This window comes from Chiloscyllium punctatum, unplaced genomic scaffold, assembly GCF_047496795.1.
Source record: "Chiloscyllium punctatum isolate Juve2018m unplaced genomic scaffold, sChiPun1.3 scaffold_121, whole genome shotgun sequence".
NCBI lineage: Eukaryota > Metazoa > Chordata > Chondrichthyes > Orectolobiformes > Hemiscylliidae > Chiloscyllium > Chiloscyllium punctatum.
In genome coordinates, this window is record NW_027309855.1 from 122,281 (window position 1) to 229,428 (window position 107,148).

Consider the following 107,148-nt stretch of genomic DNA (forward strand, 5'->3'; position numbering starts at 1 on the left):
GCATGGTTGTATATATAGATTTCAGTAAGGCCTTCAATAAGGTTCCACATGGTACGCTGCTCTGGAAGGTTAGATCACATGGAATTGAGGGGGAGTTGGCAAATTAGGTCCAACATTAGCTTGATGATAGGAAGAAGAGGGTGGAAGGATGCTTGTCGGACTGGAGGCCTGTGATGAGTGGAATGCCTTAGGGGTCGTTGCTGGGACTATATATTCATATATTACACATATCTATGATTTAGATGAGAATGTACAGGTATGATTTGTATGTTTGAAGGTGACTTTAAAATAGGTGGTATCGTGGACAGTGAGGAAGGTTATCAGAAATCTCAGAAATTACAGCAGTACCATGATCAGGTGGGGAATTGGGCAGAGAAATGGCAAATTGAGTTTAATTCAGGTAAGTGTAAGTTCTTGCATTTTAGAAAGCAGGAGTTTCATGGTGACTGGCAGGGCCTTAAGGAGTGCAGTGGAACAGAGTGACCTTGGAATTCAGGTGCACGATTTTCTGTAAGTGGAGTCCCAGGCTTTTGACTCACTGCCCTTCATCAGTTAGAGCACTGAGTATCGAAATTAGGGAGTTATGTTGCAGTTATACAAGATGTTGGCGGGTCCATACTTGTCGCGCCATGTTCAGTTTTGTTCACTTTGCTCGAGGAAGGATGTTATTAAACTGGAAAGAGTGCAGAAGAAATTTACAAGGATGTTGCCAAGACTCAATGGTCTGAGTTATAGTGAGAGGTTGAACAAGCTAGGAGTTTGTACTTTAGAATGTATGAGGCTGAGGGGGATCTGATAGTAGTGTATAAGATCATGGGAGGCATGGATAGAGTTAATGCACTCAGTCTTTTTTCCCCCAGGATTGGGCAATCACGGTCTAGAGGGCATCAATTTAAGGTCAGAGGGGAAAGAGTAAAAGGGAACTTGAGGGGCAATTTCTTTTACACACAGGGTGGTATGCATATGGGATGAGCTGACAGCTGTAGTTGAGGCGGGTACATTCACAAAATTTAAAATACATTTGGACAAATACAGAGTTAGGAAAGGATTAGAAGGATATAGGGAAATGGCGGGGAAATGCGGTTAGTGCGAATGGATGCTTTTTCCGGGATGGACCAGTTTGGGCCATTGGGCCAGTAGGAGAACAACCATTGTTCTCCTACTGAATGTTATATTGTACTTTCCCAATTCACTGGAGCGAACTTGACACTCACCCCTCTGGGTTTCCATGATGTTTGACCAGAATGTTCAAACATTCCACATTGAATGCAGACGCCGTGTAAAATATAACATATTACTGTCACATTTCCTCCAAAGCTGCTTCAGAGGAAGGTTAGTAATTAGTCCTTCCGATCACACAATAGATAATAAACAATAGGTGCTGGAGTAGGCCATTCTGCCCTTCGAGCCTCCACCACCAATCAATATGATCATGGCTGATCATCCTTAATCAGTATCACACAACACCAAATCCGAAATGATCTGCTCTCTAGTTTGGTTCACAACATACTCTTCAAACTACCTGATATACACTTAAGGAATTTATTTTTCACAACATTAGCAGTCACTTAGTTAACTCAGTTTCGATGCAACTTGACACCATTCATTATTACTGCATAACCCACGAGTATTTGTTACAAATTCACAGGATGGGGGGCTTAGCTGGATAACCAGCATTTACTGGCCATTCCAGACGGCAGTTAAGAGACAACAGCGTTGCCTTGGATCTGGAGTGACATGCAGGCCACATCAGATAAGAAGAGCCATTTCCTTCCCTAAAGGACATTAGTGAACCAGATGAGTTTTTCCAACAATCAGGAATGGATTCCTGATCATCATAAACCCTTGATTCCAGATACATATTGAATTCAAATTATACAATCTGCCATGGCAGGATTTGAAACCATGCCCCCAGAACATTACCTGGGTCTCTGGGTTAAGAGCCCAGCGATAATATCATTATGTCATAGCTTCCCTTTGAGTATAGTTGCATATATAATTTCCAGAGCATATGATGCAAAATATTTGCGCGACAGTTTTGGTTCAGATATACAACATAACAAGTTTGTTTCTCCTTGCTATTTGTAAGACCCACCCAAACTCATTCTATGGAATCTGAGGGACAGAGCCTTTGTCGTTATTAGTGATAGACTTGGATAAGACATTCGGGGAGGCTCACATCGATGCTGAGATGATCTGAAGACATGTCCAGCAATACAGGACAAGCATCAATATCCATTCCGCTCTGTCAGGATAAGTGTCACCGTATATTCTCACTGCTCCCTCACACTCACTGTATGTCTCTTATAGCACCTACCCTCGACCAAGGCTCACACTCTAACTCCAATAAGGTTCAAGCACGACCACTCTCACTGTTGAATTCAGCAGCTTCCCTCCCTCACATTTTCTGTCCCTGATGCAATAGTCCCACACACTAATAGCACGACATAGATACAACACTATGGACAGACTCCCTCCGGCCACCTCACCATATCACACCTCACCAAGTCCAGCACTAACAGCAGGACCATCCACTTCCACCCACACTCCTTCCTTCCCTTTCTCCCATTCCAGGAGAAACAGCCTGGAATAGGGACAGAACGGGCCAAGCCGGGTGGTGGAGTGCCAGATATCCGTTCCCTCATACCCCTACCCTGATTTGTGGGGAGGATCCTGGAGAGAGCCGGAGAGGACCAGGAGGCCTTGGGTGGAGATTCGGAAACATCCACGTCCCACCAACCGAATAAGGAGCAGTGTTTAGTAAAGAGCAATTCTCAATTCAAACCTACTGTCAGTTCCAACCTCATCTCTCTCACTCGCAGATAAACAGATACCCCATTGCACAGAGATGCAGGCATTGAAATACACAGACGTATTGGTAAACACCCCAGTATACTAACATGCACAATGCATACAAGCAGATAAGCATGCACACACGGAGAAGCACACAAAGACATAAACAGTCACACACAAATAGACACAAACACAGATAGAAACACACAGGCTGATACAAAGACAGACAGACATAGTCACACAAATACAAAAGTAACACTTAAGTACACATTAAGACACAGACGTGAGTGCCATTAGGACACAAATAAATAAGTTTCTGATTTATAAGGAGATCAAGGATTCTGGGAGAAGGTAAGAGAATGATGTTGAGGAACATTATAGAAATGACTTTTAAGTATATCAGACTCGATAGGCCAAATGGTCTAATTCTGGTCCTTTTTTAATGTTTGTGTGGTGTTATGCTATCAGGTATTCTCTTCCTGAGACAGCAGCAGCAGCATATTTGATTGGAAACAGTCAGTGGTAATGTGGGAAAAGATTGGAGGGCAGAATGGTTAATGTCTATTCCTAGTTATTGTACCACTATATCCGAAAAGGGGCAGTGATTTGAAATGAGGTTGACACAGTTTTTAAAAAATGTGTCCCACAAAGAAAGAAGGATGTCCCTTTCCCTTTAATGTTGTGCTATCTGTGGTGTCCTCATCCTCAGGGAGCAGTGAAGACTCGGTTAATTTAGGTATTTTAGTTTGAGTTTGACTGATCATTGCCGGACAGGAGAGTCAATGTTTATTAGGAACAGACAGGAAACAGATGGTCAGACACACACGGATCAGCCATGAGCATTCTGAATGGTGCCGCTAAATGGCCAACTGCTGCCCCTATCCAATGTGTTGTTCCCTCAATCCACGCTCCCGGCCGTTACAGAGATATACTGCTGTCCCTACCCCATTTGTTGTTCCCTCAATCCACCACTGAGTGCGATTACAGGGTAGAGGACTATCCCATTCAGCCTGACTGGATCGTTACAATGAGACGGGAGGAGACCATTCTGCCCCTCCAAAGAATTACACAGGAATATAGGATGAAGTAATTCAGCTCGTTGAGTACATTACACAGCCCAGGATGAGGCCATTCAACCCGCCTGAACTGCTGCACAGGAACAGGGAAGCTGTTGCTAACAGGAAATAGACAGTAGTGATATATGACCTTTTTAAACAAAACTGTAACTAGTTTTGACTCAGAGATCACTGTAGGGTCATCACTGATCAATAATCTATGTAAAATATCTGGATGAAGGGACAGAATGGATCAAAGCTGAACTACCTCGGACACCAAAATGATCATTCAATTGATCTTCAAATGGAGGGAGTGAATCTGCATTATGATGTAGACAGGGAAGGTTAGTGAGCGTACCCTCAGCAGAAATAATATATTGTGAGTTGTCTATTGCAGTCGGGAACAATTTAAATGGAGACAGATTGCAGAACTCTGTGATGCAGATGTTTTTCATAATCTTGGTACATGAATCATATGAAGTCTGTCTGCAGATGCAGCAAGTGATTCGGAAGGTAAGTAGAATGATGCTGTTTGTGGCAACGGGTATTGGGTTTAATTAGGAATATTTCACTGTATCTGTACAGGGAATTGCTGAGACCACATCAGATACACTGGGTGCAGTTCTGATCCTCTAAACTAAAAAAACGGATACAATTCCTTTCAAAGATGTTCAAAGATGCTTCCCTTTACTCATTCCTGAAATGAAGGCATTTTGTTGTCGGGGATTATCTGTTTAGATCTTAGATGAGAAATCTTACTGAACCACGATTTTCAGAGAAGTCTTTCAGCTGGCTACATATTTTCTCTTGTTAAGAAGACGAAAGCTAGATAATAATCTTTTGAATGATATGCATTGGTATTAACACAAATATTATGAAGATATCAACCCATTTTTAAAAATTACGCAGATGCATATAAGCATCTCATCAAATCATAAAACGGGCACATTATTTTCTTTTGCTGATGCAAAGCAGTGTGCACAACAATGATGCTGCATACAGCATACAGTCTATTATCATCCATTCCAGAGAATGTACATGGAGAGTGCACATGGTACAGTTTGGTGTTCAGTTGATATTCTTGAATTTTTCAGCACAGAGACGGAGAAAAATATTACTTGCTTCAGAAGCCGCACCCAATTGGTCTCTCCCTCTCTCTTTCTTACTTTGTTCTGCCTGAAAACAAGGTGTAAGAGCACAAAAATCCTGTGTCATCTTTACCACTCGCGGAGGATTCCTGATGAGGATTCATAGGAATCTCTGTACAGCTCAAAACAAAGGGAATTCAGCCAAATCCAACTGTTCTGGGAAGAAATCCGCTTTCCCAGACATTTGTGTGAGCAGAATAAGTTCAAAGTCAGAAACATGTTCGGGACCCTCTATCATTTTACCATTTGTTCACAGTTCAACCTTCTGTGTCTCAGATTTTTCCAGAAAATTACCCAGTCCGATACCTATATCATTGGACACAGCACTCAACTCGTTACATTTAAAATTTGCTTTCACCAATAGAGGAGTGGGAAAAGACATGATTGACCCTCCTACACTGGTCAGAACACAAACAAGAGATTCACAAAAGGTTTTTAAGGTGTGAATTCCCTTCCACAGAAGATTGTGATGCCTGGATATTTCCATTTGTTCAAAATTATCTATGTAAGACATTTGAAAGACAAATGAATGTCGGGAAATGGTACACTGACAGAAAAGTGCTGCTGAGACCTTAATCAGATCATAGTGCATGGTAGAGCCGTGACAAAGTGCCTGATGACCCACTCTTGCTCCACAGTCCCGGGTTACTATGGTGCATTCAGCCTCTCACAGCTCCTGCAAGGTGCAGATGGGGGCCACTTGCTCCAAATACCTGGTCCACAGTAACACAGGATCTCAAATAATCCCTCACAACTGTCACGTACAGATTGGAAAATGTTATTTGGAAATCCAGGTTGGTTTTGAAAGACGTCTCCGGTCTGTTTACAGAGTGCTCCCTCACTGCAACTTGTTCTTCATTTGTTGGTCTTGGTCTAGACCAGGATTCGTTATGAATAAAGCTCCATACCTCACTCACAAAAATGCTTTGCTAGCTCTGATTACAACATACAATAACAGTACATCCAGGAAAATTACAGCCGTTTACTTTGAAATTACAGAAAATGAAAACATAAGGAACAGGAATAGGTAATTCGGACGATCAAGTCATTGTATACGATCATGGCTGATCTACTGTTAGCATTAACTCCTCCTTATTGCCCAATTCTTCACACTCCTCAGCTCTCTGACAGGTCAAAGATTCATGTACCACCTCTTTAAATACTTTCAGTGATGTAGCTCCCCTAACTCTCTAGTCCAGATAATTCCTGACATTGAGTACCCTCTGTGAGAGGAAAACACTCAACACATACACCGTTACCTATTGATTTGAACAAGAGGTGAACACAGGGGCTCAGGAAAGAGTGAATGGCCTTGATATCAAGGCAGTAGTTGACTGAGGATGTCATCGGGACCACCTAATTTTTTGAGCTTAATGTGAATCAGGTCTAACCTCCTCACTGGTTGGGGTTTTCAGAGCACAAAGGAAGATGTTTGTGGTCGGTGGCCAACAATCCTCTCAGTCCCGGGACATCTCTTCAGGAGATCCTCAGATTAACTTCCTCAGCACAAACATCTTCAGCTCCTTCGTCATCGTCTATGTGCCCCCATTCCCGACGGCCCCCATCTATCCCAAGATCAGAAGCGGAGTGATCACTGAAGATCACACAATATTCAGAACATTTTGTCCCCACTCAGCTCCTGAACTGGTCTGTGTCCATATTCAGCAAGACCCAAACAACATTCACGTTTGTGCTGTTAAAGTGTCGGTAACATTCATGTAACAGAACGGCCAGGCACTGCACATTTCCACAATTAAAAGAGAAGCTCATTCAGCACCTCAAGCTGGTTACATCCGGATATGTGGAAACTATTCAGCCCATCGAAATGACTGATCAAGAAGAGGGACAGCCCATTCAATCCTCCTGCCTGATCCACAGGAAAAGGAGGCGTCTGGTCAGTACATTGAGCTGTTAAACAGTAACAGGCAGAGTCCAGTAAGACCCCTAAATCTGTTCTATGGAACCAGGAGGAGACCATTCACCCCTCGAGACACTTACACAGGAATAGGAGGGTGTCTTTGATGCTCCAACCTGGAAAACGAACGGAGCAGAGACCGCACTCATAGACTGCTCACAATGTTCCTCGTGGCTCCATTGCCTGTGGAACAAATGATTCTTTAACGTGTTTTGTCGGCAGTGAGGAAGGAAGACAAATGTTTTGTGCCAAGCCTCAAGGAGGCATCTTCCATCTCCAGGAAGACAGACCCATGTTCTCTGTGGGGATCAGAAGCTGGTGGGAATGGTTATCTGTTTTAGAATGAAGGTATTGTGGCTCCTGTCACGATGGTGGATAACGTGAAGTATGATCACACACCAAATGCACTGTATAAATGTTGGAAGAGTTTAGTTCAAGACTGGTTCTCTCTCTCTCTCAATCGAAATGGGGAGTGGCGTGGAGTGAGAGGAACGTTCTTAGAGTCTGTTAAGTCTTCCACCCTGTGGACCCACCAGTACTTCAGGGTGGAGGAAACGCTGAAGGCCTTCCTGCACTTGGGACAGCTGAAAGGCCTCTCCCCCAAGTGTGGGAAGGCCTTCAGCAATTCCTCCCTGCTGAAGCACTGGCGGGTCCACACTGGGAAGAGGCCCTTCAGCTACCCGAGTGCTGGAAGGCCTTCAACAATTCCTCCAACCTGCTGACCCACTGATGGGTCCAATCATGTAAACCAAGTTAAAAAAACATGGACTTTATCACCGTATTAGTTCTGTTTATTGAACACAAAATACGGGGACAAAATGATTTTCCGTCCGTACTAAACTATGGGAAGTACGAAGAAATAAGATACACTCGTGATATTGAGCTACATAAATTGAAATGTGCATTAGAAAACCACGGAAGTGGTGTGCAATCTTTCTCAATCATTATTTGGCCCACAGCTGAGATGCTGATTTTCCCTCTGTCAGTGATCCACCTCATTGAGATTCTCTGGCGCATTATCTCAGTATTGAGGGGGTTCTCAGTTCCTGCTGCTGTTTACCCAGTCAATTTAAATTAAATCACCTTCTCACTGTAGAGAAATAAAAAAATCACTTGGCCTTTTGGACTCTGTTTAACTGTCAGCAACTCATCTCTGTGATATTATTGGCGATAAATGCTCTGGGACCACAGCCAGTATCCGCACAGTGCTCAAACGGTATGACAATAGATAAAGGCCTTGCAGTCCGTGAGAATTTCTAAATAAAACTTCCATTTTCTGTCCGTTCCTTTCTATCTCCCCTCATGCTGTCTTCTGATCTATCCAACTCACCCTCGTTTAACATCCCTGTTTCCAAATTTTGCAGTTGTACAGCTTGATGTTTTGGCCATTTTGGAGAAATGGATAGAGCAGGGACAGGACTGATTCTTGTAGGGTCCGGGGTTTAGATGCTTCATTGAAAAAAAGGAAGGTACTAACAGTGGGGCTGGGGTGGTGGTTGGGGTGGGGGAGGTTAGCGTGGCATTGAAAATCAAAGACAGCATTACGTTGGTATAAAGGATGCTTGATAAGGACTCGTCTAATGAGGTAATACGGTAAGAAGTTAGAAACAAAAATGGAGAGGTCACCCTGTTGAAAGTTCTCTATTGCCATCTGAAATGTTCCAGAGATGTAGAGGAAAGGATGACAAAGATGATACTGGATAGGAGCGAAAATAACAGAGCATTTGTTATGGAAGAATTTAACTTTCCAAATATTGATTCGAAATGGTACAGTAGAAATAATTTATATGGGTCAGTTTTTGTCCAATATGTGCAGAATGGTTTCCTGACACATTATGTAGATAGGCCAACAAGGGCCGAGGCCAAATTGGATTTGGTACTGAGTAATGAACCAGACCAGCTGTTAGATGTGGAGGTAGGTGAACACTTTGCTGATAGTGACTACAATTCAGTTATGTTTACCTTAGCGATGGAAAGGGACAGGTGTATACTGCAGGACAAGTGTTATAGCTGGGGGAAAGGCAATTATGATGCGATTAGGAAATGTTTTAGGATGCATAGGATGGGGAAGGAAACTGCAGAGGATGGGTACAATTTAAGTGTAGAGCTTTTTCAAACAACAGCTACTGTGTGTCCTTGATAATTTTATACCTGCCAGGAAAGGAGGAAGTGGTCGAGTGAGGCTGCTGTGGTTTACTGAAGCAGTTGAATCTCTTGTCACGAGGAAGAAGGAGGCTTATGTAAAGATGAAACATGAAGGCTCAGTTCGGATGCTTGAGCGTTACAAGTTAGCCTGGAAGGACTTTTAAAAAAAAGCTAAGACTAGCCAGGATAGAGCATGACAAGTCTTTGGCAAGTAGGATCGCGGAAAACCCTCAAGCATTCTATCAGCATGTCACGAATAAAAGAATCACCAAATGAAGATTAATGGCAATCAAACACAGTAGTGTTAAGTTGTGTGTGGAGTCTGAGGAGATAGGACAGGCTGTAAATTAATATTTGAATCAGGATTCACAATGGAAAAAGAAAATGCTGTCAAGGCCAATACTGAGATACAGGCTATTAGTCTAGATGGGATTGAAGTTCGTAATGTGGAGAGGTTAGCAGTTCTGGAGAGTGTGAAAATAGATATGTCCCCTGAGCCAGATGGGATTTATCCTAGAATTCTCTGAGAAGCTAGGGAGGAGTTTATGCAACCAACTGTTCGGATTTTTACATCGCCATTGTCTACAGGAATAGTGCCAGAAGATTGGAGGACAGCAAATGTTCAAGAAATGGAGAAGGGACAACCCTGGTAATTATATACCTGTCTTACTTTGGTTGTGGGTAAAGTGTTGGAAAGGATTATAAGAGATAGGATTTACCATCATCTAGAAAGGAATCATTTGATTAGGAATAGTCAACAAGGTTTTGTGAAGGGTATGTCATGCCTCACAAATCTTATCGAGTTCATTGAGAAGGTGACCAAACAGGTGGATAAGAATAAAGTGAGGTATGTGGATTTCAGTGAAGCGTTTGATAAAGGTCCTCATGGTAGGCTATTGAAGAAAATATGGAGAGCGTGGTGTTGGAAAAGCCGAACAGATGAGGCAGCGTCCAAGCTGCATGCAAGTTGATGTTTCTCTTGTAAGCCTTTCATCAGGAATCAGTTTTCTGGTCTGCAGCATCTGCAGTCTTCATTTTCTCCTCGCTCCTCGGATGTTGCCCGACCTGCTGTGCGTTTCCAGCTCCACAATCTCGACTCTGATCTCAAACATCTGCAGTCCTTACTTTCTCCCAGAAAATATGGAGACGTGGAATTCTGGGCGATTTAGCGTTTGGATCACAAATCGGCTAGCTCAAAGCAGACAGAAGGTGATAGTTGATGGGGAATGTTCATCCTGGATTTCAGTCGCTAGTGGTACACTGCAAGGATCTGCTTTGGAGTGACTGTTGTTTGTCCTTTTGAAAATGACCTTAATTAGGGTAAAGAAGGATGAGTTAGTAAATTTACGGTTGTCAGTAAGGTCGGTGGATCTGTCGGCAGTGCTGAAGGATGTTGTAGGTACTGAGCTGTAATGTTCTATGAGCATGGACCTACAATGGGCTAAATAGCTTCCTTCTGTGATTTAACGATTCTGAGGCACTCTGGTCCACAATAAAAGCTTTAGGTACCTGGAGAGTCAAGCTGGTCCAGTAAAGGACACACAGTGCCATCCATCATCTCTTCCTGTTCTCTGATATACAGCGGCATCAAAATACCAGTCCAAACAAAATAGATTGATTCAAATTCAAGCAGTCAGGAGAACGTTCACCGGAGGGGATTGCCGTCAGGGGACTCAATGAATAATAAGATTTCAGAATAACAAAAAAAAAGCAATATCACAGCAGCATAATAATTGGCAGCAGAGTAAAACTTACAGTTCCAGATATTTCCAAGTTCATCATTGTGTTCAGTTTTGGTCACCTTGCTGTAGGAAGGATGGTATTAAACTGGAACTTTACAAGGATGTTGCCAGGACTCAAGGGTCTGAGTCATAGGGAGAGGTTGGATAAGCTGGGACATTCCTCTTTAGAGCGCTGGAGACTGAGGGGAGTGAAATGCGTCGAGAGTCTAGTCATGGCCCACATCAGTTCCAGTCTCCCAGCCTGCCTCGATCCCCTACAATTTTCCTACCAGTGGAATGGGTACATAGTGGGTGCCATATCCCTGGAACACCTGGACGACAAGGACACCCACGTCAGATGCCTGCTCATTGACTATAGGTTCACCTTCAACACCATTCTTCCCTTCAGAATAATCACAAAACTCCCTGACCTTAGTCTTGGCTCTGCCCTCTGAAATTGGATCCTCAGCTTTCTGACCCACAGTACACAATCAGTGAAAATAGGTAAGTGTGTCTCTTCCATGATAACATTCAACACTGAAATCCCAAAGGATGTGTCCTCAGCCCCCTACTATACTCCCTGTACACCCACGACTGTGTTGCCAAATTTTGAACGAATGCCATCTACATGTTCACTGATGACACCATCATAGTAGAACAGGTATGTAATGATAACAAGTCAAAATACAGAACGGAAATAGAGGACTTAGTGATATGCTGCACTGAGACCATCCTCTCTTTCAAAGTCGGCAGAACTAACAAACTGATCAATGACTTCAGAAAGAAATGAGGAGAACATGCCCCCATCTGCATCAATGGAACTGAAGTTGAAAGGGTGGAAAGCATTAAGTTGCTCGGAGTGACGATAACCGACCTCTCATGTAGATATGACAGCCGAGATGGCACAAGAACTCCTCTTCTTTCTCTGGCTGCTCAGGACATTTGACATGTTCACAAGGACCCTCACCAATGTCTACAAATGCACCACTGACAGCAAACTATCTGTGTGCTTAATGACCTGGTGTGGCCACAGCCCTGCCAGGACAGTAAGAGAAATGACAGTAGGTTGTGTGCACAGCCCATGCCATCACGGAAACCAACGTCGTATCCAATGTCTCCATTTACACAGCTCACTGCCATGGAAAGGCTGATAACATTATCAAAGACCCATCGAACCCTGGATCTCCTACAATCTCTTCCATCATGGAGACAATTCAGAATCTTGAACACACAAACCAGCAGCTCATGAACAGCATCTTCCCAGCCCATTATTAAACTGAGGAATGGACTCTCTAACTTCAAATAATGCTGATCTTGATCACATTGATGTTGCCTATAGCATACCCTTTCTGGTGTAGCCTGTATGCCTCAGTCTAAGTTTTTCCTTTACCCTATGACCTGTATGTCCTTGCTTATTGTAGGAGGGAGATTCCCCAGCTAGGGACAAAGACTCTGGAGGCAGAGAGGACACAGGCACGGAATGGACTTTAATTCAAGCTAAACCTGGCTAATGCTGGGAGAATCCCAAAAGGATCTTCCTCGAATCTGGCTTTGACATGAGAAGACAATTGTTTCCTTGATCTTTAGCTCAGATCAGACGGCAAATCAATGACACAATTCGATTTTGCAGTAATAAGACAGTATTTCTATACGTTCTGTGTTGCAATGATCATACACAACCTTGTCAGTGTACCATCCACTCCCCTTCTGCAGAACCAATCTTGTAAAACAACTGATCATTGATGGACACGCCTATGGACAGCCCGAGCTTCTTATTTGTTTCAGATGTTTAACGATTTTTGTTATCTCTAGGCCTTGGGATCTTTCATGCATTCCAAAGTATCGGGGCTCTGCTCTTTTCAGTCATATCCCTCATTGTTTATCTTGCAGGATTGCATGAATTCTATTCTCCAATGGGCAGGCTATCTCTTATCAAATTCCGTATCACATTTTACAGTAAAAAGCTGATTCTGATACAAAATACGTAATATTATTATTTCCACGGTTAACCTTTTTCTTCACGAATTCGACAAGACAAGCCAGGCATCTCTTTAAGGTTTTATTATTATGTTGAAATCTGTGTCCATGATTATTTACCAAATATTTAACTAGAACTTATTACTATTGTAAACAGTTTCAAAGGCACAACAGGCTTCTGAAAGATAACTTGAGATGCTATTTTTGTGGATGAAAATAATCCTTACTGAGATCAGAATAAGTTACTTTTTGTGGTGATTCTTCAAAGTTTTTGTGCTACAATTTCATTTTTTCATCTGTGTTCTGTTACAAATCATCACTTTTTTTAAAAAAAACCTTCTTTACCACTATATTGGCATGTTTCAGAATCTTGCGAATCAGATTATCCTTTCTTTTGCTTTGGAATAATTCCCTGTTCAAAGGCCCTTTTTTCACTGATGCTGAAGCAATCTAATTTAATTTCTGTCTATTTTGTGGCTCTTCCGAAACAGACAGCTGAAGTAGACTTTTAATTTTCGGCCACTCCATGTCTCTAAAAAAAGGCAGCTCCAACTCTCACTATGATCTGCCAGAACTGTGTATAAACAAAGTGTTTCACTCTACTTAGATACATGCGACAATGGATCCTATCAAATCAAATAAAACCAAATCGTATGATCGAGATAGAGAAATTGTCACAAGGTCAATACACCCCGATGAAACCTCTGCAGCCTGCCACATCCGGCCAAAAATCGTGATAGTCGATTAAACAACTAACTGTTAGAGAGGGCTCCACAATTATCCCCATTCTATCAATGGATCAGCTCTGCACATCAGTGTAAAAAACAAGGAAATAGTATCTGTACCGTCCTCAGCCAGGGGTGTTGAGTCAATGATTCAATTCACCGTCATCATGATGCCCACAGGATCACAGATCAGTCTTCAACCAATTCAATTCGCTGCACGTGCCATGAAGAAAAAGCTGAACACAGTAGAAAGGCAAATGCAATGAGTCCTGACCCCATTCCTGCAATAGGACTGAAGACTTGTGCTGTACAACAAGCCGTGCCCCTGGGGAAGCGGTTTCCTTCCAGCTACAACTCTGACATCTCCCGAGCAATGTGGAAAATTACTCAGTGTCGGGGAATAATTACAATCGGACCAATTACAACCCTCTCAGTCTCATCATGATAGTCAAATTGGGAGTTCGTTTTGATAGAGCTGTCAAGCAGCACAGACATAAACTTGCTCAGTGTGGTTTCCGATCGGTCCCCATGTGGAGATGGTGCTGTTTTGGAAAAGTCACTAGATGAATAATCCAGACCAGGCTAATGCTCTGGCAGCTGGTGGAAATTAAAAACAATTAATAAAATATCGAGATCTCAAATCTGGTGTCAGTAACAATGGCCTTGAAGTCAATGTCGATTACAAACACCAATTTCCTTCCCCAATGTACTTTAAGGAAGTGAATCTCCCGTGCTTTCCTGATCTGGCCGAAAAGCGACTCCAAACACATAGACATGTGAAGATGCACTCTTCAATGGTCTCTGAAAAGGCCAAGTAAGACACTCTGTCGTATCAAACTGCTCTGAAGTCTAAAAGGATAAAACCTGACAGAACACCCAGCCCCCAACCACGGTATGGAAAAGGGAACGGGAAACACAGTCCTGTTAAGCCAGCAGAGACGTCCTTCCTAACATCTGTGAACTTGTGACAACATTTACAGAGCTTTCCCACAAACTGCACAGAAACATCGGGAATGTAATAGGCCATTGAGCCTGCCCCATTCTAGTTAATGTCTGAACATCTCCTCAATGCACTTTCCCCACACACTTTACACACCCATTAATGTGATTAACCTTGTGAAGCTATAAAATAGGAACTACAGTCGTCCCCTTGGTCTGTCGAATTTGCTATCCAATTCAATATAATGATGGTTGACCCTTTATTTCTACACCATACTCCTGCTCTCTCCCCCATCCTTTGGTGTCTAGACATCCTTATTAGTCTTTAGTGCCTTGTCTTCCACAGCCTTATGTGAGAGAGAATTCCCGGGTTCACCAGTCTCTGAGTGCAGACATTTATTCGTATCTAAATGCAATGTGACCCATCTGTATTTAATACTGTGGCCTCTTGTTTTAGACTTCCCAGCCAGGGGAATTATCATCACTGCTTCCAATCTAACTCACCCTGTCAGTGTTTTATATATCTCACTGAGATCTCCACTCATTTTCCTAAACCCCATGGGATACAGGCTCAGTTGCCCCAAACTCTGCTCCACAAAAAGTCTGTCATCCCAGAGATCAGTCTGGTCATCCTTCGCTGCACTCCCTCAATGTCAGGTTTGTCCTTTATTAGGTACGGAGACCAAAACTGCACACAACACTGCACAATGTTCGAGTTGAGGTCTCACCAAGGGCCTGTACAGCTGCACTGAGACACCCTTACCCCTGGACTCCAGTCCTTCTGAAATGATGGTCAACAACAATTTATCTTCCTGACTGCTTTCTGCTCCTGCAATATTGCTTTCAGTGACTGGTGTACAGTGAGATCCCAGATCCTTTTCAATGTTACAGCTCCTAACTTGGTGGGTCTGTGTACACTGGTCTGTGTGCCAATGTATTTCCTGTATTGGCTTCTTTCTTCAGAACTCACTGCCCTGCATGGAACTCAGATGTCTGTCTAAACAATAACAGAAGAAAAGTAAAGTACAGTTCCCTTCATAGATCGACATTTCTCAACCACTCCCTTTTCCAATGGTTGGCTGGAACTTTAGTGTTTCACAACAAAGTAGACAACATCACATCTATCCACACTGCTCTTCATCTGCCACATGTTTACTCATTCACTCCGTTTGTTTCAATCTCCTTTAAGTTTTATTGACATCCTCCTCACTTTCAAAATCCTAGTTCCGTCAGCAGACTTGGAAACTTTGCATTTGATTCCCTCAATGAGATGTTTGAGATGTATTGTGAATATCTGGTGCCCCATCACCAATCATTGCGATGCCTCATGAGCCTTCCAAACTGAAAACCATCCATTTATTCCTACTCATTCTTTCCTGTCAACACTCCCATTTTAACACCATGTTCATATATTACCCCCTATCCCATGTGCTTTTACTTTGCACACTAGGCTTGGGACTCTATTAAAATCCTTGCTGAAAATCCAAGTTCAGTGCCTCTATTGTATTTTCTGTAATTCTGTAATTAATCTACCAGTGAGTTTCTCAAATGCTTCCCATTTCATCAATCTGTGTTGTTTTTTTTTTCTATGCCCATTATTTTCAGTTCCAATAATTTCTCCAAATTAGTTTATTTACTAGTTTCATTCCACATTATTTTCTCATCAGACTCAGGTTTTCTCCTATTGCTGGGAAGGCTTTGTTTATGTATTTTTCTGTGAAGGCAGAAGTGAAGTAGCTGTGTCATGTTTCTCTGTTCTCCATTCTCCATTCCCTGGTTTCACTCTGTAAAGAAGCTAAAACTTTGACTAAAAAGAACAGCTGTTGTCTATTCACCCTGTCCATGCCCCTTGTAATCTTATATCTGAATTACATTCCAAGTCAACTTCCTCTGCTCCAAAATAAGTAACTCGCGCTTACCCAGCCTCTCTCCACAGCTCATATGGTCCATCACAGGGAGCATCCTGGTGAATCTCTTCTGCACCTCATCCAGTACAATCACATCCTTCCTGTAACGCGGCTCCTAGAACTGCACACAATATTTCATTTGGCCTTACCAAAGTGCTATGTAGAACTCGGATAATCTTTGGGTCAATGAATATAGGCTTTATCTACAGTCATGCTGAACTCATCAATTATCATATCCAGTCACATTCAGGGATGTGTGGAGAAGCACGCTCTGAGCTTCCTAGTGTGATGCTGTTCTTTGAGTCCTCCCCTGTCTGGTTCCTTCTTCCAAAGTGCATCACCTTATATTTATCAGGGTTACATTCCATTTGCCATTGTTCTGTCCATCTGACCATTCTCTCTGTATCTTCCTGTAATATAAGACCTCCCTCCTCACTGCCAACCACACAGCCAATCTTTGTGTCCAACACAAACTTACTTATCACACTCCCCCTACCCACTTCACATTCACATCACTTATGAATGCCACAAATAATACGGAACACAGCACTGATGTCTACCGGGTACACCAGGGAAATTGGGCTCCAGTCACACAAACAGCCTTCTACCATGAAGTTGAGTTTGGATACAACTTGCCAAGTCACTAATAGGGCCTACATGTTCCCTGGTTGTTCTGTTCCACTTGATATACGTGAAGAATATCTGGGGATTCTCCTTAATCTTGCCCTGCCAGTAGGCTTCCATGCCCCTGTGTTAGTCAGTCCCCTCCGAGGGAAGAATTTCCGCCTTATTATGGTCTTAAATGGCATATCCCTTATCCTGTCATTATTTGCCTTAAATATAGAGTAGACAGCTAGAGAAACATCCTGTTTATTTCCACCTCATCACATGAATCATAGATTTTTGAAATTTCACTGTGATCACCTCTCATGCTTTGAAACTGGAGAGGTCGCAGGACAAATCTCCCCATCAGAAAATCTTGTCATCTCAGGAATTGATCTGGAGAATGTCCATTGCACGTCCTCTGTGATCAGTGTAATCTTTCTTAGATTAGGTCACCGACACTGCACTCAATACCTCAGGTACACTCTCACCAACACTCTATGCAACTGATTCATGATGTCTTTACCTCTATATTCCAATCCCTTTAAACAAACTCCAACCTAACTTTAACTTTCCAATTACATGTATTGCTCCAAATACCATTCACACTAATTGCATTTACAAACTCACTCTGTGAGTTATCGAGGCATAGAGATGTACAGCATGGAAACAGACCTTTCAGTCCAACCCGTCCATGTCGAGCAGATATCCCAACCCAATCTATTCCCACCTGCCCACATCCGACCCATATCCCTCCAAACCCTTCCTATTCATATAACCATCCAAATGTCTTTTAAATGCTGCAATTGTACCAGCCTCCACCACATCCTCTGGCAGCTCATTCCATACACGTACCACCGTATGTGTGAAAAAGTTGCCCCTTAGGTCTCTTTCACGTTTTGATTTTTTAAAGTGTGGAAACAAGTCCACAACGACCCACCAAAGCGCAAACCACCCAGATCCTTCCCCCTACACCCAACAGCACAGGCAATTTAGCATAGCCAATTCACCTAGCCTGCACAAGTTTGGATTGTGGGAGGAAACCCACGCAGACATAGGGAGAATGTGCAAAGTCCACACAGCCTGAGGCAGGAATTGAACCTGAGTCTCATGGCATTGGGAGGTAGCATTGCTAACCACTGTACCACCCAACATTCTTCACTTCTCAGCCTAAACCTATGCCCTTTAGTTCTGGACTCCCTGACGCCAGGGAAAAGACTTTCTCTATTTATCCTCTCCATGCCCTTCACAATTTTGTACATCTCTAGAAGGTCACCCCTCAGCCTCCAACGCTCAAGGGTAAACAGCCCCAGCCTGTACAGCCTCTCCTTATACCTCAAATTCTCCAACTCTGTCAATATCCTTGTAAATCTTTCCTGAACCCTTTCAATTTTCACAACATATTTCCGATAGGAAGGAGACCAGAATTCCAGCAATATTCCAACAGTGGGCTAACCAGTGTCCCGTACAGCCTTTCTTTTCACCCCAACAGGAATATACTTGCTTTGGATTCTTGTTATCTCATTTTTGAAGGCTTCCCATTTTCCAGCCGTCCATTTACCTGTGAACATCTGCCCCCAATCAGGTTTTGAAAGTTCTTGCCAAATACTGTCAAAATTGGTCTTTCTCCAATTTATAACTTCAACTTTAAGATCTGGTCTATCCATTTCCATAATTATTTAAGATCTCATGGTGTTATGGTAGCTGGCCCCAAAGTGCACCTCCACTGACACCTCAGTCACCTGCCCTGCCTTATTTCCCCAGAGTGGGTCAAGTTTTGTACCTTCTCTAGTAGGTTAATCCACATACTGAATCAGAAAATTTTCTTCTACACACTGAATAACTTCCTCTCCATCTAGACTCTTAACGCTACGGCAGTCCCAGTCTATGTTTGGAAAGTTAAAATCTCCTCCCATAATCACCCTACTTTCTTACAGATAGTTGAGATCTTCTCACAAGTTTGTTTCTCAATTTCCCTCTGACTATTAGGGAGTCTATAATACAATCCCAATAAGGCGATCATCCCGTTCTTATTTCTCAGGTCTACCCAAATAACTTCCCTCGATGTATTTCCAGGAATATCCTCCCTTAGTACCCCTGTAATGCTATCCCTAATCAAAAACTCCATTCCCCCTCCTGTCCTGCCTTCCTTTCTATCTTTCCTGTAGAATTTGTAACCTGGAACATTATCTGCCGGTCCTGCCGATCCCTGAGCCATGTTTCTGTAACTGCTATGATATCCCAGTCCCATATTCCTAACCATGCCCTGAGTTCATCTGCCTTCCCTATTCGGCCCCTTTGCATTGAAATAAATGCAGTTTACTTTATTAGTCCTACCTTGTCCCTGCCCGTCCTGACTCTTTGACTCGTTTCTGTTCTCAGTTTACCAATCTCAGATTGATCTATTTCCTCACTATCTCCCTGCCCCCAGCTCCCCACCCCCTCCCCCCCCCCCCGCCCAAACTAGTTTAAAACCTCCCGAGCAGCTGTGGCAAATCTTCCTGCCAGTATATTCGCCCCCTTCCAATTTAGGTGCAATCCGTCCTTCTGGTACAGGTTCCTTCTACCTCAAAAGAGATTCCAGTGATCCAAAAATGTGAATACTTCTCCCATACACCAGCTCCTAAGCCATGTATTCATCTGCTCTATCCCTCTATTCCTGTCCTCACTAGCTCATAGCGCCGGGAGTAATACAGATATTATTACTCTCAAGATCCTCTTTTTTTAAATTTCTGCCTATCACCCTGCAATCTCCGTCCATAATCTCAAATGTTTTCCCTTCTTATGTCGTTGGTTACAATTTGGACAATGACCTCTTGCTGGCCCCTCTCCCCATGAGAACATTCTGCACACTTTCTGAGATATCCTTGATCCTGGCACCAGGGAAGCAACACACTAATCTGCTTATTTCTCTGCTGTCCACAGAACCGTCTGTCTGTACCTCAGACTAGCGAGTCCCCTAACACAACTGACCTCATGGAATCCGACGTATCCCTTGTTGCATTAGTGCCAGTCTCCATACCACAAACCTGCCTGTTTGTGCTACGTTCCGTGTGAATCCATCACCCACTACATTTTCCAAAACAGCATATTTGCTTAAAATGGGGACAGCCCCAGAAGACTCCTGCACTAGCTACTTAACTCTCTTGCCTTTTTTGGAGTTAACCCATCTATGTAACTCTGAGACTGTCCCCCTTCCTATAACTGCCATCCATCACATACTGTTGCTGTTACCAATTCTGTATTGTCTTAAACTGTCTCTCCAACCAATCCATTCGATCTGATAGGATTCACAAGCAGAAGCATTTATTGCAGATATAATCTACAGTAACCTTTAAATCCGATAAATGCACTCCGATATCCAGCGATACATGAATTCAAACAGCAAAGGCAGTAACTCTGCAGGTACGCTGTCCTGTCAGTTTCTTCCCCTCACCATGTGCTTCCTTTATCCGTTCTTTTCCCTGTTAAAACTTGCATAAAGGCTTCTGATAATTCAAATACACCATATCCCCTATACCACTACACCCCTCCTACACCCTTACAATTCTGCCATTTATATTCACACCAACAAATTAAATGCAACACGCTCGTTGGCATAGAGACCACTGTCACACAGTTACTGTACTGCCCTTGCCATAAGTACATTCAGCGTCCTGACTGTAACCATATTGACATTCCCATCACTGTTTGGTGCCTACAAAAGAATTCCTGCTAATGGTTGCTGCTGCTTGGTTATTCTCAGCTCCACTTTTGATATTCAGATCTACATGACTGTCTCATTAATGCATTAACCTCATACTTCCTTCACAACTTTTTGGCTTTTTGCCTAGTCTGCATATTGGGATTAGATTTGGTTGGAATATCTGCTCAGCATGGATGGGTTGGACCGAAGGGTCGGTTTCCATGCTGCACATCTCTCTGACTCTATAACTCGATCCCAACAACCCTTCGTATTCACTTCCCAGCAATGGTCATTCTGCAGCTACACCTCCGTAATGACAGTTCCATCATATCTGTTCACTGTCATTCCATCTGCCTTATGGCGAATAAAGGGAGTCATTCCTCAGTAGTGGGGGGTTGAACAGATGGGTAGAGGTTACAGAGATAGGGAGGCTAAGAAGTAAACACAGTGACATCTGGTCAAGAATGTCAGAGGGACAAAGGTGTGTGGGGATTGGAGGAATTTACAGAGAGAGAGGGAGCTGGATTAGATTCTGGAGATAGGGATAGGGATGGAGTTAGGAAGAGGCAGGCAGACTGAGAGGCACAGACAGGGGGCTGTTTCATCTAGGAGATTATTGTGTATACTAACAGAGATATGGAAGGTTGTTGTGATTGAAGACATTTACAGATATAAGAAGGCTTCTAGGCTCTGGAGTCGACATAGATAGGAACGCAATGGAGAAGTCCAGGTTACTGGGTTGGAGACAATTACACAAATGGGGAGGGTTGCGCAAAGTGAAAGAGGTTCCTGAAGTCGGGAGGGGTATGGGGGTCGGGAATGAGGGTGAAATTTAACAAGGTAAAGATCAAAGAATTGGAGAAGGATAAGGAGATTACAAATTTTTCACAGCTAAGGAAGGGTTGTAGGAGCTGGAGAAGATTACATAGGTAGGGACCGATGGAGAGGTTAAAGACAAATACATTGACATGGAGGGTGATAGTGATGGGAGAAGCTTACAGGGATAGACAGGGCTGTCAGGGTTTACAGGGATGAAGGAATTTAGTATCTACTGGAGAAGGTTAGGGATTAGGGTGTTAGGGACTGGAGAACCTGACAGAGACAGAGACAGAGACAGAGAAACAGAAAATGATGTGGACTAGAGGAGACTCCAGACAGAGGAAGGATTATTGGGGCTGGAGGATATTACAGAGATCACGAACACAGCATGGGCCAGGATTGATGCCTGCGATCCCCTGTGCTGTCGCATTGAGGACCAGTACAGCAGAGGTGAAAGCAGGACCCTCACAAGATGGTGAGAATGAAGTCTAGAATGTTGCTGTTCCTTGCCCAGCTCTATATCTCTGTCCTGTCTTCCTGGTCTACCTCACCCTGAACTGTTTATTGTGAGTGATTTTACCAGCTGCAGGAATTACTGAAGGCTCCAGATCTCCCTCTCCATTTCTCTTGGCTGACCAACCAGTTTCCATGAGGTGATGGATGAGAAAGGAGTTAGGAACATCCTGATGAGCTGCATGAGACAGAAATAGACAGAATGGGAAATTAGACTGATGCAATGAGGAGAACACATGCAGAGTGGCGCTGAGTGCAGCAGAGATCTCGATAATCCCAGTCTCCATCCCTTGCCTGTGCTGCTGCATCTCTCTGGAATGGACAATTCTGTTGACTCAGGATCTCAGACCATCTGTAAGAGGGAGAAATGCTGACAGAGGCAGTAAATAGACCCACACAGCGAGGGATACCAGATGGAGAGATACTGAGTGATAGCACATTATTAGACAGTGCATTAACAGGGAATTATTTGAATTTGTAACAAACACACTGGGATAATTGTGAGGGGATTCAACCTTCCTATCTCATCATCTCTTTGGCAGTGGCTCACAGATGAGGCTGACTCTCTCCCACTCTCAGTGGGGATGGGGGAGTCTGGAGTTGGCTGTGCAGACCGATGTGGCCTTCCACAGACTCTGTTACACTTGAGGCAGAAGGTGGACATGGAAAGGGGGTGGGTGGGGTGGAGGTGTGACAGCGCGCTCCTTGTGCTGTTTTCTCCTGGATTCCCGTTTTCCCCACAGAAAGTCTCGAGGTGCTCAACACCTTCCCAATGCTCTTTCCCCACTTCAGACGGTCTTGGCCGATTTGATTAAGAGATGAAAAAGAACCGATCAATTCTGAAGTAACTAACATTTAGAAATGTGGAGGAGTGCAGTAGGAAGAGGAAACATTGTCAGTGTTTAATCAGAGTAGTGGAACAGGGAGGATTGAAGGTGTTGGAGGTGGTGAGAGTGTTACAGAGAGGGGCAAAGGCCTGAACAACATTACAAAGCCAGTACGGATTGCTGTAGCTAGAGCTGTTTGCAAAGGTAGGGATAGACATATGTATTTTTTCATTGATTCATTCACGGCATGAGGATGTCACCGGTTGGACCAGCATACATTGCCCTCCTGCTAATTGCCCAGAGGCAGCTCAGAGTCAGCCATATTGCTGTGTGACTGGAGTCACATGTGAGCCAGACCAGGTAAGAATGTCAGATATCCCTCACTAAAGGACATACGTGAACAAGTTGATTTTTACCAGATAATCAACAATGTTTATACAGAGGCCTCACTAATGTCCTGTACAGATACACCATGACATCCCAACTCCTACTCTCAATGCTCTGCCCAATGAAGGGTAACCCTCCCAAACACCTGCTTCACCAGCCTGTCTACCTGTGACGCTACTTTCAAAAAACTGTGTACCTGCGTCCCTGGGTCACTGATTGACAACAGTACCCAGGGCCCAAACATTAATTGTACAAGTCCAGCCTGGTCTGCTTTACCACAATACAACTTCTTGGATTTCTCCACCTGTTATTCCTAACCTCACTGGTCCAGCAGTAGTGTTGATCCCATTGTACTCTTCGATAACCCTCTTCACTGTCCACATTATCACCAATTTCAGTCTCACTCACAAACTTGCTAACCATGACTCCTGTACTATCAGCCAAACTGTTTAGACAAATGATGCACAACAGTGACCTAGCACCGAACCCTATAGTACACCGTTGGTCACAGGCCTGCAGTTTGAGTGGCAACCCTCTATGAACATGCTCTGTCTCCTACCATCAATCCTGTTTTGTATCGAGTTAGTGAGTGCTCCCTGGTTATGTGTGATCTAAACTTACGATCCAGTCTGCCATGCAGAACCTTGTCAAAGGCCTTGATAACCTTCATGTGGACATCGTGTACTGCTCTGCTTTGACGTCTCACTTGTCTACCTCCACACTCAGGTTTGAGGCATGATTCCCCGTGCACAAAGCCATGCTGATGATCATTAATCTGTCCTTACCTTTCCAAATGCACGATGATCGTTTCTCTCAGAATCTCGTCCAACACCTTATCACCCTGCCATCAGTCTCACTGGTCCGTAGTAGCTGTCGATGCAACAAATATCTCTGGAAGGGGCCCTGTAATTTCTTCCCTCGCTTCTCACAAGGCGCTGGGATACATCTGACCATGTCCCAAGGTTTTATCTAACTTATTGCATTTTAAGACATCCAGCACCTCCTGTTCTCCAATGTGCACTCTTTTCAAGACATCACTATGTATTTTCCCAAGTTTCCGAGCTTCCATGTCTTTCACCACAGTAAATCCAAAAACAAAATATGTGTTCAGTATCTCACCCATCAGCAGTGATTCCACACAGACAGCCTCATTGACCTTTCAGGGGCCCTATTCTCTCACGAGCTAAGATTTGCCCCTGTGAAAACTTGTCAAAATGCTTCTGAAATTTCAAATATCCCTCTACCGCAACTAGCCTCCCCCAACCTTATCTATTCTGCATTTATGGTCACACCAAAATATAGAATCCAAAAGATTTAAAAATATTCCACTTTTATAAAATCATACAGCTCCCTTTGTTTCTAAACATCCAGTTATCAATTATTGTCATATCCTTTTAAACACATTCCAGCACGTTCCCGACTTACTGTCAGACTAACAAGGTTTGGTTTCAGACTGACTGCACAAAGGATTTTGGGAATCGTTGTGTATCAATCTGAAACAGGTAGCTTACAGGATCAGCAGGTCATAGAGAAGGCAAATCAAATGTTGTCATTTATTACAAAGGGAATGGAGTCTAAAAATAGGGGGGTCTTGCTAAAACGATGCAAGGTACAAGTCAGACCACACCTAGATTATAATGAATAGTATGTGTGCCCTAAGGAAAGACATTCTTGTGTTGGAGGCAGGCCAGGGAAGGTTCACTCGGCTGATTCTGGAGATGGGGGATTTTCCAATGTGAAGAGGTGGAGTAGATTGCCCTTGAACCGAATGGGATTTTGAAGAATGGGAAAGAAATTGAATGAAACATCCAGGATTTGGAGGGGCTTTGACAGGGTGGATACCGTGAAGTTAGAAACTAGAACAGTACAGCAGAGTAATAGGCCCTTCGGCCCACCATGGCTGTACTGACAATGATGCTATTCTAAACTAATCCCATCTGCCTGCACATGGGCGATATCCCTCTATTCTCTGCCTGTTCATGTTTCTGTCTACATGCCCTTCAAAACTTTGCTCTTATTTCCACCTCTCCCACCTCCTGAGCAGCTTCCACCCTCTCGGTAAAGACAACTGGTCTCATTCATCTCACTTAAAACTTCTCACTCTCACCTTAAACCGATGCGCCCTAATATTTGATATTTCTACATTGGAAGAAGGATTCCAATTATCTACACTATTCACGTCTCTCCTAATGCTATATACCTGTACCAGGTCACCCCTCAGTCTCCGATACTCACGCAAAACAATCCAACTGCGTCCAACCTCCTAACAGTAAACACATTCTCATCCAGGCAACATTCTGCCAACCCTCTGTTGCACGCTCCCCAAAGCCTCCACACCCTTCCTATGGTGTGTCGATGAGAACGACAAGCAACCTTCCAAACATGGCCGACTGAAGTTTCATTCAGTCACAACATGACATGCAAACATCTGTACTCAATACTGTGACCAATGAAGGGAAACCTACCATACTCCTCCTTTATCACCACATCCTGTTGTGTTGTTATTTTGAGGGAGCTGTGGATTTGCTTCCAATGTCTCTCTGTTTATCAATGTTTCCAACTAGTCAATTAGTGTACTACTCTCTTCCATTTGGCTTCATAAATGCATCACTTCACACCTGTCCCGATGTAATTCAATTTGCCACATCTCTGCCCAGCGTTCCAGCTGATCTACATACTACTGCAACCTTTAACACTCTTCCTCACTATCCACAATTCCCTTAACTATCCCTAATCATTACATGCCTTTCCAAATGTCGTCCGCAAAATTACCACTCAAACTGCTGACCTTTTCATCTGAATCACAGATATAAATTACACGCAGACATCACAGCACTGATCCTTGTGAAACAGCATTGGCCACAGACGTCCAATCAGAAATTGACCACTCCACATACCTCTGTCTACTATCACCAAGAAAATATTGCAACCAACTTAACAACGAGCATGGATTGTGATTTTATCTTCCAGATCCCCCTTGCTATTTGGAAGCTGTCCATTCAAAATGACTCGATATTTTGATTCCCAGATTAAATTGGCTCTCTCACTAATGCACTGACTGCATTCTTTCTTCACAACAAAACAGGACCTTGTTTGGTTTTTTGCTGATCCTGCCTAAATCCCTACGACCCCTCAATAATCACATCCCAGCCACGGTCATTCTGCAGCCACCCCTCCACAATAACAGTTCGATCATATCTGTTCCCTTCAGTTAATGCTGTCATTCCATCTGCCTTGTTGCAAATGCATGGCACGTGTCACCGAGAGAGGGCCTTTGAGGGATGGATAGAGGCCACAGAGTGGGAGAGAAGTTTGAGGGCGCGACAATGTCGCAGGGTTAAACATAGTTACAGTTGCTACAGAATGTTCGCAGGAGAAAACATTTTATTGCTTGGAGGAAGTTAGAGAGATAAAGCGTCTTTGATGATATTCCAGAGAGAGGGATGTGTATAGGGTTGTGGATTGTTACATGGACTATGTTGATCAGGGCGTAGAAACATTCACAGGATTCCAGGATGTCGTACATTTAACAACAGGTGTGGGATCTGGAGAATATCACAGTGAGAGGGAGGATGGTATGGACTGGAGAATATTACAGGGAAAGGGAGGGTGGTCTGGACTGCAGAATGTTGCAAACACATGGAAGATGATATAGACTGGATAATGTTGCACGGATAGGGAGGAAGTTGTAGACTGGATAAAGTTAGAAGGAGAGATGAGTTTATGCACTGGAAGGTATGTCAGAGAGAGAGTGGTGTACATGCTGCAAGTTACGACAGGGATAGGGAAGCTTATAGATACTGGAGGAGAGAGTCGTAGAGAAGCTTGTAAGAGACCAGATTCACTTCTGAGCTAGGATGTACTGCAGTGAGCGGAGCCTTTTGCAGATATAAACGAGAATACAATGGCCACAAAGCAATCACACCAATACATAGGAATATAGAAACTGAAGGATGTGAAGAGATTACACAGACTAGGAGTGTTGTATGCAGTGGAGGAGATTAAACTGATAGGGGTGGTTTAAGAGACACAACAATGTTAGGAAATAATGGGAGTTGCAAAGGTAAGAGCAGGTTTCAACAATTCGGAGGATATAGACCTGAAGGAGCTTTGACAGATAGCGATGGTACGGTAAAGGGAATTGTAGTGGCTTCCCTTTCATAAGCAATCCATAAGGACTTAAAACAGCCTGTTTGACATGTGCATTATCTCTCGACCATTCATCAGACAGCGCTGCAAATATTTCACTGGCTCTGCCTACCAGCTTAGACTGAACTAGCATTACCCAGAAGACCTCGGGCCACTCTACCCGTCTATGCAATTTTTCAAATGAAATACAGAGTTCCTTGACAGTAGAGTCACAGGTAGTTAGGATAGCGAAGGCAGCGCTTGGTATACATTCTTTTATTGGTCAGAGTATTGAGTACAGGAGTTGGGAGGTCATGTTGCGGCTGTACAGGGCAGTGGTGAGGTCACTTTTGGAATACTGCATGCAACTCTATTCTACTTCATATCGGAAGGATGTTATGAAACTTGAAAGAGTTCAGAAAAGATTTACAAGAATGTTGCCAGGGCTGAGCTGTAGGGAGAGTTTGAACAGGTGATGGTTGTTTTTCCTGGAGTGTCGGAGGCTGAGGGTGACCTTATAGAGATTTATAAAATCAAGAGGGGCATGGATAGGGTAAATAGACAAAGTCTTTCTCCTGGGGTATGTGTTTCCAGAATTATAGGGCGAGGTTTAGGGTAAGAATAGAAGGATATATAAGAGAACTAAGGGGCAACTTTTTCACGTAGAGGATAGTGTATGTACGGAAGAGGTGCCAGAGGAAGTTGTGGAAGCTAGTACAATTGCAACAGTTAAAAGGCACCTGGATGGGTATCTGAATAGGAAGGGTTTAGAGGGAGATGGGCCGGGTGCTAGCAGGTGGGACTACATTGGGTTGGGGTATCTGATCTACAGGATGAGACCATGAATGGGTTGTGGAACCTGGAGGATGTTATGATTTGAACCACCTGTAATTTTTGATTGGATCTTTCAGCCAATCTTACAGATGGTACAATTGCAACATTTAAGAAGCATTTGGATGGATATATGAATAGAAAGGGTTTGGAGGGAGATAGGCCAGGTACTGGCAGGTGGGACTAGATTGGGTTGGAATATCCTGCCGCCATGGCTGGGTTGGAATGAAGGGTCTGTTTCTATGCTGTACATCTCTATGACTGTAAGATTGGCTGAATGGTCCAATCAAAAATTACCTGTGGTTCAAATCATAATATCCTCCAGGTTCCACAAGCCATCCCCTGTCCCATCCTGCAGGTTCAATGAATCCCGGAACTTCTAACCTTCTGCAAGTCCCACGTCCCTTCCGACATTTGTACCATCCTCCAGGTTCTGCAGTCCTTCATACCTCGTAACATGGCCCAGACTCTCCAACTCCTCCTTCCTCTGCAATGTTCCCCAGAAGGGCACTGGAGGATGGTGTGGGTTACAGAGATATGGAGGGACATCAGGACGGGAGGATTTTGCAGACATTAGGAATATATGGACTTGAGGAGGTTTCACAGTTTATGAATGTTGTAGGGACTGGAGGAAATTGCAAAGATAGGGATAGTTTTAGATTGGAGGATTCTGCAGAAAACCTTTACGTGGTTAAAGGCAGGATTCTTAGCAGCGTGCAGGAACAAAGGGATCCTGTGTCCCTCAGGTTCCCACCCAAGTTGACAGGCTGTTAAGAAGGCGGATGGTGTGTTGGCTTTCATTAGCAGGGGGATTGAATTTAAGAGATGTGAGATTTTGCTGCAGCTCTCCAGAACCCCAGTTAGACCACACTTCGAATATTGTGAACAGTTCTGTTCGCTTCATTATAGGGAGGACGTGGAAGCTTTAAAGACAGTGCAGAGGAGATTGAGCAGGATGCTACCTGGACGGGAGGGCATGCCCATAGAAGGGAGGTTGTGGAAGCTAGGGCTTTTCTGATCACAGCGAAGGAGGAATGAATGGTGACGTGATAGAGGTTTACAAGGGAATGAGAGGCATAGATAGAGAGGATAACTAGAGACTACTTCCCATGGCGAAATGGCTATCACAAGGGGACATAAGTTTAAGGCAATTGGCGGAAGGTTTAGCTCAGATATCAGAGGGATATGGGCCAGGTGCTGGCAGGTAGGACTAGATTGAGTTGGGATATCCTGTCGGCATGGATGGGACTGGTATGTTATTTACACAGAGTGTAGTGGGTGCGTGGAATAGACTGCCAGCCATGGTAATAGATTCAGACACATTACAGACATCTAAGCAACTCTTGGATACGCACATCAATGATAGTAAAATGTAAGGTATGTAGGTTCGTTTCATCTTCAGAGTAGGATAAAAGGTCAGCACAATATTGAGGGCGGAAGGACTTGTACTGGAATGTGGTATTCCATGCTTTAAATAGCAAGGGTTATGATGGCAGCAAGAGGTTTCGGGAAGCGGGAGAGGATGCGATCTGAATGAAGTGACACAAATAGGAGGCGTTGCTAAAGGTGTATGAGGTAACAGAGACAGCAATGCTCTGATCTGGAGCAGATGACCAGACTGGGAGAATTGTGGGGACTGGAGGGGCTTTCACAGGGAGGGAGGAGCATAGAGCTACAGGAGGTTACAGAAATGTGGAGAGCTGTCGGGCCGACAGGAGGACATGGAGATGGGAAGGTTGGGAGGAATGGAGCAGTTTACAGGGATAAGGATGTTGGTAGGATGGGGTGTTTTACACAGACAGGAATGTTTCAGGTGAATGGAGCTGGGTACAGAGATAAAGTGGGTTGTACAGATTGGAAAAACAAATAGACGTATGGAGGGTAGTCATCACTGAAGATGTTTATAGACACAGGAAGGCTTAGGTGCTGCAGGTTATTTAGATAAAGGGGGTGTGGAGTCAGACAGATTCTCCAAGTGACAAAGACAGCAATTTTGGTTGGAGACAGTTTCACAGATTAGGGAGCGTTAGTAACCTCCTCCAGTTTGGTCAGAGTGGGAAGGGTTGGAGGGGAGGGTGATGTTTACACATGGAAGAGCTGGAGAAGATTGTGGAAATGAGTAGATGGATGGAGACACTGGAGGAGCTTACATTGACAGGGTGGGTGCTGGCAATGAAAAGATATCACATAGATAGAGGGTCTTGGAGGAACTGTATTGAAAGAGTCACAGGCATTAGAATGACTTCTGCAGATTGGGAGTATTACAGGGACTGAGAGGATTGTAGGGGCTCCACAGATTGATCGTGTCTTTAAGAATATGTAGATACGAAATTCTTAAACCCAATGTATGCAGTCTTCATTTCAAGACCAGAGCCTTATTATCCCTCACCAGCCAAGGATCCCTAACCCTGCCAGCTTTTCCCTTTATCCCAATGGGGCGGACTGGTCCTGGATTCTTCAAATCACACTTTGAAAAGCCTCCCATTTGCCAGTTGTTCCTTTTCCTTCAAACGGACTCACCCAATCGATTGGAATCATAATGTGGAGGTGCTGGTGTCGGACTGGGGGTGTACTAAGTTAAAAATCACCCGACACTCGGTTCCAGTCCAACCGGTTTATTTGAAAGGACTAGCTTTCAGAGCACTGCTTCTTCATCAGGTGGTTGTGGAGCACAATCCTAAGGTACAGAATTTATAGCAACAGGATGGCAGTGTCATAGAACATAATATCAAAAAAAATTAGTTTAAGCCTTTCATCTGTTACAGTGATCACCAGCGCTTCCAAAGCGAGTTGGATTATAACTGGGCATTGTGCAATTTTAAATTCACAGCATTGACACTGGCCAGATCCTGCAGAATGGCCCCAAACCTGGCCCTGTTCCAGTTTTCCTCTTCAATCTGTGGACCTGCTGATCTTTCTCCATAACTATGTTAAAACGAAGACAGTTGTGGGCACTGGACCCAAAGTGCTCTCTGAATGACACTTCAGTCACTTGCCCGACCACGTTTTCTGAGGGGAGGTCCAGTGTTGCACCTGCCTGAGTAGAGTAGGACCCTCTGCATATTGATTTAGGAACCTCCCTTGGACACATTTGAAAAATTGCTCTCCGTCCAGGTCTTTTTATACTCTAGATGGCCCAGTCAATACAGGGAATATTAAAATCTCCAGCCTGCACTCCTCTATTATTCCTATAGTTATCTGCAATCTCTCTATACATCTGCTCCTTTGGTATCTGTTGGGTCTACAACAGTCTACAATACAGTCCCAACAAAGTGACCACCCCCCTTCTTCTTTCGAACTTCTAACCATGTGGAATTTTAAATGAATATATGTTTTAATAATTGGAATTAACAATCCATAAATAAGTATTGATAAAAATCCAAACACAGAGAAAGACAACAGTTCACTCTCATGTGGTCTGCAGGACATCCCCACAGCAAAGTGTTTGCTTCTCAATGACCCTGTGAAATGGGCGAGCCAGCTGCTTCGCTCAAGGGCAGCAAGGGATGGGCAATAAAGGCTAGTCAGACAGAGACACCCACTTCCCATACCTGATTTTTTTTAAAAATCCATTCAGATTGGTCCCAGCACAGTTCCAGTGGAACAATGTCCTGGCCAATCACATTGGTAGATTTATGGACAGGGCTTTAAACTGACAGAGAGGATGCAGGGACATGCTTCAGGTGAAAGGAGCTTTCCAAATCCAAAGAGAAAACATGAAGCATCAGAGCAGCGTGGGAATGTGACTGAAGGCAACAGAAAGGAACAGGATGGGACAAAGTTTAACTAAAACTGTCGATCAGCAAATCCATTTGTGACAGGAAATTGTGGGAACGAGTAACTTATGTTTTTTATTAATGGACAAAGTCTCTGCACAAGGTAGATGGATTTGTGACACAGAGATAAAAGGGATTTAGACACCAGAGAGATGTGGTTACAGGGCGAACAAAAGGTGGAACGTAAATATTCAATGGTTCACAACCTTGTGCAAATTCAGGCAAAATGGACGATGCTAACAATAATGGGTAAGAAAGGCATGACCGAGAAAGGATTTGGCATCAGATCATGAAGTAGAGTCAGTCTGAATGTAAACTCTGGCTCCTACTTGCCAAGGACACAAGCAGCAGAACAGTTTTCGACCACCCACCGAACAGCATTTCATGGCTCATCACTGCAATAAATAGGAATTCATTGGAATGTTTAATACAGGCACGGTGAACACTGAGTGAAACGTCAATATTCGCAAAGGCTGGGACAATCACACTGACAACAGTGATATTGGAAGAGGAGTTCAGAGAATTTTTTTCAGTGTTTCTTAGAATAACACATTGTGCAACTGGCGAGGGACGTAACTGTCTCAGAGAGACTGTTGTGTGATAAAACTTTGTGAATGAGTAATGTCACCTGGAGAGATCCTCTGGGAAATTGTGATAAAGTGCAGTTTAAAGAAATGTAAAGTTTTAAAGTGAATCACAGAAAGGACAAGCTACAACTAGAAACAAAAATAGCCAATTACATGAGTTGGAGAGGAGAACTGACCAAGATAAACAGGCTAAACAGACTGAAATATGTGCCTGTAAATGAACAGTGGAAAACATTTGAAGGAACAGTGTAAAATACTCAACAAAAGGACATTCCACTGAAACAGACAAAAACTCAGCAAGAAATCCCCTTTGATCCCTCACTCAGGACAAAATTGATCATATTGGATTATGAGGCTGAGAAGATCACCACAAAGTACATAAAATCCTGAAGTGAGAGAGAGTTTTAGAGTAAGTTTTAAAGGGATTGCAATGGGTCTGCTCGCAGGGGGAGGGCAATGGGAAGGGGAACCATTGTCAGGGTTTATTGACACGATACGAACATGGAGAGGTGAAGGTGCTGGAGGTGGTGAGAGTGTTACAGAGAGTGGTCAGGGACTGAACGGTGTTACAAAGCCAGTACGGATTGCTGCAGCTGGAGGGGTTTGCAGAGGTAGGGAGGGACATATGTATTTTTATTTGTTCATTCATGGGATGTGGGTGTCACTGCCTGGACCAGCATTCTTTGACCCCATGCTAATTACCCAGAGATTGTTGGGGCCCTGGTGGATAAATATAATACTTTGCTGGACACAGGTGAAGTGGTGAATGACTGGAGGATCGCTAATGTGGTTCCTTTGTTCAAAAAGGGCAGCAGGGATGGGCCAGGTAATTACAGAGCAGATAGTCTGACAGCAGGGGGAGGGAAATTATTTTGAACTACTGTGAGGATGAATCAACACTTGCAAAGGTAAGGATCAACTCGGTTTAGTCATCACGGATTTGGCAGAGGAAGATACTGTCTGAGGAATTCAGTTCAGTTTTTTTTAAAATGGTGCTTTAGTATATTGATGAAGGCAGTGCAGATGATGTGGTTTACATGGACTTGAATAAGTCCTTAAACAAGATCCAACATGGAAGGCTGGTCCAAAAGGACTGGGTTCCAAGGCAAGTTGGCAAATTGGATGCAAAATTGGTGGACAGAATACTTTCACCGGGTGTACCACAGAGATCTGTGCAGGAACCATTGAACATTAATAACTCGGATGTGAAAGCAGAAGGTATCATCAGTCGGTTTGCAGATGACATGAAAGGTGAGGGTGTTGTTCACAGTGAGGAGGATGGTCTCCGTCTGCAGTCTGATGTCGATCGGATGATAATCTAAGCAGAGTTTAGTTCTGATTGAAGTGAGGTAATACTCTGTGCGAGGTACGATAAGAGAAGAACAGACAAAATGAACGGTAGGTCATTGCGGAGTACTGAGGAATACAGGGACCTTGAAGGACAAGTCCATAGATCCCTAAAGGTGTCAGCACAGGGAGACAGGGTGGGAAAGGCACCTCAACTGGGAGCAGGAGAGGGACCCATATCCTGGTGGGGTGAATTGCTCGAGCTGCTTGAGAGGGTATAACCTTGTTCTGGCAGGGTGTTGGACCTTAAATAAACGTAAGGCCAGAAAGAAGATCGAGGCTGGTGCACGAGTTAAAGACAGCAATTTCAGCAGACAAGGCAGGCAAGAACATAGCAGGGAATGGGGGAAAACTGATGATTAAACTGCATTTATTTCAATGTAAGGGGTCAGACAGCTAAGGAAGATGAACTCAAGGCATGGATTGGAACATGGGACTGGGATATTATAGTTATTACAGAAACACAGCTGAGGGAGGGGCAGGACTGACAGTTCATTGTTTAAAGGTAGAGATGCTACAGGAAGGCGAGGCAAGAGAGGACGTGTGGTGGTGGGGTTTTGATTGCATGAATCATCACAGCAGTACTTAGAGAGGATATTCCTGTGGGATCACCCAGTGAAGCTATGTTAGTGGAACTGAGAAATAAGAATGGGTCATCACTCTGATACGATCGGACTGCTGACCCTGAATAATCTGTGGCAGACTGAGGAACAAATATGTCGGAACATCTTAAATATCAACCATAATAATAGGGCTGGAATGGCACGGTTTTTGAACTTTCCAAACCTAGACTGGGACTGCCAGTGTTCAGTGTTTAAGGGAGGAATTTGGTAATTGTGTTCCAGAAAACTCCCAATCAATATGTAAATAGCCTGAAAAGAGAAAGGGGCAAAACCTGACCTCCCCTTGGGAATTAAGGTAGGGAAAGGGACTGAGATGTGAGTGGGAAAGCATTTTGCCAAAGTGACCACAGTTCTAGTAGTTTGAAATTCAGCTTTGGAAAAGGACAGGCCTGGTCCACAAGTGCAAGGTATAAAATGGAGCCTGACCAATCTTGATCGTATTAGCCAGGAACTTTCAAAATGTGATTGGGGAAGGGAATTATTTACAGGGAAAGGGAAGTTTGGCAAGTGAGAATATTTTAAAAGTGAGATAAACTGATCGATCACCACCAGCATGTTCCTGTTTGTGTGCAGCTCAATGCTGACAGCATTCGGAAACACTGGCTGTCCATTGAGGGTCTGGTCAAGGAAAAGGGGGCACATGTCAGGTATAGCCAGCTGGATCAAGGGAATCCCTGAGGATATACAGGGACTGTTGGAATACACTTTGGGTGGAAAACAGGAATGGAGAAAGGCTAAATGAAATAGCCTCAGCAGAGAAGGAAAGGGGAATCCAAAAGTGATTGTATCAGTATATTAAGAGTGTATAAGTAACTCAGGACAAAATAGTGTCCATTAAAAATCAATGAGGCCATCGATGTTTGGAACTGCAGGATATTTGCTCAGATCCTAAACAATTTTTTCATTCCAGAACTTACTGTGGAGAAAGACTGGGGAACTCAGGGAACAGGAGTAATACATGAGACCGCAATTGGAGTTCTCTGCAATTCCAGTCTCTCTGCTACAGGAAGGATGTTGTCAAACTTGAAAGGGCTCAGAAAAGATTAACAAGGTATTGCCCGGGTTGTTGGTGAATAATCTGGGGTTACTGTCACTGGAGAATCGGAGACTGAGGGGTGACCTTACAGAGGTTTAATAAACATGGGGGCCATGGATAGGGTAAGCATTCAAGGCCTTTTCCCAGAAGTTGGGGAGTCCAAAACTGGAGGGCATAAGTTTAAGGTTAGAGGTGAATGGTTCACAGAGGGACTGAAGAGACAGCTTCTTCACACACATGGTGATGGGTGTATGGAATGAGCTGAAAGAGAAAGTAACGGAGACTGACACAATTACAACATTTAAAAGGTATCTGGATGGGCATCTGAATTGTGAGGGTGTAGACGTATATGGGCCAAATGCTGGAAAAGGGAATGGATTTATTCAGATCTTCTGGTAAGCCTGGACGAGTTGGGGACTGAAGGGTCTGTTTCTATGCTGTATATCTCTATGACTTGAAAAGAGTGCATGTTATAAAAGAGGTGGTGCTGGAGGTTTTAAAACACAAAGCCATGGCAAGTTCCAGAATCCGATTAAATGCATCACAAGGGTAGAGCTTATACAACTAATGTTAAGGCTTCGGTTAGTGTTTTAGTGCAGAGGGACCTCCGGGTTCAGGTACATAATCCTTGAAGTTTGCATCACAGGATGGATAAAACAGTGCTTGGCATGCCTGACTATTGCTCAGTCCATTGAGTGGAGGATATGGGACGTCATGTTGAGATTGCACAGACATTTGTGAGGCCTGTTCTGCAATACTCTGTCCAGTTCTGGTCGCCCCAGTTATAGGGAGGATATTATTAAGCTGCAGGGGGTTCAGAAGAGATTTACCAGGATATTGCTGGGTCTGGAAGGCCTGAGTTCTGAAAAATGGCTGGATAGGCTGAGTCTTTTTTCACTGGAGCCTGGAGGTTGAGACATGATGCTATAAAGATTTATGGAAAAAAAATGAGGTACATAGATCAATTTAATGGTAGTTGCCTTTTCCTCAGGATGGGGGAGTCTCAAGAGGAGGGGCCACATTTTTAAGGTTAGAGGGGAGAGGTGTTCAAAAAAAAAGATATGGGGCAATTTGCTACACAGAAGGTGGTTTGAGTGTGGAATGAACTTCCTGAGAAAAGGGTTGATGTGGGTACAATTACAACGTTTAAAAGATATTTGGATAAACAGGTGAATAGGGAAGAGTTGGAGTGATATGGGCCAGCAACAGGCAGCTGGGAAGAGTTTAGTTTTAGATTATGGTGGGTATCAACTGAAGGGTCAGTTTCCATGCTGTATGGCGTTATGACAAGAATATGGTTTGATTCCATTATTGAAGAAAGGATCAGGGCTGGGTCCACTGATGTGCATCATCGACATAAACAATTTGGTTGAAAATATAGGAGTGATTGTGCGAAAGTTTGTTGATGATCAATTGAATGGTGTCGTGGGCAGTAAATACGGTTATCAAAGGGGATACTGACCAACTGGGCCAGTGGATCAAGGAATGGAAGATGGAGTTTAATTCAGGGGTTGGATTTTGTTAAGACAAACCAGGGAGGACTAATACAGTTAATGGAAGGGCTCTGGCCAGAGTTGTTGACCAGAGAGAGAAAGAGAGAGAGAGAGAGAGAGAGAGAGAGAGAGAGAGAGAGAGAGAGAGAGAGAGAGAGAGAGAGAGAGAGAGAGAGAGACCAGGGGGTGCCAGTTACATTGTTCCTCGGAAATGGCATCACAGGTGGACAGGTTGGGGAAAGCGACATTTGGCACATTTGCCGACATTGGCCAACACTTTGTTACATACGTTGGAGATATTTGTAACATTGTCCTAAATATTTCACTTGGGCAGAGGAGGCCAAGGGGTGACTCTAAGAATGGTGAATAACCAACGGTAGGTGAGTCCTAAACAGGAGGTGAGAGAGCAAGGATTTAAAGAGGGAGCTGAGGGGGAACATCATCCACAGAGGAAGGTGCATAGACGGAATAGACTGCCTCAGGCACATGGGAGAAACAAGAACAATTACAGCATGGAAAAGACATTTGAGCAGGTACATGGAGAAGAGAAGGTTTGAAGAGATAAGGGCCAAATGCAGGCAAATGAGACTCATTCAGTTTAGGTAACATGGGCAGCATTGAGGAGTTGGACCACAGGTTCTGTTTCCGTGCTGTATCACTCTGTATCCAGCTAAAGCGGATTAGTGTACCAAAATAAGGCATGTTGTAGACACTGAAGCAAGTTACAGCGATAGGGATGGTTGTCTGGAATGCAGTACATTTCAAATATGTGGAGGGACTATCGGGAATGGAGCAGGTTACAGGGATAACTACTGTTATAGGAGTTAAAAATGACTGAAGACACTGGTGCACAAGCCATGCCACAGATACAGTGTTGCAGAGTAATGAATCTTAGTACAGTGTTGGAGGGAGAACGCAGAACAGAAATATCCCAGGCAGCATTCACAAACTCTCGTCGGAGACCTACTCTCCCGTCTGTTGTACTGATGCTCACTAAGACAGCACAGGACTGAATTGATAACTATGAACTCCCGATGCTGTCTCAGTGCAACATCAGTTAAAGTAGACGTGGTGATTGAGCATGGGGTGTAACTGTACTGTACTGTGCTCCCCCTCCAGCACTGTATCTATGTCATGTCTTGTAAGTGATGTTTGGAGCCCTCTCATTGCTCTCTGCTCTGTGCACTATGAGTGATCTTACCTCACTGCAGGATTTATTGAAGGCTCCAGATCTCCCTTCCCTTTGTCTCTCTGGCTGACCAACTATCTTCAATGAGGTGATGGATGAGACACACAGCAGTTGGGAAGTCTATTGAGTCAGTAACTTCTTGAGTACCTACAGGAGACAGAGAGATAGACAGAATGGGAAATTAGACTGATGCAGTGAGGGTTACACAAGGAGAATGGAAATGAGCCCAAACAGATATCTGGAAAATCCCAAACTCCATCCCAGGCCGGTGCTGTTGCGTCTCTCTGGAGTGGAGAATTCTGTTAGCTCAGGATCTAGAGTAGCTGCAAGAGTGAGAGACGCTGACAGAGGCAGCAATTAGACCCACACAGTGAGGGTTACTACATGGAGAGAGACTAAGTGATATCACTGGAGTGCTGGAAGACTTCAGGATCACACAGTCATGTTAGAAGAATGGGTGTAGCTTCATGTATCAGTGCTCAGGGATTAGCAACCAGTGAGCAGGTGAAGTGATGGTGTAATAACATTATTGTTAGGGCATTTCTCCAAAACCTCAGCTAATGTTCAGGAGAGGCAGGTTTGAATCCCACCATAAGATATGGTGGAATTTAAAATCAATAATTTTAAAAATAGCAATGAACAACCGTTAAACAAATATGAAACCATTGCTGATGTACAAAAATCACAATCCCTTCGATTAGATTCCCTACAGTGTGGAAACAGGCCTTTCGACCCAAGAGTAACCCACTCAGACCCATCTCCCTCGACCTAATACACCTTACATTATGGGCAATGTAGCTTGGCCAATTCACCTGACCTGCGCGTCTTTGGACTGTGGGAGGAAACCGGAGCATCCAGAGGCAATTCACGTTGACACGTGGAGAATGTGCAAACTCCACACAGTCGCCCGCGGCTGGAATCGAACCTGGGACCCTGGTGCTGTGAGGCAGGAGTGCTAATCACTGAGCTACCGTGCCGCCCACTTGCCCTTTCAACAACGAGATCTGATCATCCTCACGTGGTCTGCATGACATACCCACAGCAAAGTATTTGCCTCTCAATGGTCCTCTGAAATGGCCAAGCAAGCTACTCAGCTCACGGGCAGCTAGGGATAGGCAATAAAGGCTAGTCAGCCAGAGACACCCACATCCCCTACCTGATTTATAAAAAAATCCAATAGGATGGTCCCACTGGAACCGTGATGGGACCAGTGTCCTGGCCAATCATGACAGTAGGTTTATGGACAGGGCTTTAAACTGACAGAGAGGATGCAGGGACAGGGTCCAGGTGAAAGGAGCTTTCCAAATTCAAAGAGAAAAGGTGAAGCATCGGAACAGTATGGGGATGTGACTGAAGGTAATCAAAAAGGAACACGATGGGACAGCGATTAACTAAAACTGTACTTCAGTGAATAGGTTTGTGACAGGAAATTGTGGGAGAGTAAATTATGTTTTTTTTTCAATGGACGACGTCTTATCAATAAGGTAGATGGATTTGTGACACTGAGATAAAAGAGGTTTAGATAACAGAGAGACATGGTTACAGGGTGAACAACAGGTGGACATAAATATTCAATGGATCACAACCTTGCGGAAACTCAGGCAAAATGGGTAACACTAACAATAATGGATAACAAAGGCATCACAGAGAAAGCATTTGGTCTCAGATCATGAAGTAGAATCAGTCTGAATGTAAATTCTGGCTACTACTTCCCAAGGACACAAGCAGCAGGATAGTTTTAGCCACCAAAAAGCATTCCGTTGCTCATCACTGCATTACACAGGAACTCATTGGAATTTTTTAACAAACACATTGTGATAATTTTGGGAAACATCAATATTCAAAATGTGGGACAGTCACACTGGCAAGAGTGATATTGGAAGAGGAGTTCAGAGAATTAGTTTTCAGTGTTTCTTTGAATAACACATTGTGCAACTGGCGAGGGACGTAACTTTCTCAGAGCGACCATTGTGTGATGAAACTTTGTGAATGAGTAATGACACCTGGAGAGATCCTCTGCGAAATTGTGATAAAGTGCAGTTTAAAGAAATATAAAGTTTTAAAGTGAATCACAGAAAGGACAAGCTACAAGCAGAAACAAAAATAACCAATAACATGAGTTTGAGAGGAGAACTGACCAAGGTAAACAGGCTAAACAGACTGAAATATGTGCCTGTCAATGAACAGTGGAAAACATTTGAAGGAGCAGTGTAAAACACTCAACAAAAGGACATTCCATTGAAACAGACAAATCCTCACCAAGAAATCCCCATCGGTCCCTCACTCAAGTAAAAAGGATCATATCAGATTATCGGGCTTAGAGGATCACCAAAAAGTACTTAAAATCCTGAAGTGAGAGAAAGTTTTACAAGTAAGTTTTAAAGGGATTGCAAAGAGTCTGCTCGCAGGAGGAGGTCAGATGGAAGAGGGAATAATTGTCAAGGTTTTATGTCACAAAAGGAACTGGGAGAGCTGAAGGTGCTGGAGGTGGTGAGAGTGTTACAGAGAGAGGTCAGGGTCTGAACGGTGTTACAAAGCCAGGACAGATTGCTGTAGCTGGAGGTGTTTACAGAGGTAGGGAGGGATATATGTATTTTTATTTATTCATTCATGGGACAAGGATGTCACTGTGGGACCAACATTCTTTGCCCCACTGCTAATTACCCAGAGTATAGCACAGAGTCAGCCATATTGCTGTGGGTCTGGTGTCACGTGCAGGCCAGACCAGGTTAGAATGTCAGATGTCCTTCCCTAAAGGACGTAAGTGAACCAGATGAGTACTTTCTACTGGTCAACAATGCTTTTATGGTGGCCTCACCAATGTCCTGTACAGCCACAACATGACATCCCAACTTCTACTCTCAATGCTCTACCCAAAGAAGGTAACCACCCCAAACGCCTGCTTCACCAACCTGTCTACCTGTGACACCACTTACAAAGAACTGTCCACCTGCATCCCTGGGTCTCTGACTGACAACACTACCCAGGGCCCGAACATTTTCTATACAAACCCACCCTGGTTTGTTTCACCAAAATGGAACACCTCACCTTTATCTAATTAAACTCCATCTGCTATTCTTCAGCCCACTATCCCAGTGTACTATTTGAACTGTTGTATCACAGATAACTTTCTTCACTGTCCACTTTACCAACAATTTCAGGGTCACTCAAAAAAGTTACTTCCCACAAAACCAATATTCCCATCCGAACCATTTATCCAAATGACAAACACCAGTGGACCCACTCCACCGCTGGTCACATGTCTCCAGTCAGAAAGGCAACATGTCTCCCATCACCCTCTGTCTCCGACCATCAAGCCCAATTTTGTATCCAGTTCACTCGCTCCTCCTGAATGCCATATCCTTTTACATTGATCTGAGCTTATTACCCAGTTTACCATACAGAACGTAGAACACAGAACAGTACAGCACAAGACGCTTCGGCCATGATGCCATGCCCATCTTTTACCTGACTGGAAGATCAAACTAACTTACATACCCTTCATTTTGCCTATCCAAGAGTCTGTTAAAATGTCCCGTTACACCCACCCACCACTCTCTGTGTAAAGAACCTCCATCTGAGATCTCCCCTTACCCATCCTCCAACACCTTACAATTATGCCCCCATGTACCATGTATGCCATGGGATAAAGAGGTCTCTCACTGTTCACTCTTTCTTTGCCTCACACCATCTTGTTCACCTCTACCAAATCACACCACACTCTTCTTCACTCCAATGAGAAAAGCCTTAGCTCCCTCAACCTTTCTTCATAAGACATGCTCTCCAGTCCATGTAGCATCCTGGTAAATCTCCTCTTTACCCTCTATAAAGCTTCCACATCCTTCCTGTAATGAAGGGATCAAAACTGAACACAATATTCTAATTGGGATCGAAACAGGACTGTACAGAGCTGTAGCATAACCTCATGCCTTTAAAACTCAATCTCCCAGCTAATGAAAGCCAATACAACATATTCTTTCTTAACAACACTATAAGTTTGGTGGCAAATTTGATGGATCTCTGGTCATGAAATCCAAGATCCATCTGTTCCTCCACACTATTCAGTATTCTGCCTTTACCCCTGTATTCTGCATTCAAGTCTCACCTTCCAGAATACATCACTTCACACTTTTCCAGATTTGACTTCATCTGCCACTTCTCAGCCCAGCTCTACATCCTGTCAATGTCCCATTGCAACCTCCAGCAGACATCCACACTATTCACCACTCCACCAACCTTCATGTCATTGGCAAACTTACCTACCCACTCTTCCACTCACACATCCAAGTCATTCATAAAATCACTAAGAGCAGAGATTTTTTGACCTCTCCCTGCAGAAAACCACTGGTCACTGAGCTCCAGGCTGAATGATTTCCATCTGTCATCGCCCTCTGTCTTCTAAGGACCAGGATTTCTGTCTCCAGACAGGCAGGTTTCCCTGTATCCCATGCTCTGTACTTTCTCAATGAGCCATAAATGTGTTTTGTCACATTCTCAAAGGATTCAATAAGATTTGTGAGGCATGACCTGTCCCTTACAAAGTCATGATGACTTCCTCTAAACAAACTATGGTTTTCCAAGGAATCATAAATCCTGTACCTCAGAGCCCTCTCCAATAATCTGCACATCACAGACAGAAGACTGACAGGTCTGTGATTCCCAGGATTATCTCTATTCCCTTTCTTGAACAACGCATGGCTGATTCACCTAACCTGCACATCTTTGGGCTGTGGGGGGAAACCGGAGCACCCGTCGGAAACTCACACAGACATGGTGAGAATGTGCAAACTCCACGCAGACAGTCGCACGGGGCTGGAATTGAAATCGTGTCCCTGGTGCTGTGAGGCAGCAGTGCTAACCACTGAGCCACCATGCTGGCCCATGTAACTCTCTATAGCCCTGCTTCTGATCCTTGGTTCCTCAAGCTTAAATTAGCTTCCTTCTTCCTCTTGACTAGATGTTCTCCATCCCCTGGAACCATGTCAAATGCTTTGCTGTAGACAACGCTGACTGCGCTGCCTTCATTTATCGCTTGGTCAACTCCTCGAAGAGTCAATCCAGTTTGTGAAACACGGTTTCCCACTCACAAAGCCATGCTGACTATCTCTAATCAGCCCTTGCCTTTCCAAATATATGTAACTCCTTTCTCTCAGAATCTCCTCCAACAACTTACCTAGCACTGGGCTCACTGGGCTGTGATTTCCTGGCTACTCACTGCAGACCTTAAGTGATGGAACAGCATTAGCCACCCTCCAGTCTTCCGGTCGCTCATTGTGTGTATTGATAAAATAAATATATGTTAGGAACACTGCAATCTCTTCCCCAGATTCCCAAAATATTCTAGGATCGACCTAATAAGCGACTGAGGATTGATCTACCTTTATTTGTTTTCAGATTCCAACACTTTTTTTTCCCTTTGTTGAGGATTCTTTCCAAGACATCACTATTTATTTCCCCAACTTCCTGAGCTTCCATGTCTTTCTCCACAGTAAATTCTGACAACACTATTTTGTCTAATATCTCACCCACCTCCGGACAGTTAAGGTGCCCTATTCTTTACCAAATTACTCTTTAGCCCTGATTGAAACTTGTGTAAAGTTTTCTGAAAATTCAAATAAATCGTATCTTCAGTCCAACCACTCCTACACCCGTATCTACTCTGCCATTTATATTCACAACAATAAAAATAAAATCCAACAGGCTCAAAAACACATCCTCTTTTTTATTAAAAGTGTTTCTAAGGGTCCAGTTGTTGTTCATTGACATATCCTTTCAAACATATTTCAGCTCCTGACCTACTATAGGCTAACACTGTTTGGTTTCAGACTGGCAGCAGAAAGGGTTATGGGAGTTCATGTTTATATCATGGTAATAGATGTTTTGGAAATAAGCAGGGTCGTGGGGACTGAAGGACATTATGGAGATAGGGAGTGATGTAGGGACTGAACGAGATTATGGACACAGAGAGTGCAGTGGTGACTGAAGGACATTATGGAGATAGGGAGTGATGTGGGGCCTGATAGGGGCCAAAGAGATCTGCAGGGCTGTTGGGCCTAAAGGAGGTAGCACAGATCAGGAGGATGATGGGGATTGAAGGAGGTTACTCTGAACGGGAGGGTCATTGGGTCAGGATGAGATTATGGAGATAGGGAGGGTCGTGGGGCCTTTTGGAGGTTATGGAGTTAGGGAGGTTTGTGGGGAATGATTCAGGTTACATAGATAGGAAGAGTCGTGGGGACTGAAGGAGTTTATGGAGAGAGGGAGGGCTGTGGGGACTGAAGGAGGTTATATAGATAGTAAGTTTATAGAGAAGCACAGGAAAGAAGAGCAGGTATTGGCCACTTGACCACAGAGTCGGTCCCACCATTCAACATGATCACGACTGATCATTAACCCAGTACAGTATTCCTTCTTTCACACCTTACTCTGATATTATAGTGACTACTGGCATTTAGTGATACAGTGGGCTGTAGTAACTGGGATGGGGGTGGGGTGGGGGGTGTCTTACAGAGATAGGGAGGGTTGTGGAAGCTGGGACAGGTGACAGAAACAGGGTGGGTTTTAGGAAGGGGAGGACTTTACACAGATTTGGAGGAATGCAGGGATGGGACGTGATAACAATCACAGGGAAGATTTTGGAAGCTCAATCTGAGACGGGTACAGCTGAGAACAGAAGTGAGTCAATCAGTCAGGACAGGTAGGGACAAGGTAGGATTAATAAATTAAACTGCATTTATTTCAATGCAAGGGGCCTAACAGGGAAGGCAGATTAACTCAGGACATGGTTAGGAACATGGGACTGGGATCTCATAGCAATTACAGAAACATGGCTCAGGGATGGGCAGGACTGGCAGCTTAATGTTCCAGGATACAAATGCAACAGGAAGGATAGAAAGGGAGGCAAGAGAGGAGGGAGAGTGGCATTTTTGATAACGGATAGCATTATAGCTGTGCTAAGGGAGGATATTCCCAGAAATACATCCAGGGAAGTTATTTGGTGGAACTGAGAAATAAGAAAGGGATGATCACCTTATTGGGATTGTATTACAGACCCCTCAATAGTCAAAGGGAAATTGCCAAACAAACTTGTAAGGAGATCTCAGTTATCTGTAAGAATAATAGGGTAGATATGGTAGGGGATTTTAACTTTCCAAACATTGACTGGGACTGCCATAGTGTAAAGGTTTACATGGAGAGGAATTTGTTAAGTGTGTACAAGACAATTTTCTGATTCAGTATGTGGGTGTACCAACTAGAGAAGGTGCAAAACTTGACCTAAACTAAGGAAATAAGGCAGGGCAGGTGAGTGAGGTGTCAGTGGGGGGTCACTTTGGGACCAGCGACCATAATTCTATTCATTTTAAAATAGTGATGGAAAAGGATAGACCAGATCTAAAAGTTGAAGTTCTAAATTGGATAAAGGCCCATTTTGACGGTATTAGGCAAGAACTTTTGGAAGCTGATTGGAGGCAGATGTTCGCAGGTAAAGGGATGGGTGGAAAATGGGAAGCTTTCAGTAATGAGATAACAAGAATCCAGAGAAAGTATATTCCTGTCAGGGTGTAGGGGAAGGCTGGTAGGTATAGCGAATTCTGGATGACTAAAGAAATTGAGGGTTTAGTTCAGAAAAAGAAGAAAGCACATGTCGGGTATAGACAGGATAGATCGAGTGAGTCCTTTAGAGTATAAAGGAAGTTGGAGTATACTAAAGAGGGAAATCAGGAGGGCAAAAAGGGGACATGAGACAGCTCTGGCATATAGAATTAAGGAGAATGCACAGGGTTTTTACAAATATATTAAGGACAAAGGGTAACTAGGGAGAGAATAGGGCCCCTGAAAGGTCAGCAAGGCGGCCTTTGTGTGGAGCCACAGAAAATGGGAGAGATACTAAATTAATATTTTGCATCAGTATTTACTGTGGAAAAGGATATGGAAGATATAGACTGTAGGGAAATCGATGGTGACATCTTGCAAAATGTTCAGATACAGAGGAAGAAGTGCTGGATGTCTTGGAACGGTTAAAGGTGGATAACCCCCCAGGACCTGATCAGGTGTACCCGAGAAATCTGTGGGAAGCTGGAGAAGTGATTGCTGGGCCTCTTGCTGAGATATTTGTATCATCAATAATCACAGGTGAGGTGCTGGAAGACTGGAGGTTGGCAAACGTGATGCAACTGTTTAAGAAGGGTGGTAAAGACAAGCCAGGGAACTATAGACCGATGAGCCTGAACTCAGTGGTGAGCAGGTTGTTGGAGGGAACCCTGAGGGACAGGATGTACATGAATTTGGAAAGGCAAGGACTGATTAGGGATAGTCAACATGGCTTTGTATGTGGGAAATCATGTCCCACACACTCGAGTGATTTTTTGAAGAAGTAGCAAAGAAGATTGATGAGGGCAGAGTGATAGATGTGATCTATATGAACTTCAGTAAGGCATTCGACAAGGTTCCCCATGGGAGACTGATTAGCAAGGTTAGATCTCATGGAATACAGTGAAAACTAGCCGTTTGGATACAGAACTGGCTCAAAAGTAAAAGACAGAGAGTGGTGGTGGAGGATTGTTTTTCAGACTGGAGACCTGTGACCAGTGGAGTGTCACAAGGATCAGTGCTGGGCCCTCTACTTTTTATCATTTACATAAATCATTTGGATGAGAGCATAAGAGCTACAGTTTGCAGATGACACCAAAATTGGAGGTGTAGTGGACAGCGAAGAGGGTTACAACAGGATCTGGACCAGATGGGACAATGGGCTAAGTGGCATATGGAGTTTAATTCAGATAAATGCGAGGTGCTGCATTTTCGAAAAGCAAATCTTAGCAGGACTTATACACGTAATGGTAAGGTCCTAGGGAGTGTTGTTGAACAAAGAGACCTTGGAGTGCAGGTTCATAGCTCCTTGAAAGTGGAATCGCAGATAGATAAGAGAGTGAAGGCGGCGTTTGGTATGTATTCCTTTATTGGTCAGAGTATTGAGTCCAGGAGTTGGGAGGTCATGTTGCGGCTGTACAGCACATTGGTTAGGCCGCTGTTGGAATATTTTGTACAATTCTGGTCTCCTTCCTATCAGAAAAATGTTGTGAAACTTGAAAGGGTTTAGAAAAGATTTACAAGAATGTTGCCAGGGTTGGAGGATTTGAGCTACAGAGAGAGGCTGAACAGGCTGGGGCTGTGGCATCGGAGGCTCAGGGGTGATCTTACAGAGGTTTCAAAATTATGAGGGACATGGATAGGATAAACAGACAAAGACTTTTCCCTGGGGTTGGGGAGTCCACAACTAGAGGGCATAGGTTTAGGGTGAGAGGGGAAAGATATCAAAGAGACCTAAGGGGCAGCTTTTTCAAGCAGAGGGTGGTACGTGTATGGAACGAGCTGCCAGAGGATGTGGTGGAGGCTGATACAACTGCAACATTTAAAAGGCATTTGGATGGGTATAGGAATGGGAAGGGTTTGGAGGGATATGGGCCGGGTGCTGGCCTGTGGGACTAGATTGGGTTGGGATATCTGGTCGGCATTGACAGGTTGAACCGAAGGGTCTGTTTCCGTGCTGTACATTTCTATGACTCCACCACTCATGGAGGTTATAGAGATAAACTGTGTGATTGCATCTGGAGGAGGTTAAAGGCATAAAGGTTTGTAGTTATCGTAGGAAATTACATCATTTGGGACCAGCAGAGTTTACAGAGACTGACTGCATTTCAGAAACAGGAAGAGTTCATAATCATCATTAGAAATGCAGAAACTAATTTATGAGAGAAGCAGGGTCACTCTGCACTGTGCCCAGAGACAAGGAGGAGTCTTACAGCTGGAGGAGGTTACTAAGGTACAGGGCTTTTTTGTTGTCGTGACGGGAAGGTTACAGAGATCATGAAGGTAGTAGGAGTTCAAAAAAGTCACAAAGACAGGGAGGTTTCTCAGATCTGGAAAGGACTACACTGACCAGGGTGGCTTAAGGAACTGAAGAGTTGTTTTTCTTCAGTTAAGGAGAGATGTGACAGAACCCGGGATTAATGACAAAGGCAGAAACTTGGAGAGTTGTAGTGGTAGGAGGAGCTTACAGGGATAGGCAGTATTGTAGGGGCTGATAGAGATAGGGGAAGTGGTATCGATGAAACAGACAATGGAGAAACTGACAGACATAGGGAGGGTTCTGTGGAACAGATGAATTTACAGACAAGATGGTGATAATGAAGCCTGAGAATTTTCTCATGTTCCTTGCCCAGCATTGTTCCTACATCATGCCCTCAGGGTCTGAATTAAAATCCACTTACTCCTCCCTGTGCTGTTTACTGTGAGTGATCTTACCGGCTGCAGAATTTACTGAAGGCTCCAGATCTCCCTCTCCATCTCGCTGGCTGACCAACCGTCTTCAATGTGGTGATGTACGAGACAGGAATTGGGAATTCTGCTGAATCAGGGACATCAGGAATACCTACAGGAGGCAGAGAAATAGACAGAATGGAAAATTACACTGATGCATGAATGTTACACATGGAGAATGGCATTGAATCCCACAGAGATCTGGAAATTCCTAATGTCCATTCCTGGCCTGTTCTGCTGCGTCCCTCTGGAGTGGCTCAGGATCTGGAGGAGCTGCAAGAGCGGGAGACGCTGACAGAGGTAGCAATTAGACCCAAAAGTAAGGGATATCACATGCAGAGAGACTGAGTGATATCAGCAGTGTGAGGATCACACAATGGTAACATCAGAAGTGGTTCTGACCAGTGAGCACTGTTACAAGTACTCAGGGAAGACTGAGCTATTTTATTGAGATAGGCTCCCCAGGTATCAGGATTATGCAGTGTGCTATAAATGGACACAGATGTGAAGGGGGACAGGTCTGACGTGAATGGAAATTCCCAAGTCCAAAGAGAAAGGTTGAAATATTGGAACACGATGGAGATGTGGATGAAGACCAACAGAAAGAAACAGTAAGGGACTGAGTTTAATTAAAATACGACATTGTCAAAGAGATTTGTGACAGGAAATTATTGGTTAACATAAAGTAAATGCCATTTCTGCCCCTCACAATTCCTCACACACCACAAATGATATCACTTCCGCCCCTCACATCATCGCGAATGTCACACACTCAGTGACTTCCATGCCCCCCGCCCCACTGCCGTGTTTGCCACCACTTCCGCCCCCACCAACGCCGCGCACTTGCATTCTGCTGACAACCCCCCCAAGGTCTCACTGTCACAATCCCTGCCCCCAGAACCCTGAGGGGAACACCACCCCTGCTCATGACTCCATCCCTATTCCCCCTAACACCACACCCTCTCCAGTAACAGGCTCCGTCGCCTCCCCCAGCTCCACACCTACGCTTGGTCCCAGCTCCCAGCCCTGCCGAGATTTCACCATTCCCCCTGACCCCGCCCTCACTGAGGACGAATGATCAGTCCTCAGCAAAGTCTTCACCTTTATCCCCCTCCGTCCACACGTCAATTAATTCAATACACGCCGTGACATCGAACACTTCTTCCACCGCCTCCGCCTCAGAGCTTACTTTTACAATGAAGACTCCCACCCACCTTCCAAGGACCCTTTTGCCCACCTCCAACATACTCCATCCACCTGGACACCCCGTGCTGGCCTATTACCTGCATTCGATTTCTTCATTTGCAACTGCCGCTGACACATTAACCGCCTCAATCTATCTCCCCCCTCCCCCACTCCAACCTCTCACCCTTACAACGTGCAGCCCTCCATTCCCTCTGCTCCACTCCCGACCGCATCATCAAACCAGCAGATAGAGGGTGTGCAGTGGTAGTCTGGTGCGCTGACCTCTACACTGCTGAAGCCATAATGCCAACTCGAAGACACCTCCTCCTATCACCCCCTCGACCATGACCCACCTCCCATCACCAAACCATCATCTCCCAGAGCAGACAGAACCTCATCACCTCAGGAGGAGATCTCCCACCCACAGCTTCCTATCTCATTGTCCGGGATCCCCCACTGCCCGGTTCTACCTCCTTCCCAAGATCCACAAGCCTGACCATCCTGACCGACCCATTGTCTCAGCATGCTCCTACCCCACCGAACTCATGTCTGCCTACCTCGACATTGTCCTATCCCCCAGTCCAGGAATTACCCACATTCGTTCGAGACAACACCCATACCCTCCACCCCCTCCAAGACTTCTGTTTCCCTGGCCCCCAACGCCTCATCTTCACCATGGATATCCAATCCCTCTACACCTCCATCCTCCATGACCAGGAGCTCCAAGCCCTCCGTTTCTTCATCTCCCGATGTCCACAACAGTACCCTTCCACCAATACTCTCATTCGTTTGGCTGAACTTGTCCTCACACTTAACAATTTTTTCTTCAAATCCTCCCACTTCCTCCAGACCAAAGGGGTAGCCATGGGCACCCGTATGGGCCCCAGCTCTGCCTGTCTCTTTGTTAGCTACGCAGAACAGTCCATCTTCCGTTGTTACAATGGCACCACTCCCCACGTCTTCCTCCACTACATTGATGACTGCATTGGCGCCACATCGTGCTCCCTTGAGGAGTTTGAGCAATTCATCAACTTCACCAACACTTTCCACCCTGACCTTAAATTTACCTGGACCATCTCTGATACCTCCCTCCCCTTCCTGGACTTCTCCATCCCCATTAATGACAACCGATTTGACACTGACATTTTTTAATGAACCTTCCGACTCCCACAGCTACCTCGATTGCACCTCTTCCGAGACTACCGCCTGCAAATTTGCCAACCCGTATTCCCAATTCCTCCACCTCCGCCGTACCTGTTCCCAGGAGTGCCAGTTCCACCACAGAACACACCAGATAGCCTCCTTCTTTAGAGATCGGAATTTCCCTTCCCACGTGGTTAATGATGCCCTCCAACGTATCTCGTCCATATCCCACACCTCCGCCCTCAGACCCCACCCCTCCAACCATAACAAGGACAGAACGCCCCTGGTGCTCACCTTCCACCCTACCAACCTTCGCATAAACCAAATCATCCGCCGACATTTCCGCCACCTCCAAACAGACCCTACCACCAGGGATACATTTCCCTCCCCACCCCTTTCTGCCTTCCGCAAAGACCGTTCCCTGAGTGACTACCTGGTCAGGTCCACCCCTCCCAAAATCCCACCCTCCCTTCCTGGCACCTTCCCCTGCCACTGCAGAAATTGCAAAACCTGCGCCCACACCTCTCCCCTCACCACCATCCAAGGCCGCAAAGGAGCCTTCCACATCCAAAGTTTTACCTGCACATCCACCAATATCATTTATTGTATCCGTTGCTCCCTATGCGGTCTCCTCTACATTGGGGAAACTGGACACGTCCTAGCAGAGCACTTTAGGGAATATCTCTGGTACACCCGCACCAATCAACCCCACTGCCCTGTGGCCCAACATTTCAACGCCCCCTCCCACTCTGCCGAGGACATGCAGGCCCTGGGCTTCCTCCACCGCTGCTTCATCACCACCTGACGCCTGGAGGAAGAACGTCTCACCTTCCGCCTCGGAGCACTTCAACCCCAGGGCATCAATGTGGACTTCACCAGTTTCCTCATTTCCCCACCTCCAGCCTTCCAGCTCAGCCCCCCATGACCTGTCCTACCTGCCTATCTCCCTTCCCACCTATCCACTCCACCCTCGTCTCTGACCAATCACCCCCATCCCCACCCCCATTCACCCATTGTACTCTTTGCTACCTTCCCCCATCCTCCACTCTGACCTATCACCTTCTTCCCCACCCCATTCACCTATTGTACTCTATGCTACTTTCTCCCTATCCCCACCCCCCTCTCATTTACCTCCCAACTCTGCAGGCTCCCAGCCTCTGTTCCTGATGAAGGGCTTTTGCCCGAAACGTCATTTTCCTGCTCCTCGGATGCTGCCTGACCTGCCGTGCTTTTCCAGCACCACTCTAATCTAGACTCTGGTTTCCAGCATCTGCAGTCCTTGTGTTTACATTATTGGAGGAGAAGGCAAACGAGATAAGGCATGTTGTAGACACTGAACCAAGTTACAGGCATAGGGATGGTGGTCTGGAATGAAGTACATTTAAAATATGTGGAGGGACTATCGGGAAGGGAGGAGGTTACAGCGATAGGATCTGTTATAGGAATTTAAAATTATTGAAGACACTGGACCACAAGACATGCCATAGATACACTGTTGTAGTGAGTTTTAATATAACAGAACTTACATTGGGGTGGTGATTGAGCCTGGGGTGTGTGTGTGTACTGTACTCCCCTCCAGCACTGTATCTGTGTCATGTTGTGTTAACAGATGCTTGGATCCCTCTCATTGTTCTTTGCTCTGTGCACTGTGGGTGACCTTACTTCACTACAGGATTTATTGAAGGCTCCAGATCTCCTTTCCCTTTGTCTCTCTCTGGCAGACCAACTGCATTCAATGAGGTGATGGACGACCCACCCAGCAGCTGGGAAGGCTATTGAGTCAGGACTTTCCTGAATACCCACAGGAGACAGAGAAATAGACAGAATGGGAAATTAAACAGATGCAGTGAGGGTTACACATCGAGAATGGCACTGAGTCCCACAGAGATATGGAAAATGGAGCGATATTAAGTAATAGTCCCAGATTGCTGGAAGATGTCAGGATCACACAATTGTGTCGGAAGAATGGGTTTAGCTTCATGATGCCCTGGTATCAGTGCTCAGGGATGAGCACCCAGTGAGCAGGTGAAGTAATGGCCGAGTGGTATTATTGCGAGAGAATGTATCCAAAACCTCAGCTAATGTTCAGGGCAGACAGGATTGAATCCCGCCATCTGAAAAGGAGACATTTGAAATCAATAATTTTAAAAATAATAATTAACAATCCACAAATAAGTATGAAACCATTACTGATGTACAACAAATCCAAACACTTGTCCTTTAGAGAAGGACATCTGCCCATCCTCACGTGGTCTGCACAACATCCCCACAGCAAAGGGTTTGCCTCTCAATTACCCTCTGAAATGGCCGATCAAGTCACTCAGCTCAAGGTCAACGAGGGCTGGGCAAGAAAGGCTGGTCAGACAGAGACACCCACATCCCATACCTGATTTAAAAGAAACTATTCGGATGGTCCCTCTGGAACCGTGCTGGGACCAGTGTCCTGGCCAATCATGTCGGTAGGTTTATGGACAGGGAATTAAACTGACAGAGAGAATGCAGGTGAAAGGAGCTTTCAAATCCAAAGGGAAAAGGTAAAGCAATGGAATAGCCTGGGAATGTGGCTGAACACTAGCAGAAAGGAACAGGATGGGACAGAGGTTAATTAAAATTGTACATCAGCAAATAGGTTTGTGACAGAAAATTGTGGAAGAGAGAATATTCTGTTTTTGTTTTGAACGGACAACGTTGCTGTAATAAGGTCGATGGATTTGTGACACAGAGATAAAAGAGAATTAGACACCAGGGAGACATGGATACAGGGTAAACAAAAATATTCAGTGGTTCGTAATCTTGTGCAAACTCAGGCAAAATGGGCAACGCTAACAATAATGGATAACAAAGGCTTTACAGAGAAATCAATTAGCCTCAGATCATGAAGTAGAGTCAGTCTGAATGTAAATTCTGGCTACTACTTGTCAAGGACAGAAGCAGCAGAACAGTTTTAGCCACCGAACAGCATTTAATGGCTCGTCACTGCATTAAACAGGAACTCATTGGAATTTTTTAACAAAGGTATTGTGATAACTTTGTAAAACTTCAATATTTGTATAATCTGGGACAATCACACGGACAGCATTGATATTGGAAGAGGAGTTCGGTTAATTTTTTTTCAGTGTTTCTTTGAAAAACACATTGTGCAACTGTTAAGGGACATAACAATCGCAGAGCGACCGTGTAATGAAACTTAGTGAATGAGTAATGTCACCTGCAGAGATCCTTCGGGAAATTGTGATAAAGTGCACTTTAAATGAACAAAGTTTTAAAGTGAATCACAGAAAGGACAAGCTACAACTAGAAACAAAAATAGCCAATGACATGAAGTTGAGAGGAGAACTGACCAAGGTAAACAGGCTAAACAGACTGAAATATGTGCCTGTAAATGAACAGTGGAAAACATTTGAAGGAACAGTGTAAAATACTCAACAAAACGACATTCCATTGAAACAGTAAAAACCTCAGCAAGAAATTCCCACTGATCCCTCACTCAGGTTCAAAAGGTAACATACTAGATTATGAGGCTGAGAAGATCACCAAAAAGGACTTAAAATCCTGAAGTGAGAGAGTGTTTTCGGAGTAAATGTTAATGGATTGCAATGGGTCTGCTCGCAGGAGGAGGGCTGTGGGAAGGGGAACCATGGTCAGGGTTTATTGACACAATAGGAACAGGGAGAGGTGAAGGTGCTGGAGATGGTGAGAGTGTTACAGAGAGTGGTCAGGGTGTGACAAAGCCAGGACGGATTGCTGCAGCTGGAGGGATTTGCAGAGGTAGGGAGAGACATAGGTATTTTTATATATTCATTCATGGGATGTGGGTGTCACTGCCTGGAACAACGGTATTTGACCCCTCTGCTAATTACTGAGAGGGTAGCTCAGAGTCAGCCATATTGCTGTGGGTCTGGAGTCACATGTCGGCCAGACCAGGTTAGAATATTTGATGTCCTTCCCTAAAGGTGGTTAGTGAACTAGATGAGTTCTTCCTCCTGATAAACAATGTTTTAATGGTGGCCCCACCAATGTCTTTTACAGATACAACATGACATCCCAACTCTTACTCTTAATGCTCTCCCCAATGAAGGTAACCATCCCAAACACCTGCTTCACCAGCCTGTCTACCTGGGACACCACATTCAAAGAACTGTGTACCTGCATCCCTGGGTCTCTGACTGAAAACACCACCCAGGCCCGAACATTAACTGTACAAGTCCCACCCTGGATTGTTTCACCAAAATGGAACACCTCACCTTTATCTAATTAAACTCCATCTGCTATTCTTCAGCCCACTATCCCAGCAGGACTGTTCATCCTGTTGTATCATAGATAACCTTCTTCACTGTCCACTTTCCCACCAATTTCAGTGACACCCTAAACAATTACTTACCAGGAAACCAATATTTCCATCCAAACCATTTATCCAAATGACAAACAACACAGGACCCACTCCACCGCTGGTCACATGCCTCCAGTCAGAAAAACAACATGTCTCCCACCACTCTCTGTCTCCTACCATCAAGCAAATTTTGTATCCAGTTCACTACCTCCTCCTGAATGCCATATCCTTTTTTACACTGATCTGAGCTTATTACCCAGTTTACCAGACAGAACACAGAACACAGAACAGTTCAGCCCAAGACCCTTCGGCCATGATTTCATGCCAACCTTTTCTCCAACTGTAAGCTCAAAATAACTACATACCCTTCATTTTACTATTATCCATGTGTCTGTCCAAGAGTCTATTAAATGTCCCAGATGTGTCTAATTTTACTCCCACCATTGGCAGTCCATCCAACCACCTACCATTTTCTATCCTCTTATCCATCCTCCATTGACCTTAAAATTATGCCGCCTTGTAATAGCCATTTATGCCATAGGAGGAAACGTCTCTGACTATTCACTCTCTCTGTGCCTCTCATCATCTTTTTCACCTCCACAAAGTCGCCCCACCTCCTTCTTCACTCCAATGAAAAAAGCCTTAGCTCCCTCAACCTTTCTCCACAAGAAATGCCCTCCATTGCAGGCAGCATCTTGGTAAATCTCCTGTGTACACTCTCTAAAACTTGCACATCCTTCCTGTAAACAGGAACTGAACACAGTATTCCAAGTGTGGTCTCACCAGGACGCTATAAAGATGCGGTAAAACCTCACGGCTCTTACAGTCAATCCCCTTCTAAGGGGAGCCAACACAACATATGCCTTTTTAACAACCCTACCAACGTGCGTGGCGATTTTGAGGGATCTATGGACACGGACCCCATGATCTCTGTTCCTCCACAATGCCAAGTATTCTGCCTTTCACCCTGTATTCTGGATTCAAATTCGACCTTCCAGAATGAATCACTTCACACTTTTCCAGAGTGGACTCCATCTGTCACTTCCAGCCCAGCTCTGCGTCCTGTCAATGTCACATTGCAACCTACAACAGCCCTCCACATTCCCCACCACTCCATCAACCTTCATGTTATTGGCAAACTTACTAACCCACTCTCCAACATCCACATCCAAGTCATTTACAAAAATCACAGAGAGCAGAGTCCCAGAGCCGATTGTTACAGAACCCCACTGGTCACTGAGCTCCAGGCTCAATACTGTCCATCTGCTGCCACCCTCTGTCTTCTCTGGGCCATCCAATCCTGTATCCAGACAGACAGATTTCCCTGTATCCCAATTTTCCTTCTTTTTTGAATGAGCCATCAACATATTCTGTCATATCCTCAAAGAATTCAATAAGGTTTGTGAGGCATGACCTGACCCCTCACAAACCCATACTGACTGTGGCTAATTCAACTATGGTTTTCCAAGTAGTCGTAAATCCTTTCTTTAGAGTCCTCGCCAATAATCTGCACACCACAGACATTCGGCCAAATCTGTAATGCCCAGAATTCTACCTCCGTAACATGGTCCAGACACTACAAATCTTCTCTCCTCTGCCATGTTCCCCAGAATGACACTGGAGGGTGGAGGGAGTTACAGAGATAGGGAGGGATATCAGGACACGAGGATTTTGCAGATATTAGGAGGGTTGCAGTGCCAAAAGGAGGCTTTAGTAATTGTGAGGTCTCATGGTGATGAAGGCATTTGAAGAGGGAGGGAGGGAGAATTGTAGGGAAATGAGAGGTTTCATAGTTTAGGTGCTTTGTTAGGACCGCAAAAGGTTACTGAGTTGGGGAGAGTGTAAGCACTGGAGGATTTTACAAAAACATGTGGTTTTGATTGCAATGCAGGAAGAGGATTCAGGAAGCTGGAGAGTATGGGGTCTGAACGAGGTTACACAAATGGGAAGAGTTGGCAGGAGTGGAGGTGTTTACAGAGACAGCAATGGTCTGATCTGGAGCAGAGGACCCAGATTGGGAGGGGTGTGGGGACTGGAGGTGGTTTCACAGGGAAGGAGGACCATAGACCCACAGGAGGTTACAGAAATGTGGAGAGCTGTAGGGCTGACTGGGGTTCATGGAGATGGGAATGTTGGGAGGGATGGAGAAGTTTACAGGGATAAGGATGATTGTAGGCCAGGGCTGGATCACAGACAGGGACTGTTTTAGGGAGCTGAGCAGATTACAGAGATAAAGAGCTTTGTATCGACTGGAAGATCAAACTGAGATATACAGGGGAGTCGTGACTGAAGACGTTTATAGACATAGGAAGGCTTAGGTTCTGGGGGTTATGGAGGCCGTGGAATCTGGATTTCTTTTCAGAGACTGGGATAACAATTTTGGTTGGAGACAGTTTCACAGATAAGGGAGCATAGCACAAACAGGAGGAAGTTGTAGAGGAGGGTGATGTTTAAACAGATAGTGGTGTAAGAGCTGGACAAGGTTACGGAGATGGGTAGATGGTGGAGACACAGGAGGAGCTTACATTGACATGGGGGTGATAGTGACAGGAGGGTGTTAAATAGATAGTGGGTTTTGTAGGGACTGGATTGAGAGAGGAACAGGAATGGAGTGAGTTCGACAGATCAGGATTACTGCAGAGACCTGAGAGGATTACACTGATCGGGATGGTGGTCGGGTCTCCACAGACTGTTGGTGTTTAGGGAATGGAAGAGATTTGGTAGATAGGGAGGGATGTAAGAGCTGCAGGAGCTTATGGAGAATTGAAGAGTTGGAGCAATTTGCAGAGGTAGGTTTCTCAGACAGGAGTAGGTTATAGATAGTGAGGGGTGTGGGGTCTGAGTAAGTCAGAAAGAGGAGAGTTTTCACGTCTGGAAGAGGTTACACTGATAGAGACAGTTGAAGAGACTGAAGCAAAAATACATGGAGAAGGTTACACAGATAGGGAGGTGAGTAGAGACTGAAGGTGAATACACAGACATGGAGGGTTGTATTGTTAGACGGAGCTGAGAGGGATAGGGACCGGTGTAGGGATTTACACAGATAGGGAAGGTTGTGTTTTTGGAGAAGGTTACAATGATACAGACAGTGTTAGGGAGTGTTTAGTGGACTACAGAGGAGCTCAGAGAGAATGTATTATAGGGAGTGGAGGAGATTACAGACACAGAGATGGCTGTCGGTTTGAAAAGACCTTCTACAGATCCTCAGTGCTGTAAGGCAGGAGGGAGGTTATAACAGTGAGTGTTACCAAGACTTAATTACTTCACTGATATAGCGCAGGTCTCAGCATGTAACTGTCAAAGGGAAGTTGAGACAGTCCAGATGAGTTTTCAGAGATACAAAGGTTTATGGGAGTTTCAAGAGGGAACAATGATTGGGAGTGCTGTACCAAATGGGAATAGTTATAGGGAGGGTTCTAAAAGCAGGAAGAGGTGACAGACATATCGATCTTTGTCAGGACTGGAGAAGGTTACATCGGCAAGGAGTGTTTTAGAGTCTGGAGGAGATTACTGTGTTAAGGAGAATATTGGGGATAAAGCCAGGTGTAAGAGACGGGGATGGTTGACAGGGCTGGACAATAACCTGAATAGAATCGCCATCGTGTGGAACCAGGCCATTCGGCCCAACCAGTCCATTCCAAACCTCTGAAGAGCATCCTACCCAGACCCACCCCTCTACCTATACATTAAACCCTGCATTTCTCGTGGTGAACTTACTTATACCACACATTCCTGAATACCACAGTCAACTTATGATGGCTGATTCACTGAAGGTGCAAATTTTGGACACACACACACACACACACACACACACAACAAGGGAGCGACACGCAAACACACACAGTGAGGGAGATACACGCAGACACACAGCGAGGGAGGGACACACACAGCGAGGAAGCGACACACACACAGCGAGGGAGGGTCACGCGCACACGCAGCAAGGGTGGGACACGCACATAGCGCAAGCACACAAACACAGACACACACAGTGAGAGTGGGACACGCACACACACACAGCCAGGGAGGGACATGCACACACACAGCCAGGGAGGGATGTACACAAACACACAGAGCGAGAGAGGGACACACACATAAACAGCAAGGGAGGGACACGCACACACACAGGGAAGGATGGACAAGCAGATACACGGCGAGGGGGAGGGCATGTGCACAGAAATTGCAAAGGGGCACGCACACTCAGGGAGAGGGGACACGCACAGACATGACGAGGGAGGGACACACGCACACACAGCCAGGGGGGACAGGCACTCACACAGTGAGGGGCGATGCGGACATACAATGGTGGGGATATGCACAAAAAGCAAGGGAGGGACACACACACACACACACACACACACAGCGAAGGGGGGGGGGACATGCATCCGCACACACACACAGACACAGCGAGGGGAGGACATGCACACACACAGCGAGGAGGGACACGCGCACACAGCGAGGGGGACACGCACACACACAGCGAGGAAGGGACACACACACACACAATGAGGAAGAGACACACACACAGCAAGGAAGGGACACGCACACAAACAGCAAGGGGGGGACGCGCACACAAACACAGCGAGGGAGGGACACGCATACACACAGCAAGAAAGGGATACGCACACACAACGAGGGAGGGACAAACACACACAGCGAAGGAGGGACAAGCACAGACACACAGCAAAGACACAGACACAGACACACACACACACACACACACACACACACACAGCGAGGGAGGGACACACAGCAAAGGAGGGACAAGCACACACATTGCGAGGGGGAGGGCATGTGCACAGAAATTGAGAGGGGGTACACACACGCAAAGCAAGGGAGGGACACGCACAAACATACACACATACACACACAGAGCGATGGAGGGACACGCACATACACACAGTCACACGGCGAGGGAGGGACACACACACACAAAGCGAAGGAGGGACACACAAACACACACCCAGTGAGGGGAATACAGACAGACACATGGCGAGGGAGGGGGACACACACACAGCGAGGGAGGGATGCGCACATACACACAGCGAGGGACGGGGACACGCACACATAAAGCGAAGGAGGGACACACACACACACAAACACAAATACAGAGCAAGGGAGAGACGCACACACACAGTGAGGAAGGGACAAACACACACACTTATGGTGAGGGGAATACACACACACACACACAGTGAGGGAGGGACATGCACATACACTGCAAGGGAGGGACATGCACACACCGCGAAGGAGGGACAAGCACACACCGCGAAGTAGCTATAAGCACACACATGTCAAGGGGGAGGGCATGTGCACAGAAATTGAGAGGGGGCACGCACACACAGCGAGAGAGGACACACAGACATGGCAAGAGTGGAACACACGCACACAGCAAGGTGGGCACACACTCACACACAAGGGACGGACACACACGCAAAGCGAGGGAAGGACACGCACAGATACACACACACACAGCGAGGGAGGGACACGTGCACACACAGCAAGGGAGGGACACGCACAGCGAGGGAGCGATACGCAAACACACAGAGTGAGGGGGTTACCGCAGACACACAGCGAGGGAGAGACACACACACACACATAGCGAGGGAGGGACACGCGCACTACACAGAGTGAGGGGGTTACCCGCAGACACACAGCGAGGGAGGGACACATACACACACATAGCGAGGGAGGGACACGCGCACTACACAGAGTGAGGGGGTTACCCGCAGACACACAGCGAGGGAGGGACACATACACACACGCAGCGAGCGAGGGAGGGACACGCGCACGCACACACCGAGGGAGGAGCGCGCGCGCGCACACACACACACACACACACACACACACACACACACACACACACACACAGAGCGAGGGAGGGAAGGGGACACACACACACACACACACACACAGAGCGAGGGAGGGAAGGACATGCACACACAGCGTGGGAGGGGCACACAAACACAGCGAGGGAAGGACATGTACACACACAGCGAGGGAGGGACACCTGCATACACAGCAAGGGTAGGACACACACACACAGGGAAGGAGGGAAAAGCACACACACGGTGAGGGGGAGGGCATGTGCACAGAAATTGAGAGGGGACATGCACGCACAGCGAGAGAGGACACGCACAGGCAAGGGAGGGACACGCGCACATAGCGAGGCGGGACATGCACTCACAGCGAGGGGAGAAGCGCACACACAGTGAGGGGATATACACAAAGAGCAATGGAGGGACACACACACACACACACAAAGAGCGAGGGAGTGACACGCGCACACAGAGCAAGAGGGACACACACACACACACACACACACACAAAGAGCGAGGGAGTGACACGCGCACACAGAGCAAGAGGGACACACACACACACACACACACACACACACAAAGAGCGAGGGAGTGACACGCGCACACAGAGCAAGAGGGACACACACACACACACAAAGCGAGGGTGGGACACGAACATATACACACAGTTAAGGGGATACAAACAGACACACAGCGAGGGAGGGACACGCACACACAGCGAGAGTGGGACACACACACACACACAGCGAGGGAGGGACACACACATACACTGCAAGAGGGACACACATACTCACAGCAAGTGGGGGACACACACACAGTGAGGGAGGGACATGCGCAAGCACACAAACACAGACACACACAACGAGAGAGGGACACACACACAGCGAGGGAGAGACACACGCACACAAACATGCACACACAGAGCAAGAGAGGAACACTCGCAAACACAGTGAGGGGGAGACACACGCACACACACACAGCGAGGGAGGGACACGCACGCACACACAGCGAGGGTGAGACACACACACACGTGCACATCTTCAGGGACACACACACACACTCACACAGAGCAAGAGAGGGATACGCACACACACAGCCAGGGAGGGATATGCACACACAGCGAGGGAGGGTCACACACAAACACACACAGAGCAAGAGAGGACACGCACACACAGTGAGGGGGAGACACATGCACATGCAGTGAGGGAGGGCCACGCACACACACACACGGCAAGAGGGACACACACACAGACAGCAAGGGGGGGGATCTCACACATACACAGAGCAAGGGAGGGACATGTATACACACAACGTGGGACAGAGACACACTTACACACACACACACACACACACACACACACAGAGCGAGGGAGGGACATGCACACACACACAGTGAGAGAGAGAGACACATACACATAACGCGATGGAGTGACACACACACAAACAGCGAGTAAGGGACGTGCAGTGAAGGGGACACACACAAACACAGACTGTGAGGATGTGACACATACACACAAACGGGGGGGAAGGGACACACACACAGCGAGGGAAGGACGTGCTGAGACACGCAGCGAGGGAGGGATACGCGCACACACAGTGAGGGAGGGACACGCACACACACAGGGAAGGAGGGACAAGCAGACACACGGCGAGGGGGAGGACATGTGCACAGAAATTGAGAGGGTGCACGCACACACAACGAGAGGGGACATGCACAGGCACAGCAAGGGAGGGACATACGCACACACAGCAAGGGGGGACATGCACTCACACACCGAGGGGAGATGCGCACACACAGTGAGGGGGATATCCATAAAGAGCAATGGAGGGACACACACACACAAGGGACGGACACATACAGACAGCAAGTGAGTGACAGGCGCACACACATCCAGGGAGGGACATGCACACACACACACACAAACACACACACAGGGAAGGAGGGGCAAGCACACACACGGCGAGGGGGAAGAAATGTGCACAGAAAGTGAAAGGGACACACAGAGACACGGCGAGGGAGGGACACACGCACACACAGCAAAGGGGGACATGCACTCACACAGCAAGGGGGATATATACAAGAGCAAGGGAGGGACACACACACACACACACACACACACACACACACAGGAGGGAGAGAAGGACATGCACACACACAGCGATGGAGGGTCATACACAAACACACACAGCGAGGGACGGACACACACACACACACAGGGAAGGAGGGACACACACAGCGAGGGGGAGGAAATGTGCACAGAAAGTGAGAGGGGGCAATCACAGTAGAGGGGACACGCACTGACACGGTGAGGGAGGGACACGCACACACAGCAAGGGGGGACATGCACTCATACTGCAAGGGGGATATACACAAAGAGCAAGGGAGGGACACACACACACACACACACACACACACACGCGCGCAGCGAGGGAGTGAGACGCATACACAGCAAGAGGGACACACACACAAAGTGAGGGAGGGACACACACATGCACACAGCGTGGGAGGGACACACAGGCACAGTGAGGAATTGAAATGCATACATATACACACACACACACACACACACAGTGAGGGAGGGACACACACACATGCGCAAGCACACAAACACAGACACACACAGTGAGAGTGGGACACGCACACACACACAGCCAGGGAGGGACATGCACACACAGCGAGGGAAGGACATGCACACACACAGCCAGGGAGGGACACACACACACAGCCAGGGAGGGACACACACACACACACACACACACACACAGAGCGAGGGAAGGACATGCACACACACAGCGAGGAAGGGATGTACACAAACACACAGAGCGAGAGAGGGACACGCACATAAACAGCAAGGGAGGGACACGCACACACACAGGGAAGGATGGACAAGCAGACACACGGCGAGGGGGAGGGCATGTGCACAGAAATTGCAAAGGGGCACGCACACTCAGGGGGAGGGGACACGCACAGACATGACGAGGGAGGGACACACGCACACACAGCCAGGGGGGACAGGCACTCACACAGCGAGGGGCGATGCGGACATACAATGGTGGGGAGACGCACAAAAAGCAAGGGAGGGACACACACACACACACACACACACACACACACACACACACACACACAAGGGAGGGACACACACACACACACAAGGGAGGGACACACACACACACACACACACACACACACACACACACAAGGGAGGGACACACACACACACACACAAGGGAGGGACACACACACACACACACACACGGGAGGGACACACACACACACACACACACAAGGGAGGGACACACACACACACACACAGAGCGAGGGAGTGACACGTATGCACACAGCAAGAGGCGCGCACACACACAGGCACAAAGCAAGAGAGGGACACGCACACACACACACACAGACACAAAGCAAGGGAGGGACACACACACACACACAAACACACCAAGGGAAGGACACTCACATTAACTGTAAAAGGGTCACACATACTCACAGCAAGAGGGGACACGTACACACAGCGAGGGATGGACACACACATGCTCAAGCACACAAACACAGACACACAGCAAGAGAGGGACACACACACACACACAGCCAGGGAGGGACATGGACACACACAAACACACACACACACACACACACACACACACAGAGCAAGAGAGGGACACGCGCACGCAGCGAGGGGGGAGACACATGCACACACAACGAGGGAGGGCCAAGCACACACGCACACCAAGAGGGACACACACACACACACACACACAAAGAGCAAGGGGGGAACTCACACATACACAGCGAGGGAGACACACACACACACACACGCAGCGAGGGAGGCACACACACATACCCCGAGCAAAGGAGGGACAGGCACACACACACACACACACACACCGAGCAAAGGACGGACAGGCACACACACAGCGAGGGAGGGACACACACACACACACACACAGCAAGGGAGGGACACGCACACACACAGCGAGGGAGAACAAACACACTATTGCTCAGTCCATTGAGTGTAGGATTTGGGACGTCATGTTGTGATTGTACCAATATCAGTGAGGCCTCTTCTGCAACACTCTGTCCAGCTCTGGTCACCCAGTTATAGGGAGGATATTATTCAGCTGCAAGGGGTTCAGAAGAGATTTACCAGGATGTTGTTGAGTATGGAAGGCTTGAGTTCTGAAAAATGGCAGGAGCCTCAAGATTGAGAGGTGACCTTATAGAAGTTTATAAGATAATGAGAGATTTAGATAGCATTAACGGTAGCTGCATTTTCCCCAGGATGGGGGAGTCTCAAGAAAAGGGTCCACATTTTTAATGTTCGAGGAGAGAGATCTTCAAAAGAACGACATGAGGGTCAAATTGTTACAGAGGGCGGTTTGAGTGTGGAATGAACTTCTTGAGAAAGGGGTGGATGTGGGTACAATAACAACGTTTTTCAGACATTTGGTTAAGTACGGGAATAGGAAATGTTTGGAGGGATATGGGCCAGCAACAGGCAGCTGAGATGGGTTTAGTTTGAAATTATGTTTAGTACCAACTGAAGGGTCTGTTTCCATGCTGTACAACTCTGACAAGAATATAGTTTTGGTCAATTATTTGAGAAACACTGATGGAATGCTAGGGAACTAAAGACCAATTAGCCAGAGGTCAGTGATGGGTAGGTTGTGGAAGTGATTCTGCCAGGCAGGAGTTACATGCATTTGCAAAGGCAAGGATTGATGAAAGATAGTCAGCACAGCTTTGTGTGTACAAAGTCAGGTCTCACTAACTTGATTGCTTTTGTTGAAGTGGTGACCATACATTGTCTACACTAAAGTCAGCAGGACCTTTGACAGGGTTTAGCATGATATACTGGTTCAGAAGGTTAGATCACATGGGATCAGGGAGAGCTAGCCAACTGGATACAAAATTGGCTTGACAGTAGGAGACAGAGGGAGGTGGGAGAGGATTGTTGTTCAGAATGGAGGCCTGTGACCAGAGGAGTACTATAAGGATCGGGGCTGGGTCCACTGATATGTATCATCTACATAAACGATTTGATTGAGAATATGGGAGTCATTGTTAGTAAGTTTGCAGATGATCAAATTAATCGCGTCGTGTGCAGTGAATATGGTTATCAAAGGGGCTCTTGAACAACGGGGCCAGTGGATCAAGGAATGAAAGATGCAGTTGACGTATGGTGTTGGGTTTTGTTGAGACAAACCAGGGAGGACTAACACAGTTAATGGTTTGGCCCTGGACAGTGTTGTCGAACAGAGAGACACCAAGGGCTGCAGTTACATTGTTCCTCGGAAGTGACATTGCAGTTGGACAGGGCGGTGAAAGCAGTATGACGCACTTTCCTTCATTGTCCAGAGCTTTGATATGATTTGGAGACATGTGTAACATTGACCTAAATATTTGCCTTAGGCAGAGGAGGATACGGATTGACCTTATAAAGGTTTATAAAACCATGCGGGGCCTCAGTAAGGTGAAAAGCCAAGGGTAGGTGAGTCCTAAACTAGAGGGTATAAACAGGAGGTGAGAGAGCAAGGATTTAAAGAGGGAGCTGAGGGGCAACATTATCCACAGAGGATGGTACATAGACGGAACGGACTGCCAGGGCCACATGGAGAAACGTGGACAATTACAACATGGAAAAGACATTTGGGGAGATACATGGAGAGGAGAAGGTTTGAAGAGATAAGGGCCAAATGCAGGCAAATGTGACACATTTAGTCTAAGAATCATGGTCAGAATTGATGAGTTGGAGTGAAGGTTCTGTTTCCGTGCTACATGACTCTGTATCCAGTTAAAGAGGAGGAGACTACTGAGATAAGACATGTTGTAGACACTGAAGCAAGTTACAGTGATCGGAATGGTAGGCTGGAGTGCAGTATGCTTCAAATTAGTGAAGTGACTATAAGGAAGGGAGGAGGTTACAAAGATAGCAACTGTTATAGGATTTTAAATATTATTGAAGACGTTGGTCACCAAGATATGACATAGATTCAGTGTTACAGTGTGGTTAGTCTTAGTACAACAGACCTTACATTATGGGCAGGGATTGAGCCTGGGGTATGTCTGTATTGTGCTCCCCATCCAGCACTGTATCTATGTCATGTCCTGTTAGCTGATGTTTGGAGCCCTCTCATTGCTCTCTGCTCTGTGCACTGTTAATGATCTTACCTTCCTGCAGGATTTATTGAAGGCTCCAGATCCCCCTGCTCTTTGTCTCTCTGGCTGACCAACCATCTTCAATGTGATGATTGACGAGACACCCAGCAGTTGGGAAGTCTATTGAGTCAGGACCTTCCTGAGTACATGTAGGAGACAGAGAGATAGACAGAATGTTAAATTAGACTGATGCTGTGAGGGTTACACATAGAAAATGGCACTGTGTCCCACAGGGATCTGGAAAATCTCAGTTTCCATCCCTGGCCTGTGCTGCTGCGTCTCTCTGGAGTGGAGAATTCTGTTGGCTCAGGATCTGGAGATTCTGAGTGAGAGACACTGACAGAGGCAGCAATTAGACCCATACAGTAAAGGATATGGAGAGAGACTGAGTGATATCACCAGAGTGCAGCAAGTTATCAAGATCAAACAATTGTGTCAGAAAAACGGGTTTAGCTTCATGATGCACTGGTGTCAGTGTTCAGGGATGGGCAACCATTGAGCAGGTGAGGGGATGGCCGAGTGGTATTACTACAGCACGTATCCAAAACCTCAACTAAGGTACAGGGGAGAAAGGTTTGAATCCCACCATCAGAAATGGTGGAATTTGAAATCAATAATTTTAAAAATAGTAATTAACAATCCACATGTAAGTGTGAGATCATTGCTGATGTACAAAAAACCCGTACACTTGTCCTTCAGAGATGGACATCTGCCCATCCTAACATGGTCTGCACTACATTCCTGAAGAAGGGCTTATGCCCGACACGTCGATTCTCCTGTTCCTTGGATGCTGCCTGACCTGCTGAGTTTTTCCAGCAACACATTTTCAGCTCTGCACTACATAACCACAGCAAAGTGTTTGCCTCTCAATTACTCTCTGAAATGGCTGAGCAAGCTACTCAGCTCAATGGCAGCTCGGGCTGGACAAGAAAGGCTGGTCAGCCAGAGACACCCACATCCCATACCTGATTTTTAAAAAAATAATCCATTAGGATGGACCCACTGGAACCGCGCTGGGACCAGTGTCCTGGCCAATCATGTCGGTAGGTTTATGGACAGGGCTTTAAACTGACAGAGAGGATGCCGGGACAGGGTTCAGGTGAAAGGAGCTTTCCAAATCCAAAGAGAAAAGATGACGCATCGGAACAGCATGGGAATTTGGCTGAAGACAAGCAGAAAGGAACCGAAAGGGACAGAGTTTAACTTAACCTGTACATCAGAGAATAGGTATGTGACAGGACATTTTGGGAAAGAGTAAATTGTCTTTTTTTTCGCATGGACAAGGTCTCTGCAATAAGGTAGATGGATTTCTGACACGGAGATAAAATAAATTTAGACACCAGGGAGACATGGTTACAGGGCGAACAAAAGGTGAACATAAGTATTCAATAGCTCACAACCTTGCAGAAACTCAGGCAAAATGCGCAACGAGAACTATAATGGATAACAAAGGCATTTTAGAGAAAGCATTTGGCCGCAGATCATGAAGTAGAGTCAGTCTGAATGTAAATTCTGGCTACTACTTGCCAAGGACAGAAACAGCAGAACACTTTTAGCCACCGAACAGCATTTCATTGCACATTACTGCATTAAACAGGAATTAATTGGAATTTTTTAACAAAGGTATTGTGATAATTTTGGGAAACTTCAATATTCGCATAATCTGGGAAAATCACACTGGCAACAGTGATAGTGGAAGGGAAGTACAGATAATTTTTTTTTTCAGTGTTTCTTTGAATAATACATTGTGCAATTAGCTAGGGACATAACTATGTCAGATCGATGGTTGTGTGATGAAACTTAGTGAATGAGTAATGTCACCTGGAGAGATCCTCCGGGAAATTGTGATAAAGTGCAGTTTAAAGAAATATAAAGTTTTAGAGTGAATCACAGAAAGGACAAGTTACAATGAAAAACAAAAATAGCCAATTGCGTACATTTGACAGGAGAAGTGACCAAGGTAAATAGGCTAAACAGACTGGAACATGTATCTGTAAATGAACAGTGGAAAACATTTGAAGGAACAGTGTAAATCACTCAAAAAAAGTACATTCCATCAAAACAGACAAAACCTCAACAAGAAACTCACTCCTGTCCCTCACTCAGGACAAAATGGATCATATTAGATTATGAGGCAAACAAGATCAGCAAAACGTGCTTAAAATCCAGAAGTGAGAGCGTGCTTTAAGAGTAAGTTTTAAAGGGATTGCAAAGGGTCTGCGAGCAGGAAGAGGGCAGGTGGAACGGGAATCATTATCAGGGTTTAATGACGTGACAGGAACAGGGAGAGGTGAAGGTGCTGGAGGTGGTGAGAGTGTTACAGAGAGGGGTCAGGGTCTGAACGGTATTACAAAGCCAGTACAGACTGCTGCAGTTGGAGGGGTTTGCAGAGAGATAGGGTGGGACATTGGAGGGAGAGGATCAACCAGTTGCTCATCCAAAACCACCACGTCAGTGGCCACAGGATTTTTCATACACACTATTGACCACCCTCAGCCCACAAGAGCATTTACATAAAGTATTTACGAATTACAGGCCAAAGGATAATTCACACACTGTATTGACCGTCCTCAGGACACAGGATTATTCACACAGTTTTGAGCATTCACAGCGCACAGAATTATTCATACTCTATTAACCATGCACAGGCCACAGTATAATTAACAAACAGAAATGACCATGCAGAGACCACAGATTATTAACACACAGCATTGACCATCCACAGGCCACATTATTACTCATACACAGTACTGACGATTCACAGGCCACAGGCTTATGACCACACAGCATTGACCATCATCAGGCCACCGGATTAGTCACACACATTATTGAACATCCTCAAGCAACAGGATTATTCCCACACAGTATTGATCATTATCAGGCCACAGGAGTATCCACACACACAGTATTGACCATCCTCGGGTCACAGGATTCCTCACACACTGTATTGACCAGCCTATGGTCACAGGATTTTTGAACACACTGTCTTGAACATTTACAGGTCACAGGATTACCCAAACACAGTATTGACTACCCTCAGGCCACAGGATTATTCACACACAGTATTGACCATTCACAGGATGCAGTATTATTAACAAACAGTATTGACTATGCACAGGCCACAGATTATTAAAACATAGTGTTGACTACACTCAGGCCACATGTTTATTCACGCAGAGTATTGAGCGGTCACAGCGCACAGAATTATTCACACTCAGTATTGACCATCATCAGGCAAAGGTCTATTCCCACACAGTATTGATGATTCACAGGCTACAGGATTACTCATACACATCATTGACCATCATCAGGCCGGACGATTATTCACATACAATATTGACCACCCTCAGGCCACAGGATTATGCACACACAGTATTGACCATTGACAGTCCAAAGGATTAATTGTACATCGTGTTGACCATCCTCAGTCCACAGGATTATTTACTCACAGTATTGACCATTCACAGCCCACAGGATTATTCACACAAACATTGACCATTTACAGGTAACAGGATTATTCTCACACAGGATTGAACAACCTCAGGCAATAGGATTAGTCACACATGGTATTGATCATTCTTAGGCCACAGGATTACTCACACACAGTTTTGATCATCCTCAGGCCAAGGGTTATTCACACGCAGTACTAATGATTCACACGCCAGAGGATAAATCACACACAGTATTGACCAACCTCCGGCCACAGGAATATTCACAAACAATATTCAAAATTCTTAGGACACAGGATTAATCACACATAGTATTGATCATCCTCCGGCCAGAGGATTAATGAACACACGGTTTTGACCACTTACAGGTCACAGGATTATTCACAGACAGTATTGCCCATGCACAGGCCACAGTATTATTCTCACACATTATTGAGCATTCATAGTACACAGGGTTATTCACACACAGTATTGAGCATTCACATTGCACAGGATTATTCAACACTTTGTATAGTCCATCCACAGGCCATACTATTATTATTAGACCACAGTATTAATGGTTCACAGGCCACAGGATTGTTCACACGCAGTTTTGACCACCCTCAGGCCACAGGATTGTTCACACACAGTATTGACCATCCTCAGGCCAAAGGTCATTCACACACAATATTGACAATTTACTGTCTAAGGATAATTCACACACAGCATTGACCGTCACAGGCCACAGGTTTATTCACACACAATATTGAACACCCTCAGGGCACAAGATTATTCACGGTATTGACCATCATCAGACCTCAAGATTATTCACACACTGTATTAACCAGCCTCCGGCCACAAGATTATTCACAACAGTATTGACCATCCACATGCCACAGATTATTAACACACAGTATTAACCATTCACAGGCCACAGCCTTATTCACACACAGTATTGACTATCTTTAGGTCACTGGATTATTCCCACACTTTATTGACTACTCTCAGGCCACAGGTTTATTCATACAGAGTATTGAGCAGTCGCAGTGCACAGGATTATTCACACACAGTATTGACCATCCTCAGGACACAGTATTATTAACAAACAGAAATGACCATCCACAGGCCACAGGATTTTTCACCCGCAGTATTGAACAACCACAGGCAACAGGATTAATCACATAGTTTTGACCATCTTCAGGCTAAGAGTTATTCACACACAGTATTGATGATTAACAGCCAGAGGATTATTCACACACAGTATTGACCATTCATTGTCCAAGGATAATTCACACACAGTATTGACCGTTCACAGGCCACAGGATTATTTGCACACAGTATTGACCAGTCTACGGCCACAGGATTTTTGAACCCACTGCCTTGTCACTTTAAAGGCACAGGATTATTCACACACTGTGTTGATGATTCACAGGCCACAGGATTAGTGACACACAGTATTGACCATCCTCAGACCACAGGATTATTCACACACGGTATTGATCATTATCAGGACACAGGATTATTCATATACAGTATTGATTTACCTCAAGCTACAGGATTTTTCACACACAGTATTGATGATCCTCAGGCCACAGGATTATTTTCACAAGGTACTGAGCATCATCAGGCCACAGGATTAGTCACCCAATATACTGACCATCCTCACATAACATAATTATTCACATAATGTATTGACCATCATCAGGCCACAGGATTATTCCCACACAGTATTGAGCATTCATACTTCCCAGGAATATTTACATCCAGTATTGACCATTCTCAGGCCACAGGATTATTCCCACACAGTATTGAGCATTCATACTTCCCAGGATTATTTACATACAGTATTGACCATCATCAGGCCACAGGATTATTCCCACACAGTGTTGACCATCCTCAGTACACAGGGATACTCAAAAAAAATAAACAAACATTCTCAGGTCACAGGATTACTTAAACACAGTATTGACCACCATTAGGCCACAGGATTAATGAACACACTGTCTTGACCATTTACAGGTCTCAGTTTTATTCATACACAGTTTTGACCATTCTCAGGCCACAGGATTGTTCACACAGTGTATTGATCACCCTCAGGCTGCAGGATTATTCACAGACAATACTCACTACCTTCAGGTCACAGGATTGTTCACACACAGTTATGACCATCCAAGGGTTATTCACACACAATATTCAGCATTCACCATGTACACGATTATTCAAACACAGTATTGACCTTCCCCAGGCCAAAGGATTATTCCCACACAGAACTGACCATCCTCAGGCCACAGGACAATTCCCACAGAGTTTTGGCCATCCTCAGGTCACAGGATTGTTCACAAATAATATTGACCACCCACGCACCGCAGGATTATTCACATACAGTATTCACCATTCACAGTCCACAGCATTATTCACATACAGCGTAGACCGTTAACAGACCACAGGATTATTCACACAGAGCATTGAACAACCCCAGTCAACAGGATTAATCGCACATAGTTTTGACCATTCTCAGGCCACAGGATTGCTCACACACAGTATTGGCAATCCTCAGGCCAAGGGTTTTTCACACACAGTATTGACCATTCATGGGCCAGAGGATTATTCACACAGGGTATTGACTATTCACTGTCCAAGGATAATTCACACACAGCATTGACTGTCACAGGACACAGGTTTATTCACACACAATATTGAATATCCTCCTGGCACAGGATTATTCACGGTATTAACCAGCCTCCGGCCACAAGATTATTCACAACAGAATTGACCATCCACAGACCACAGATTATTAACACACAGTTTTGACCATTCACAGACCACAGCCTTATTCAGACACAGTATTGACTACTCTCAGGCCACAGGTTTAGTCACACACAGTATTGACGATTCGCAGGCCAAAGGACTATTCGCACATGGTAATGACCATTCACTATCCAAAGGATTATTCACACACAGTATTGACCATCCGCAAACCACAGGATTATTCTCACACAGTACTGACCAGCCTACGGCCACTGGATTTTTGAACCAACTGCCTTGACAGTTTACAGGCTACAGGAATATTCATACATGGAACCAACCATTAACTGTCCAAAGGATTATTCACACACTGTATTGACCATTCTCAAGCCACAGGATTAATGAACACACTGTCCTGACCAACCTCAGGCCACTGAATTATTCACACCTGGTATTGATAACCCTCAAGCCATGGGTTATTTAAACACAGAATTGACGATTCTCAGGCCAGTGGATTATTCACACAGAGTATTGACCATTTTCAAGTCACAGGATTGTTCACACACAGTATTGACTAACCTCAGGTCACAGGTTTATTCACACATGGAACTGACCATTCACTGTCCAAAGGATTATTCACACATGGTATTGACAATCATCAAGCCACAGGATTATTCACGCGCAGTATTGACCGTACTCAGGACAAGGGTTATTCATACACAGTATTGATAATCCTCAGGCCACAGGATTATTCACAGATGGAACTCAGAATTCACTGTCCAAAGGATTATTCACACACTGTATTGAACAACCTCAGGACACAGGAATATTCACAAACAGTATTAAACAAACATTCTCAGGCCACATGATTATTCACACACAGAATTTTTCACCTCAGGCCAAGGGTTATTCACACACAGTATTGAAGATTGATAGGCCACAGGTATAATGACACACATTATTGACCATCCTCAGGCTGAGGAATTATTCACACACTGTATTGACAATCGTCAAGCAACAGGATCATTCACACAGAGTATTGACCAACCTCAGGCCACAGGATTATTCACACACAGAATTGATCACCCTCAGGCCATGGGTTATTCACACACAGTATTGAAGATTCACAGGCCAAAGGATTAGTGACACACGTTATTGACCATCCACAAGCAAAAGGATTATTCACACACAGTATTGACCATCCTTAGGCCACAGGATCATTCACAAACGATTTTGGCCATCCGCAAGCCACAGGATTATTGTCAGATGGTATTGACAATCATCAGGCCACATGTTTATTCACACATGGGATTGACCATCCTCAGGCCACAGGATTATTCACACATGGGATTGACCATTCACTATCCAAAGGATTATTCTCACAAAAGTATCGACCATCCTCAGGCAACAGGAGCAGTGCACACAGTATTGATCAACTCAGGCCACATGATTATTCACACACAGTATTGACCATCTTCAGACCACAGCATTATTCACACACAGCATTGACCATTCACAACCCACAGGATTATTCACACACAGCATTGACCATTCACAACCCACAGCATTATTCACACACAGCATTGACCATTCACAACCCACAGGATTATTCACACACAGCATTGACCATTCACAACCCACAGCATTATTCACACACAGCATTGACCATTCACAACCCACAGCATTATTCACACACAGCATTGACCATTCACAACCCACAGCATTATTCACACACAGCATTGACCATTCACAACCCACAGCATTATTCACACACAGCATTGACCATTCACAACCCACAGCATTATTCACACACAGCATTGACCATTCACAACCCACAGGATTATTCACACACAGCATTGACCATTCACAACCCACAGCATTATTCACACACAGCATTGACCATTCACAACCCACATGATTATTCACACACAGCATTGACCATTCACAACCCACAGCATTATTCACACACAATATTGAACAACCTCAGGCAACAAGATTAATCACACATGGAACTGACTATTCACTGTCCAAAGGATTATTCACACACTGTATTGACCATCCTCATGCAACAGAACAATTCACGCAAAGTAATGACCATCCTCAGGCCACAGGATTATTCACACACAGCTTTCAATAAACTCAGGCAACAGGAGTAATCACCCTTGGAACTGACCATTCACTGTCCAAAGGATTGTTCACACACTGTATTGACCATCCTCAAGTCACAAGATTATTCACACACAGTATTGACCATCGTACGGTAACAGGATTAATGAAAACACTGTCCTGACGATCCTTATGTCACAGGATTGTTCACACATAGTAGTGAGGATCCTCAGGGCACAGGATTATTCACACAGTATTGACGATTCACATTCCAGAGCAGTATTCACACACAGTATTGATGATTCACAGGCCAAGAGTTATTCACACACAGTATTGACGATACACAGGCCAGAGGATTATGCACACGTGGCATTGACCATTCTCTGTCCAAAGCATTATTCACACACAGTATTGACCATCCTCAAGCCACACGATGGTTCACACACAGTATTGACCATCCTCAGGCCACAGGAATATTCACACACGCTATTTACTATTATCAGGCCACAGGATTATTCCTACACGGTATTGTCCACCCTCAAGCCACAGGATTTTTTGCACACAGTATTGATGATCCTCAGGCCACAGGATTATTTTCACACGGTATTAACCATCATCAGGCCACAGGATTAATCACATGCTGCATTGACCATTCTCACGCTACAGAATTATTCTGACACAGTATTGACCATCCTCAGTTAACAGGAATATTCACACACCGTATTGACCATCCTCCTGCCACCAGATTTGTCACACACAGTATTGACCATCCTCACACAACAGGATGAATCACACATGGTATTGATCATCCTCCGGCCACAGGATTATTCACACGCAGCTCTGACCCCCCTTAGGCCACAGGATTAATGAACACACTGTCTTGATCATTTACAGATCACAGATTCATTCACACAAAGTTTTGACCACCCTCAGGCCGCAGGATTATGCGCAGATAGCACTCACTACCCTCAGGCCACAGGATTGTTCACACACAGTAATGATCATCCTTAGTCCAAGGGTTATTCACACACAGTATTCAGTGCACAGGATAGTTCACATACTGTATTGACCAACCTTAGGCCACAAGATTATTCCCACACAGTAGTGACCACTCTCAGGCCAACAGGACTATTCCCATACATTATTGACCATTCTAAATCCACAGGATTACTCACACATAGTATGGACCGTCGTCAGGCAACAGGATTATTCACACAAAGTATTGACAATCCTCAGGCCACTAGATTATTCATACACAGTATTGACTAGTACATGGCCACAGGATTAATGAATACTCGGTCTTCAATTTGTAGGTCACAGGATTTTTCCCACATAGTATTGACAATTCTCAGACCACATCATTCTTCACACACAGTATTGACCATCATTAGGCCACAGGATTAATGAACACTGTCTTGACCATTTACAGTTCACAGGATTATTCCCACACAGTATTCACCATCCTCAAGTCACGGGATTGTTCACACACAATATTGACAATCCTCAGGCCACAGGATTATTCACACATTGTATTGATCATCCTCAGACCACAGGATTATTTATACACAGTATTGACAGTATACAGGCCGCAGGATTACTCTCACACAGTATTCACAATTCACAGGCTACAGGATTACTCAGACACTGTATTGAAAATCCTCAGGCCACTGGATTATCCACACACAGTCCTGACCATCCTCAGGACACACTAGTATTCACACACAATATTCAATATTCCCAGCCCACAGCATTATTCACACACAGTATTGATTGGAACACGGCCACAAGATTAATGAACACACTGTCTTGATGATTTACAGGTCACAGAAACATTCGCACCCAGTATTGACCATCCTCAAGCCACAAGATTGTTCACACTCAGTATTGACCGTCCTCAGACCACAGTATTATTCTCACACAGTCTTGACCATCCTCAGGCCACAGGATTATTCACACACAGTTTGGCTGTCCTCAGGCAACATAATTTTTCACACAATGTATGGATCATTCTCAGGCCACAAGATTATTCACTCGCTGTATTGAAAATTCTCGGGCAACAGGATATTTAACACACACAGTATTGACTATCCTTCGGCCCAAATGTTATTCCCACACAGTATTGACCATTCTCAGGTCACAGGATAATTCGCACACACTATTGACCACCATACAGCCACAGGATTAATGAACTCACTGTCTTGACCATTTACACGTCACAGGATTATTTCCACGCAGTATTGACGAGTCTCAGGCCACAGCAATATTCACACACAGTATCAACCATTCACAGGGCACAAGATTATTCACATACAGTATTGACTAACACACGGCCACAGGATTAATGAACACTCGGTCTTCAATATTTGCAGGTCACAGGATTGTTCCAACATAGAATTGACAATCCTTAGGCCACATCATTATTCACACACAGTATTGATCAGCCGATGGCCACAGGATTAGTGAACACACTGCCTTGATCATTTACAGGCCACAGGATTATTCCCACACAGTATTGACAATCCTCAAGGAACAGGAATTTATACACAAAGTATTCACCATCCTCAGGCCATGGATTATTCACACACAGTATTGACAATCCTCAAGCCACAGGATTTTTCCGACACAGTATTGACCATCCGCTGGCCACAGTATTATTTGCAAACAATATTGACATTGCACAGGACACAGATTATTAACACATAGCATTGACCATCCACAGCCCACAGGATTATTCTCACACAGTATTGCCCATCCTTAGGCAAAGGGCTATTGACACACAGTATTGACAATTCACAGGCCACAGGATTACTCACACACATTATTGACCATCCTCAGGCCACAGGATTACTCACACAGTGTATTGACCACTCACAGTCCAAGAGGATTATTCACACACAGAATTGACTATCCTTAGGCCAGGGCTATTTGCACACAGTATTTACGATTCACGGGCCATAGGATTATTCACAGACGTTACTGACTGCCCTCAGTCCACAGGATTATTCACACACAGTATTTGAACATTCACAGTGCACAGGATTATTCACATTCAGTATTGACCATCCCTCGAGTAGCAAAATTATTCACACACATTATTGTCCAGCCTCAGGCCACAGATTAATTACACACTGTATTGACAGTACAGAAGCCACAGGAGTCAACACACACTGTATTGACCATTCTCAGCCCACAGGATTATTCACACACGGTATTGACGACCATACGGCCACAGGATTAATAAACACAGTGAGTTGACCATTCAGTACAAACAGTACTGAACATGAACAGGCCACAGATTATTGATTCACAGCATTGACCATCCACAGGCCACATTATTATTCACTCACAGTATTGACCATCCTTAGACAAAGGGTTATACACACACAGTACTGATGATTCACAGCCCATAGCATTATTCACACACAGTACTGACTGCCCTCAGGCCACATTATTATTCACACACAGTATTGACCATCCTCCGTCCGCAGGATTACTCACACACAGTATTGATCATCCTCAGGTCAATGGTTATTCACACACAGTATTGACAATGCTAAGGCCATTAGATCATTCACACACTGTATTGACCAACCTGAGGCCACAGGATAAATGAACACATTCTTTTTACCAATTAACAGGTCACAGGAATATTCCCACACAGTACTGACAATCCACAGGGCACTGGATTATTCACACACAGTATTGAACATCCTCAAGTTCAGGATTACTCTGACACACTATTGACCTTTCACAGTCCACAGGATTGTTCACACACAGTATTGACCATTCACAGTCCACAGGATTATTCACACACAGTATTGACCATTCACAGTCCACAGGATTATTCACACACAGTATTGACCACCATACAGCCACAGGATTAATGAACACACTGTCTTGTTCATTTACATGTCACAGGATTATTCACACACAGTATTGACGATTCTCAGGCCACAGCAATATTCACACAGAGTATTGACCATCCTCAGGGCACAGGATTATTCACACACAGCATTGACTAGCACATGGCCACAGGATTAATGAACACTCAGTCTTCAACATTTGCAGGTCACAGGATTATTCCCACACAGTATTGACCATCCTCAGGCAACAGGATTATTCATAAACGGTATTGAACGGCCTCAGGCAACACTATTGTTCACACACAGTATTGACCATCCTCAGGACAACGGTTATTCACACATAGTATTGACCATCCACAACCCACAGGATTATTATCACACAGTATTGACTATCCTTAGGCCAAGGGTTATTCACATACAGTATTTCCGATTCACGGGCCATAGGATTATTCGCACACTGTATTGACTGCCCTCAGTCCAGAGGATTATTCACACAGTATTGAGCATTCACAGTACACAGGATTATTCACAACTCTCAGGCCACAGGTTAATTCACACACAGTATTGACAATCCTCCGTCCACAGGATTACTCACACATAGTATTGACCATCCTCGGATAGCAAAATTATTCACACACATTGTTGACCAGCCTCAAACCACAGGATTATTTACACACTGTATTCATATTACAGAGACCACAGGAGTACTCACACACAGTATTCAACATTCTCAGCCCACAGGATTATTCACACACAGTATTGACGAACATACGGCCACAGGATTAATAAACACACTGCTTTGACCATTTACAGCTCACAGGATTATTCACACACAATATTGACGATTCTCAGGCCATTGGATTATTCACATACAGTATTGACCAGCATAAGGCTACAGGATTATCCCCACGCAGTATTGACCATTCTCAGACCACAGAATTATTCACACACAGCATTGACCATCCTCAGGTCACACGAGTACTCACACGCAATATTCAACCTTCTCAGCCCACAGGATTATTCCCACACAGTATTGCCCATCCTGAGGCAAAGGGAGATATTCACACACAGTATTGACTATCCTCAGGCCACAGGGTTATTCACACTGTGTATTGACCATCCTTAGGCCAAGGGATATTCACACACAGTATTTACGATTCACGGGCCATACGATTATTTCCACACAGTATTGACTGCCCTCAGTGCACAGAATTATTCTCACACAGTATCGTCCATCCTCAGGTCACAGGAATATTCATACACAGTATTGACCATTCTCAGCCCACAGGATTATTCACACACAGTATTGACGAACATACAGCCACAGGATTAATAAACACACTGCTTTGACCATTTACAGCTCACAGGATTATTCACACTCAGTATTGACCATTCACAGGCCAGAGGATTGTTCACATGTAGTATTGATCATACTCAGGCCAAGGATTACTCTCACACAGTATTGACCATTCACAGGCCACAGGACTATTCCCACACAGTATTGGGCATTCTCAGGCCAGAATATTATTTACATACAGTATTGACCATCCTGAGACCACAGAACTATTCACACACAGTATTGTCCGTCCTCAGGTCACACGAGTATTCACACACAATATTCAACAGTCTCAACCCACAGGATTATTCCCACAGAGTATTGACGATTCTCAGGCCACAGGATTATTCACACACAGTATTTACCATCCTCAGACCATGCGAGTATTCACACACAATATACAACATTCTGAGCCAACAAGATTATTCACTCACAGTATTGACCAGCATAAGGCTACAGGATTAATGGACACATTGTCTTGACCATTTACAGATGGCAGAATTATTTCCATACAGTATTGACCATCCGCAGGCAAAAGAATTATTCCCACAAAGAATTGACAATCCTCAAGCCACGGGATTTTTCACACACAGTATTGACCATCCTCAGGGCACAGGGTTATTCCCACACAGTATTCCCACTCTGGGAATCTCTCACACAGACTCTGGGACACTGAGATTCTCACACACAGACACACACACACTCACTCTGGGACTCACACACACACTCACTCTAGGACACTGATTCTCACACAGTCTCTGGGACACTGAGATTCTCACACACGGACTCACACACACACTCACTCTGAGACACTCACACACATATTCTGGGATTCACACACACACACTCTGGGACACTGATTCTCACACACACACACTCTGGGACACTGATTCTTACACACTCTGGGACTCACACACATACTCTGGGACACTGATTCTCACACACTCTGGGACTCACACACACTGGGACACTGATTCTCACACACACACACACTCTGGGAAACTGTGATTCTCACACACTCTGGGGACTCTCACACACACACTGGGACAGTGACTCTCTCACACTCTGGGATTCTCTCACACACACACACTGGGACTCTCTCTCTCTCTCTCACACACACACACACACACACACACACACACTGGGACTCACACACACACGCACACACTCTGGGACTAACACATACACACACTCTGGGAAACTGTGATTATCACACACTCTGGGACTCACACACACACACACTCTGGGACACTGATTCTTACACACTCTGGGACTCACACACATACTCTGGGACACTGATTCTCACACACTGGGACACTGATTCTCACACTCTCTGGGACTAACACACACACACACTCTGGGAAACTGTGATTCTCACACACTGTGGGGACTCACACACACACTGGACAGTGACTCTCTCACACTCTGGGATTCTCTCACACACACACACTGGGACTCTCTCTCTCTCTCTCACACACACACACACTGGGACTCACACACACACACACACACACACTCTGGGACACTGATTCTCACACTCTCTGGGATTCCCTCTCTCACACACACTATGGTATCCCTTCACTAACACACACGCTGGGACTCTCTCCCTCTCACACACACGCTAGGACACTGATTCTCTCACACACGCACTCTGGGACACTGTGATTTTACACATACTCTGGGACACTGATTCTCACACACACTCTGGGACTCTTATTCTCACACACTCTGGGATTCCCTCTCTCACACACTCTGGGATTCCCTCTCTCACACACTCTGGGATTCCCTCTCTCTCACACACTCTGGTATCCCCTCAATGACACACACTCTGGGACTCTCGCTCACACACACACATGCTGGGACTCTCTCTCTCTCTCTCTCTCTCTCTCGCGCACACACACACACTCTGGGACACTGAGATTCACGCGCACACACACTCTGGGACTCTCTCACACACACTCTGGGACTCACACACACTCTGGGACACTGTGATTCTCTTACACACACTGGAATTCTCTCGCACACTCTGGGACACTCAGGGAATCTCTCTTACATTCAGGGATATCCTTACACACCATAGGACTCTGGGACTCTGGCACTCACTCTGGAACTCTCTCTCACTCACTGTGGGATTCTGTTACACACTCTGGGATTCCCTCTCACACACTGTGGATTGACACACACTTTGGGACTTTCTTGGATTCTGTCATGCACTCTAGGAATCCCTAACACACTCTGGGACATGCTGGGATGCTCTCACAGAATCTGGGATTCCCTCTCACACACTCTGGGACTCTCTGGGATTCCCTTATGCAATCTGGGAGACTGGGACTCTCTCATACTGACTCTGGGACCCTCTTCCACACACTCTGGCACACTGTGATTCTCTTACACTCACTGGGATGCTCTCGCACGCTCTGGGAGTCTCTCTTACATTCGGGGATTCCCTTACACACCATGGGACTCTGGGACTTTCTCACTCACTCTGGGACTCTCTCTCACTCACTGTGGGATTTCGTTCCACACTCTGGGTTCTCTCTCACACTCTGGGATTCCCCCTTTCGCACATACTCTGGTATTCTCACACACACACACACACACACACACACACACACACACACACACAGGGATTCTCTGGGATGCCCTCTCTCAGACACAGCCTGGCACACCCTCTCTCACAAACACTCAGTGAAACTCGCACACACACTCTGGGATTCCCACTCTCACACTCACGCCGGGATTCTCTCACACACAATCTGGGACTCTCTGGGATTCCCTCTCTCTCAAACACACTCTGGGATTAAGTCTCTCACACACACTCTGGGACTCTCAGGGATGCCCTCTCTCACACACACTCTGGGATTGGCTCTCTCGCACGCACTCTAGGATTCCCTCTCACACACACACACACACACTCGGGGACTCTCTGGGACTCCCTCTCTCACACACACACTCTGGGATTCCCTCTCTCACACACACTCTGGGATTCCCTCTTTCAACACTCACTCTGGCATCCCCTCTCACATACACACTCTGGGAAACTCGCACGCATTCTTTGGGATTCTTTCATTCATACTCTGGGATTCCCTCTCTCACACACACTCTGGGATTCCCTCACTCAAACGCACTCTGCGATTCCCTCTCTCACACATACTCTGGGAAACTCACACACACACTGTGGGATTCTTTCACACACTCTCTGGGATGCCCTCTTGCCCACACACTCTGGGAAACTCACACACACACACTCTGGGATTCTCTCACACACACTCTGAGACTCTCAGGGATGCCCTCTCTCTCACGCACTCTAGGATTCCCTCTCTCACACACACTCTGGGACTCTCTGGGATTCCCTCTCTCACACACTCTCTGGGAAACAAACACATTCACTCTGGGATTCTCTCACACTCACGCACGGACTCTCTGGGATGCCCCCTCTCTCACACACACACTCTGGGTCTCACTGGGACTCCCCTCGCTCACACACACCCTGGGACTCCCCCTCACGCTCACACACACCCTGGGACTCCCCTCGCTCACACACACCCTGAGACTCTCTGGGATTCCCTCTCTCATAAACGCTCTGTGAAACTCGCACACACACTCTGGGATTCCGACTCTCTCACACACTCTGGGAAACACACACACTCACTCTGGGATTCTCTCTCACACACGCACGGACTCTATGGGATGCCCTCTCTCACACACTCTCTTGGACTCCCTCTCTCACACACTCTCTTGGACTTCCTCTCTCACATACACCCTGGGACTCCCTCTCTCACAAACGCTCTGTGAAACTCGCATACACACTCTGGGATTCCGACACTCTCAGAGTCTGGGATTCGCTCACACACACACTCTGGGACTCTCTGGGATTCCCTCTCTCTCTCACACTCTGGGATTCTCTCACACACAACCTGGAACTCTCTGGAATTCGCTCTCTCACACACACTCTGGGATTCCCTCTCTCATACACACTCTGGGATTCCCTCTCTCATACACAGGGACTCGCTGGAATTCCCTCTCTCACGCACAATCTGGGATTCCCTCTCTCAGACACCCTCTGGGATTCCCACTCTCTCACACACTCTGGGATACTCTCTCTCACTCACATTCTGGGACTCTCTGGGATCCCCTCTCTCTCTCACATTCTGGGACACTCACAGACACACTCTGGGACACTGTGATTCTCTTACACACACTGGAATTCTCTCGCACACTCTGGCACAGTCAGGGAATCTCTCTTACATTTGGGATTCCCTTACACACCATAGGCTTCTGGGACTCTCTCACTTCCTTTGGGATTCTCTCTTACTCACTGTGGGATTCCCTTACATGCTCTGGGATTCTCTCTCACACTCTGGGACTCTCTGGGATTCTCTCACACACTCTAGGAATCCCTAACACACTCGGGGACACACTGGGATTTGCTTACACACTCTGGGATTCCCTCTCTCACACACACTCAGGGACTCTCTGGGATTCCCTCTCTCAAACACACTCGGGGATTCCCTCTCTCACACACACTCTGGGATTCCTTCTCACACACAATGTGGGACTCTCTGGGATTCTCTCTCTCACACACACTCGGGGATTCCCTCTCTCACACACACTCTGGGATTCCTTCTCACACACAATGTGGGACTCTCTGGGATTCTCTCTCTCACACACACTCTGGGAATTGCCCTTGCTCACACACTCTAGGATTCCCCCTCTCTCACACAAACTCTGGGATTCTCTCACACACACTCTAGGACTCTCTGGGATTCCCTCTCTCTCACACACTCTGGGATTCCCTCTCTCAACACTCACTCTGGGAAACTCGCACACACACCTTGGGATTCTCTCATTCATACTCTGGGATTCTCTCTCGCATACACACTCTGGGATTCCGACTCTCTCACACAGTCTGGGATTCGCTCACACATATACTCTGGGACTCTCTGGGATTCCCTCTCACACACACTCTGGGATTCCTGCTCTCTCACACACTCTGGGATTCCCTCTCTCACACACACTCTGGGATTCCCTCTCTCACACACACTCTGGGATTCCGTCTCTCACACACACTCTGGGATTCCGTCTCTCACACACACTCTGGGATTCCGTCTCTCACACACACTCCTGGGAAACTCGCACACACACTGGAATTCCCACTCTCTCAAACAATCTGGGATTCTCTCGGATTCTCTCTCTCTCTCTCTCACACACACTCTGGGACTCTCTGGGATTCCCAGTCTGACACACACTCTGGGATTGCCTCTCTCAACACTCACTCTGGCATTCCCACTGACATACACACTCTGGGAAACTCGCATGCATACTTTGGGATTCTCTCATTCATACTCTGGGATTCCGACTCTCAAACATAATCTGGGATTCCCTCTCTTACACACACTCTGGGATTCCCTCTCTCACACACACTCTGGGATTCTCTCACAAACACTCGGACTCTCAGGGATGCCCTCTCTCACACACTCTCTGGGATGCCCTCTCTCACAAAGACTCTGGGAAACTCGCAAACACACTCTGGGATTCTGCCTCACTCACACACTCTGGGATTCCCTCTCTCACACACTCTCTGGGATTCCCTCTCTCACACACACCTGAGACTCCCTCTCTCACACACACTCTGGGAAACACACACACACACTCTGGGATTCTCTCACACACACTCTGGGACTCTCAGGGATGCCCTCTCTCACACACACACTCTGGGATTGGCTCTTTATCACGCACTCTGGGATGCCCTCTCTCACACGCACTCTGGGATGCCCTCTCTCACACGCACTCTGGGATGCCCTCTCTCACACGCACTCTGGGATGCCCTCTCTCACACGCACTCTGGGATGCCCTCTCTCACACGCACTCTGGGATGCCCTCTCTCACACGCACTCTGGGATGCCCTCTCTCACACGCACTCTGGGATGCCCTCTCTCACACGCACTCTGGGATGCCCTCTCTCACACGCACTCTGGGATGCCCTCTCTCACACGCACTCTGGGATGCCCTCTCTCACACGCACTCTGGGATGCCCTCTCTCACACGCACTCTGGGATGCCCTCTCTCACACGCACTCTGGGATGCCCTCTCTCACACGCACTCTGGGATGCCCTCTCTCACACGCACTCTGGGATGCCCTCTCTCACACGCACTCTGGGATGCCCTCTCTCACACGCACTCTGGGATGCCCTCTCTCACACGCACTCTGGGATGCCCTCTCTCACACGCACTCTGGGATGCCCTCTCTCACACGCACTCTGGGATGCCCTCTCTCACACGCACTCTGGGATGCCCTCTCTCACACGCACTCTGGGATTCCCTCTCTCACACGCACTCTGGGACTCTCAGGGATGCCCACTCTCACGCGCACTCTGGGATTCCCTCTCTCACGCGCACTCTGGGATTCCCTCTCTCACGCGCACTCTGGGACTCTCTGGGATTCTCTCTCACACACTCTGGGATTCCCTCTCTTACACACTCTGGGACTCGCCCCTCTCACACACAATCTGGGAAACACACACACACTCTGGGATTCTCTCACACACACGCTCGGGCTCTCTGGGAATCCCTCCCTCACACACACTCCGGGATTCACGATCAAACACAGTCTAGGATTCCCTCTCTCACACACAATCTGGGATTCCCTCACAAACACACACTCTGCGATTCCCACTCTCTCACACACTCTGGGATTCCCTCTCTCAACACTCACTCTGGCATTCCCTCTCACATACACATTCTGGGAAACTCGCACACACCCTTTGGGATTCTCTCATTCATACTCTGGGATTCCCTCTCTCACACTCTGGGACATACACATACACACACACACACACACACACACACACACACACACACACACATACACACACACATACACACACACATACACACACACATACACACACACATACACACACACATACACATACACATACACATACACATACACATACACACAGGGATCCTCTCACACTCACTCTGGGATTCCCTCTCTCACACACACTGGCATTCTCTCTCACACAATCTGGGACTCTCTCGGATTCTCTCTCTCTCTCTCTCTCACACACACGCTGTTGGATTCCCTCTCTCAAACACACTCTGGGATTAAGTCTCTCACACACACTCTGGGACTCTCAGGGATGCCCTCTCTCAAACACACTCTGGGATTAAGTCTCTCACACACACTCTGGGAAACTCACTCACACACTCTGGGACTCTCAGGGATGCCCTCTCTCAAACACACTCTGGGATTAAGTCTCTCAAACACACTCTGGGATTAAGTCTCTCACACACACTCTGGGAAACTCACTCACACACACTCATGGATTCTCTGGGATTCCCTCTCTCACACACACCCTGGGACTCCATCTCTCACAAACACTCTGTGAAACTCGCACACACACTCTGGGATTCCAACTCTCACACAGAGTCTGCGATTCTCTCACACACACACTCTGGGACTATCTGGGATTCCTTTTCTCTCACACACTCTGGGATTCCATCTCTCTCACACACTCGTGGAAACTCGCACACACTCTGGGATTCCCACTCTCACACTCACGCCGGGATTCTCTCACACACAATCTGGGACTCTCTGGGATTCCCAGTCTGACACACGCTCTGGGATTGCCTCTCTCAACACTCACTCTGGCATTCCCACTGACATACACACTCTGGGAAACTCGTATGCATACTTTGGGATTCTCTCATTCATACACTGGGATTCCGACTCGCAAACATAATCTGGGATTCCCTCTCTTACACACACTCTGGGATTCCCTCTCTCTCTCTCTCTCTCTCTCACACACACACACACACACACACACACACACACACACACTCTCCTGGATTCCCTCTCTCACAAACACTCTGTGAAACTCGCACACACACTCTGGGATTCCGACTCTCTCACAGAGTCTGCGATTCTCTCACACACACACTCTGGGACTATCTGGGATTCCATCTCTCTCACACACTCGTGGAAACTCGCACACACCCTGGGACTCCATCTCGCTCGCACACACCCTGGGACACCCTCTCTCTCACACACACACACACACACTCTGGGATTCTCTCACACACATTGTGGGACTCTCTGGGATGTTCTCTCTCACACACTCTGGGACACCCTCTCTCACACACAGGGATTCGCTGGAATTCCCTCTCTCACCCACAATCTGGGATTCCCTCTCTCAGACACCCTCTGGGATTCCCACTCTCTCACACACTCTGGGATACTCTCTCTCACCATCACTCTGGGATTCTCTCTCTCACTCACATTCTGGGACTCTCTCACACACAGTCTGGGACACTCACAGACACACTCTGGGACACTGTGATTCTCTTACACACACTGGAATTCTCTCGCACACTCTGGCACACTCAGGGAATCTCTCTTACATTTGGGATTCCCTTACACACCATAGACTTCTGGGACTCTCTCACTTCCTTTGGGATTCTCTCTTACTCACTGTGGGATTCCCTTACATGCTCTGGGATTCTCTCTCATACTCTGGGAGTCTCTGGGATACTCTCACACACTCTAGGAATCCCTAACACACTCGGGGACACACTGGGATTTCCTTACTAACTCTGAGGTTCTCTTACACACTCAGGGATTCCCTCTCTCACACACAATCTCGGATTTTCTCTCTCTCACAAACACTCTGGGAAACTCACACACACACTCTGGGATTCTAACTTTCTCTCACACTCTGGGATTCCCACTCTCACACACTCTGGGAATTCCCTCAAACACTCTGGGACTTCCACCTTTACCCTCACTCTGGGATTCCCTCTCTCACACACACTCGGGGACTCTCTGGGATTCCCTCGCTCACACACACTCTGGGAAACTCACACACACACTCTGGGATTCCCTGTATCTCACACACTCTGGGATTCCTTCTCACACACAATGTGGGACTCTCTGGGATTCTCTCTCTCACACACACTCTGGGATTCCCTCTCTCAACACTCACTCTGGGATTCTCGCACACACACCTTGGGATTCTCTCATTCATACTCTGGGATTCTCTCTCGCATACACACTCTGGGATTCTGACTCTGACACACAGTCTGGGATTCGCTCACACATACACTCTGGGACTCTCTGGGATTCCCTCTCACACACAATCTGGGATTCCCACTCTCACACACACTCTGGGATTCTGTCTCTCTCACACACTCTGGGATTCCCTCTCTCACACACACTCCTGGGAAACTCGCACACACACTGGAATTCCCACTCTCTCGGATTCTCTCTCTCTCTCACACACACTCTGGGACTCTCTGGGATTCCCAGTCTGACACACACTCTGGGATTCCGACTCTCACACAGAGTCTGGGATTCTCTCACACACACACTCTGGGACTATCTGGGATTCCTTTTCTCTCACACACTCTAGGATTCCATCTCTCTCACACACTCGTGGAAACTCGCACACACTCTGGGATTCCCACTCTCTCACACACTCTGGGATTCCCCCTCTCACACACAACTCTCTGGGATTCCCTCTCTCTCACACACTCTGGGAAACACACACACACACTCTGGGATTCTACAAAAACATTCTGGGACTCTCAGGGATGCCCTCTCTCCCACACACTCTGGGATTGGCTCTCTCTCACGCACTCTGCGATTCCCTCTCTCACACACACTGTAGGATTCCCTCTCTCACACACTCTCTGGGATTCCCTCTCTCACAAAGACTCTGGGAAACTCGCAAACACACTCTGGGATTCCCACTCTCACACTCACTCTGGGATTGGCTCTCTCACACACACTCTGGGATTCCCACTCTCACACTCACTCTGGGATTGGCTCTCTCACACACACTCTGGGATTCCCACTCACGCACACTCGGGGATTCCCTCTCTCACACTCACTCTGGGATTGGCTCTCTCACGCACACTCTGGGATTCCCACTCTCACACACACCCTGGGACTCTCTGGGATTCCCGCTCTCACACACACCCTGGGACTCTCTGGGATTCCCTCTCTCACACACACTCGGGGATTCTCTCTCTCACACACACTCGGGGATTCCCTCTCTCACACACACATTCGGGGATTCCCTCTCTCACACACACACTCGGGGATTCCCTCAGACACACACTCTGGGACACTCTGGGATTCCTTCTCTCCCCAAAACTCGGGGACACCCTCTTTCAAACACACTCTGGGATTCCCTCTCTCTCACACACACTCTGGGATTCCCTCTCTCTCACACACAATCTGGGATTCTCTCACGCACACACACAATCTGGGATTCGCTCACGCACACACACAATCTGGGATTCGCTCACGCACACACACAATCTGGGATTCGCTCACGCACACACACAATCTGGGATTCGCTCACGCACACACACAATCTGGGATTCGCTCACACACACACACAATCTGGGATTCGCTCACACACACACACAATCTGGGACTCTCTGGGATTCCCTCACTCTCACACACGCTGGGATTCTCTGACACACAATCAGGAACTCTCTGGGATTCCGTCTCTCTCACACACTCTGGGATTCCCTCTCAGACACTCTGGGACTCGCCCCTCTCACACACAATCTGGGAAACTCACACACACACGCACGGACTCTCTGGGATTCCCTCCCTCACACACACTCCGGGATTCACTATCAAACACAGTCTGGGATTCTCACAAACACACACTCTGCGATTCCATCACAAACACACACTCTGCGATTCCCACTCTGGGACTCTCTGGGATTCCCTCTCACACACACACTCTGGGATTCCCTCTCACATACACATTCTGGGAAACTCGCACACACCCTTTGGGATTCTCTCATTCACACTCTGGGATTCCCTCTCACTCACACACACACACACTGGGATTCACTCTCTCACACACACTCTGGGAAACACACGCACACACTGGGATTCACTCTCTCACACACACTCTGGGAAACACACGCACACACTGGGATTCACTCTCTCACACACACTCTGGGAAACTCGCGCACACACTGGGATTCACTCTCTCACACACACTCTGGGAAACTCGCGCACACACTGGGATTCACTCTCTCACACACACTCTGGGAAACTCGCGCACACACTGGGATTCACTCTCACACAATCTGAGACTCTCTCGGATTATCTCTCTCTCACGCTCACACACACGCTGTTGGATTCTCTCTCTCACGCTCACACACACGCTGTTGGATTCTCTCTCTCACGCTCACACACACGCTGTTGGATTCCCTCTCACGCTCACACACACGCTGTTGGATTCCCTCTCACGCTCACACACACGCTGTTGGATTCCCTCTCACGCTCACACACACGCTGTTGGATTCCCTCTCACGCTCACACACACGCTGTTGGATTCCCTCTCACGCTCACACACACGCTGTTGGATTCCCTCTCACGCTCACACACACGCTGTTGGATTCCCTCTCACGCTCACACACACGCTGTTGGATTCCCTCTCACGCTCACACACACCCTGGGACTCCCTCTCACGCTCACACACACCCTGGGACTCCCTCTCACGCTCACACACACCCTGGGACTCCCTCTCACGCTCACACACACCCTGGGACTCCCTCTCACGCTCACACACACCCTGGGACTCCCCCTCACGCTCACACACACCCTGGGACTCCCCCTCACGCTCACACACACCCTGGGACTCCCCCTCACGCTCACACACACCCTGGGACTCCCTCGCTCACACACGCTCTGTGAAACTCGCATACACACTCTGGGATTCCGGCACTCACAGAGTCTGGGATTTGCTCACACACACACACTCTCGGACTCTCTGGGATTCCCTCTCTCTCTCACACTCTGGAATTATCTCTCACACACTCTGGGACTCTGTGGGATTCCTTCTCTCACACACACTCTGGGAAACTCACATACACACTCTGGGACTCCCTCTCTCTCGCACACGCTGGGATTCTCTCACACACAACCTGGAACTCTCTGGAATTCGCTCTCTCACACACACTCTGGGATTCCCTCTCTCATACACAGGGACTCGCTGGAATTCCCTCTCTCACGCACAATCTGGGATTCCCTCTCTCAGACACCCTCTGGGATTCCCACTCTCTCACACACTCTGGGATACTCTCTCTCACCATCACTCTGGGATTCTCTCTCTCACACTCTGGGACACTGTGATTCTCTTACACACACTGGAATTCTCTCGCACACTCTGGCACACTCAGGGAATCTCTCTTACATTTGGGATTCCCTTACACACCATAGGCTACTGGGACTCTCACTTACTCTGGGACTCTCCCTTACTCACTGTGGAATTTCCTTACACGCTCTGAGGTTCTCTTACACACTCTGGGATTCCCGCTCTCACACACACTCTGGGATTTCCACTCTGACACACACACTCTGGGATGCCCTCTCTCACAGACACACTGGGAAACTCACACACACACTCTGGGATTCTAACTTTCTCTCACACTTTGGGATTCCCACTCTCACACACACTCAGGGACTCTCTGGGTTTCTCTCACACACTCTGGGAATTCCCTCAAACATTCTGGGATTTCCACTCTTACCCACACTCTGGGATTCCCTCTCTCTCACACACTCTGGGATTTGCCCTCTCTCACACGCTCTGGGATTCACTGTCACACACGCACTCTGGGATTCCCTCTGACACTCTGGGATTCCCTCTCTCTCACACACACTCTGGGATTCCCTCTCTCAACACTCACTCTGGCATTCCCTCTCACATACACACTCTGGGAAACTCGCACGCATACTTTGGGATTCTCTCATTCATACTCTGGCATTCACTCTCTCACACACACTCTGGGACTCTCTGGGATTCCAAGTCTGACACACACTCTGGGACTCCAAGTCTGACACACGCGCTGGGATTCATTCTCTCAACACACGCGCTGGAATTCCCTCTCTCAACACACACTCTGGGAAACTCGCACGCATACTCTGGGATTCTGTCCCACTCACACACACTCTGGGATTGGCTCTCTCTCACACACTCTGGGAAACACACACACGCACTCTGGGATTCTCTCACACACGCAAATGGCGTTGCACGTGGTTGGGGGGAACGGCGTTGCACGGGGTTGGGGGGGATGGGGGTGGGTGAACGGCGTTGCACGGGGTTGGGGGGGAAAGACGGCGTTGCACGGGGTTGGGGGGGGGAACCGCGTTGCACGGGGTTGGGGGGGAATGGGGATGGGGATGGGGGTGGGGGGATGGGGATGGGGGGATGGCGTTGCACGGGGTTGGGGGGCGGATGGGGGTGGGGGAACGGCGTTGCACGGGGTTGGGGGGGGAACGGCGTTGCACGGGGTTGGGGGGGGAACGGCGTTGCACGGGGTTGGGGGGGGAACGGCGTTGCACGGGGTTGGGGAATTGCATTGGGGGGAACAGCATTGGAGAGGGTTGACGCGAACAGCATTGCACACAGTTGGGGGTAACAGTGTTGGGGGGACAGTGTTGCATGGGGTTCGGGGAACGGCGTGGGGGGAACAGCATTGCACGGGGTTGGTGGGGAACGGCGTTGCACAGGGTTGGGGGGACATGGTTGGGGGTGAATGGGGTTGGGGAGGAACGGCATTGCACAGGGTTGAGGTATGGCGTTGGAGGGGACGGTGTTGCACATGGTTGGGGGGACGGGGTTGGGGGAACGGCGTTGGGGGGTACAACGTTGCACAGGGTTGGGGGGACTGGGTTGGAGGGTACAGCGCTGCATGGGGTTGGGGGGGAACGGGGTTGGGGGGAACGGCGTTGCTCGGGGTTGGGGGGACGGTGTTGAATGGGTTTGGGGAACGGTTTTGGGAGGGGACGGTGTTGCATGGGGTTGGGGGGGAATGGTGTGGGACTGGTTTGGGGGGGGAAACGGCATTGCACTGGGTGGGGGGGGACGCGGTTGGAGGGACAGTTTTTACTCTGGGTTAGGGAGAACGGCGTTGCACAGGGTTGGGAGGAACGCCGTTACACGGGGTTGGGGGGAACAGCGTTGCACGGGGTTGGGGGGACAGGGTTGAGGGGAAACGGGGTTGGGGGGAATGGCATTGCACAAGGCTGGGTGGACGGGGTTGGGGGGAACAGGTTTGGGTTGGGGACGGCGTTGCACGAGGTTGAGGGAACGGGGTTGGGGGAGGGGCATTGCACAGGGTTGGGGACGGGGTTGGGTGGGGTTTCACGGGGTTGGGTGGGGACGGGGTTGTAGGAATGGGTTTGGGCGGGAACGGTGTTGCATGGGGTTGGACGGGTACGGGGTTGGGGGGAATGGGTTTGCACAGGGTTGGGGGGGATGGGGTTGGAGGGAATGGCGTTGCACGGTGTTGCACGGGGTTGGGCAGGGATGGGGCTGCATGGCGTTGGGCGGGGACGTCATTGCACGGAGTTGGGGGTACGGTGTTGTGGGGGCGGGGGGAGACGGTGTCAGACGTGGTTGATGGGAGCAGGGTTGGACGCGGTTGGGGGTGGGTGGGGGGACAGGAGCCCCCTGTAAATTGATGTACATCCCACCCAGCCCCTCAGAGCCCCCTGTACACATTGACACATTCCCCCCACCTCACCCCCCCACCTCGGATCCCCCTGGAAATACTGACACATTCCTCTGGTGTATTAATCCGTTCCTGAAAGTTTGTATAACCATCCCCACAACCACGCTAAATCAGCTTCTCTCAAGCTCCCACTCACAGTGAAAGCTAAAGCCCCCTCTACAAATGGGTGAAATGAACAATCCAAATGATACCCTTCCATTCCCTACATCAAAGCAGTGACTACTCTTCAAGCTGACAATCTGGGCCTCCAATCAATCTCTCTGTTCTGGGAATTCACTTAGCAAATATTAAAGAAATATCCATTATGAACCTGACAGACCACCTTTCAGGGATTCCCCCTGAGGGAGAATGTGTATAGTGGGTATCTTCTGAATTGTCCCAATGGCTGGAAGTGTTTCTCCATCGAGATCCTCTGATTCAGAGTCCAGAAACTGGGGTGTGTGGAAGGACAGGACTGTGTGAGCTAGTGTATACCACATCTGACTGTGTCAGTCACAAAAATAAATCTCTCGCTTTGAGTCCTGTCATGGTCAGTGAGGATCAGTAATGGACGTCTGATTCCCTGTCTGGGAGAAAATATTCCTGTTTTGCAAGATCAACATTTTAAATTGAATATTCCCACGTATCAGAACTACCTCCAGAGTCAGCGATGAACAACGGACCCTAATTTACACCCAGACATCAATGAGACATAGAAAAATAGTCCTTGCTGTTTCAATAGCACAATCACAGCGCCACAGTCAAGCAAAAGAGGGGATTGTTTCTCCCAAAAAAAAAACTTTAGCAACACAGACAGAACGTTACCATTTAGCCCCAGGAGCCTGACTGCAGCTTAATAACATTTTTTGTTCTGATTAAAAGTTTGTAGGCGGCACGGTGGCACAGTGGTTAGCACTGCTGTCTCTCAGCGCCAGAGACCCGGGTTCATTTCCCGCCTTAGGCGACTGACTGGGTGGAGTTTGCACATTCTCCCTGTGTCTGCATGGGTTCCCTCCCACAGTCACAAGGATGTGCAGGTTAGCTGAATTGGCCATGTTAAATTGGCTGTAGTGTTAGATGTAGGAGAATGGGTCTGGGTGGGTTGCGCTTCGACGGGTCGGTGTGGACTTGTTGGGCCGACGGGCCTGTTTCCATACTGTAAATAATTTAATCTAATCAAATGGAAAACATTAAGTCTGCTTCTCTCTCTCTACATTACCTGCCAGTCTGTTTCAAATTTCCAGCAGCCACAGCATTTGTGTTTATTTTAGTAACATCATCGTTAACTTTTCAGAACTCACCCAGTTTCTGCAACATCTTTTGATCCACTTTGTATTGCAAACATTGCAAATTATTCTCTGGAATGTAGTCAGTGATTCCGTTCTTGAAGTGGAAATGATCACAGATTCCCGGGTGTTTGAGTGAAGTCATTTCTCCTTATCTCAGTCACTCAGGCTGCTCTCCATTTCGGAGACTGTGACCCACTGTTCTAGATTCCTATCAGCACAGACAGCTGCCAACATCAATACTGCCAATCTCTTTGGTCATAATATCCAGTTCAATGAAAACAGCTCTTGTCACATGCAGTACAGGATCTCTGAATCTCACCCACTTCGTCAACAATCTCCAGAATCAGGAATAAGCCGGTGCCCCTCTGTTACAAACACTCTGATGGCAATGTGTGCTTCCTTCAGTGAGGAAAACAAATTTGCAACCATCTGTGTCCGTCTGTCTGCCTGAGGTTCCAATAAGTGCATTGATGGAAATCACATTGGAAAACCAAATCCCTTTCCAGGTGTTCAAATCACTTCATGCAGAATTTACAGACAAAGGAAATCTGTGTTATCGGGAGCATAATCTTATTAGTGACAGTCTGTTGCACACAGCAACATGATCCTCTCACAAACACAAGCCATTGTTCTATGTTGAAATTGAAATGTGAAGCCAAAAAGGTCATGTAAACAATCTGCTGCTTGTCACTTTAATAAATGAACTTGCTGATAAGATAATGCCCAAAGTGTTATAAAGTTGAAGGTGTGTACTGTACCTTTAAGAGGGAGAGAACACTCTTCTGAACTGAGAGCTTATAACTACCTGTGTACCGTATATGACTGGCCAGCAATCCCAGAGTGTACTGGGAAAGCAAACAAATGTAACTTTTGGCTGTGAAATATAGACCGGAGTTGGTTGCTGTTTTGACAATAATTCAAATTTAATCTATCAGTTTAAATTATACCCCAAGATTCCAAAACCCAATCGAATTTGTATTTATTGTTTTGCCAGCATCAAGCCAATGAGATGATCTGTTGGGGGCATATAAAGTGCAGACATTTTAAAAATTGGTCAGAGAGTAACTGCTGTCTGGGAGAGTTAACATCTTGCTCGCCAAGAAATTAGGAAAGTCTCTCAATCAAAGGGTACCTTTTCATATGAAACATACTCAGAATAAAAGAAGACAACGGCCCAGGGAGATCCTCAGACAGACGAAGAAAGACACAAAAGACAAGAGCCGCTATGTACTTTTGAAATTAAGTTGATGTAATTTTAATAAGTGTCTTATTGAAATAACATATTGTTATATAGCTGGAGGCAGATAATAAACAGTGAAGAGAAAGAGGGAGCTTAGATTTATGATTAGTTGTTTAATATTCACTTTTCAAGTTAAAAATAATTTGATGCTATTTTCTTTAAATAGTGGAATTTGTGAGTTTTCTGTCACTCAGACTTTAACAGATTACGTGGTGAGGTGAACTTTTCTGGGTGCTTGGTTTCATTAACAGAGGGGTTCACCGTCATGTTGTAACAAAAGAAACACAACAAAGTACAGCACAGGAACGGGCCCTTCAGCCCATAATGTTGTGATGAATGTGACACCAAATTAAACTCATCCTTTCTGCCTATCTTTGTTCCACATCCTTGCATATCCACATGCTTACCCAAAAATCCCTTCAACACCCCTCTCATATCTGCCTCCTATACCATCCCTGGCAGCATGTTCCAGATTCCTACCAATCTCTGAGGAAAACATATTAGCCCTCACATCTCCTTTGAGCTCTCCCTCTTTCACCTTAAATGCATGTTCCGTAGTAAAGATATTTCAGCTCTGGGTAGAACATTTTGACCGTTAACCCTGTGCATCTCATGACGCTGCGCTGACTGTCCCTAATTAGGCCATTCTTTCCCAAATGCGCATAAATCCTATCCATAAGAATTCTGTCCAAAGCTTCCCAACCACTGAGATGAGACTCACCGGGCTATAATTTCCTGGATTGTCCCTATTTCCCTTCTTGAAGAGAGGAACACCAGTCCTCTACGACCTTTCCAGTGGCTAGCGAGGACTCAAAAATCTTGGCCAGGGCCCCAAAAATCTCCTGTCTTGCCTCTCTCAATAACCTGGGGTAGCTACCATCGGGCCCTCGGGATTAATCCACGTTAATGCTCTTCAAGAAATCCAACGCTTTTTTCTCGACCTCAAAATTGCCCGAGCACATTAGCCTGCTCCACACAAATCTCAGTATCCTCTATATCTTTTTCCTGGGTGAATGCCGATGCAAAGTAATTATTTAGGATCTCGCCCACTTCCAGTGACTTCAAGCACAAGTTCCTTCCTTTAGACTTGACTGGCCTGACCTTCTTCCTAGTTATGTGGAAGCTGTGGAAAGGGTTCAGAGGAGATTTACTGGGATATGGCCTGGTATGAAAGGAAGGTCTTACAAGGAAAGGCTGAGGGAATGGAGGCTATTTTAGTTGGAGAGAAGAAGGTTGAGAGGTGACTTAATTGAGATGTATAAGATAATCAGAGGGTTAGATCGGGTAGCTAATTTTTCCGCGAATGGTGAAGGCTAACATGAGAGGACATAGCTTTAAATTGAGGGGGGATAGATTAAGGACAGATATTAGGGGTACTTTCTCACTCAGAGAGCAGTAGGCACGTGGAACGCCTGCCTGCAACAGTAGTAGAATCGCTGACGCAAAGGGCATTTAAATGGGCATTGGACATCCATATGGGTAATATTGGAAGGGTGTCGGTTAGATAGGCATCAGATTATTTTCACAGGTCGGTGCAACACTGAGGGGCCAAAAGGCCTGTACTGTGCTGTAACGATCCATGTTCATATCCTCTTGTGGGTAATTATCTCGAGAACAATTTGGGATTCACTTTAACCCTACTTGCGAAGGGCAGGGCCCCTCCTTGCTCTGCTCATTCCCTGTTTGGGTTCCTTTGAGCTTTTGTTTTACACATTTCTCACATGCCATGCCAATTCTAGCTTCCCAAAATTTGCATAGGCTTGTTTTTTTCTCCCTTCTGACTAAATTCCCAGCCTCCCTCGTTATCCAAGGAGCCCTTACATTGCCAGCCTTGTTTCTCCTCCCTCCTGAAACATGCTGGTCATGAACCCCGATCAGAAAGCCTTTAACTAACTTCCATGTGCCCAATGTGGCATGGTCTGATGACAGCTGCTCCCAGTTAACACTGCCGAGCTCCTGTCTAATACTGCCATCATTTTCAATCCCATAATTTAGAAACATCCCTCAGGGTCCTGTCCGTATCCTTATTCGTAGCTACCTTAAAAAAAAACTTAAGTTGTGATCACTGTTTCCAAAATGGTCTCCCACTAAAAGGTCAGTCACCCGGCCAGGCTCATTCTGAAACAATGGAGCCCTGAAGTGTTGAGCAGCCAGGCCTGTGCTTCTCCCAACCACATTTCTGGAATGGCCACAATATCGGATCGGAGTTTATCTACCTTAGCTACGTTGCTCCTTGTGTTGAAATTAACACACTTCAGCCCATTCGTACTATGGTGTTCATTTCTCTGTATTCCCTTTCTGATTGACTCTTTTACATCTTCCTTCCTTCCTTCCTTCCTCATCCACAACACCCCCAATGTGCTGCCCTGCTGCTGTGGTTCTCATGCCCTTGCCATTCTAGTTTAAACCCTCACATGTAACAGGAGTGAGTCTCCCTGTGAGGATATCGGTTCCCCTCTAGTTCAGGTCACCCCTGCTCCAGAAGAGGTTCGAATGTTCCAAGATCCTGAAACACTCCCCCTGTACCAGCTCTTCAGCCATGCATTCATCTCTGCTATCTTTCAATTCCTAATCTCACAAGCACATGGGACTGGTGGTAACGCAGTGATTACTACCCTCAAGGTCCTGCTTTTCAATCGTTCCCCCTACTTCCTGTGCTTACTGCTCAGGATCTCATCCCTCTTTCTACCCATGTCGTTGGTAGCAATGTGCACCATGACCTCTGACCTCCCATTCTCCCAATTCAGAATTTCATGCAAATGCTCAGAGATGTCCTTGATCCAGGCACCAGGGATACAACACCCCATCCTGGAGTCTCGGACGCAGCCACAGTAACACCTGTCTATGCCCCCAACTAGCGGCTCTCCTCCTATTTTCGCTCCCTTGGATTTTGCCCGACCTTGTTCTACAGCAGAGTCATAGAGTCCTACAGCACAGAGAGAGGCCCTCGGTGCCAGACTGATCTCTGGCAACCATAATGTCCATCCATGGCAACCCCATTTCCCTACCCATGCCCCACATCCTTCTAATCCTTTCCTACCCATGTATTTGTCCAAATGCCTTTTAAATGTTGTTAATGTACCTGCCTCAGCCACTTCCACTGACAGCTCATTCCGTATGAGAATCAGCATCTGTGTAAAAAAAGTTGCTGCTAACATTCCCTTTTATTCTTTCCCCTCTAAACTTAAACTGATGCCCTCTAGTCCTCAATTCTTCAACCCTGGGAAAAAGACTGAATGCATTCACACTATCCATGCCTCTCATGATCATATACATTTCGAGAAGATCTCCCTTATGTCTCCTGTGCCCCGAAGAAAAATGTCCCAGCTTTTCCAACCTCTCCCAATAACTCAGGCCATTGAGTTCTGGTGCTATAGGCCTGTCTACCACTGTGCTACTGCCCTGAGAAGTTATTCCCAACAATACACCAGCTCTCTCTCCTTAAATATCCAGCATTCAACCCCATCTTTATCCCCTGTACGATCCTCAGTGTCCTGCTGTTGCGCCAACCTAACCACGCGGACACCCACCTACCTGATGGAACCTGGATGTTTGGACAGGACAAGATCAGGGATGTTTTTAAACACAATGAATGGAATTCTGAAATGACATTTGGACTGAATGTAATGTACAGCAGTGTGAAATGGAGTTGGATGACCTACGTGACTTGCTGTAAGGACACAGACAGTAGAATCCGAGGTGATCATGAGTATGTGGAGGTGAATGTGGGAGACAAGCTGGGACTGTATTGGAGTAGTCATAGTGAGAGGGAACAAATGGTGGATGAAGAGTTTCAGCAGCTGATGGACTGACGCTCAGGTGAGCCATCGGAAACTGAGCAAGTGACCACCATCTAATAGGACAGAGAAACTGATCCATCAGCCTGAAACTGACTGACCATGTGGCTGTCAGTGACTCCAACACAAGTGAATGGAAACATTGCTCAGAGCCTGTTTCTGTAACATTCAACACAACCAGGAAATGGAAAGTGAATAATTAGCTGAAAACAAGGCCACTGCTCTGTTAGAGTCAAAATCATTCAATGTTCAGTCACTGAATATTCTAATCTGCAGAAAGGAATCTCCCAGAATCACAGCAGAGGGAGAAAACAAGCTTGGCAGAGCCAGAATGAAGCCACCGCCTGCATCACAACAGCTCAGAACAAAGAGGCTGAATTCTCCACCAACTGACAAGCAATACAGATACTGTCAGAGTTACAGATCGAGTACAGAACTATTCAGGAAACAGACTTACCAGATATACTGGTCGGTGGGGTGTGCCAGAAATCCATGAAATAGCTTTGTGATGTGCCGTTTTCTCGTTGAGAAATGATTCTTTGTTTTCGCTGAGAAGAGCGGATGTGTAGTTCACTGATCACTAGATTTACAGACAAAGGAAACCTGATCAAGGACTCACAGGTCAATTACACTGTTAGTGACAGTCCATCGCACACAACAGCCTGTTACACAGAGAACAGAACAGATTCTAGTTTAACAGAGAGTCTCACATGAACATCTGCTGCTTTAATAAAAATGGTACCTGTTTGAAGAAAAGGAACATATCACCAATACAGCGAGACTTTTAAACTGCCCAATGTAACTGCGGAGTTTTTAACCAATTCAGTGATCACTGTTTCTATGTATTTTGAAGCTATTTTGAGCAGTGTATGTATCATGGGTCGGTGTGGAGTTGCTGGACCAGGGACCTGTTTCCACACTGGAGGGATTCTATTCAATACAATTGTCAACCTGTCCCACAGCAAGGCCTGAGGGGAGTCTGTACTGGGGAGTGGTTGTGTCCCACAGCAGGATAGGTAAGGCCCCAGAGGACATTGCACCAGGCATGGGTTGTGTCCCACAGCAGGGTGGGTAAGGCCCAAGGGGTCTCTGTACCATGAGGGGTTGTGTCCCACAGCAAGATGGGGAAAGCCCAAGGGGAGTCTGTAGTGGGGAGTGGTTGAGTCCCACAGCAGGATAGGTAAGGCCCCAGAGGAGATTGCACCAGGCAGGGGTTGTGCCCCACAGCAGGATGGTTAAGGCCAGTCGAGAGTCTGTACCGGGGAGGGGTTGTGTCTCACAGCAGGACGGGTGAGGCCCAAGGGGAGTCTGTACCGAGGAGGGTGTGCGATCCAAAGCAGGACAGGTAAGGCTCAAGGGTAGACTGTACCGGGGAGGGGTTGTGTCCCACAGCAAGATGGGTAAGGCCCGAGGACAGTCTGTACCACGGAGGGGATGTGTCCCACAGCAGGATGGGTAAGGCCCGAGGGGAATCTGCACCAGGGAGGGGTTGTGTCTCACAGCAGGATGGGTAAGGCCCGAGGGGAATCTGCACCAGGGAGGGGTTGTGTCTCACAGCAGGATGGGTAAGGCCCGAGGGGAATCTGCACCAGGGAGGGGTTGTGTCCCACAGCAGGATGTGGAACGCCCGAGGGGAGTCTGTATCGGGGATGGGTCATGTCCCACTGCAGGATGGTTAAGGTCAAAGGGTAATCTGTACCGGGGAGAGTATGCGTCCCAATGTAGGATGGGTAAGGCTCAAGAGTAGACTGTACCGGGGAGGAGTTCGGTCCCACAGCAAGATGGGTAAGGCCCGAGGACAGTCTGTACTGGGGATGGAATGTGTTCCACAGCAGGATAGGTAAGGCCAGAGGGAAAACTGTACCCAAGTGGGGTTGTGTCCAACAGCAGGATGGGCATGGCTCAAGATTAGACTTTACCAGTAAGGAGTTCAGTCCCACAGCAGGATTGGTAAAGCCAAAGGGGAGTCTGTATCAGGGAGGTGTTGTGTCCCACAGAAGAATGGGTTCGGCCCGAGGGTCATCTGTACCGGTGAGGGATTGTGTCCCACTTCAAGATGGTTAAGGCCTAAAGGGCAGTCTGCACCGGGGAGGGGTTGTGTCCCACAGCAGGATGGGTATGTACCAAGGGGAGTCTGTACCAGGGAGGTGTTGTGTCCCACTTCAAGAAGGGTAAGGCCCGAAAGATTCAGTACTGGAGCGGTATTGTTTCCCACAGCGGGATAGGTAAGCCCGCGGGGAATCTGTACCGGGGAGGGGTTGTGTCCCACAGCAGAATGGGTAAGGCCTGAGGAGTGACCGAGAGCAAAGATTCACGTAGGGAGCTGAGGGGCAACATTTTCCACAGAGGACGGTTCATATACGGAATGGACTGCCAGGGGCACATGGGAGAAACAAGAACAATTACAACATGGAAAAGACATTTGGGCAGGAACGTGGAGGGGAGAAGGTTTGAAGGGCCATGGGCCAAACGCAGGGAAATGCAACTCATTCAGTTCAGGAAACCTGGACAGCATTGATGACTTCGGCCAAAGAGTCATGCAGCACAGAAACAGACCCTATGTCTTGGGTTATTGGGGGAGTGGACTATCGTGACAAGACATGTTGTCGAGACTGAAGTAAGTTAGAGAGGTATGAATGGTAGTCTGGACTGGAGCAGGTTTCAAATGTGTGAAGTGATTGGTGAGAGGGGAGGAAAGTACAGAGATAGGAACTGTTTTTGGCATTAGAATGATTAAAGACACTGATCCACAAGACAAGCCATAGATACAGTGTGGGAGAGGGAACACAGAACAGAACATTCCCAGACAGCATTCCCACCCTCTCGTGGAAGGTCTGCTTTCCCCTCTTTTGTACTGATGCTCACTAAGACAGCACAGGCTTGGATTGATAACTGTGACACTCCCGATGTACAACAAAACTTACAAAGGCGGTGACTGAACCTGGGGTGTGTCTATACTGTGCTCCCCCTTCAGCACTACAGGTAAGTCATGTCCTGTTAACTGATGTTTGGAGCCCTCTCATTGCTCTCTGCTTTGTGCACTGTGAGTGATCTTACCCCACTGCAGGATTTATTGAAGGCTCCAGATCTCCCTGCCCTGTGTCTCTCTGGCTGACAAACCATCTTCAATGAGGGATGGATGAGACACCCAGCAGCTGGGAAATCTATCAGATCAGGACCTTCCTGAGTACCTACAGACAGATAAACAGAATGGGAAATTAGACTGATGCAGTGAGGGCTACACATGTCAAATGGCACTGAGTCCCACAGAAATCTGGAACATCCCAGTCTCCATCGTCTATCTGGAGTGGAGAATTCTGTTGGCTCATGATCTGGAGTAGTTGCAAGAGCGAGGTACATTGACAGAGGCAGCGATTAGACTCACACAGTGAGGGATACCACATGGAGAGATACAAAGTGATATCACCAGAGTGCAAGATCAAACAATTGTGCAGGAAGAAAGGGTTTTGATTTATGTTGCACTGGGATGCGCAACCTCTGAGCAGGCGAAGTGATGGCCTAGTGGTATTATTGTGAGACAATTTATCCAGAAACTCAGCAAATGTTCACTGGACACAGGTTCAAATCCCACCATTGCAAATGATTGAATGTGCATTAAATGCTTCAAAAAAAGATGTAATTAAAAACCTGAGAGTATTAAACAATTGCTGATGTTAAGAAAAATCCACCGGGTGCATTCATGTCTTTAGTGAAGTGATCTCAGGTGGGTCTTTCCTCCGATTGTCCTGGACCCCGATAGCCCCGCCCTCCTGCTCATTGACCTTCTCAAAATGAGGCCCGCGCTCCCTTTTCCCTCAAACAAATGGCGGCCGTGACCCTGGGCCGCTTTCCAGACAGAGACCATCATCTCCTTATACGGGTCTGGAGGGTCTTTTTCGGATTTTTTTCACCTATATCCGCGTCTTGTGAATTCTCTCCGCTCCTTTCTCCCAGTGAGTCTCCCACACGCCTCGCTCTGAAGCCGATCGTAGCCACACCCGGAGAAAGCTGCTCCATGACTCGCCGTGTCCTGGTTAATGGGACACTGCGCATGCTCTTCATAGAAACCAAACTGCGCGTGCGTCGGAGGTTGTCAGTGAGTTCATAGAGAATATTCATATCTACACAGAATCACGGGGGAAATATTCGACATTAACAATTGCTCTGTGAGTTACAGTCATTGAGATGGTTAATATGCAAATAGGTTGTTTGGTCCAACTTAACCATACCAGCCAGGTATGTAAATTACCAATCGTTCTGGGAGTTTGAAAATAAGTTTGTTAGTCGAGTTGTGTAAATCGATTGGAAATATGTTCATTGTCAGATTTACATCTGAACTATTTCTTTAAAACCTCACATTGGTTTATGAGAGGTGTTTAATGCTCCGCTATGCCGTGACACTGATCAATCCTGCAAAGCAGTTGGCTTTCTGACCAATCCTGAAGCGTTCACTCCAGAGAATGCATTGGGCCCGCTCCTCACTCACTCTGGTTGGAGGACCGGCCGCTGCTCGGTCCTTCAGTTCCGCCCCTTCCTTCCAAAAGCAGAGGTGATTCAGGTGCAGTTAAGCAACAGAAACATTAAGGGACAAGGGAAGTTGGAGTCGATGCCTTGTGATGCAGGGAAAATATCCCGAATCTTGGACTGAGAGACCGGCGTTCAATTCACAGGTAGTGCAGGTGTGTGTAAAAACAACTTTGAACAGGTTCATGAGGGAAAATAAGGGAAGTCAGGAACCGAGTAAAAACAATAGAAAACCCATACAATGTGGTGGTGCTCTCAATAGTCAGATGATTTTAGTCTTTACCAAGTGTTTCAGGGTCCCAATACAGTCTGGTCCACTCCTCCTTGTGCACATATACCACGATTGTGGGGTAAAGTGTTGTGGTGGGATATAAAGGTGCTTTTCTAGAACTCATTTGGTTTTGGAGTTAAAAATGGGTGAGAAAGAGTAGGGTTTTGGATGGAGTTACTTGTTCCCCTCCTGCTGCAGCATCTCATTACTGCCCTGACTCTACCTCGTACATGTTTGGTAGAGATCACTGTCATTTCATCAGCCCACAATACAAGATCCGTCACTCTGTTTAAGACAGCAGAAATCTCTTTTAGCACCATAGTCATGACATGCATGAACCTGTTGCAGTGCTTCAAACTCCATGACAGACTCAGTCTGGAACCTCCTCTATCCTTAAGACTTTATGCACTGCTTGCACTTTTCCATTTCCCCTTTGCACATTCCCTTTCCAACCCACCCCACCTGTATCATTCCACAGTTGGAGCTGTCAAGGGCAGAAGTCTGTGGAATAGCCTCCCTAACCTTCTCTATCTTCCTTTTAAGATGTATTTTAAAAACATTCTCTTTAATCAGTGTTTTGATCATCCATGAAGCACCTTAGGAGATTTGCCATTGTGAAAGTTCCATACAATGCAAGAAGTTGTTATTGCCATACATTAGGAGAAACAGGAATGATGTAGTCAAAATTCTAACAAGAAAGTCACTGATAGGCGCAATGTATAGGCCACCAAATAATTACATCACATTGGCATGGGCAATAAACAAATAAATAACTAATGCCTGTACAAATGGTACAGCTATTATCGTCGGTGATTTTAATCTACATGTAGATTGGTCAAACCAGCTCAGTCAAGGTAGCCTTGAGGAGTTCACTAAGTGTCATGATAGTTTTCT

The 107,148-nt window shown here is 46.3% G+C and overlaps 1 long non-coding RNA gene across 2 annotated transcripts; it reads right to left on the reverse strand.

The window, feature by feature from the left end:
- Positions 1-12,827: 12,827 nt before the first annotated feature.
- Positions 12,828-105,479, reverse strand: LOC140471568 (uncharacterized). 2 transcript variants are annotated; one of them, XR_011957104.1, is made up of 8 exons: positions 104,517-105,479; positions 101,917-102,039; positions 67,142-67,268; positions 48,475-48,601; positions 38,182-38,316; positions 22,013-22,123; positions 16,338-16,446; positions 12,828-14,076 (listed from the first exon to the last, which is right to left on the reverse strand). It is a non-coding gene; the product is annotated as an uncharacterized lncRNA (long non-coding RNA). The 2 variants fall into 2 exon arrangements; XR_011957105.1 differs by lacking the exon at positions 16,338-16,446.
- Positions 105,480-107,148: the final 1,669 nt, after the last annotated feature.